We start from the raw sequence: 143,060 nt of genomic DNA on the forward strand, positions 1-143,060 counted from the left end.
TGGGCCCAACTGTTGAAATTGTTGCATGTTTGAATATTGATTGAGGCTCCTCTAACCTCCCAGGTTATTTCTGCATTATTTGAAGAAAAGTCATTTTTCACCAAATTTCACCAAAAATGTAAGGCTAACCCCTTACAATTTATTCGATTTTGGCCAAAAAATGAAATTGCTTCAAACTTGCTGGAAAGATGCTTGAGAGAACCTAGAACACATTCCAATTCGATTTCTGGAAAGATGGGCTTTTGAAAATGTAATTCCAAGAAAAAATTGGGATCAAATCAGTCCAAATTGTTGGGTTTTTTTGTCTAAATAAATTGCTAATTTGGGCCCAAATGTTGAAATTTTTGCATGTTTAAATGTTGATTAATGCTCCTCTAACCTCCCAGGTAATTTCTGCATTGTTTGAAGAAAATTCAATTTTTCGCCAAATTTCACCAAAAATGTAAGGCTAACCCCTTACAATTTCTTCAATTTTGGCCAAAAAATGAAATTGCTTCAAACTTGCTGGAAAGATGCTTGAGGGACCCTAGAACACATTCCAATTCGATTTCTGGAAAGATGGGCTTTTGAAAATGAAATTCCAAGAAAAAATTGGGATCAAATCAGTCCAAATTGTTGGGTTTTTTTTGTCTCAATATATTGCTAATTTGGGCCCAAATGTTGAAATTTTTGCATGTTTGAATGTTGATTAATGCTCCTCTAACCTCCAAGGGAATTTTTTGCATTGTTTGAAGAAAAGTCCATTTTTCACCAAATTTCACCAAAAATGTAAGGCTAACCCCTTACAATTTCTTCAATTTTGGCCAAAAAATGAAATTGCTTCAAACTTGCTGGAAAGATGCTTGAGGGACCCTAGAACACATTCCAATTCGATTTCTGGAAAGATGGGCTTTTGAAAATGAAATTCCAAGAAAAAATTGGGATCAAATCAGTCCAAATTGTTGGGGGTTTTTTGTCTCAATATATTGCTAATTTGGGCCCAAATGTTGAAATTTTTGCATGTTTGAATGTTGATTAATGCTCCTCTAACCTCCAAGGGAATTTTTTGCATTGTTTGAAGAAAAGTCCATTTTTCACCAAATTTCACCAAAAATGTAAGGCTAACCCCTTACAATTTCTTCAATTTTGGCCAAAAAATGAAATTGCTTCAAACTTGCTGGAAAGATGCTTGAGGGACCCTAGAACACATTCCAATTCGATTTCTGGAAAGATGGGCTTTTGAAAATGAAATTCCAAGAAAAAATTGGGATCAAATCAGTCCAAATTGTTGGGTTTTTTTTGTCTCAATATATTGCTAATTTGGGCCCAAATGTTGAAATTTTTGCATGTTTGAATGTTGATTAATGCTCCTCTAACCTCCAAGGGAATTTTTTGCATTGTTTGAAGAAAAGTCCATTTTTCACCAAATTTCACCAAAAATGTAAGGCTAACCCCTTACAATTTCTTCAATTTTGGCCGAAAAATGAAATTGCTTCAAACTTGCTGGAAAGATGCTTGAGGGACCCTAGAACACATTCCAATTCGATTTCTGGAAAGATGGGCTTTTGAAAATGAAATTCCAAGAAAAAATTGGGATCAAATCAGTCCAAATTGTTGGGGTTTTTTTGTCTCAATATATTGCTAATTTGGGCCCAAATGTTGAAATTTTTGCATGTTTGAATGTTGATTAATGCTCCTCTAACCTCCAAGGGAATTTTTGCATTGTTTGAAGAAAAGTCAATTTTTCACCAAATTTCACCAAAAATGTAAGGCTAACCCCTTACAATTTCTTCAATTTTGGCCGAAAAATGAAATTGCTTCAAACTTGCTGGAAAGATGCTTGAGGGACCCTAGAACACATTCCAATTCGATTTCTGGAAAGATGGGCTTTTGAAAATGAAATTCCAAGAAAAAATTGGGATCAAATCAGTCCAAATTGTTGGGGTTTTTTTGTCTCAATATATTGCTAATTTGGGCCCAAATGTTGAAATTTTTGCATGTTTGAATGTTGATTAATGCTCCTCTAACCTCCAAGGGAATTTTTTGCATTGTTTGAAGAAAAGTCCATTTTTCACCAAATTTCACCAAAAATGTAAGGCTAACCCCTTACAATTTCTTCAATTTTGGCCAAAAAATGAAATTGCTTCAAACTTGCTGGAAAGATGCTTGAGGGACCCTAGAACACATTCCAATTCGATTTCTGGAAAGATGGGCTTTTGAAAATGAAATTCCAAGAAAAAATTGGGATCAAATCAGTCCAAATTGTTGGGGTTTTTTTGTCTCAATATATTGCTAATTTGGGCCCAAATGTTGAAATTTTTGCATGTTTGAATGTTGATTAATGCTCCTCTAACCTCCAAGGGAATTTTTTGCATTGTTTGAAGAAAAGTCCATTTTTCACCAAATTTCACCAAAAATGTAAGGCTAACCCCTTACAATTTCTTCAATTTTGGCCGAAAAATGAAATTGCTTCAAACTTGCTGGAAAGATGCTTGAGGGACCCTAGAACACATTCCAATTCGATTTCTGGAAAGATGGGCTTTTGAAAATGTAATTCCAAGAAAAAATTGGGATCAAATCAGTCCAAATTGTTGGGGTTTTTTTGGTCTAAATATATTGCTAATTTGGGCCCAAATGTTGAAATATTTGCATGTTTGAATGTTGATTAATGCTCCTCTAACCTCCAAGAAAATTTCTGCATTGTTTAAAGAAAAGTCCATTTTTCACCAAATTTCACCAAAAATGTAAGGCTAACGCCTTACAATTTCTTCAATTTTGGCCAAAAAATGAAATTGCTTCAAACTTGCTGGAAAGATGCTTGAGGGACCCTAGAACACATTCCAATTCGATTTCTGGAAAGATGGGCTTTTGAAAATGAAATTCCAAGAAAAAATTGGGATCAAATCAGTCCAAATTGTTGGGGTTTTTTTGTCTCAATATATTGCTAATTTGGGCCCAAATGTTGAAATTTTTGCATGTTTGAATGTTGATTAATGCTCCTCTAACCTCCAAGGGAATTTTTGCATTGTTTGAAGAAAAGTCCATTTTTCACCAAATTTCACCAAAAATGTAAGGCTAACCCCTTACAATTTCTCCAATTTTGGCCGAAAAATGAAATTGCTTCAAACTTGCTGGAAAGATGCTTGAGGGACCCTAGAACACATTCCAATTCGATTTCTGGAAAGATGGGCTTTTGAAAATGTAATTCCAAGAAAAAATTGGGATCAAATCAGTCCAAATTGTTGGGTTTTTTTGGTCTAAATATATTGCTCATTTGGGCCCAAATGTTGAAATATTTGCATGTTTGAATGTTGATTAATGCTCCTCTAACCTCCAAGAAAATTTCTGCATTGTTTAAAGAAAAGTCCATTTTTCACCAAATTTCACCAAAAATGTAAGGCTAACCCCTTACAATTTCTTCAATTTTGGCCAAAAAATGAAATTGCTTCAAACTTGCTGGAAAGATGCTTGAGGGACCCTAGAACACATTCCAATTCGATTTCTGGAAAGATGGGCTTTTGAAAATGAAATTCCAAGAAAAAATTGGGATCAAATCAGTCCAAATTGTTGGGGTTTTTTTGTCTCAATATATTGCTAATTTGGGCCCAAATGTTGAAATTTTTGCATGTTTGAATGTTGATTAATGCTCCTCTAACCTCCAAGGGAATTTTTGCATTGTTTGAAGAAAAGTCAATTTTTCACCAAATTTCACCAAAAATGTAAGGCTAACCCCTTACAATTTCTCCAATTTTGGCCGAAAAATGAAATTGCTTCAAACTTGCTGGAAAGATGCTTGAGGGACCCTAGAACACATTCCAATTCGATTTCTGGAAAGATGGGCTTTTGAAAATGTAATTCCAAGAAAAAATTGGGATCAAATCAGTCCAAATTGTTGGGGTTTTTTTGTCTAAATATATTGCTAATTTGGGCCTAAATGTTGAAATATTTGCATGTTTGAATGTTGATTAATGCTCCTTAACCTCCAAGGACATTTCTGCATTGTTTAAAGAAAAGTCCATTTTTCACCAAATTTCACCAAAAATGTAAGGCTAACCCCTTACAATTTCTCCAATTTTGGCCAAAAAATGAAATTGCTTCAAACTTGCTGGAAAGATGCTTGAGGGACCCTAGAACACATTCCAATTCGATTTCTGGAAAGATGGGCTTTTGAAAATGAAATTCCAAGAAAAAATTGGGATCAAATCAGTCCAAATTGTTGGGTTTTTTTGTCTAAATATATTGCTAATTTGGGCCCAAATGTTGAAATTTTTGCATGTTTGAATGTTGATTAATGCTCCTCTAACCTCCAAAGGAATTTCTGCATTGTTTGGAGAAAAGTCAATTTTTCACCAAATTTCACCAAAAATGTAAGGCTAACCCCTTACAATTTCTTCAATTTTGGCCAAAAAATTAAACTGCTTCAAACTTGCTGGAAAGATGCTTGAGGGACCCAAGAACACATTCCATTTTGATTTCTGGAAAGATGGGCTTTTGAAAATAACATTTTCTGAATTTTAAAATGTTAACTTTTTTCTCGAAAAATTGATGATTTTGGCCCAAATGTTAAATTTCTTTGCATTTTTGAATATTTATTGTCGCTTCTTCAACCTGAAGAGGAATTTTTACATTGTTATGAGAAAAGTCAATAAACCTAAAAATCGTAAACGCCATAGGCTTTTTAAAAAAATACGCGAAGTCAATGCATGTAGATTCAAGACAAACAAACAAACCAACAAAGAATGAGATGAGTAAGACTATACAATATAACAATAACAACATATCAATATATTATTATTGATCTCAATATATTTTCTGCATCTCTTATTGCAATTTCATTTCAGGAATTATTTCCAAAAATTCCTACAAGAGCAGTCACTCTACAGAAAGTAAAAAATAATTTACAAAGAAATAATAATAACAAAATACAGAAACAGAAAATTTACACAATGTGAATATGACTTTAAAATTTATAATTTATTTCTGGATATGTTGCATAAATATACCATAAATGACTTTGGCACTTACTTCAAACACAAACACTCAAAACAAACTTTCAAATAAAAAAAAACATTTGTGAATTTCGATTTTAAACACTCCATAAACAATAGAAATTTATATCCATTTGCATAAAAATGTTTCACATTTAAAATTTGTTTTTAATATAAATACATATAAGCCCATATGAAAAACATTTAACATTTGCACATAAATACAATGCATGCTAACATACATTAACTTAACATGACTTGGGTATTTTTATTTATACAAGAAAATCAGATCATACTAAAAAAAACAAAATTTATGAAAGTAAAGTAGAAAGGCAAGTGCATAGGTCTTGTATTCATAACTTGATGGTTTAAAGGTATAATGTACAATATTTGCAAACATAAACAAATAGTCTCAAGCATCCCGTAAAATCATGGCACCTGGTGTGCTGTCATTTTCAAGAAAAAAAAAAATTTTTGTTTCAATTTCCAATGATGGTTGGCTGACCATCATTGGAAGAAAACTTTTTTTTCCCCCCAAATACATGTACTGCCTCCAATTTACCAAATTTATTTAGTCATCTGATTGATCAGAGCTGCCAAAAGTTTGAATGGCAATGGAACTTCCTTCTACCGTGGAATGGAACGTCTATTGTTGCCACGCGGCCACTCCGTGCGTTGGGACGAATATTTTAATGGCAGGTGATAGCCCAACCAATCAGATGACAGGGATTTATTAAGCCATTTTATAATGGAAAATAGATTCATAATGATTCTCTTGAGCTTTACTGCCGTGACTGTTTGTGAAATATCGACTGAAGCAGCATCTCAAGTAAGAGTTTTGTGTGTGTTAATTCAGTTTTTTTAACGGGAGTAGTGAAATTAATGTGATGTTATACATATATATATATTATATACATAGTATATTTCATTTGTTACATCAACTATTTACAATACATACTTTACAAAATATATTCTCCTTGACTGCTCTGCCGTCAACTTTAAAGTATTGCATTGAAGAAATCTGTTAACACTCATTTGAAATCACATTTCTTCCTATTTTACAGATTATTCATAAATACCTAAGACAGTTTATGCATTCCTATTGGTCGAGAGCCCGTCACGTGGCCGGTCTTAAATGGATGATATGACATGGTTAGCTGGTCTTAAACACTTTTCCAGTGTCACATGAAATTTGGACTCCCATGAAATCCGGTGCCTTTTAACGTTTCATTGGTTGAACATTCACAATCCTGACGTATGCATGCGCAATACTACCAGTGAATCAGTATTTCATGATCCTAAATTTACACTACACCAGCCCAGCTGCGTTTTGCGCAACATCGCGCAGTACGCGCGACGCGCATGCCAATGTCCTTATAAGGTAACGAGTTGTGGAGGGGCATTCCATATTTTAGTCAGAGGGGTGTTTCGTAAAACATGGAGTAAAATTGTTGAACAAAATGGTTGGCAACGTCTAGTTTTTGACTTGTTTTGATTTTTGGACTGAAAAGATTTGGTTTTTTGACCGAAAAGGTATTTATGAATGGGAATACATATGTGTTCGGTCGGTATTAAACACTCTGTTTAAAACCGGTCAGAGTCTGGATGGGTGGTAATCAGTGGCGTCGCCAAGGGGGGGCCGGGGGGGGGCACGTGCCCCCCCTGGAAAACCTAGTGCCCCCCGAGTGCCCCCCCATCAAATGCTGGTGCCCCCCTATCCTCTGCAAAATTCTGCGCGTTGTTAAAATCATTACCTCAAAAATAGCAATTTCTGGAGATATCTTCAGATCGAATTTAGCATCAAATGTGGCACCATTTTGCATCTAGCCCATCCTCCGTATGCGAAAATTTTCCTAGGGGGAGGGGGGTACCCCCTCCCCTTAGACCCCTCCCCCAGGACGGCGATCCGTATCCACCTAAGTGCCCCCCCCCCCCAATCAAATGCTGGTGCCCCCCCTGTGCCCCCCCCCAGACTGAAAAGTCTGGTGACGCCACTGGTGGTAATTACCCTCGGCTTTGCCTTGGGTAATTATCACCCATCCAGACTCCCACTGGTCTTAAACAGAGTGTTTAATACCGACCGAACACACATTTATTCCCTTAATATCACATTAGACCTTCCTCATTGGGATATCAAACACATAGTTGTGGCTGGCTCTATAAAATCAAACATAATTTGCCGCATGCATATCTGCAGAACTGGTAAACCGCTTTTTTTTCACTTTGGTGATAATTCCGCCAAAGAAACACTCAAAAAAATAATTTCTTTAAATTTCCAATAAGTTTCCTAAAATTCCTAACCCTCAGAAATGTTCAAAGAGGTTCAAAAAGGTTGAATAAAGAAATTGACTAGAGCGGGGTTTGAACCTGCGACCTTTGGATCACCGTTCCAGTGCTCTACCAACTGAGCTATCCAGCTCTATGATGGCAGATCCCCATTTTAGTCAATGTCTTTGTTCAAAGGGCGCTAGTCATAAGCCTTAATTTTTGTTAGATCTTGATCTATAAGTTCTGGTGGCACCACAACAAGACAAAGTTACAAAAGTGTTGCAAACTCTAAATTTAAAATTTGTGTTGTACAAATCTACTTGAAAAATACAAACGGGACACCAATACAAACCAAAAATGCACGATTCACGCAGAGAAGGTCCTGCCCTGCTTTCAAACTGCAATATGAGTATCCCACATGTATAGCAAAAGCTAAAATAAATGTTGACAACTTGTAACGGTTAAAACTAAAATAGCAATTTCAAAATTCATTTTGAGAGAGCCAAACCCAAATGGGGAGTGTGGCCTAGTGGTTAGGGTTCGTGACTCACGTTCAGAGGATCAGGGGTTCGAATCCAGCTGCTGGTCGTATGTTGTGTCCTTGGGCAAGCCACTTCACCCCAATATCCTCTCTCCACCCTGGAGTTTAAATGGGTACCAGCATTACAATTGACTGGCACTGCATCCAGGCGGAATAGAAATATTCTCAGTCGTTTCATTCCAAGGAAACGAGATAAATGCCGGCCTGATGGGCTGTATTGGCTCTTGTTTCATACTTCTACTTAATGTACGGACGTTCCAACTTTTGACATTTCATGGTGACGGGACCTCCATATTTGACATGGGAGCCCCTCCAGTCGAGGTATCGTCCGAGAAATCTGAGGCTATTGATGGGGCTTGTTGCCTGGAGGTCGGTATCCTGGGGAACCTTGCCGTGCCGTAGACACGATAGCTCTGCTTGAGGATGGGCCTCATGTCCTGTGGGGATTTGGCCATGCGGAAGGTGGTTCGAGTCCAGCCGTAGACGATGCAGTTTAAGAAGCCCTGACTCGGGGCTGTGACTCCCTGGAAACAAAGGAAAACCAGGACACTTATAAAAGAATTGAAGGATATTACCGAATCTTCACAGCATGGTATTTACAATTATACAACACCTGAATAAATCAGAGATGAAACTGTTATGTGGCCAAAAAAAATCGGAAAATAGGCCGAACAAAAATACTTGTCCGAAATCTGGGCCGCGCTGCAGTTACACACATGTACATGCATGTACAATACACTTCATGCCCAATTTCCGGACACCAACTCCTGCTTTATTTTCGATTCAAACAAAACTTTACAATGAAAAAAAATAGTCAGTGTTTTCATTGCATAAAATGCCTGAATTACGGTTAGAGTAATGGAGTCATCAATAAAGAAGTTCACTTCTTACTTGAGAAAGTCGAGGGAAAAGTCCGAAAGACAAGGGCACCGTTCATGGTGCTTCAAATGATTCAACCACACCACTCCACTACTCCACTTGCATTCATACGTACGTGGGGACAAATCAGGTATTATCGTCTTTCTCCTTCAACAAATGCCAGTGAAATGTTTCGCTAATGCTCCCTTCGCTATCCTCGAGATAATCATCACGATTTTTAAAGCACTGCATTTGTACAAATTGTACATTTGAAACCTCCAAAAATCGCACAACATAATGATTTTATCCACTGGATCGTTCACAAGGCTACCCGTTCCCAACCGGCCATGTTCTAGCGGACGGTACGGTGCGGTACGTACGCTGTACCATTGCATATTCGCACGCACGTGCAACACAGTGATTTTTCCATGTCACCTGTCAATGTTTAACCTTTTGTCCAGCCGGAGAAGGCTCCGATCAGTGTTATGCCCTGTGTTTCTACCGTTGAAACACTCCAATAACGACTGGTGGAAGAGATTAAAACTACGTTCGCGATGATTTTAACATGCCATTTCCATCGACTTTTCATCGACATTTCTTCGAAATTATGATTGAAATAAAATGACATTTTGTGAAAAAATCGTTACAAAATCAAATTTTGTGGGACACACTGTAAAAAAAATCAGAAATTTCGTTGGAAAATCCAAAAAGTCGGATTTCCGATTAAAATCGGAAAAGTTTCATCTCTGATAAATCCCTGTCATGTGATTGGTGGATCACTGATCACATGTCGTTGAAATACTTGTAACAACGCACGGCGCGCGTGGCGCACAGAGCAATGGAAGTTCTATTGTGAATAGAACTTCCATTGCACGGTGTCACTGCTGCTGGTGGTGGGGCTGTTTTAATCAAGATGAATGAAATTGAGTATGATTGTTCGCAACCTGTTGGAACAGTTTGCATTAATTTAACTTTTAAACAGTTTTTAACCTGAATAAATTGGCTATTAAAAAGTCAACCAATCAGATGACAAAGATTTATTCAGGTGTTATATAAAGCAAATAATGAATGTTTCACGTTCGTGCAATGGAAAGGATAATTTCATTTGGTGACATGAAATTATCCTTACCATTGCACTCACCAACATTCATTTTTTGTATAATAGTATACTCCGTCTTATTAGATATGCAGTGGCAGACCCAGCAGGCTGGTGAGGGAAGTGTGTGTGTGGGGGGGGGGGGGGGGGGGGGGGGGGGGGGCCGGGGGGGGGGGGGGAGTGGTATTTTTGACGGTATTGGAATTTTGTAATTGTGTGTCTGGAAGCCAGACTGAGGGAGCGATGGTCGTGTATCTGGAACCTTTAAATGCTTTTTAATTAGTGCAATATGCAAGGGAGTAGACTAATGACAAGCCTGGTAGCACGATGTCGATGTCGCTGTGTGGTCTGACGTTATCGTTTTCTCTGATTTTTGTCTTGAATATCCAAATTTCCCGAAGAATGTTCGTGTCGGTCGAGATCGCAAGTGGGTGCAGAATTCTCAAGCCTTATGGCCTTACTGAGGTCACCTCAAGCTCCACCCTGAAGGATATTTTTGAGAGTTTTAAGGGGATCGAAGCGTCATCTGCAACATCATCCAACATTTGAAGAAAAAAAGCAAGGGAAAAAAAAACTGTGTCACCGCACCACTTTTGGGGCAAGCTCCATACCAGAAACCGAAGACTTTTTTGATGGGGGGGCCTTAGGTGTTGTAAAGCTTGAAAGCAGATTGGTAAATTAGATTTTTGAACTGCTTACCTGTAGGACATACAGCCAATCAAATGTGATTAAGGACACTCCGTCTTTGCAGAAGAGATCCATAACATTCAAGACCAAGGCTGCAAATAAGAGGCGAGGAACAAAAGAGGGATTTTAAAAGAACTAATCTTACTGTGTAAAATTTCCTATAAAGTACAAATAATTAAATGCATAACTAATGTGCTCCTGGAATTTCTACAAGAAGCTTCAAAGTTAAAACTTCTGAAACCGAATGGCAATTTTTTACGCAGTGAAATTTTACATAAGAGATATTAAGACTAAGGGTCCCTGCTAGTCTTGTTACAAAACAGCAAATTTTTATTTTTTATTTTTCCCAGAAACAAAAGCTCAGAGACGTGTCCAGTCGGTGATGCACTCATTGTGTATCAACTGCCATTTGTTTTGTTTTATACTACACAAGTCAAAAATAATTATAGTTTTCAAATAAAATTAAAGTGAAAACCATTCTTGCAAGCATGTACTTAAAAGGAATGTACATCATTGGCTTTTGCTGTAATTTTCAGAAATGAACTATTTGAGGGGTTAGTATAATAGATCAAATATTGTTACACTGACAAATATGTTCAAGTAGTCTGGTTCCTTGACTCCACTAAAGATAAAATGGATCAATTTATAAATGCCGGAAAATTGCAAGGTAAGTGAACCAGTCTAGCTGGCCTGCACCCGTTCATGAACATGTAACCAATAGCAAACAAAATTTGGACTGACAAAAGGGTAAAGTTGGAGCAGTAGTTGAAACTTAGTAAGGTTTTCCAACGGTGGTTGGCCGACCACTGTTGGAAATGTATACAAAAATACAATTTTCTTAAAAATGACTTCACACCAGGTGCCATAATTTTACAGGATGCTTTAGACTGTCATTTACCAACATCCTAGTAAGGTATTTCGTAAAAACTTGGTAGTTTTATTTTTCGATGTTTGCAAATGTTGTATATTCCCTTTAAATCAGGCAAGTTTTGGGAAGAACCATAGTTGTCAAATTTTGTCAAAATTTCCAACTATACCTTCCCATTTGGGCAATCCCAGCGGAAAAGTCCATGACATAGCTTTTAAGAGCTCAGTGAATAAATCTGAACATGCATTTTTCAAATCTTATACATCCATCATCTAGTGATGGTCAAGGAGATTACAGACTAGGAGTTTTGGATCATTTCTGTGAATCATTCATTAGATATCATGGTTCATTGGCTCCGTCACGGACATTACACTTCCTTCCATAACGCTGGAATAGCCCATTTTATCATATGAATAGTATACAAATATTGAATGCTTCGAGTGGTGTAGTAAAACTAGCCTCCCGAGGTGACCATGGACATTCTATTTTCCGGAGGCGAAGCCGAGGGAAAATAGAATGGTCCATGGATCACCGAGGGAGGCTAGTTTTACTTCACCACGAGATAAAGCATTCAATATTTGTTTTATAACACTTTACCCACAGATTCTGCTTGATTTTAATATTTTAAATTATTTAAATCTGAACACAGTTGAAATAAACTTCAATTTCAATACAAAATTGGTGGAAAATGTATTTCTCTCTTAAAAACTACCCCTTCCCGAACTGTTTGAACCCAAGTCTGCGGCGCACTCTCTTTGGAACAATACGTGCTACGCACAACGCGCACACCAGCATGCATTTGCACACAAATACCGCGCCGTGGAAATAGTACTTTGGTTGCTAATGGTATAGTACTTTGGTTGCTATGCGCATAGTACTTTTGGCCGTGCACAGAAAGATAGCAAAATTAGAAAGTAACATGTGACTCACTCTCGGCCAATCCAGACACAGAATCTGTGGGTGAGGTGTTATAACATCTTCTATTCATATGAAGTCAGAAGACTGCACAAGTTCCTAGGCAATGTACAGGGTGAGTCAGAATGATCTGGACCCAAGTTCACCATTTTTTTTTTTGTGGCAAAACTGAGCGTTTCATATGAATGGTTATTACCTTGGCTTCCACAGGAATTTTGATTTTTTTTTTTTCCAAATTAGTGGCTGTGGTGAGGAGTTACGTCATTTTCATTGAAGTGGCTCATTTTCCAGTCTGCACACGGAATTGGTTAAATGCCTTTTTTTTAAAAAATGTGTCAATAACTTCAAGTGAGTCAGTCACCATGACTAGGTTTTTATTTGTTATTACACTGCTTCACATCAGTACATGATTTCAATAAATTTGTTGAACCATGGAACCGTGGTTAGAGTGTTTTTTTAGTGTGTGTTCTTTGCTAGCGCTTTTCTTCAAAATGGTACAATGGATATACACGAAACTTTCACCAAACATGGCCAAAATACCAGCCTATAACATATCTCATTCGCACTTGTTTTGATAATTGCTACATATTTTTTAATACTTTCTTTAATTTGGATTCAGATCATTCTGACTCACAGTGTACACAGGCATGCAACTCAAAATTAAAAAAAAAAAAAAGGAAACTCCAAACCACACAAGACTTTGTACAGGGTTTTTCAATTCGTAATGGCATTCATGAGAAGAAAAAAAAACCGAGGAAATCAGCAGATCCAAGGAAAAGTTGCATGCCTGTGTACACCAAAATTTAGGCCTTGAAACAAAAACTCGAAACCAAGACTAGACTCTTGTCTGTGAGTAATAATGAGTCATAACAGGAAATTTGCAGAGCAGAAAAAGTTGATGCATTCTCACCAGGGATCCAGCAGATGACGAAGGCAGCTATGTAGAAGGAGATACGCTTGCACAGTTCTACTAGCGCCCTGCGTTGCTTGTTGGTCCAAACTTAACCATAAAAGAATAAGATGACAGACATGAGAATATTTTTCATAACATGGGTGAGGCGTAGTGGTCATTGTGCCTTGCGAGTCACGCTGGTTGCTAGCTGTAGAGTTTCGTGTGAACCTACAATCCTGGCCAAAATGGTTGGGACACTTCCTGAGCCTGCCACGGTCACCCACTCCCCCGCTCCCCCGGTCAATGTTGTTCTCTCCAGCTGATGGAGCACACACCACGCAATGAGAGACAACATTGAACGGGGGCCGGGGGGGGGGGGGGGGGGCAGCAAGATTTGGCCAGGATTGTAGCTAGGATGGTCCAGTGCAAATGATTACATGGTCAGATTCATGTGTGCCATTGCATAGTTAAGGTAAAGGTAAAGGTAACGGGGAGGAATCTGTATTCACGTCACAGGAACGGAGTGCCCATCTCTCTTTCATTAGCGATTGGGCCAGACTCATATGCTGCTGTGGGGGGATCGCCACACCACCTCCACAGCGAGTCTGTTACCTTCCCAGCATTGAATAATGCCGGTACCCATTTAACACCTGGGTTGAGAGGAGTAATTGAGGTGAAGCGCCTTACTCAAGGGCACAACACGCATGGCCACGGCAGGGCTCGAACCCACAACCTCACGATCTTAAATCCTGTGCTCGACTGCTTGGCAACACGTGCCCGCATGGTCTTGGGGTCAAACCCAGTTACAGGTGGTCAAGCGATTACTGGGTTAGACTCAACTTGATGTGGTCAAGTACTTGTAATTGGTTGTTGTATGCAAAGTCTTGGGTTCGAACCCAGTTGAAGTGATCAAGTGGTGAAATGGTTAGACTTGTGTGTGCGTCGGGAGTGTTCATTTGGTCAAATACAGTTAGGGTTAATAACTATTATTGTAATGCTAATAACGCTTTCCAAAGCGCTTTACAATTACTCCCTTGTTCATCAGACCACGAGACCACGCGGCAGCAAATATCAGCGCACATTCAGCCTCTACCCTCACAGGTACCCATTCCTACTCCTGGGTGGAGAGAAGCAATTGTAGTTGAAAGTCTTGCCCAAGGGCACAACACCACGTTCCTGGCAGGAATTCGAACCCACGCACCATCGTACATGAGTCAAACACCGTAACCACTATACCATGGCATTCTACGACTTTGTGTGTGCCAGTTGCCGAGTCAAAAGTTTGAACCCAGCAATGCCTTGTCATTTTGTTAACCAGTTCGCGTGGGAGGACGTGATAACAGGCACTAGCCGTTTTTATACACAGGCACGGCTGACAGGTTAAAATGTCAAGATTGCCTCGACTTGCCTCCGGGTGATGTATTTTAAACATGCTATTTACTCTTATCTTTTGTACACACACACAAACACAGTCCATGAAGTCTGTGGAGGCGGACTGTGTGTCGATCTTGAATTGGCCAATGTGCACGGCCATTTGTACAATTTACCCTCCAGTAAGTACTCAGTATTGAAACATATGAGGTTTCGGCAAGAAATATCGTACAAATACTCTTGAAATAACTCTTGCGAATTGGTATTTGTGATTGGAAATTAATGATCAAGTTTCTCTAGAAATATAGGTGTCATTAGTAAGCTCAAAGCCTTTTTCCCACAGGAAGTACTGTTTATGCTGTATAACACATTGATTTTGCCTTATTTGAACTATGGTGTCCTAGCATGGGGGAATTGTGCAGCTAGTTATGTGAACAGAATTCTTAACCTACAAAAACGGGCATTGAGAGTTATAAATTCTGTCGACAGACCTGAACATTCAAATCCTCTTTTCTGTAAACATAAAACACTCAAGGTCAATGACATTTGTTCACTTCAGCTTGGAGCCTTCATGCATCGTTTGAATAATAATTTACTTCCAAATCCCATTGCACAAATGTTCTGCAGAAACGAAACTATACATCACCATTTTACCCGACAACGTAGAGAATTTCACTTTTCATTTGCAAGAACAACTGTTTATAAAAAAACAATTAGGCATGAAGGCCCTAAGTACTGGAAGTCCTTACATAAATCACTCCAGGGCACTCGTAGCCTTCCATTATTTAAATCCAAACTTAAATCGAATTTACTATCAAATTATAATAACTCAAATTAATCTTCTTACTGGGTTACTACTCTGTATTTCTTTTTTTTCTGATCAGCAATATTGTTTTTCCGTGTGTTATGTACAATCTAAAATTTATACGTTCAATTGTTTTTCGTTTGTTTTTCATTAAATGTTTGTATTAATCCATGTTAAAGGGGATCTCTACTCAACAAGCTCCGCTTTTTGGGGATCCCCTTCCACCATCTCTAATTAGAAAATAATGCGTCCAAGTGTATAAATATATTTTGTAAAACAAGCTCGAACTTTATATTATCCAAAACTACATGTATGTATTTATGCCTTGTCACATAATGAAATGAGATGTGGTAAAAATAATAAAGAATGAATGAATGAATGAATGAATCAAGTGGTAAAGAAAAGTTAGATGTTGTGAAAATACGTCAAGTCATTGCATACATGAATCTTATTATTTCCAATGACACTAATAAAACACAGGGAAAGCGACTTACCATTACCCTTCATGAGTTTTCGGTAAACTATCGCCGACAAAACATAGAATGTCTGCAAACAATCAAATATATCAAAAATGAATATTCTTAAATATGGCAAGGAATTCATAAAAAAAATATTCACTTGAATTCTCAGAGCAGCAAGCAAATTGAAAATAGTGGACCAATTTAGTTCCAAATTAAAGTCACTTAAAAGTCAAATTACCAACAACAAAAAATTAACACACACATTTCAGCTCCTGGCTGGACATTGTATACAGCATAGGCCAAATGTTGCAGTATTTTATTCTATAGGGTGTTTCAATAAAAAGAAAACCCAACTTTGAAGAACCAGTAGGGACAGACTAAATGTTTACTGGCTATAAAACTGTTATCATCTGAAAGCGTAATCTCTATGCTTTACAATGATACCTTGTTTACATTTCCAGGGTCATGCATCACTAAGCGCCACTGTCATGAGATTTTGATGCAAAATTGCAGTTGGTTCACTTTCATGTCAAACACAATAGGCATGGTGTGCATGAGAATAAGTATTCAAGAAGAAGACACGAGTGCATAAAAAGAAACCCCAAAACAAGTCGGGTTGGTTTCAAAACTGAATTTTATTGTTTGTCATGAATTTCTCGTTTTGACCAAGCAACATTCAAAACAATGTGCCATTTTCCCGAGGATTAACATTCAAGCCATTTCACAGACATTTCCGTAACAATAGGCACAACGTGCCCAGTGGTTTTTTTTTTTATGAAAGTGAACCAACTGCATTTTTGCATCCAGTTTTCAAGACAATGATGCTCACTGATGCATGACTCAGAAAACCTAAACATAGCATCATTGAAAAGCATAGAGATTACGCTTTCAGATGATACCAGTTTTATAGCCAGTAAACATATCGTCTGTCCACACTCATTCTTTGAAGTTGGGCTTCCTTTTTTTTGGAAACACCCTGTATAAATTGAGGGTCCAAATAGTGATATTTTGCCTGTCTCTGTTACCTTTGAACTTTGTAATTTACCATTCAAGTATCATTAACCTTAACTCCCTGGCATGATTTCCTAGGAACCGTACCCATCCTGGCAAAGTCCAACACCATACATGGAAACTGCACACACATATTCTGACTTTGATTCTGGAGGCGTGCCAACCCAATGTAAAAGACTATCAGTTTAGGGGTACTGTACCCATCCTGACAGATTCCAACAAAACATGCCGTTGGGGAGCATGATTTAGTAGAAACCATACCCATCCTGGCAAAGTCCAATACCATATGGGAAACTGCACACATATATTTCTGACTTTGATTCTGGAGGTGTGCCAACCCAATGTAAAAGACTGTCAGTTTAGGGGTACTGTACCCATCCTGACAGATTCCAACAAAACATGCCGTTGGGGTTTGATGGCTGTTAGGTTCAGAATGACTTCACACATTTTTTTTTTTTATTTGTTGGGTAGCTAGTGTGTCACTCATAATCACTCTTGGAGGGTGACCGCATGAAAGAGTGCTTCCAGTGTTATAAAACCATTGATTTCAGATAAAACAGGAAAAAAAGTGGACCTCAAATTTTATAGGATGACCCCATACTATTGTGGCAACTGTTTTTCAAACATAACTATCAAATTGTGCTGTAAATGCATTCACGCAAACGTGTGTTCACCGTCGATTGTGGGCGTTCTTTGTCCCTCTTTTGTTTGTACTCAAACTTTTTAGGAAGACTCCCATAGGTTTTGTACACGACCCCAATCGCAGACGTATGCTGGGAATCGTGGACGATATTATTCTCTTTTGTTCTCTGGTATTTTTCGTCCACGGTTTGAAAAGATGAACACGTACATTCAGGCACGTGAGCAGGTTTATATGTGGGATATACGGGTGAACTGGTGACAACCAAAATGTTTACAAATGCACATTATTTAAAAGCTTTGGGTAAAAAAAAAATATTTCTGCTTCCGATTACATGGCATTTAAAAATAGGGTAGGTAGGTAGGGGAAATTCTGTTTTGGCAATTTTTATTTCATATGGAGGTGTCTGCGTGTAGTAAAGGGTAAAAGGTAGTAATTGATGGTTTTCAGGTTCTTTTCCTCATTCTCCCCCCCCCCCAAAAAAATTAGGGTAGGGGCTGTTAAAATAGGGTAGGTAGGGTAACCTGGAGCAGAAATATTATCTTTTTTGGCCTTACCCCTAATTATTTGCAAGTAACTTGTACTTACCACAATAGACACCATACTTAAAAGTAATGAAACCACAAAGAAGATCGCTCCGTAGTGTGCCCAGGACCAAGATTCGAAGGACCCATTATTCTGCCAAGAAGCAAAACAACGACACCAAACATTATACCAACACAGAACACAAATGTTGGCAAATCAGTACCCAAGAAGGGAACAGGGCTTTTTCTTTGCAGTAACCATGATCCAAATACTTTCAAAGCCCAATTTCATAGCGCTGCTTAACAGTTAGCAGAAAAGTTGTGCTTACTTTAACATGAAATCATACTGCTGCTTAAGCACTATTTCATAGCGTGGACGTACTAACGGTTGCGCATGCCTGGAGATTTCTATTGTTACGTCACAGATTTAAGCAATGTTTTCCTCCAGGGTTAAGCATGCTATTGCTGTGATTATGCTTACGGTCTCTCTGAAATAGACGGAGGCTCTGTTAGCACAAATTGGCTGTTAAGCAGCGCAATGGGGCCCAATTTCATAGCACTGCTTATCAGTAAGCAGAAAAGTTGTACTTACTATAGCAGAAAATCATGTTGCTGCTTAAGCACAATTTCATGCTAACGGTTGCGCGCGCATGGAGATTTCTATTGTTACGTCACTGATTTAAGCAAAGTTTTCTTCTGGGGTTAAGCGTGCTTTTGCTGTGCTTACTGCTTAACAGTCCCTATGAAATAGATGGAGGCTCGGTAAGCACAAAGTTGGCTGTTAAGCAGCGTTATGAAACTGGGCCCAGATGAGTACATGTACTTTTGTTTATTCTGAAATTTCTCGTTTTTCTTACCCCTTGAACAGAAGGCTTGAAAAACAGCACCAAACACCTACAGCAAAGGAAAAGAAAAAAAACAACGCAGATCTGCTTTAATTCCCGAACTATATCAAAATTAATGTCAAGAGTTGAACGCGACTACGTTGTGGAGAACTATAAACTTGACCTTTTTAAGTGTAGATTATCTTCACAGTGACTCACTGCCTTCTTGGTCCCAAGAGCTGTGCATTAACCGGAAGTACGGGAACTAGGTACCCGATTGAACAAAATACGGGTAACTAGGTACCCATTAAAGAAACCCAACCCACAATTCAAATCTCAAATCCCTGCTCAGATTGTTAACTTTTTTGTTCACTAGCCAGCCGGGCTACTGAAACAGAATCTTAAATAGCCCGCGGGCATTTTCACTAGCCCGCATTTTTTTTAGCTCCAATACAAAATGGCATATTTTCAGGCTCAATTCTGAGGTAATTTTCTCAGTGTTTTTAATAAACAGATCTAATAATTTAACCTTCTAGAACAGTTGAAAAAACTAGACACAACCTGATGAGGTTTTCTTTCTGTATTTAAAGATTTATTTCTTCCTGTCCTTTCATCTTTGCCGTGTCCCAATAATTTTTTGACTCGCCAGCCGGGCTACTTAAGGAATAGTTTGACTGGCCCGCCGCTGTTTTGACTAGCATTTGGCTAGCGGGCTACCGCTAATTTCGAACCCTGATATTTGTCCACACGATAATACTACCACTTCGGCTGTGCCTCAATGCAGCAAGATGCAAGCGCGTACAGTGAGCAGAGCTTTACCGTGTAAAACTGCAACTTTCGTGAGCATCATAAACGCGAAACATGTTGTTTTCCCATGTTGCCTGGTTTTCATTTTATGAGGTCCCCACAAATGATATTCAAAACCTTTCTTTTTCATTGTCTGAGAAGTTACTAAGTAAGGTGTAAAGTTGGTTATGGGTACCCAATCCCATAATCTAGAACCGGTTCCTGACATCAGCAGTAGGGAACTCGGACACCCTGTTCCAATGCACAGCCCTATTGATTCCACCCCCTTTTTTTGGGGGGGGGGGGAGGGGTGATGAGGGGCTATTTATGTATAAGTTATTCAATTCACAAATACTGTATTGCTATTGATAATTCCAAGATACTATGACACACTGAATGCAATTTGAGGCTATGCATGACGACAGAAAGTACTTCAAGGAGAGAATTTTTGACACAATGAGAAGCAGCTTTCTTTCAAAATAAGGAATAAAATAATTGTGATGCGATCAAGCTACATGAGTCGTTTGTCGACCCTCATCAATTTAATTTTTTTTTTACAGATTTGAAAAGAGCACAATCTCAGCATTACTGCTGTGAAAACCGCATGCTGATACCATCTTTAGTTCAAAAATTATGGAAGTCGGAACACCAAGAAATGTGATGAAGTGATCTTATTTTGGCCTGTATCTCCAAATAAAAATTCCCGACAAATGACTCATTTAGCTTGATCGCATCACAATCGAGTTTGCACAGCCCTGAGACTTGGGTGGCAATCAAAGTAACGTAGTGTGACTTACTCGGTGCATGGGTCCTGTGCTCGCAGGCGATTGTGCACCACCACGACTGGTGTCATGACAGCGATGGGTAGTAACCTGTCAGGTAAGCAGTTCACTTCATTTATTATGGCAGGCACTTCATTCAGTATTGCTGGCAAATCCTCAGTACAGTGTAATTCAAGCGTTAGGAATGGAATTGTAATGTCTGTGATAGAGCTAGTTAACCGTGATAACTATTTTTTAAATTAATGATTCAGAGAAATCGTTGCATCAGTGCAACAAGGTCATAACTCCATTCTGCAACAAAGTTGCATCTTGCGCGAATACGCTCCGTGCAACAAGGTCGTATCTCGACGTCCACTGACTTTGCGTGTACATCCGGGTTATTTTAAGTGAGATACGACCTTTTGACATTCTAAAACTCGCGTTTTGCATCGTTCATGCCATTTTAGGAGATACAACCTTGTTGCACTGACGCGACGAAATGATCCAAATATCCAAGTCCTCAAATCTCCTTGACCATTACTAGATGATGGGTGTATAAGATTTGAAAATCACTCACAAGTCCAAAGATAAGTCACAAGCTATTCAAAGGAACTATGACAAAGGCATTGTTTTGATACGATTCCACCCCCCCCCCCTTTCCTTACCTCAGGAAACCGGATTTATGCACTGATTTTTGATACACTTGTGTGACCCAATCAGTGACAGATTTGTGATGGAATTAAGAACACTACTTACACTAACGCAAACAATTATTCATGACCTTAACTTGTGATTTTTTGAGTCTGACGCCAAAACTTATAGAAATGTGGATTCATTTGGGGTCAAAATGTTGCAACATGATTGCAACCTTTTTTTAACTGCATGTACTTTCATGAGAAAAATAACTATTAAAAAGCTTTTATTCCATTTCTCAAAAGGTGACCTTGAACTTTGACCTTTGAACCCAAAATAAACAAACACCAATCTGGAGTTACTGGAGGACTGGGCAACCCTTCTTCAAAGATCAATAAAACAAAAATGTGACCATAAATTATCCTCTAGAATGTCTTTTTCTCTATTTTTCACAAGATGACCTTGACCTTTGACCTTCTGACCCAAACCCAACCCAACACTATCCTTTCTTAACCTTAACAACAAAACATTCCTCAAAACTTCATTCAATACATTACTTAACTCACAAATTAGAAAACAAAACAATTAATTTGACCTATTTCTGGCACTGACTTTGGCCTTTAATTGACCCTAAAACAAATTCCAACCTTTGTTTTCCCAAACGACGACCCTTCCAAATTATTTGCATAAACTCATCATTACCCTCTGTGACTGTTACCATTTTATTTGAATTCACTATAAAAACCCAAGTGCTAAACTTTTGAATTGAGCAAATATTGATTTACTGTACTCACCACGAAATGACATAAAATAGCCTCATTATCCACTTCATTGAAGTCATTGTCTGAATATAAAAACAAAACAAATTCTCAATTTGAAATCTTAAAAAAAAAACACTTCAGAACACACATACATGTACACTGTAACATCATGTCATTCAGTTCAAAAACGTTTTCAGAAAGGGGCACTATGATATATAAATGCTGTACAGAATGGTACATGTACAACAGCACTATGCGTAAATATACATATGCTGCAATGCATTATGGGTAAAATTTAAATCACTCATATTTCATGATCCGAGAGTAGTTTTACCTTCAAACCAACACAGCATGGCGTTAAAAAATTCAATCCATCATTCTGAAGCATTTGGAAAGATATTCACATTTATTTTTAAAAACATCAGATATACACACAATACTGTGACTAGAATGTACACCAACGTATGCCATAGTACATTTTTTGGCCATGAGAGTTTATGCCTTAAACTAATGAGTAAGGAAAATAATGAGCTTGGGTGACGCCAGGCTCCACAGCAAAATATTGTCTGTGAAGAATTTTTGAGGGGGGACAGGTCGCCCTAGGTGTGTCCCACCTACTTCAGTGGGATGCCCTTGTTGAGTGATCTACCCCCTACCATTCAAACAAAAGAAAGAATCAAAGTGGGAACTAATGCATGGGTCAAATTTTAGCCCCTCACTTTTTTATGAAGGGGGGAGCAGTGTTTTTATTTGCAGCACACATCATCAATGGATCATGATTATTCAGCTAGTTTGATGTTTATTCATAATTCATAAATACCTAAGACAGTTTACGCATTCAAATTGGTCGAGAGCCCGTCACGTGGCCGGTCTTAAACGGATGATAAAGGCATGGCTAGCTGGTCTTAAACACTTTTCCAGTGTCACAATAAAATGTGGACTCCTAAAAATCCAGTGCCTTTTATCGTTTCATTGGTTGAACGTTCACAATCCTCACGTAGGCATGCGCAACACTACCAGGGAGTCAAAATTTTATAGTTCTAAATTCAAAACGCAGCGCGCCAGGTGCGTTCTGCGCGACATCGCGCAGAACATGATACGCGCACGTCAATCTCCATAAAAGGGTTGTTTACATCTTACTCACCAGCTTGAACACTCCATTATTTTGCAAGAGGGATGTTTCAAAAAGCATAAAGTGAATTTGTTGAACAAAATCGGGATGTTTTGAACGAATTATATGATTTTTTTTACCGAAAATGTATTTATGAATGGGAATAAATATGTGCTCTGTTGGTATTTATCACTCTGTTTAAGACCACTTAGAGTCTGGGTGCTGATAATTACCCTCGCCTCCGGCTCGGGTAATTATCAGCACCCAGACTCTACTGGTAAGTGGTCTTAAACAGAGTGATAAAAACCTCCGCAGCACACATTTATTCCCTTAGTAAATAACAATGACGTAACACTATTGCTAATGTATCACTCAGTCATGCATGTACATTAAACAATTTCAAAGAATGGTTTTCGACGAGATGCCACTGTGGCCTAGTGGATAGTGGAGTAAACAACAAATTGCAAGATCCGTGGTTCGAGCCCATGCCCGTTTTCATCAAATATTTTTTGTTGGTCGGGATAGGTTTAATTTGCTCTTTTTACACTCTGTCATTGGGCATGCATAGCCTCGATCTGGCAATTTTACACAATAAAAATAGCCGGTTCAGTGATCTGAACCCCAACACGGGAATCACTGAACCGGCTATATTCATTGTGTAAAGTTGCCAGATCGAGGCTCTGCATGCCCATGGCGGAAGTGTGAAAAGAGCGAACTGAAGGGAAAACACTACGAGAACCTAAGTGTCTTCCATCCACACAGCGTGATAAATATTCATTTTAGGATGCGTGATGTGATTGGTTAAAAGACGATGTCTGCTGCAGAAAAAAAAATGCAGGGAGGAGGGAGGGAACTGTATAATCATCTGACCAATGGGGAGGGGAGGCATTGTTCAAAGTCGATTGGACTGGACACTATTAGATAAAAGGGGTGCTTGTCTAAGCTGCATACATTTATCCCAAACACACACACTTTTGCTGACAGGTAGAATATTTGGCTGACCAAAAGAAAAATTGGGAGGGGGGGGGGGGGTGGGTTGACATCCCACCTCAGCATTGCATCTGACATGTACATTTTTTAAACATGTAGATGGTGTCTTACATGTAATAGGGTCAGTTTCTTTGCTCTGTTGTGTCTGTCTTTCAACCTGAGGTACACGTTCAGTGCATAGTTGACCGTTAGGAAGAAACTGATGACGTTGAACATCTGCATGTCAAAAAAGGATAGCCACGAGAAATTTAATTTACACATCTGCATTCATGTTTATCTGCGGCATTTCTAATAATTTAAAAAAAAAAATTCTCAACAAAAATAGATGATGAAGCTTTGTTGGTTTTCAAACTGTTTCATGATGTATGTCACTGCACTTTAGTGAGAAAAACAAATGCAAGGATGAAAAATCTCAAGATTTGAACAATTTCTGAAATTGGTTTTCTCATGGCTCATAAGCATCCCGATATTCACTACCTCTTTAATTGGTAGTGTAAGCATTTGCTTTTTAGATTTCATCCAGTCAAATCTCTGCAAAAATAGACATTTCATTATAATAGAACTTCAAAATGGAAGATTCACAGAAGTTTCTCTTTTTTTCAGAATGCAATGAAATTTTATTGTTGATTCCTCTTCTTCTAGTTCGTACCTCGGTGACGGCCTGCAGCACAGTGCAGACCCGGAAGCCCACGGAACCCACTCCATCAAAGGGAATATTCCACAGGATGGCACCCACAAGCCAGCAAAGGGCCAGGCCTAGATCGGCTATGGCTAGGTGGAACAGGGGACGGATCTGTAAGCAAGCAGCAAGCAATCAGTTGATAGAATACTGACCAGAGCGGGATTTGAATCTTTGATTTCCAGAGAACCATTCCACAGGCTATTCCATGGTATGGCACATAAAGGCTGGCAGATTGACGTGTAATCTTAACACAAGTTTTTTAACATTGTGTTAATAATATAAGTAAAAAAGAATATTTAGTTTACCTTTCAACAAATGGCTGACATACTGGAGGGTTAGAATCCCCATCTCCCCATTTTTTTTTTTCTTGGGGGGGGGGGGGGAGGGAGACGGGGAGGAGGGCGACACTAACAACCTCCTAAAATAGCCAGTTTCTCTTCTCAGAATAATTTGAATCTTATGCTCAGACATGCATTATGTATACATTCTAATTTGTAATATTGATAGTAAATGTACCCTGTAATATACCGCCCTGAATCCTTCAAAACCCTCATTGCCGAAGTGTAAGAATTTGGAGGATTGAGGTTACATGGAAAAAGTGCGGTGCTAATTTTGTAGGATGCACTTTGCCAAGGTCTTGGGCCGGACCTTGTGTTGTTTTTGCTCAGCCATGCATAAATATAGGCCTGGATTATGCTTGAAATCCTCCGTACTGCTCCAGGATGTCACTGGCCAAGCCTCAACATGTTGACAGTCACTGCTGCAGGATTTTGCAGGATTCAGGCAGTGGCCACCCCTCCACGGAACATATTCAAGAAATGATGGAGAAATTTGCAGGGTTGAGGCTATATGCTATTTTTCCATGAGGCCAATTGGAGGTTTTTGCAGGATTGAGGCTACATCCTAGCAAAAAGGCCAAGGGAGTTAGGGTTAATGTCCAGGTCTGTAAATTAAGACCTGGTATCATATTTTCACACAAAAGTTGCAGACATTTCTTACTCTCCATAAGACTTCTTTTCAATTGTCCATAGTCTTTCCCCCCTCTGCTGACATCTTGCGACTTCTATTTTGAGGGAAGGGGGGGGGGGAACATGGCAGCCCACTTCCAGACATTCCATTGACTCAGCCGGATTTTTGTCTAATCCCCAGCTAACACATGTACCTTTCCCCTTTGAACATCTTGATCAGGAGTCGTACCCCTTTCGTACCGGAACATACATGTACTTTGTGAGCCGACGTGTCAACGCGCCTTTTGCAAAGGGTGGGACACCTTAGGTAAGAAGTTTCTTTGCAAAAAGGCTGTGAACCCAATTCAGTATGAATCCCCTCCCGCCAGTAACACAAAGGTTCCTCACGTACCATTCAGAGAATAAAAATATCATGTTTGCTGTCCATGTACATGTACCTATATCAGGGTTCCTACAGAAATCTGAAAACCAAATTCCAGAACTTTCCAGAACTTTCCAGGACTAAAATATGACAATTTCTATGACATTTGACACCATTTTGCAGAGAAAAGTTGTTCGGTGTTGTGATTCTGATGAACCGCTGATATTAGGCTAACCATTTGTTAGCTTTTCAAAATAAGTTTTAATAACTAATGGCCTCCTCCGATCCTCCCCTTACAGCCATCCTTAAAGTGGCCCATCAAAAATAACCCTGTCATAATCTTGATTTCCATGACTTTTCCATGACTTTGTTAAATTTTTTTCAATTTTCCATGACTTTTCCATGACTTTCTTTTATTTTATTTTTTCAATTTTCCATGACTTTTCCATGACTTTCTTTTATTTTTTTTTCAATTGTCCATGACTTTCTTTTATTTTTTTTTTCAATTTTCCATGACTTTTCCATGACTTTCTTTTATTTTATTTTTCAATTTTCCATGACTTTTCCATGACTTTCTTTTATTTTATTTTTCAATTTTCCATGACTTTTCCATGACTTTCCAGGACAACTTTTTCCCCCAGGACTTTCAATGATTTTTCCACGACCATGGAAACCCAGGTCCATTTACATATGTGCACATGGGATTTGACGGTTTAGTACATGTACATGGATCCAGTATCAACAGACAATTGTCAAGGAATAAATAGAATTTTGTCCAATCTTATGTGCATGTATGTACATGTACATGTATGCCTAAACCTCACTTTAAAACATAATGGCAAAATGCAAGGCTTGGCAAAGTGGTACACGTACCAGTACGTACCGATACCAGGACGATTAAAGGTTAAATCTCTGTGACTTGTACTTGTACATGTGCACATGTATACAAACTTACACATGTATCAAAAGTTCTTCATGCAGCAAAAATGCTCTGAATTGTGCAAAAATAAACAAGGAAAACTAACTTGAGAGAAGGACCCATCCCTTAAAATGTCAGTCCTTCTGTTTTGAGGCGTGCGATCACACCCCCACGCAATCACACGCCTAAATGCTTCCTGAGAAGTGCAAATAATTGCACGCCTGAATCCCTCAGTACCGCACACCTCGCAATACATTTACGGCATAATTATACTTCATAATTTGAGAAAAATCAAGTGTGTTGGTGAAAAGAATATGGCTTTACTGTAAACCAAGATGAATATTTTGAAAACAATACCAGATTGTTCAGTCCCAGCTTGGACCACAGAATCCCACGCCTAGAAAAATCACACGCATAGAAAAATCACACGCCTAGAAAAATCACACGCCTAGAAAAATCACACGCCTAGAAGAATCCCACGCCAAGAAGAATCCAGGTGTGCGTTTTTCCACACACCTGTGATTTTCAAATCAGAAGGACTGAAATGTCTAACCTTAAACTTCACAATAAACCTCACAAGGGCGGGGCAGATTAACATATTCATATTTATAGATTTTTATTTGCGTGACTCAGCCCCAGGTACAATGTACATGACAAACTATTTTTTCTCTTCTATTTTTAATGAACCAACCTCCCTGATAATTGCTATGTATAGATATTTTGTCCACGTCTTTGTACAAAGCTGTTGGATTGGAAAATTATTGAAACATGAAGTTTTGACAAAATGTGATAGGTTTCGAGCTGGGGGAGGAAGCTTACGTGTTTATGAGCTAAGATCGTCCTAGGATAACAGGCATTTAATTTCCCCTCAGAGAATGACACACCACAATGAAGACAAGCTGTAAAGTGGAAAAATTACTCATTTGGGAAAAAAAACCTTTTCAGCATTGTGGTTTGTTTTTTCAGGTAAAAACTTAGCACAAAATAGCAATGTCGATTTAATACACAAAACAGTTTTATTTAAACCTAACTCCCTAGGCCTTTTTGCTAGGATGCAGCCTTAATTCTGCAAAATCCTCCAATTATGAAACATAGCATGTACACAGCCTCAATCCTGCAAATTCCTCCATTTTTTCTTGAATATGGTCCGTGGAGGGGTGACCACTGCCTGAATCCTGTAAAATCCTGTGGCAGTGACTGATTTCAAGCATAATCCAGGCCTATATTTATTCATGGCTGAGCAAAAACAACACAAGGTCCGGCCCAAGACCTTGACAAAGTGCATCCTACGAAATCAGTATAAATGCACTTTTGCCATGTGACCTCAATCCTCCAAATTTCTCCACTTTGGCAAAGAGGATTTTTGAAGGATTCAGGGCGGTTAGGGTTGTTAGACACAATCAATAATAACATTATTCTGATCTTCAGTAAAAGACAATCAAAAATTCAAAACTCTTTCAAACACAACCTAAGACACAGCGGTAATGCATTTAGATGTGTAATGTCCTTTGTTGATTTTTATTTTTGCTTTAACAGACGATTGCTCGGTAAAACTTTCCACTTTCATGTTTACGGAACATCAATGTAATATGGGAAATTAAATGCTTTAAAGAGGAAATAAAACGGCAAAAAGGTTGTCGGCAGGAAAGTACAGGTCACGAACCACTAGGCTTCTCTTATTTTCCAGGTGTAAATGGCAGCGATATATTATGTTTAAGTGTTTTTCTTGTGGGTTTTTTTTTTAGTTGTGTTTTTTTTTTTAGGAATCAGCCAATTCAAGAAAATATTTTTTCCTGGTTTAAAGGTCTGAGCTTCTATGATTGAACCTCGCTGTTTGGGAGAGGCTGAGGAACGTACATGTAAAAATTATAGGAACTGTATGTGGACTAGCTGACAGTAAAAAATAAACACTCATATATTTCCTGATTTTGCCCCATTGGTTTTATACTAGAAATTCTAACAGGAATATTATATGCCCGGGCGCATTGGGAGAATTACTACCGGTACAATGCCAAGTATCAAATAGCGCAGTTGTCATCAAACCATCACTGGTCACCACAAGTCATCAAAGCTCATCACAAGTCATTACAGGTCAATACAGGTCAATCAAACGTTAATGACAATGCAAGTCGAATCTCAAGTTATGTGACAAACTGTTCATTGTTTCATATGCATTCTTTAAATGTATAAGAAAAAAAACCGGATCATTTGAATTGTGTTCATTTTTGTTTGCTTGAGGCAACAAAAATGCCTTAAACCTTAAAAAGGGTGCACTAATCGAAGTTTCAGTTCAGTGTGTACTAGGCCATTACAATTTTAGAAAGCAGAGAAAACGTGCATAATTCTTTGAATAGATATGGTCTAATACATTAAGCCACAAACTGTGGACCGAAGGCCAAATTAGTTGTGGTTCACTACAGTTTTTTTTTTTTAAATATTTTCTTTGGGTCTCATACCAGTATTGGATTGTCTGGACTCCATTGCTAACGCACGTGAAAAAAGTGTGCCAGCAGGCACACTTTTTAAAACAACCTACAATGGTTGTTTTTTCCCAAATGATATCATTTCAGGTGACATAATATCACAGGGTATTTGGCATCCTCCCTATCTTCATGTTGAGCAAGGTTCTCTCACTAAATTGGTTATTACTAATGTTCCTAAGTGTACCCACCTTTAATCTTTGTCAATGTACACTTGAACTTATACATCCCTTTTGCCATTCATGTGTCACCTTCATTTACTTAAGCTGTGGTCACCGAGCATGCCGAGTTGACTTCTGAACGACAACTCTGTTAAAACATTTGAAATACTCCACTTACCTCTGATGTTTTGACAACTTTTCTGACCATTGCATAGACGATAACAGACAAGGAGCCAAACACGCTGAGAGATGCAAAGAAAGCATGAACATAGTGCAGCATGTCCAGCTAGATCATTGAAAACAAAAAGATGTAAAAATGTCTCAAAGATCTTTGATCGTTTGCAGTTTTGAAAACCAGACTAGCATTATCTACAAGAGGAGTCAGGTTGGTGGAACGGTACTTTCCTCGCATTCTAACTCTGTGACTGGTAGTATCGAAAACGAAGACCCTAAATGAAGCCTGAAGACCCACTCAAAAACAGTGGGTCTACACTCGAAAATGAAGACCCACTGTTTTCGAGTGGATCTTTGGTCTTCATTTTAGGGGTCTTCGTTTTCAATATTAAGTCACAGAGGGTAGTGAGAAATTTAGCCCATCCAGCCCAACAACCTTTTTTTTTTGGGGGGGGGGGGAGGGGGATCCACCCCTGCCTCAAGTATGGGGCTTTTCCCATGGAATATCCTTCCAGACTTTTCCTCCCACCTCTCAACTTTAACATTTCTCTCTTCTTTGTACAAGTACATGTAAGTTCTTGAGCCACATTTCCTGTGCTTTTTCATGAACCGTTGTTTGGTGAATGGTCAGTTGAAAGAATTAAAATACATAAAAAATATAATAAAAATGAAGTTTGAACACGAGGAAAGACAAGGCTCGAGGACCCCTCCTCTCCGAACCACAACAATAAATTTATAAAATAAAGCAAATTGATCTTCTTTTTACAATGAACGACTTTTTCACAAGAAAAAAAGAAAGAAAGAAAAAGAACTGCCAATAGCCTTTAAGTTAGTGATAAGTAACTTTTCATTTAACTTGAGTGATTCTCATGAAAATAAACCTACCACTTGTTCTTCCCGTGTCGTGTTGTAACACGGTGAAAGGTCAGTCGCTCGTGTTACCTCTGACATAGGAGAACTGATACTTGATTCCATCTTGGAACGTTCCACGTACCCAACTGGGGTTGGAAAAGTCTCAAATTGTTCACAAATGTTTCAGGACTACACCAACGTCTTGTACTCACTTCTCATTGTTACAGTACAAATTAGTTCCAGGCATTATGCGACTGCAGTCTATTTCTCACCCAGTTGCTTTGTTATGAAGCTCCTGATTGGTTCTCATGGCGGTACAACAGATGTTTTGATTGGCTGGTGACAGATCGAAGACTAGAGTCATTCTCCTTGCCTCATGATTTCTCAGATGCATCACATAAAGATGGCAAAGTTTGTAATTAAAGGCATTTCTTCTATTACAAGAATGTAACAGCTCCACGATTCCACAGAGATTGCATCAAAAACTCCGAGGCACTTTTTTCCCCTGCACGTATCAAGCTGTATGACTCATATCTAGAAATAGAACAAAATAAAGCAAAGCAAAGTTTGTAAAGGTTGAGGTACAATTGATGTACAGTACATGTTTTCTTTTATAGTTGCAAACAGTATCACGGCCAACGGAAAATTGTGCAACGATTTCTTGTCAGTGTTGTGTATTAATCATAAGTTGATGGTCAAGTGAAGCGGTCTAATGTATTTTTAATTGCTTGTGATCCAATTAACCGAAACAACCTTCAGCTTCACAATTGGTTTAGATTGTTCACTTCCTGGAGTTTTTAGGAACATAAAATATGGCACAACAAACCATTGTGGTGACAATGGAAAGCATAATTCACTTATAAATTGTAAAAATGTTGCAACTCTGGAGGGAGTATACAAAAATAGCTTTTTTGAGAATGTTGCAGTAATGTATGATGATAAATATAAGTCAACAAATATGCACGAACTTGGTCGTTCAATCTGATTTATTGATCTTTTCAACTGTATTGACTATAAATCCAAGAAAACCTTTGGATGTGTTGTCAATTTAAATAAAGTCTGGCAATTCGGGCGATTCACAATGCAGTGCGCCATCAAGAGTTTGCCATGGAGAGTCAACTTTTCAAGTTTACGGTCGACAAAATTTGGCCCATTTGAATGAGTGTCAGTAGACAACTTGAGCTAATTTGTTATGGATTGGGGCATAGCGTTCTGCCGCCTTACACAAAACACCATATTGATACAAAGAAAATAAAAGGGCAAACATATACACGAATCAAATGCTTACGAAACTACTGACCGGAAAAAACCGCGAATTTGACCGCGAACTACTGACCGCGAATTTGTCGACCATCTCCCACAATGCACTGGGAAAAATGAACTCTCCGTCGCAAACTATTGGCGGCGCTCTGCATTGTGAATCGCCCGAATTGGACATAAGGTCTAAAAGATGCATTTCTTTCTATACTGAAGATGTCTTTCACTCAGATTCAAAATGTCTGATTTCAGACAAAAGTCTCAAAAAAAATCTTTAAAACTTTACATGTAAATCGTTTTATTCGGGGGAAAAAATATGGTGCACCCTCAGTTTTGTGCCCTTTTTCTTTTCTTTCAAAAAAAAAAAACAGAGGGAAACTGACTAGATGCATTGTAATATATATATTTTTTGTTTAAAGCTAGAGTCCATCATTTGCAGCCATCCAAAAAGTAACTGGCATAATTATTGCTGAAAAACAACCTTGGTTGAAAAATAGTAAGGGAACTAAACTCCCTGTGAAATTATTCTTTCTGGGAAGTTGTCATTTTGAAGTAATCAACGAAAGAAGGCATTTCCAACGGTTATTCTTAAGAAGCACCGTAGGAAAATTTAAATTAGTAGTTCGTTTTGTTATTCAGCGCAGCGCGCACAAGTATTGGAACGACGCACACGCGCGCGGGGTTGTTATAATTCGTCGGATCAGTGCGCGACGTCGCCTATAGCTGCAATTGAAAACAATTCAAAACATGATATAGTAACTTTTGATTTGAAATTGAGATCTTAGAATGCTGTTTTTCTCGGAATGTACAGCTGAAGCTTAGCTGAAACTTCATCAGGTTAGTTGCTCAGTATCCTTCATTGGATTTTGAACTCTCTTGTTGCTTCAAACGAACAAAATGCACAAATTACAAATGATGGACTGTAGCTTTAAGTTGAACAAAGAAATTGACTGGACTGAGCGGGGTTTGAACCTGCAACCTCCAGACTGCCATTCTGATGTTCTACCAACTGAGCTATCCAGCCCTGTATTGGGGCTCTCTCATTTCGTCAATATCTTTGTTCAAGGGGTACTGGTCAAAACCCCGCTCCAGTCAATTGCACGTAGTCAGTTTCCCTTTGTGGTTTAGTAAAGTCTGTCCCGAGCCAATGTGGCTCATCAGGCCGGCGTTTATCTCCGGTTTCAATAGCATGAAACGACTGAGAATATTTCTACTCCCCCTGGATGGGATGCTAGTCCATCGCAGGTTACTCCCCAGCTAATGCCGGTACCCATTTATACTCCTGGGTGGAGAGGGGCAAGTGGGGGTGAAGTGCCTTGCCCAAGGACACAATATATGACCAGCGGCTGGATTCGAACACCGGCCCCTCTGATCATGGGTCACGAACCCTAACCACTAGGCCACACACTCCCCTTTGTGGTTAGGAAGCTTTATTTTTATGCTGTAGTACATTATGCACAAACTTGCTGGTTCTGACCACTGATCTCTATATAAAGACTGGATAGCTAATACAGAGCCGCACAATGACCGAATTTGACGCCATATTGGTGAGACCAGCTGGTGATCTACAAAGGACAAGTTGTCGTTTTATAGACAGCATGATTTCTTTTGTAACGTCGCGGTTCACTTGACTTATATTTTGACCACCATCACTGACCAAGGTTAATTACAATTTTTCTAACGTCGTGGTTACTAAAATGCCGCAAATATAACTTTTTCCGCATTTTGAAATAATAATCACTAGGGAAATGTGTCCCTTTTAGAACATCACAATATGTGTACGTGACCAAAATGCGCATCAACTGTTGATACAACGCGCGCGTATTTACGCGTAGAATGTTCATATTATACGCGGCCATCTTCGTGAGACCGGGGGCGAATTGGTCAATATGCAAAGTCTACTGTGTGAATGTTGTATGCATATCCGCTATCCAGTCTTTATATAGAGATCAGTGGTTCTGACTCTGTGTCACTGTCAAGACAAAACCGACCACGATGAATCACTTTTCTATATTTCTCACCGAGTGCAGAGGCAGTTAAGTTCATATAAAGTTCACTGTCCATAACGAAGGTCATGTCCCTAGCCCTTCGTTTAGAATAAACACGTCAGAAAAGTGCCCCACTTTCATGCAAATTCGTCAAAGTTAAATTCCCAGATTGTCGAAAAAGATGCAGATGAAATCTCTTAACCCCGCCCAGGATTAGAAATGAGGCTCTTGTGATTACACCTTGTGCAGGCTTCATGCTATCTTAACACACTTAATTTCAGCATCTTGGTTGTCTACTTGTGTACTCTAGGGACGTATTAAGAATCTGTGAAATGTAATAATAAGACGATAGATCACTTCCTGCAGGTCACTTCGCTTCCTGTTGATGCAGAGGCACACATGCTTCAGGACTACCCCTCCCTCGACCCACGGAGCTCCAAGCTTGACCTGACCCATCTCTCAATCGTTTGGGACCAAATCCTGGCGGGAGACTTTGAACTGCCCAGACATTTCTAGAGGCATTTATTTTGTGAATTCATTCCATACTTTTACTAAGATGGAGACTTTACGCTTAAAGGACCCATGTAATGGTATTTAGTTTTAAAGATATAGTCCATCATTTGTAATTTGTGCATTTTGTTCGTTTGAGGCAACGAAAGTGTTCAAAATCTAATGAAGGATACTGAACAACTAACCTGATGAAGTTTCAGCTAAGCTTCAGCTGTATATTCCGAGAAAAACAGCACTCTAAGATCTCAATTTCAAATCAAAAGTTACTGAATCATGTTTTGAATTGCAGCTATACGCGACATCACGCACTGATCCGACGAATTGTAGCAACCACGCACGCGTGTGCGTCGTACTAATGCTTGCCAGCGCTTCGCCAAATAACAAAACGAACTACTAATTTAAATTTTCCTACGGTGCGTCTTAAGACGCACCGTTGGAAAGGCCTTCTTTCGTTAATTACTTCAAAATGACAGCTTGCCAGAAAGAATAATTTCACAGGGAGTTTCTTCCCCTTACTATCTTTCAACCAAGTATGTTTTTCAACAATAATTACGCCAGTTACTTTTCAGATGGCTGCAAATGATGGACTATACATTTAGCTTTAATGCAATCCTGGAAATGTACCGGTATTTTGCGTCCCATTAAACTTTATTTATTTATCTTCGTATTGCCATTTGCCATTTTGGTTTTTATGCTCATACAAATTTCCATATTCATGAGCAAAACTGTGATGTCATTCAAGACGGACACTTCAGTGTCGCGTCTGCTTCAGCATTAAAAGTGGTAACATTTCTGCTTTCAGTGATTCATTGTTGTTTCAGTACATGACAGTACGATTGTAGAAAAAAAACTTTATGCATCAAATCTTTTTAAATAGCAGAATTTTTAGCTTGCAATTTGAAGAGAAAAAACCTAATCCGAAGAGTGTGTCCTAAAGTGTCATCACAGCAACAGCACCCTTGAGCAGTTGTCAGGAAAAGCATAACAACTTTAAGAAAAAGTGTATTTGCACTTATTATTAACAAAAAGGGATGTGTCATAGTTTCTGTACATTTCAGAGGAATGCATAATCTTACAAATACTCTGCAGAGTAAAATTTGTCTCATGGACCCTGATGTTAAACCAGAGGGTCTTATGCCTGTCTTCCATGGTATCACAAGTAACATGATACATGTACATGGTGCAACCACTGATCAGCAGGCTCGTGATAATATTGGGATTTCCTGAGAGTTAAATCAGGGAAACTACATTAAGCACAGACTTACACGAAGGCTGACAATACTTGGCTCAAGCCGGCAATAACACATTAACCTACATGGCGGCAGACGAATCCAGTCCACTTCCAATAGATGCGTGAGTTATTGCCGGCTGTAGCGAATTAATCGGGGTGCAGCGTAAGGCCGCCCTCAGGTCGACCTTGTGTCGACACAGAACAGTCGGCCACTGACTTTTCAGGATCAAGCTGCACCTGAGCTACGACTGTCGGGAACTGTTGTAACCCGAGTGTAACTGCGATGATATTAAGATGATCGGCATCAGTGGGCGCAAAAAAAAAGAGTCGCAGGAGTAGAAACATTTCAATTTATGCGCCATGATGGAACGTGTTCTCAACAGGCGGGAAAGCGTTGACATGTGTTAAGTTACGTTTTCTGCATCTTAATCATCATATTTAGTGTGTAGCCAATAGCGTGCGGCAAAAATGGTCATATGAACAAATGAGACCTTGAAATATCGTTTGATTGTTATGAACATGCGAGGCACCATGTTAAAGAGGTTGTGGAATGCTCGAAGACATTTCCGTCATGTTTTGGGTATATGTAGCCTAAGGTGTGATGAAATATAAACGACTATTGTGTCTGTCATGAAATGAGTACAAAAGGTACTTTTGAGAGCTGTTTTTCAGGTCCTGTTTCGACCAGAACGTGCAATTTGTGTAAAAGTCGTCGTTGCGGGCAGCAAACAAAACAAATCGTGACGTAATAAACAGGACTTGTTTATGCTACTCTGCATCGGGAGTCCTGTTTATTACGTCACGATTTACTGTGTTTTGTTTGCTGCCCGCAACGACGACTTTTACACGAATTGCACGTTTGGGTCGAAACAGGCATGACAGGACTTGAAAAACAGCTCTCAAAAGTACCTTTTGTACTCATTTTATGACAGAAACAATAGTCGTTTTTATTTCATCATCCCATAGGCTACATATACCCGAAAAATGACGGAAATGTCTTCGAGCATTCCACAACCTCTTTAAAGCATGATCACGTCTATGCCAAGGAGCCATCGTTGCGTCGTAAACTCAACCGAACTGAAGTTCAAACACATTAATATTCAAACTCACCAGACTGAGATTCAGTCACGTAAAAATGTTGAAGTTCCTTCAAAACTGTAGTATACAATGCACGGAGAACAAGATGAGCTGGATTATTGGGCAAGTTTGTAATTGCCCCAAGATTATTGGACAAGTTTGTAAATTGCCCCAAAACACTGGTTATAAGCTTTAAATACATACATGTACATGTACCATGCATGCACTGTCTAGACAAGCCAGCTTTAATGTGCATGATTTTCCTGTAGACGGTGCATGTTGAACTTACCAGTTTACGAAGTTGCACTTTGCAGTCAGATAGTTTGGTTTGCTCAGCAAATTCACAGTAGTGTTGTGTAATAATAATACACAGTCAAGTTCATTGACTTAGCAAACAATGTGGTTATATGCATTGTTGCGACTGACCGCATGATCCACTGCATGCAGTGTGTGTGTTTGGCAAGGACGAACTTTGTGCGTCACATGATATGGCTCTTGGTTGGGCTAGTGCCAGACAATATAAATTGGGTGCAGCAAACCAAAGTTAAAGGGGCACTCTACAACTGAATATGTGATCTGGTACACGGTACCCTGTGGAGACGTGTGCATAATAGGGAACAAAAGATTGTATACATTGTACGTATCCAGTCTCCACAGGGCAATTAATAGATGAATACGTCTCCACAAGATTATCACGAAATATACATGTATGGATTTTACTAAAAAAACTAGGAATTTCCAAGGTGTGTTGATCGTCACAAATTGAAGTATTTTATGTAAGACATATTAGGTCTGAATTTCAGCCCAGGAAATTAATTCTGGTTAAAATATGAGCATTTTTAAAACTAAACTTTCAAACTCTACAATTTTAGTACACGAGAACAAAAAATGACTCCGTAGGAATACAAATTCCAGTGTCCACACTTGCGTACATGTTCATGTACATGTGTACAACTTGATATCAATCATGTAGAACATGTACTTGTAATTTTCAATCAACTCCCCACAAACTCAATTTACCATTTTTGCTGACTGATATCTTTCTTAACAAAGACTTTACACACCTGCGTGGAGGGAAACGAAATCATCACTTTTAAGCCAAAAAAAATAAAAAATAGTCGGTCTCTGGTCAGACCAAAGTTCCGGAATTGATGCGGCGACGCAGGGTGTTTTTTTTTGTGGCTTTTTTTTTTCAAGCTTGGATTGTACAGACAAGGTGGGTACTATTTTTTGCTTTTTTGTGTTCTCATATAATTGGTGTCCTCCATAATTTGCCTTTGTGCCCTCCATCATTTGCTGTGGTGCAATTTCCCCATTCCTTGGTACAAAAATTTGAGGAGATGCGGCAATAGAGGACGCTGTTGTAGCTAACGCGGACAATTTGAAGAAAAAAAAAGGTTGACGCGCATGATTAAAATCGACGCGCGTGCCGACCAGAGACCGACTATTTTTTTTTTTTGGCCTTACAAAACTAGGCAAGCGTTGGTCCCAGAGTACAAACACATTCTATTCAATTGAGTCAGAATGGCTGTTCACTGGAAGTCTTCTCATGCATCTGGTTTACGGTACATAATAGGCTGGATTTAGCCCATTCATTGGCATCACAGGGTAATCCTATACAATAGCACTGCCCGGCTCTATTCAACAGTCTACAACCTGTCTAAGCCACAGGTGACAGTCAGTAAGTCAGTCAATATTTAAAGGGAATATACAACATTTGCAAACATCAAAAAAATAAAACTACCAAATTTTTATGAAATACCTTACTAGGATGTTGGTAAATGGCAGTCCAAAGCATCCTGTAAAATTATGGCACCTGGTGTGAAGTCATTTTCAAGAAAATGGTATTTTTGTAACAATTTCCAACGGTGGTCTGCCGACCACCGTTGGAAAAACCTAACTATTTTTCAACTACTGCTCCAAACTTACCATTTTTTCAGTCCAAATTTTGTTTGTTATTGGTAAAATGTTCATGAACGGGTGCAGGCCAGCTAGACTGGTTCCCTTACCTTACAATGTTCCGGCATCTATAAATTGATCCATTTTATAGTTAGTGGAGTCAGGGAACCAGACTACTTGAACATTTTTGTTTTTCTTGGTTTTTCCAGCATTTCCAAACACAAACTTCAAACATGTCAGTGTAACAATATTTGATCTATTATACTAACCCCTCAAATACATGTAGTTCATTTCTGAAAATCACAGCAAAAGCCAATGATGTATATTCTCAAAAAGGTACAAGGTACAATTTTTTGAGAGGGCAATATGGCCCCTGTTGCCCCCCCCCTTCTGTAGGTGTACATTGTGACCCTCTTATTTTCTGAACATCAGGATTGCCAATAATATATCACTAAAGACCTCATTTTGGAACATTTCATCACAAACAGAGAATTAAAACAGACATTTTCGGTTTCATAATGCAATTGTTGGAGTCCCTTTAAACTGCAATAATTCAGGATGACTTCCTGTGCTGAATAGGTGGCCTTAACAACAAAGGAAGTTTGATCACTACATGTATGTCATGGGATCTGATACTCGTGTTATGACGCATAACGCTACCCGAGTGGCCGTACTTGATGTGATCCCGACTGTTTGAATGGTTTTTATTAAGATTTTAGAAGTTTTGATAATGTTCAGCTTTAAAAGAAAAACAAGATTCAACATCAAATGATGTCACATATGTACATGCAGTCATTGCATACGATGTACATGTGTAAAGTGCAAACAAATGTCAAACTTTTTACATAAAAATGAGGCTGCATTCGGCTTCTAGAGCTATGGCTACGGCTATTGTCAGCTTGTTCCCATGTAATTGAATTAATGGGTGAAATCCTAGACAATAGCTCTAGTCATGAGGTTTGGAAAGTGCCTAAGATTTAAAGGTAAAGTCCATCATTTGTAATTTGTGCATTTTGTTCGTTTGAAGCAACAAAAGTGCTCAAGATCTAAAGAAGGGTGCTGAACAACTAACCTGATGAAGTTTCAGCTCAGCTTCAGCTACATGTATATATTTCGAGAAAAACAACATTCTAGGATCTCGATTTCAAATCAAAAGTTGCTGAATCGTGTTTTGAATGGGCCTGAATTCAGCGTCCGAGACACGTTCTCACTGAGCCGATTTCAGCTACGCGATGTCGCGCACTGATCCGACGAATTATAGCAACTGCGCGCGCGAATGTGCGGCGTGCAAACGCTTGCGCGCGCTTCGCCGAATAACAAAACGAACTACTAATTTGAATTTCCTGCGGTGCTTCTTAAGAAGCACCGTTGGAAAGGCCTTCTTTTGTTGATTTCTTCAAAATGACAGCTTGCCAGAAAGAATAATTTCACAGGGAGTTTAGTTGTCTTACTATCTTTCAACCAAGTATGTTTGTCGACAATAATTACGCCAGTTACTTCTGGGATAGCTGCAAATGATGAACTCTGGCTTTAAGGGTGACCCTTTCCCTAATTACTGTACGTCATATGCGACTGGCAGTTGCAGTCTTAGCCATGAGGAAAAATCTTAAATAAATTAATAAACAAAAAGGCATACATACAGTCATGTACACATCAAAATATTTTGCACCAAGTCTCTAGATGATTCAGGAATGCAACTGGGAAGTATCAGAATAAAAGGAAATTTCAAGCTTGAGTTGACAGACGTCACAGTGTTTTTCAATTTTCAATGGCATAATTGTGAAGTGAAAAACCAGAAAACAGCTGATCGGAGGAAAAGTTACATGACTGATGATTACAGCAGTGGTGAGAAAACTTGGACTGATTTGGTTTTGCTGACTGACGAAAAGGTGATGAATGTTATCCACTATAATCCGATACAATTTATCAGATAATAGGGCGGGACAGTTTCCAGCATTTGTTTGATTATGGTCTATTGATTACAGATACATATTGTAATCCCTAAGATGAAATAGATGATCCTGAATGTAATTACTAATCATTGTAGCCAGATACAGTCGACTCTCGTTAGTACAAACGCTGTTAATACAAAATTCTGGTTATAACAACGTAAAGCCTTGGTCCCTACTGTGCATTTATGTGCACGATGTATGGGACTGATGTTCCTCTTAATACAAAATTCTGATATAACAAACAATTTGGCTAGGTCCGAATGAGTTTGTTATAACGAGAGTCGACTGTAGCATGATGCAAATACAGGGCAGGCTCAGCAGCAAGTTACAAAATGTTACTGATACAGAGCATGCAATAAATCAAACAAACTTATGCCCATCGATTGTCCCTACCCTCCCCCCCCCCCCCCCCCCCCCCCCCCCCCACCCACACACGCAGCCCCAGGTCTTACCGGTATCTACGAATTTGGTCTTTTTTTTTAGCCCCAGGGTCATAACAGATCAACAGAAAACAAGTTATACCAGTAATTGATTTTATTACCGGTACATTGATCTATCTTGATTTTTTACATTGTCTTTTCTTTGGAAATGACGCAAAGCTGTACAAGTTGAGCAGGGAGAAATTCTAGTACTCTCATATAAATTAAAACTATGTGTACATTTTATGTATGAATGTGAGTGGAGAAATAAAACACAATGTCAAAATAGATAAAACGGAATTTTCATACAATTTACTTTTATCGTAAATCAAGTTCAAGGCCAGGTAAAAAAAAATGTATTAATAACACAGTTTTTGTGAAATGCTGAAATTTCTGCATGACAGTTGATCATCCTCCCTCACTTCCTTTTCTTAAGGCTGCATCATTTTTTAATTTTTTTATTTGAGTCATATTTCATAAAAGATGTTTAAGAAGTTCAGATGCTTCTCATAGCTTTACTTATGGTCAATAAGCACTTTAAGAAGGTTTTGTAGTCATCAACCATGCATCAACTAACCAGTGCTACCAAGATCAAAGGGCCTCCTCCATTTTAAGGCAATATTGCATTAAGCCGGCCTCAGGTCGACCCGCAGTTTACTTGCGCCACGACAGAACCATCGGCATCAAGCAGAAAAATAATGCTCAGGTCACAAAGCTGAGAAATCGTGTAATGGTGCCGGAACACGTTGCAGAAGTTAAAATGTATCTACTCTTCATTTTTTGCCTGAATTGCCTGGTAAAGCGTTCACTTGCCACCTTTTTTTTCGGCTACTGGTTAAAGTTTGTGCATTAAAGGATACCATCCGAGTGAGGGTATGTTATTTTTCAGACATGCGCGTTGCAACATTTAACTTAAAGGTGAGTGCGTAGAAATAAGAGCGCGTAGCTTTAGGGGGTGTTACAACCCCCTAATGTAACAGAAATTGACTGATAGTGTAGTAAATGTTACTACACTATTGGTCAATATTTGTACCATTATCGGTTAAGACCGATAATGTAACAACAATCAACTGATAGTGTAGTACAGTTTTACTACACTATCGGTCAATTTCTGTTACATTATCGGTTAGTGATACAGTATCGGTCAATTTGTGTGACATTATCAGTTGGTGATACATTATCCGTTGGCTACTACATTATCAGTTGTAACAGGGGGTCTGACGATACTTTTGTTGTTGTGTTGAGGTGGGTTTTTTTTTTTCCCCCTTAAATTTTGTGTGAATTGACAGAAAGCTTTGTATGCAAGCAGGTAATACTGGCAAAATGATGTGTCACTTGGCAATTTCGAGTGCAGCCATGGAGCATGATGTTGTTGTTTACATTGATGCCAGTGTAAGCTTTAGAAATATGGCTATTTCAGCCTATTTTTCAATAAAAGTATAAAAAATAAAAGTCTCAAGTCTCATCCTCCTCTTTTTGAAAAAATCCAGACGATCACTAGCTGGAGTTACCCAGCCCTAAATTTTATCATTGGGTTGTCATTTAGGGCTGGAGCTAATTTTTCACGTAACCCAGCAGCGTAGGCAGGTCCCAAAAAAAATTGCGAAAATTGTTTCATGCACTATCGGTTGCGGTTCCAGTACCGCGGCAGCTGTGATGTGAGTGGTAAACCTCATATTAGTGCATGAAACAGTCATTGGGTGTTACGCTTCCGCGTGACATCATGCGCCAACAGCCAGCGCAGCCGGCAAAAACGAGTAGTTGACAGCGATCGCTCTCTGTGCCTGTTAATCGACCGCCATTCATTGTACACAATTTTTTGTGTGCACAAACCAATTGCGGTCCTGGCCATGCCTGCAAGGTTGTCAGGTTAGCGGTTATTCCTCCTTTTTTCACTGCAATTGTAGGCTGAATCTTCATCGTGGATCGTTTTTTACTTCAAGGACCTGTGTAATGGTTATTCCAGGCAAGTTTGGGGTGAGTTGCAGTTGCAATTAGTGTGTAACGGGGACAAAATTGAACATTTTCGCAATTTTTTTTGGGACCTGCCTACGCTGCTGGGTTACGTGAAAAATTAGCTCCAGCCCTAAATGACAACCAAATGATAAAATTTAGGGCTGAGTAACTCCAGCTAGACGATCACCCTTTTTTTAATCGCTCTATATAAAACAAAGGCATTAACAAGTGACTGAATCTCTGGGGTGGGGGAAAAATTTGATAGATAGGCGCATAGGCCTTATCATATGCTTCTAGTAGGTTTAGACAGCATCAGATTTCTAATTTGGCTGTAAAAAATGTCAGGCTTCGACGCGGTCTGTGCACGTACGTACCGGGTATGTGTACCACACGCAGGCCGGTGTGCTGGCATGCATGCTGTACACACAAGGACTCGGAGATTAAGTTGAACAACGAAAACGGAATGCCTTTGTCACCGTTCAATTAAAAAGCGTATCGCTCGACTTCAGAATACTTGAATTCAACTCTGATCTTACGTAACTTACCTTTAGGCTTTACACGTACACGTGCTTCTTTTTCAATGGAGTTTTAAAGAGAAATTCCGCAGATAATTTTTGTGGGTGCCTGAAAAGTTTGCTTCCTTGACAATCATCTGAATTTAGTAACTAGAGAGGGCGCTGTTTACAATTAACGATCGATCTTAAAATGATTACTAAAAACTGAGACGCAGGCCTATCATTAATGAGGTGATGAAGTCCAGGATTTTTTTCATGCTTTTAGCTTGGGGAATACTGCAGATACCAAAGGCAGGCGATGAACCAGATTTACGATGTTGCATGATTTACCTGTTATTCAGAAATACCGGGAAACCTGGCCGGTTCTCCATGGTTTATAGCGCCCATGAAAACCCCGTTCGGCTTGCGCTTCTTCGGGAGAGTGTATTTCACTCGTACAAGTCCCGCAACACTACTGTGATGTAATACAGTTTGAAAAAATGACAGTTTGACGTGAAATCTTTGATAACTGCTCGAATATCAATTCAAAGGTTTTTTATTCTTTCTAGATCAATTTTACAATGTTCTGGTAATCCAGTCAAATTGAATTTTGTTTTGGTGCTCTTTTAAACAAATTTTAAAAATTGCATATGAATTATTAAAACTAGAACATTTATAGTCTTTGATAAAGACTGCAATACTGAGAAATGGCGAATGGATATAATTATTTGAATATGGTCGCCGCTTTCAAATGAAAATTTTCCATTAGTACTTTTTACATCCTAAATAAATAATATTAATGTAATGTGATCAGCTGTCCGTGAACTAAGTAGCCCCACTGTGCATTGAAAAGACTAAAGTTGAACTAAACATAATAGCCACAGTTGGCTTTTTAACGATTCTGACAGGCTTATATACTGTATTAAATGGTGTTTGAGATCATTTGCTTTTTTTGTGCATTTGTTTTTCGTTTGAAGCAACAAATTGCTCAAAATCTTAAGAAGGGTGCACAATCACTTACCTGTTGAAGTTTCAGTTCAGTGGATGAGAAAAAGTAAAAAAGTAAAGAAAAAATTGAGAAAAAGTATGCACATTGTGTGTGTGTGAGTGGGCGGGGGGGGGGGGGGTCTTGTAATTACTGCATTCCGTTGTTATTTAGGAACTTAACGCCTGTATTCAAAACTGTGCTTGCGGTACACTCGTGACCCTGCACCTTCAATGATTGTTATATTCCATTTCAGGTGGAATGATAATTCGCAGGTTATTTGTTACCAGTCCTATATCTTCACTTTGAGCAAGGATTTTCTCGTTAAAGTTGCATTCTGCGTGCGTGCATACTCTTCAACAAATTCATTTTTTTTTTCTATTAATAAATTTTTAACTCAAGTTGTATGCTTTATCATTTCAAACCAAAAATCCTAATTTCCCCCCTTTTTTGACGACTGCAAACCTTTGGGGAAAAAACACCTGTTTTTGTTTAGGGCTAGGGCACAAACATAGCCGCTTGGCAAGCAGACTGGCTTCCTGTCCGTACGTTCAATGTCAAGAATTTCCCGATTATTTTGAAGCGCAAGCAGATCCCCATCTGCCACGTAGAGGGCGTTAAGCGAAGGGCTCTTGCTTGGATGTTGTCCTGCAAGCGAGGCCGATTAAAGCAGGACGTGCACAAGGGCGGATCCAGAACACAATTTTTGGGGGGGCAAAAAAAAAATTTTGGTCCCCCCCCAAAAAAAGTGGGTCAACAAAATTACGGCGTGGGGTTCGGGGCCCGCTTAAGGGCCCGAAAAATTGTTGGATTCTAGATGCTCTGTGGTGCGATCTGAGGCAATTTCTGACCACTTTAAAGATGGTGGTGTACTCATTGCCTGCCTTTATTGCGATGTCACATAAACAAAAAAATTTCATTTCGTTTTTTTTTTGGGGGGGGGGGCCATGGCCCCCCCCCCCCCGGATCCGCCCTTGGACGTGCATTGCATAGTCCGTCCGGTATCGCCCTAAAAAGCACCATATATTGTCCGTTATACAGTGTGCATAATCGTCGGTTTTGAACAGCGCTCCCATCGACATCTGCTACCAGACCTCGGCACCCCACCCCACCCCCATGTGATTTTACGGAGCCCAAGCGTCCGGAGAAAAACACGTGTCTACATTTGAGCACGGATGTGGAAGTGTCCTTTTAAAGATTGTTTTTACCTCCCCCCAATCAAAATGACTACGCCACGGCCTTTGTAGGCCTACCCATCTCACTGACTGACTGACAGATGACTGACCGACTGACTGACTATCACTTGTGACTTAGACTGGTTGTCCCAGACGGTCCGTCATTTCAAAATTCCGCGACCAAGTTTGACCGAACAGCCCCATGGTGGTGGGAAAGTATTTTCCGTTTTGTTCTGATTATCTAATGATCGTCCATACCAGAGTGGTGAAATTAGAGAAACTAGTGTAATTTTGCGCGAAAGTTCCATAGCGTCAACGATTTGAAGCCAGCTTGAGTCCAGACTTAAAGTTGTTGCCACTCTTAGAGAACTGAGAAAGTGAGAAGCGCCCTCCAGCAATGAAGCTCTGCAAGGATAAAGAGCCCGTTTTTTTGGCACGTGCAGTAGATTTGAAATGAATTTGGAAGTAGATTTGAAGAGGTCCGGTCGTCAACTACAACAAAACTATAGATTCTAATAAACAAATGAAAGTTTGATCCTTAGCAGCGACGGTTCATCGCCCATCAGTAAATGAAAATGAACTTGCAAAGCATTTGGGTTACTGATTTTAAGTTTATTTAAGTAATTAATTCACGAAAATTACACTTCGATCTAAACATGGTCCATAAACATCACAGAAATGGCAGTGATCATGTGCATCTACAAAAAAGCGGTCTATGAAAACCACCGAATGGCAGTGTAAATATGTCAGTTTGATTCCTTGCATATAAGGATGGGAAAAATGAGGAGCACGTGACCAAATAGTATTTGTACAATATTATAACAGTATAAATTACGACATGTCCGATTATAAAGACCTTCACATTTCTATCAAATTTCACTGTTCTACATGTATGTATGTACATGAACTTTGTTTTCCCCATTCCTCTAAAGCTAATTGATTGACTTGAGAAGCATTTATTCCATGTATTCAAAGACAGACAGATATAACTCTCCCCGTCGGAGCAAAGTAAAAGGCCTTGACTGATCTTCTAACTATGGACGGACAAATTTAGACTAACTTGGCGAGGATAAAGACGTCATTGGATCACCACAATCGTCACGTTTCCTAGAACAATGATCAAAGGCATAATGTGGTGCGAAGAAAGACGTTACACATAATCGAAGTATGCAAAGAAAAAAATACGTACACGTGCTAATCCAAAGATACTTAAGTAAAATAAGAGATCGTAAAAGCAACAAACAAACAAACAAAACAAAAACAAAAGCCAATTAAAACGATTTCAGTTTTAGTGCTCTATTGGCCTACGCACAAAATCAAGTCACTGACCAAGCAGACAGAGAGAATCAGACACAGACAACAAAGAAGAGAGACTTGGCAGTGTTGTTATAAGACTCCCTCTACGGCGGAGGGTGGTCATCCATTTGCCTCCTCAGCCAATCAGTGTAGTCGGCAATTTTGGTATAGACGCCCGGGTGGTTCTTGTCTGCGCACGAGATTCCCCAGCTGGTGGCCCCGACCAGGTAGTAACGAGCCTTCCCATTGGTTGAATCCGTCGCCGTGCAGACTAGAGGACCACCAGAATCACCCTGAAAAATGAATGGTTTTAACGTCACAAGGACAGTAATTGGCTGCTTACACCACTGCACAATGCGAGATATTCGTCAAGTTATTTCCCCCTCAATCTTTCTCTCTTTGTGGAACTTCTTTATCTTGCTTCCCTTCCACCTATACTCATTCAGACAAAATGTAAACGTTTTAAGACTTCTTCATTCTTTCTATCTATCGTCCCTATATTTTGTAGTCCATGCACACCCTCCGAAGGGCGGATCAGATCACAATTTTTGGAGGGCCAAAACAAATGTTGGTCCCCCAAAAAGTGGGACTAAAAAAAATACGAAGTGGGGTTCGAGGCCCGCTTAAGGGCGCGGAATTTTGGGGGGATTCTTGATGCTCTGTGCATGGTGCGATCTGAGGCAACTTCGGACCCTGTTAACCATTTTTTTAAGGAAAAGATAGATGGTGGTGTACGCAGTGCCTGCCTTTATTGCGACGTCACTTTAAAAACAACAACAATTGGATTCGGTTTTTTTTTGGGGGGGAGGGGGGGGGCATGGCCCCCGTTGCCCCCCCCCCCCCCCGCCCCTGGATCCGCCCTTGCACCCGTCAGTGGCCTCGGCTTTGTGTTTGCCGTTATCAATTAAACGATATACGTACTTCAGATCAGAGACAAGATCAGGGCAAGGAGACTAAGATTTGCGGGGCACTGTCACAGGCATCCTGAGCCCATTACCGGCAGTAGCCTGGTGCTCTGGACTCCCTCCCATGGCAGACGATCCACAGGAAGACCGAATACCACCTACGTGGACATCATTTTGTCACGATACAGGCTTCCTAAAACTGTAAGAAGAATTACCGGCTGCTATGGGGGACAGGGAACAGTGGAGAGCCATTATCCGATCCGGCAGATATCGCCGACTTAGGCAAAGCAACTTTAGAGAGAACTAATGAGGAATGGTTGTTTCACCTGACAAGAGTCTACCCCGCCTTCCAAATATCCAGCGCACTGCATTGAGGGTAGCATCATTTGACCGTAGACTTCCGGTTTGGTGCATACGTCATAAGGTATTAGGGGTACGTTGGCCTCTTGGAGTGTAGCGGAGGTAGTTCCTTGAACTTTCCAGATAAAAAAATAAGGTCCTTTATAATATAGTAGAGTTGAAAATCTTGTTGTTTGCCTTCAATAACCTATAGTGGGATTGGTGCCGGTGAGGTCGAAAACATACATTGTTAGGTATGTTAAAAAAAAAAATTAACCTCCTGCGGCGAATCGACAAAGAAGTCGACAAAGATCGACAAAGAGGTGAAAAAGAAACTACTATGATTTCAATCCGCTTCAATTTAGCTTGCAATGCATTTGACGACTTCGCCGAACAAAACCCCTGGTCAAATAAACTTTAATTCTGTTGATTTTTCTTTCGGATAAGGCACAGATTTCACTTTTGCAAGGCTCATAATAATTATGTCGTGTCCAAAATCGGGCCTCCTGGGCTACAGCTACGACTACTGTCAGCATGTGCCCAAGTAAAAGTGTCGGAGATCTAGACAAATAATAGCACTGGGCAAGAGATTCGGAAGAGGCTTTTTACTGAGAATACAAGCACTCACACGAGGTGTACCCCCATCCAGTGATGTAGCAGTTGGACTCCTTGCCGAAGTACTTCTCGCCCGATTCGTCCAGACACACCGTGTTGACGGTCCGTGATGGCCTGGCCGGCTCGCTCAGCACCAGGAGGGCTAGATCGTGCTCCGAGGTTCCGCTGTTGTAGTCTTCGTGGATGATGATGTCTGAGATGGTGAACTGTGTGCCTCCTGAGTCAACGTGGTGACGGCCAAGAATTACCAACCAATTAGATGGGTTGCTGGACCTGTGGAGATCAGTATGTAGGAATTGAGTCCAGGACTCGGACTCGAGTCCGTCAAGTCGCTATTTAGGTGACTCGGACTCGACTCGAGTAATTTCTGCAATAAGACTCGGACTCCGATTCGGACTCTACCATCATGACTCAGACTTGACGCTAGAGACTCGTGACTCGCGAGTCACGCATTTCCGCCTAAAAAAACTTTTTAAGAACATAATTCCGATGTTTATTTTCCGAAAGTAACGTCAAATCAATGTTTTTCTGTTGTTCTTTCTGTAGTTCTTTTTTCTTTGTTTCAGCGCCTTGCATCCTTTGGCAATTTGGCGCTCTATAAATCCAGTTATCATTATTATTATTATTATTATTACACAGAACGTAAAACACAACCATATACCGCACCACTCTCCAGGTACTGCTATAAACAATAATGTTTGTTTAAAAGAGAGTTAACTTGATTTTTGGAGATTTGTAATCCACCTATACAAAATGAATAAGAGAGCTGATCGGGCCAGTAAACGAATTTGAAAAAGGAATCTTTTCACAGCGACGGTCGTAACTTCGTCATCAAAATTCTACAGTCAATGGTCATCACTATCGAATCATGATCGTACACAATTTTCATCATTGAACCAAAATCACTGTCAGCGTCATGAAGCCCTTTCATGAGTCATTTTCAGCGTTGTTCCGTCATCATTGTCAAACGGTTATCGCTGCTCCGTCACCATCGTCATCATCCTAAACGAGACAAGTGCAACACTTAAGTCGGCATCTTCTTACCCCACGAAGCAATGAGCGGCAGTCACCACGAACCGCCAGTCCACAAGCGACCCACCACAGACGTAGTTGAAATGACCGGCGCTGTCCTTGATACGGAGCTGAGCCTGCCAGGGCCACTCCCCCGGAGTCGCACTCTCACCTCCGACGATTCGTGCGGAGAAGAGGGACCCCAAAGTGGCGTGGGTACCGCATCCAGAATCTGTAAAGTTAATGAAAACATTTAATCGCCGAATGCCTGAGAAATCCACTACTTTTGCTGCATGCATTATGACGATACACACCCCTATAAAGGCCAGGGTAAGATTGACCTGGAATCCGGTTTTATTATTGGACCTGACACATTTCAGGGTCAAAATTGACACTTTTGGGGGTCAGAATGAAGCTTTTGCCAAGGGTTTGAAAAGGCCAAACAGAAAGCGGATTTCGGGTCAAATCTTACCAGGGATCACTTTTCAGAGTGCAGCCTTCTTCCATCATCTTCATGTAGATAGACGTAAAGAGCTTCCTTTATCAGCACTGGTTTCCCGCTAAAATCTGCTAACACAATCTACCAACAGAATCCTTTCAACTCACCGGCCTCCTCTGGACAATTCTGCAGCGGGCACATCCTGTGCTCCCGGTCACCGGTACCGCTACCTGCATTGTCGGCGTCCGGCGTGGGGCAGTTGCCGTCTCCGCACGGGCAGGTACGGGTCCGGTTCCTCCGCTCAGCGTAGCAGATATTGGCCGTGCACAGGCTCCAGCTTCCCCATGTAGACCAGTCACAGGACACTGGGTGGAGAGGGCAAGGGAATGAACGTGCTTGCTGGTGCACAGTCAGGGCAAATTAGCACTGCTGACCAAGGAATTCTGCCCAACAGTTTATAGGCCTATGTATAAGACTTTTATATTGGTTGAAACTCAAGCCCCTCCAAAACAGAAGCCCCCAATATTGCTTCCCGCAACGCGGACCCATAGCAGGTTACACCCTCAGAATAAGGTAGTTCTGTATTACGCACAACCTAAAATCCCTTGCAATAATTATTGTGTAATCCATGATCAGGGAGAGGAGATGATGGCTCTGGCAGGCCATTGCATCCGCCACCCGGAGCTAGCAGCCCACAACAAATCAAAGCCATGAAAATGAGCCCACCGTATGTGCTTTAGCCCACTGACTTTTCAATAAGCCAAATCGATATTTCGTGCAAGCAACTTGAATTGTGCCACAGGATTTTGGATTATGTTGATAGTTTGTGGTTCATATCCGAAAAACTGGCGTGAAGGCGAGTTGGCACATGCGCGGTAGCGAATGCTCGACTTGGCTTAGGCCGGGGAGTGTCCGAAATATTTGACTTCGGCTGGAAAATGACGCCCGCGTCTATGGAAGCGGCTGCATGTTTTTTCCCATAGACCCGTGTATTATTTACATCCATAACCAAGTAATTCGGACGCAATTGCGTGTACCTGGTTTTGGTGTTGTTGATGGCTCTGTTGTGACACGAGAGGGCGTTGTGGTAGCGACTGTACTCGTTTCCCCAACCTCAGCGTTGACGTAAATTCCATTGTAACCACCGTTATAACCTACGAAATGCGAGAATTAAACGGATACATGCGAAACATACTCTATTTTTTGTTAACCCTTACCGCCCTGAATCCTTCAAAATCCTCTTTGCCAAAGTGGAGGAATTTGGAGGATTGAGGTTACATGGCAAAAGCGCGTTACTGATTTCGTAGGATGCACTTTGTCAAGGTCGTGGGCCGGACCTTGTGTTGTTTTTGCTCAGCCATGCATAAATATAGGCCTGGATTATGCTTGAAATCCTCCGTACTGCTCCAGGATGTCACTGGCCAAGCCTCAACATATTGACAGTCACTGCTGCAGGATTTTGCAGGATTTAGGCAGTGGTCACCCCTCCACGGACCATTATTCAAGAAATAATGGAGGAATTTGCAGGATTGAGGCTAGGCCTATATGCTATTTGTTCATGAGGCCAATTGGAGGATTGAGGTAACATCCTAGCAAAAAGGCCCAGACCCCATCTAATTAGTTTGGTAAAATAAGAGTAAATATTTCAAAGCGCCTATTTGTTGGTTATACATGACAATTTTAATCTTACAGTAATCCTCGTCACTGAAATCCAGGCAGTCGTCATAATAGTCACATGACCAGTCACGTGGTATGCATCGTCCGTTGTTCTTACACGCAAACTCCGTCTCCGCATCGCATACTCCACCTAAATCAGGATCAGACAGTTGAACAAAGTGATTGTTTTATACAGGGTGAGTAAAAAAAAAAGCGGAACCCAAGCCTCAAAATTTTTACTTCTTGTTTAAAAAAATATGTAGCAATAAAAATAATAATTACTGGAAAGCCAATTTCATAAGCTACTTTTAGATAAAAAAACCCTGAAATTGCTCAATCCGTTCGAAGAATATCACCATTTTAACACAATGACCCTTAAACCTCTTTCGTCCAAAAATGCGATTTTAAGAATCGCCGTCACAATATTGTCTTCAAACATCACCAGCGATAAAACCTAAGTTGAAAGTTAAAAATGTTCAACAAAGTCCTTCTGAAAGCCCGTCTTTTCAAAAAAAGTGGATTTTATAAATCATATTCTTTGCCTACTCAGGGTTGTTAATAATGAAGATACTTTGTACTACAGTTGTTGACAGTTGTCCAAACAAGTTTTCTGTGTCATTTTCTTTATTGTTCCAAAGAAAAACAGTCAGAATTCACAATAAATTGCTTTTCTTGGACGAAAAAGCTATTAGGGTCATTCCGTTTAAATGGTGAAGTTCTTTGAATCGGATTGAGCAATATCAGTATTTTTTTCGTCTAAAAGTAGCTTATGAATTGGCTTTCCAGTCATTATTTTTTTTGGTGCTACTGTTTTTTTAAATGTGAAATATAATTTTTGGGGTTTGGGTTCCGCTCGTTTTGGCTCACCCTGTATCAATTACAACACAAAGCCAGCCAGGTTTTATCAAACATGCCCCAGCCCCAATGCATTGGAAAAGTTATCAGGAACACCTATAGCGGCACCGAAGGCATGGGGGCGCGGCGGATCAACACAGTGTCCGGGTCAGAAGTTGACCCGGAATTCGGATTTCATTTAGGCTGACACTTTGCGGGGTCACAATGCCACTTTTCATGGTCAAAATGACCCAGAAAATGACTATTGAGAAGTGTCATTTTGACCCGGAAATGAGTGATTTCGACCCGGAAAAAAAGGCCCAAATAGAACCCACGACATGTTAAGTGCATGTTTGGCTTAAGATGAAGGGGGAGTTAACCCCTCCCCTTCTCCGTAGACCCGCCACTAACTGAAAGGACTTTTTCCCTTCAGGAAATTGTCATTGTCTAAAGATTTTTCTTTTTTGACGAAACACGAAGTTAAAACCCAAAAAACTGGGTAAACCATTCATTCCGAGTACTGACAGAAATCCCAACGAAAAACGAATAGAATGAAGCAGAGTGTCATGGGATATATACACACGGCCCAGTGGTGAATCTATATCAGGGGCGTCTAATGCCCCGTTTTGTCCGGAAGAAAATAGGAAGGCCATGCAGCAAAACACAACAAATGCCTGCTAAACCCACCCCTTGATTTCAATTTGGATTCGCCCCTGCGGCCCTGCAACAAATATCCCGTCATAATTTACCCAACGAGGCGGAAATGTCAGGTGTTCAGATTAGAAAGAGGTGCCATTCTTTTCAAATAGTATGGCCGCCTTGAACAGCGTTTCCATTCAACGAAAATATCAAACCGTAACCAGTGGCGTAGCCAGGAATTTTTCAGGGGGGGGGGGGGCGCTGGGGGGGGGGGGGGCTGGAACATTTCATGGGGGGGGCGTCATGTAGATCAATGATAATTTTTTTAGAAACTCAAAATCTCAGTGGGGGGGGGGGGGGGGGGGGGACTGGGGGGCGACAAGGTTTCATGGGGGAAGGCTGTCGCCCCCCTCGCCCCCCCCCCCCCCCCGTGGCTACGCCACTGACCGTAACGACATGTGCCCTTGGCCCCACCCCTTTAACCTCCCCTCCCTACAGTGCTTACATTTTAGGAAGCTTTCATCACTCTCATCGCCGCAGTCGTTGTAACCATCGCATCGATCACGGGACTGGACGCAACCTCCGTTCTGGCATTCAAATTCATGGGAGTAACACTTGCTGCCTGCGTGCACAAACGTTTATATAGATCGTTTGCCATAATGGTTCTCCCCGGGATACGTAACGCATGTGTAGATCTCTTGTGCATTAATTGATAATGAATTAACACAAACAAACACACCTCAAAGATGGCTGCTGAATGCATTCGATCTATACGGTATATCCCCCCCAAAAGGGGCCGTCTGACTGTTTTTACAATAACTGCAAAACCATGAGGTCAATTTTGAAAATGTTTGGTTGTGCAGATACTTGGCCTCAACCCCAATATAACTTTCATTTAATTCCAGTCACGCATCCTTACACAATCATCAATTGATCACAACAACATTTTTGGACACTGTGACCAATTAAAGTTCCTTGCCTTATTCAATTTCAGTGCTGTGTTAAGTAAGCTGTGTAAAATCCTGCATGTTGTGAAAAAGGGCTGCAAAGGGATTGGAATAATTTGCCTGGATATCAGTCATCAAGGCAAGACCTCAGTTTAATGCTCAAGGGCAAATGATTCCAATCCCAAACCACATCAGCCTTTTTTTCAGAGCATGCAGGATTTTGCAAAGCTTACATAAAACCAGTCAGCACTGAAAGTGAATAAGGCAAGGAACTTGGTCACATTGTCCAAAAACGTTGTTGTGATCAATTGAAAATTGTGCAGTGATGCGTGACTGAAATCAAATGAAACTTATAGGGGTTGAGGACAAGGCTATCTGCACAACCAACAATTTTCAAAATTGACCTCGTGGTTTTGTAGTTATTGTAAAAACAGACAGACGACACTTTTGGGGGGACATAAAGTTGGTCCGACCACACAACGAACACAAAATTCAATATACTGCACAAACAAAAATCAGCAAATGATAACAAAGCCCCACAGTATTTTCAAATCAAGAGCAAAATATAGCAAAGACATCCTATGGGCCGTGCAAATTAGTGTACTATCTAGTCAAACACTACAACAACTTATGAGGCTGAAAAGGGAGTTTAACAAACAGAAGTCTTCACATTCAAATCTCATCTTAATTGTGTCACGGTGACATGTTAGATTTTGTCAGCTCATACACTTTGTTTTATTTTTTTTTCTGGTCAAGTTTTTGTCGGGTTAAACATTATATGCACACTAGGAACTTGCGTGGAAACGAAATGTATAAAGTAAGCAAACGATGTGAACACGACCCCCCCCCCCCCATTTTATTTTTAGACACATACAGACGCATGACCATAGAAACTGATAAGAGCAAACATACATATTCTAATATTAAGTAAATATGTGCACTGATCATTTTAGTAAATCATTGAACTAACATTCAATTTCATCCGAGCCGTCCCAACAATCATGATAGCCGTCACATCGCCAGGATTTACTGATGCACTGATGGGTGTACGTGCAGGCAAAGCGATAGCCAGGACATCGGTGAGATTGCTGGCCCGCGGAGTTTGAACCTTCATCGGCAGAAACAGAGAGAACAGATCAGACAACCAAACTTAAACTCAAACCAAGGCCTAGCTTAACCCTAAAAGGGCCGGGGGGGGGCGGAATCCGCCCCCCCCTCAACATTTTCCGCGATAGCTTCTAAAAAATTTTTTTTCGCGACCCAAGCTGATATGACTTTTTAGCCTCGAGCTTTGCGCATCTTTTGATACCAAAAACATAAAAATCGGACCACGGGTTGGCCCGTAGCGAAAAATTTTCCGGCGCTACGCGCCGTGAAAACTGAATTTTCGCATATACATCGTGTACATCGAGCAGAATTGCCATTCATACATATGAATAATTAATTAGCCATAATTCCAAAACCCTTTGACCTATAGTCATGAAATTTCTTGGGCATGTTTAGGAAGAGTTGCTCTATGCATGTGTGGAGTTTCAAAATTTTTCGTCACTCGATGGCCGAGATCTTAGGGGGGGGCGGAATCCGCCCCCCCCGGCTGAGAGATGGTCAAAATAACCCGGCCCCTTTAGGGTTAAACCACAATATACTCTAACCTCAACCCAACGCCCAACTCCGAACAGCCACCCAAACCCAAAGTCAAACCCAAAACGAAGTAATAAATCAAACCAAAATTAAATAGAATCACAATCCTTTACCAATAGCAAACCATAATACAGACCGGAACCCTGCAGTATGCAGGGCCAAACCTTATAACCCAAACTCACCGCCAAAGCTAAACCCACATAACCGAAACACAAACCAAGGCCAAAAAACCCACACAAAAAGCCCCAAACCCAAACCCTATACTTACCCCCAACCTATAACACAAACCCGAATACGGCCCAAAGCAAACCTCCAACCACAAATTCAAACAAACAACTTAAGTAACACAAAACAAAACCAAAAGTTTCAAAACCAAAATTCAAATTGGCCCAAAACCTCAAAAATTAAAACCCAAACGCACAAGAGGTATGAAGCCCGGAAAGGGACAGGGTGGAAATATTTTTTTGTAATTTGCTAATTCGTTCCCACGAATTGCTAACTGGTTCGCACGAATTTCCAGCTCGTTCCCACGAATTACAACGTGTTCCCGGATCCACGAGTTAGCAATTCGTTCCCACGAATTAGAAAATCGTGGGAACGAAATAGCAATTCGTGCGAACAATTTAGCAATTCGTGGGAACGAAATAGCAATTCGTGCGAACGAAATAGCAATTCGTGCGAACGAAATAGCAATTCGTGCGAACAAGTTAGCAATTCGTGCGAACGAATTAGTAATTTGTGGGAACGAGTAAGCAATTCGTGGGAACGAATTAGCAAATTACAAAAAACATTTCCGCCCTGTCCCTTCCCGGGCTTCATAATATGGAGGAGAAAAAAAGAGGTGAAGTTTTGTTTCTGTCTGCTATGTTTTGCTTGTATGTTTTAAGCAGAAGTGGTAATATTAAGGGCGAGCTGTGAGGTGAACCTCGCGGGGCCCGTAAACATTTGTCAACGCATCTATACATCCGCCTTATTTCAAGAAAGAGGCATATGAAAACGATCAAGTCCATTCCCCAGGGCGTACACAGTTTGTTGAACGTCTACACAACATTCTCTGGAAACTGGCGACACAACATTCGCTGGAAACTGGCGACGTGCCTTCCTTCCGAAAAAACCCACCAAGTTTTCCACTCATCACTTTCTTAAAGTTAGATCAGGTCTTACCACATAAATGATTTAATTCGTGACTAGCGCATCGATGACTAAGATAACCTCCAAGTACTTTTGATACTTGTTGAGGTAAATTATAGGCCTAGATGTTGTTGTGGGAGTCTGACATTGCGTGCAGCGCGTTATCGGGCACAGTGCCAAAGGTAACTTGGTCCTTTCTAAATTCTATTTATACGCGTGTGCTAAAGTATAGTCGTGGGCTTCTAATCTGCTTTAGAGTGACGTGGGACACTCAAAACCAAAGTGGGTATCATTGAGCCATCAGAGAGTCCCACTATTACAATCAAATTGGGTATCAAAACAGTCAACAAAAAACACCCAACAGGAAGAGGAAAGATTGTTCGATCGGGACGTCATTGTATTCGCCGCCGGTTTGGACTCTGGAAAGTAAATATGTCTATTCAGTTTTTTGTCGTTGCACCTCACCCGCGATATGACTTTCGGTATCACAGGCCTACTCAAACAGGATTTCAACCTGTATCAAAATGCCCAGGGGTGAATTTGCACCTAGGAGAGTTAAAGTGTGTTTACCCGTACCATGACCTGGAACTTTTCCGGATTTGGTTCTTTGGGGAATGAACGAGCATTATGTGGGATCAGACAGGGCGCTATGAAAAGTCTAAAAATAGATGAAAGAATGAATACAATTTCCCCGCTTGAACAAAAAATATGAAAGTGATATCTGTTGGTCCTTTTAATATTCTTAAATTCCAAGCGGATTTGAAATGCCTTTCGAGAGACTTCAATCATTCAATCATTTCGTTTCAGCCCAATTGGTCTACACAACAAGTACACACATTTACCGGCTACAATAATCAAACTCCCTATAAAAAAAAAAACGTTCACGAAAATTAAAAGTACCCATGGCCTATAGAATGTCACCCCGGCTTTTTGAATTCCCACAGCCGGTCGGAAAATTTCAAAAACAGTTGTCGGCTGTACACCATTCCCATGACAAAGCGATAAACAGAAACAAAAATATGCAACTGTGCGAAGGAGCAATTTTTTCATAAGTATCTTGGACAGTTTGCCCACCGTCGTTAATACCGGAGACTTATATAGCGCACGTACAATTAGGTACCGGTACTCAAGGCGCTAATGATTTTTTTTTTTTTTTGTAAAGACAGGTAATTGAAGTATTTGACATATGAAACCCATTTTATGTAGCACCCCATCAGGGTTTACAAGGTGCTGCGGCGCATTAAGCAGCCACTAGCTGCCAGAAACACCGGGGCAAAACCCTTCTCTTAGCGGTAAATGTTACTGGGTTCTTTAACGTGTATTACATAACACACGGGAGCTACGGCTTGACGTCCCATCCGAAGGACAAAGCAATAACGGTTAAGTGTCTTGCTTAAGGACACAAGTGTCAAGACCGGGACTCGAACCCACACTCTGCTGATCGGAAACACCACAGAGCTTGAGTCCTAACCACTCGCCATGACACTCCATCCCTAGTTATTAATTACTCACGAGATCGGGTGTTGGTGTGTCGATGTTCGGAACGAGGGACAAGCGCGGGCCGCCGAATACCGCCGCGGTGACCACGTGGTTCCTCACCAAGAAACCTCAAATTCTACAAGAAAAAAAAGCAACACATCAACACGATCAATCTCGATCTCCAAGCCTTCCAGTTGTTATCTAGATATCTTTTGTATCTTTTTCAATAAGATATACGGTAATTTATTCCACTATTTCTATACCTAACAGAAACTAACACCCTCTTTGTCTCACGAAAAGAACCTTAGAAAAAAAGTAAACTTAGAAAATTATTTTAAACGATGCTAGGCCTACATGTATTTGATTAAAACGTCCAATTATATACTTTTCATATGAGATTACTGAAATTAAAACATGTATAAGCGAAAAAGAAACAAGCGAATTTTGGTACTCAGGTCATTATTTTGTAAACCCATGAAACAAAGTAAACACAGTATTCATTTATGAAAACTCCACGATAAACGAGCAAACAATGGTCGAATCGGGTGGATCGGGTGAATGATTTAATATAAATCATCACGTGACTACTTTGGGGGAAAACGTCCTTAGTCCCCTTTGTATACCTTTTGGTTTTCAATTTATAAAAAGAAATCCAACAATTCTAAACATCCTCCTCCTCCGAAGTAGAGGAAATAAAATCATCAAAATGACAACCTAACCTTCTGAATTTTTTTGAGACCCCGCCCCCCCCCAAAGAAACCAGTGACATTGAAAGAAGCTTACCCTCCGTATTGAACGCCAGTTGAACTTGGCCGAAACCTCTCCAATATTTATCCCAAGAATTGAGAAAGCAAACAGAACCACGAGGAAGCCAAGCTGCAGATCCATTTTACCAAATTCGGAACTTGTCCTTCCACCGAGACACACTGCGTGCCATGCCCAACGTTGAAATGTGGGCTCCACATGAGCCACAGGCGCCTTTTATTGAACAGACCAAGACAAAAATTGGCTAAACGACCTTGCATGGACGCGTGTACCACCCGATAATAACAACAAAATAGGCCGCTGTTATTTTATTCAGATATTTTAAATTAGTATTTCGCCCATAATAGCAATGTTATACCACAAACACCCATATAACGATGGTTGAAATTGAAAACAACTGTACAGTCCACTAAACTAGACAATTTATGTGCGCCTCATTGAGTCTGTTATTAAATCATGTTGATGAAGGGCACATACGTGGTTGACATTGAGTATATACAATTTGCATGGATGCAATAAGCACTGATATGACCAAAAATAAAATACTGTGATGGAATGAAACACGTTCAGGACTAACGGTAGCGTTTATGAATTTGGTAAACATTAAAAAAAAAAAAATTTTTTAAAGAGTCTAGGTGCATTTTTAGTTGATAGGAAAAATCATACGATATTGGTACATATAATGCGTTTCCATAGAGCTATATTAAATTTAATATAGCTCTATGTGCGTTTCTCAGTAAGCCTATCATGAAAAGTATTGTGCATTAAAAACAAATTCTATATAAAAATAATTATATATATTCCCATTATTATTTTATTGTGACATTAAAATAAAGTTGTAGAAGTAGATTATAAATGATTTACACTCATAATAAAAAAAAGTATATGTACAACATAGGCTACAAGGTTTCAGTAGTGAAATATTGTATGTAATTATTGTAAGTACATGTATTTCCATAAAAAATACCAGCTTAGTACCAAAATGTATATAAGCGTATTTACAAAATCCATAAAACATTTCACTGTAGATACTTCCTATTAAAGTATATTCGCGACTTATCTACATATTTCATATTCCAGAAAAGATAACATCATCAAAACAATTAGGAACTCTCAGTCGAACGAATACAGATTTGCAAGTTTTTATGCAACGGAACCTTAAGATAGTCTAACAAAGTATAGGTTATTCTGAAGCATCCACTTGATCTACTTTCTAGTATCAATGCAGGTTACACCATGAAGCATTTGGCTCCGTGGTTGGACTATTCTAGACCTATATCTTCACATTCAGGAAGGCTTTTTCCGAAAAGTTCCGATTCAAAACAGGCATAGAACCAACGAGCGAAAGGATGAAGACATGCATTTTTATACACCAGGTATGTCTTACATAATCAGTGGTGGATTTTCAGCCCCAAACCCGGTTTCTATTCCAACTTTTTAACATTGCCTTCATTTTTCATCTGACAGAAAACTTTACAAATCGTTGCCCTTTCATTTTGTTTAATCTTTGATACCAAACGTTACACATTGGTGGCAGTTACTTTGTGCACTAAAATTCAGTCCCAGAAATGCAAGTCTTTCACCGTCAGCCGGGTATACAGAAATCGAAAATTGGTATATATTTTATCAAAATATATTATCAGATATCCTTGTCATCAAACTGTGAATAAACGAAGATTTTGATTTTCCCCAAGATACATTTGAGGGCATAAATTGGGATCAAGTTCGGGCTTATCGAGATGACAGGGAAAAAAAACCAGAACAAAGTAGCGTGCAGTCTGTTGACGGGTCGCGGAATTGGACCAATGAACCCTCGCGTGCAAGGTGGTCCCGAAAACAAAACAACAGATGCAATTTCTGGAGTGGTAGTTGAACCTCCTTGGTACGAACCGATTGTAGACTGTCAACAACAAACAAAGATTCAAAAGATGTCGTCGGCGTAAACAGATTAGGAATGGATATCAGAGTTCCGGTTGGAAACAGGTCAGTGCCAGGGACGCACAAACAACTCGTGTCTCTTTTGTATCATCATATTTTTTAAACAAACAGCGAGATTTCATCATGGCTGTCACTAGTAGTCTGGGGAAATCACAGACAGTGAGCTGAGTAAACAATTAACAATTTTTTGCGGACCAGATTTTGAGATCGCTGGCTGATTGTAACTCGTTACACTCTATTAAAAACGTCCCGGGTATAAGATTTCACCCCGAGTCCGGGTCCTATGGAGCCTGACACTTTTCCGGGTCAAAATGACACTTCTTTGACTCATATTTCCGGGTTATTTTGACCTGGAAGAGTCATTTTGAACCGGAAAAGTGTCATTTTGGCCCGGAAAAGTGTCATTTGACCAGGAAAAGTGTCATTTTGACCCGGGGAAGTGTCATTGTGACCCGAAAAGGACCCAGATTCCGAGTCAATTCGGACCCGGGACTTTTAATAAGAGTGATACTCAGCCGAAAATGTTGCCCGGCAAATTTACGTTCTAATAGCTGTATGAGTAAAGATCAGTCAGCTACTATAGCCACAGGTAGCACGTATATTACACGGCATTTCAGCTGGCAGCCAGTTTTAGCAGGCTTGGCTTAGCAAAGTTGCGTAGTTCAAATTCCGACTTTTAGTTTCGAATCTGCATAGTGATCATCCCCATACCATCTTGGATTTTTTTTCTGCAGCCTATACATGCAATGAGACGTTAGTAAAATCTGTACTGTTTAAACTTTAATTTTATTGGGTTGATGGGTTGTTTGTTATGTAGTTTAGCATCGGATCTTGTTTTTCTCGTATGTTCCCCGGACAGCGTCTACGATAATAAATCTCGAACAGTATAATGGAGAACATCGACCAATATTATGACCCTGCTGCGGTATGTCATCCAACTTATAAGAATCAAATTAAACTCAAATCTCCAATGTTTAATTCCGTTGGATAGCACAGATCTGGTATTGTACCGGATAGCGCGTCAGGCCCACCCGTGACTCAAACGTGTACGGAGGGGCGTCGTCTGGTTTCTTGAAGGTGAACTGATGCAGAAAGAAGCTGAAGAAGACAAACAACTCCATCTTAGCCAGGTGCTCACCGATGCAACTGCGTCGCCCTACAGAAACCAAGACAATGAAAACGGGGTAATTTGATTAAAAGATCAATGATTACAAAAGAAGTGATTGCTTGAAGGAAGTTCTTAAATCGGTGAGAAATGAGACGTTGGTTCAAAGCCATATTAGTCAAGATTAGAGAGAGGACAGACTGCTAGCTTAACAAATTCAATGCCCTTAACCACGAGGCCACGGCACTCAACACAAGTTTACAGTTGCTGAAAGGATGGTTGCTAGATTATATTGTGATGGGCAATCTCATTTTCTAGGTAATACATTTCATTGATATTATATGTTCTCCATCTTACGGCAAGTGTGCATGTGTACTGCAATATTTACCTAAAACAGAAGGCAATGTGAACAAACTATGGTACTGTCAGGAAAATACACCTGCATCAAAATATGAGTAATGTTGTTAAAGCAAGCATATTTCTTCATTTCGGACTTCTGGGTTACATTTCCATGGCTGGAATGTGGACTTGCAATAATATGTGAGATTCTATACCTGTACTGAATGGGATAAGCTCCTCAGGCTTGAATGCAAGACCATCTTTGTCCAGAAACCTCTCCGGTTTAAACTTGTCCGGTTCCGGCCACACCTTGGGGTCTCGGAAGAGTGCCCAGAAGTTGGAGACCAGCAAGCTTCCCTTGGGAATCCTGAATCCCATTAGCTCGGTGTCTGCTGCCGCCGCGTGCGGAAAACCGAACGGCGTCACCACAGCGATCCGCTGTACCTCCAGCATAACGGCCTGGGTGAAGTTCAGTTCCTGTTTGTCGGCCATCCTGGGCAGCCGGTTGCGACCGACCACGGCGTCGATCTCGGCCTGGACTCGCTGCTGGATCTCGGGGTAGACAGCCATGTACAGGAGGGCCCAGTGCAAGGTGGTGGCAGTAGTCTCCATACCAGCCGCGAAGAGATTGGCGATGGTGCCCACAATGTTCTTGTTAGTGAGGTACGGGTGTCGCGTCGGCGGGAGACCATTCGGTGGGTTTGCCTTGCCTGGTGTGAACCCGTTAGTACGGACGGATCCGTTTGCCTTGACCGAACCGTTAGAGGCCGCCTTCTCGTTGGTATCGATTTCATTCAGAAAGACATCGATGAAATCTCGCGGATTCTCCGGATCCATCTCAGATTGGTGAGAGGCAATGACGGAGAGCAGGAAGCTCCGGAACTCACCGAAGCTCGCGTAGACGTCGGTCTTATTCCGTTGAAACACGCGCATGACGGGCACGGCGTTTAAGAGTCCCCCGGACCCGATGTAGTTGACGATCTTGTGGATGACATGCATCAGGTGGGTGAACTCTTCGTCGGAGTACTCGTAACGCTTGCCTAACACCGCCGAGCAGATCACGTTGCCTACGGCGTTACCAAAGAGGTACTTGGGGTCGAAGGGTTTGCCGTCGTAGCTCGTCATCTCCTCCACCAAGGCTTTGGCCTCCTGGCCGATCTGCTCCTCAAAGCTGGACTTGCCGACGCCGAGGCTTCTCAAGACGGTCAGGGAGAATCGACGGAGGTCCTTCCAAGGTTCTCCTGAAGCCATGGCAACGCCTATATAACAACGAAACAATTGTTACCCAAAAATAAATATGAAATGGTCATCACATGTTTTTCTAATCTGAGTTGTTTCAAAAACAAAACCCAACCGCGGTTCTTATGAAAACTACACACAGATCATGAAAGATAAACGGCTCTACGCGGCATTGTTCACGAAAAATTATGTGGTATGCTCATATCAACAGAAGGCATTATATGTTGTAATTTAGCAGTCTTTCTTTAATTCTCAAACTGAGAACAAAAATAGCAAATCGAATCAGAAATAACCTTGCGTGATCCCAGTTTTATATTTTATTGAAAAATCTTTATCATCTGATCGTGTGCGGGTTGTGGTGTGCGACGGGGCCCGGGGCGGGGCGGGGCGGGGAATGTGGGGGTTGGGGTGAAATGAAATGATAAAAAATAGGCGTTCTGCAAAGCGATGGTATCTAAGAAATATATAGTATACATCATTGCATTCTGAGGACCATGCAGCCTACCAGATCTACCGTTGGTAACGCCGCACGGTGAACGCCACTGACCCTTTAATCTCAGCCACCAACCACGAAACTATTCAGCACTTTCCCTTTCGATTCACTGACAAAAAGGAGAATCGGTCAAATCTCTGAATGGGCTTTGTGCAATTTAGCTTCAGAGTGTCAGCGAAGCGAGATGACAACTGCGCTCCGTTGGAAAAATCCAATTCATCAAAGTGCGAAAAAATAATCTGGATTTCTGAGGCCTTTTCGGGACAGTCTATATTTAGTTTTGGAATCTATATATAGTTTTGCACTATAGTTTGCGACTATATATAGTTCGAAACAGACCTTGTGTGAAAAGAGTCATTGTTCCGTGAGTTTAGCTGTGCTGAAAAAGAGGAATTCTTTGCAAAGCTATCAACAACTACAGCATGACAAAGGTTCTTTTAGGAAGAATTCCCATCAGCGATCCTTTTGGTTCCCACACTGGAATTTCTTCTTGAGGACAAGTTTTGGCAGAATTCTTTACAAGTGTAAGCATATAATTATTTGCCAATAAACCATTTAACCGCGCCATAAACTTTCCTCGGAGTGGGGGCTGAAAGCTAAAAGTATTTACTTTTTACTTGCTAGCTTTCGCTAGACTAGAAGTATTTACTTCATTTCGTATGAATAAAAAGGAGTAAATGCTTCAGATTTCAAGCATTTACCGGTCATTTTTCAAGGCTGGGTTGGAGTAACCTTAAAAAAAAAAAAAAAATACTTCTGCACAAAAACTGCTGCATTTATTAATATTAATCGCCCCAAAATTGACACAAAACGTTGATAAACTATTATGATACCATACACTGTATTTTGACTAACATTTATGCGCAATTTAAATACCTTTTATTATGTATTTTATAACTAGAATTAGAAACGATAATTTCGCATTTTGTTCACGATATGAGAAGTGTTAGCGTATAATTCAGTGCGGCACAGAATGATTAAGAATAAATTTCATCCAACGGCACCCTGGGGACTGAACAAAAGGAAATCAGTTGTTTAGTTTATTAGGTCACCAATCTTTGCAAACTATTATTTTTTTAATATTTCAATAAACAAAACTCTTTGTGCATCGAATGTTGGTGTGATTTTACCCACTTTAACACGTCTGTGATTTTTATGCACTTGTGACGTCTACAGGACACTGTGGACCTTTACAATTTTCATGAATGATGAAAGTATACTTTCTGTATTCTGCAACTGGCGAAAAGTGACATCATTTTTGCTGGATTTGAGGATCAAATCTACTACTACATGTACTGTATGCATCACCTTGATTTGGACTATTACACCACGTGTAAACCCTGTGTGTGTGCGGCAGTTCGTACACACAAAAGAAACCCAAATGTTGGCAATCATTCGTCCATGAAAACAATCCAACAGTAAGAAGCATTTGCTACCTGGTGTCAAGTAAACGCTGAACAGTAAAAGGAAAACTTATATTCATACGAAATCAAGCATTTGCTTTTCCCTAATGCTTGAACTCCAAAGTGAATGCTTTTACTTTCTGCTTAAACTTCTTAGCATTTAATAGTTTTTATACATACGACCCAACAGTGTGTGCTCAAAATTCCCCGAAACATCAATCAACATTCTAGGTAGGTCACGTCTCATTGTATTTTGAAGAAGAATCTTATAAATATAAAGCCCAAAACAAGTGTCCGAACTGAAGTTTTCTGTGTTCGTTCTTATTCCTTCATGGTTTAATACACGTAGCACCGCCGTCAGAGAAACGATCAAGAATTTCTATTTTTACTTTTCCATCCGCGACGTTTTCTTAGCTGAAATTGCACCTGTTGGCCTATCTGCCACATAGTTCTCAGAAATAGAGAAACTGGAGCCCTATACGAACGAGTGAATTGAAACGTCTCTTTTTACTTCCCAACGGTCAGATAGCGCATTGTACCCCGACTACGTGCAAAAAGATACCCGTCTTTTTGTTGAGCAGACGGGTGTCGATAGTCTCGTGTAGGGCTCGTACCATTTGCACGGAACTTAGTCAGGGTACAGTGCACGACAGAAATATCTTCATGAAACTTGAGAAATTGTTCACTCGTTTGTGCACCAGTTCCTTTTTATTTCTGGGAAATGACAGGTCCTGTGCGAATGACAATTCGTGGATAGTCTTATTATGTATGGATGGAAAAGTGAAAATAGAAAGTCTTGATCATTATTTTCTCTGACGGTGGTGCTACGTGTATTAAACCAGGCGGAGGAATATAAAGAACGAACACGGGAACTTCGGTTTCACCACTGGTTTTTAGCTGGATAAGATCCTTCTTCAAATGACAATGAGACGCGACCTACCTAGAATGACCTACGGGGAATTGTAGCTATCCATCAATTTATAAGAATATCAATCTGATGTAGGCCCTAACTTTGCGAGAGTCACTCGTTCACCGCACACACTATTGACATTTTCAAGATGGTGTACCCTGATAAAGGTCTGCTGTATTGTCTTTTTAAAATATCCGTGGAGACTGTCAAATATAACCAAAAAAACTAACAAAGAAGACCATTAACAACCCAACAAACAACCCAACAAACAACCCAGCAAACAACCCAGCAAACAACACAACAAACAAACTAACGAATAAGTAAACCAAATGAATGAATGTAACATAAGGTGGGCCCTATATGCAATCTTGTTTTTCATGTTGGATGAATAAAGGGGCCTCCATGACCAAGGGCGGATCCGGGGGGGGGGGCCAAAGGGGGCCATGCCCCCCCCCCCCCCCACAACTACGGAACAAGCAAGGGCGGATCCAGGGGGGGGCCAAAGGGGGCCATGGCCCCCCCCCAAAAAAAAACGAAACCAATTTTTTTTTTTTTAATGTAACATCGCAATAAAGGCAGGCAATGAGTACACCACCATCTTTTCCTCAAAAAAACATTGGTTAAAGTGGTCAGAAATTGCCTCAGATCGCACCACAGAGCATCTAGAATCCAATTTTTTTTCGGGGCCCTTAAGCGGGCCCCGAACCCCACGCCGTAATTGTTTTGACCCACTTTTTGGGGTCACATTTTTTTTGGGCCCCCTCCAAAATTGTGTTCTGGATCCGCCCTTGTCCATGACCTACTTTGTGGCAAGTGGTTGGGATGGGTCTACCGTTGGTATCGCCGCACAATGAACGCCACTGACCCTTTAATCTCAGCCACCAACCACGAAACTATTCAGAACTTTCCCCTTTCGATTCACTGACAAAAAGGAGAATCGGTCAAATCTCTGAATGGGCTTTGTGCAATTTAGCTTCAGAGTGTCAGCGAAGCGAGATGACAACTACGCTCCGTTGGAAAAATCCAATTTATCAAAGTGCGAAAAAATAATCTGGATTTTTGAGGCCTTTTCGGGACAGTCTATATTTAGTTTTGGAATCTATATATAGTTTTGCACTATAGTTTGCGACTATATATAGTTCGAAACAGACATTGTGTGAAAAGAGTCATTGTTCCGTGAGTTTAGCTGTAATGAAAAAGAGGAATTCTTTGCAAAGCTATCAACAACTACAGCATGACAAAGGTTTAGGAAAAATTCCCATCAGCGATCCTTTTGGTTCCCACACTGGAATTTCGTCTTGGTCTGAGGACAAGTTTTGGCAGAATTCTCTACAAGTGTAAGCATATAATTATTTGCCAACAAATCATTAAACCGTGCCATAAACTTTCCTCGGAGAGGGGCATGAGTCCAGCTATGCAACCCTGCCGACTTGGACAATAGGGGAAAACTCTTTAGATACATGGTTATGAATATACAAAACAGGTATATTTATACCAAACAGTACAATCGTCTGTACTTATACAATACAGTATCAAAATACAGTAGAATATGTTGTTAGTGTGCAGAGGACAAACAGTGGCATACTGTGGAAACAGTAACCACAGTATGAATGCAAGAATACTGAGTACATGTAAATTGTATACAGAGATGTGCGTGACAATGGTACTAAGCACTAAATGTAAGGGAAAGGCTCGAGTCTTTCACCTTTACCAGAACTTACAACCATGGTGACCGTTTTAGCCGATTTTCGGCTGACTTTGACAGATTTGTTGTTAAAAACGAGTTTGACAGAAAATTTGACAGAATGGATATTTTTGGCAGATTTCTGGCAGAATTCTGCAAAAATGGTTATTTGACAGAGAAACATAGCACATTTGAAAAAAAATGGTACATTTGTTTAAAAAAGCTTCAATCCCTTCAAACACACCCTTGCATAATGGGACAGGTTGGCTGGTCCAGGTGCTGAGGTTCACTGAGAACCGGACTTCGTCGTGACGCAACCACGTTTTGGTGAAATTTACACAATTTCACAACATATTTTATGTGACTATAGATTGTAATGTAATTTGAACCTCAATTAAGGCAGTACTACAACATCTGCATGTGATTTTAAGTGTTTATTAGTTTATATAGTGTATTTCGAGTAATTATGGGAAACTTGGCAGATGTTTTATAAATCTGACAGATTTTTGAGGTGCATTTAGCAGAATTTGGCCATGATCTTATGGTCACCCTGCTTGCAACCTCCAAAGCCACACTACACCCTGCCATGGCTACTGCATGTGGTCCGCTTTAATTTAAACAAGGTATACTCAAAATAATCAGCCATAGAGCACTCGGTCTGAAAAGACACCATATTCTGTTAGTGTTTTGCGTCTCTTTTCAATAAACTTTACAAAATGGCTCTTTCGGCAAAGTTATCATTTGCACACTCGCCTCGTGGCTCCGCTTTTGAGGGGGAAACTTTTACTCCAACAATTTGTGTGGTTATATATATTCAGAAAAAGAAAAACAAGTTCCAGTTTTCTTGTTATCATACACAATGCCAATTGCGAGGTGAAACGAATTTGTTATTCAAAAAAGAGTTCAACCTGAACACTATTCTTAGAAATTCTATTTCAGGTATAATACATCAGGAAGGGATAACAATAAGTTAACTGGCTGTATCACCATCATGGGGGAAAGTCCCTTATTTAGTGTGGTTCTGATGGGACAATTCAAATTGGCGGATCCAAGATTTTCTAAAGGTAATTTTTTGTGGATATATAGAGAAAATGAAAGACATGTTCTGGTTTTCTTGTTATCATATAATGCCCATTGCGAGATGAAACGAATTTGTTAGTTAAAAGAGTAGTTCAACCTAAACAGCATTCTTAGAAATTTCATCTTAGGTTTTTACAGGAAGGGATAACAATAAGTTCAACTTATTGTAACACAATCATGAGGGATAGTCCCTTATTTAGTTTGGTTCTGGGAAAATACACGTTGGCGGATCCAACAAGATTGTCTAAGGAGGTGGGGGGGGGGGAGTTGGGGGTGGCTGGGGCAGTTCAATGGAATGGATGAAGCGTTGCAGTCAACGCATAAACAGACCCAAAGCCTGAAACAGCGAATCAACATCTGCAATATTGAGTGATGACGTTATTCAGGTAAGTTAAGGACATTTGCAATTTTCCCTATTATGTAAATTGCAATGGCGGATCTAGGTTAGGGGGTCTATACACTCCTCTTGGGCCGGAAAAAAAATCGCAGCAAATGCCTGCTAAACCCCACTCTTGGCAGCTAAATCCCCGTCTTGATTCAAACCTTGATCCGCACCTGAAAGGGGAGGGGGTGGTTAGCCACCCAACGATTCCCCTAGGATCCGCCCTCGGGTTTGGGTCAGTATGCTCCTACCGTCGTCAGGGGAAAACGCTGTCTACCGGATTAAAAAAAACCTATTCCGGTTGCAGGCCAGTAAATAGGCCCAAAATTGCCTTTAACAAAAAAAAAAATTAAACCCGGCCAAATCACGATTTGCATACCCTCAATTCTCTGTTATAAGGACATTTTGTGGGCCACAGACTTCAATGTTTGTACAAAACAGAAGGGTAGAAGCCGTGAACAAGATTGTCAGCTTGTATTTTTGTGGAATTTGGATGAAATTTGGCCCTAGAAATGCTCTATTTTGCAATGGAGCGTAAGCGTCATTTTCAAAATGGCGATGGGCTTCGAGACTATTTCTATAGGGATGATCATCATTAAATGGGAATTTCTCATCAAAGTCATCGAATTACCCCCCCCCCCCAAAAAAAAAGGAACAGAAAATGAAAGATGATGAAATAGGCTTCAATTTGATGTGTGTCACGAACACCTTGGAAAGTTCTGAGTATTTTCCCCGAATTTCTGGAGTGGGGACATTTATCATTGAGATCTAGGGCAGGTTCGCTCAATGCAGACATTGTGGTGTAGTCGTTAGTTATCTTCAGTGCCACAACATTTTCAGTCATGCGACATATTCATGCACTGCTATAAAAAAAAACAGGTGGTTTGAGGGCAAATAGGATCATTTGCTTTGTATGCATTGTATTCGTTTCCAATAATAACACCACTCGAAATCCGAGAAGAATGTTCAAAACCTAACCTGTTGAAGTTGAAGCCCATAATTTATTACACTTTTCGAAAGAAAAAAAAACAGTAAAAACCATAAACAACATTTTGACCACGAAATACGATTTTGTCAATAGTACTCTGTAGGTCCTATTTCCAAAAGTCAGTCAATTGACCGATCGCTGGAAATCACCTATGCATTTCTTGACTTCTTCTAAATGACTGCAAGCCAGACGGAATATTTCACGGGGTGTTGAACCAGTACGATCTTTAATCCAAGTAAGATTTTTGATAATAATTTGGTAGGGCACTTTTGGGATAAACGCAAATGATCACGCCTTGAACAATGTGGAATAGTTCGGTTTTCGATCATCAACACATAAAAGGTTAGGGTACGAGATGGGAAAAAGTCTTGACAAATCGGCAAATCCATAAGTTATAAAAAACATAAAAACCCTGCATACACCATTGGGGTGCCTTCAACTCCGTGTAGCAATTGGCATATTGCTTTTGCCAGCCCAAGCACGAGAAAAGTGAATCGGTGTAGGGCCTACCTAGCTGAGACCCATTCTTTATGAACAAAAAGAGAATGTTCTACTATTCTAGAACTGATCCGAATTGGCAATGTTCCCAAATAGCACACAATAGGAGCAAACGTCTCTTGTACTCTGTGTTCATGTACTGTACAGGGTGAGTAAAAAAAACCGAAACCCAAATGTCGGGACTACTGTTTTATTGAAGTTCTGCATATAGCACTTTCAAAATCTAGGATATGAAAGCCCAATTCATCAGCTCTCTTTTAGTACAAGACTCATTCAAAGCTTATGTACTTTTCAAGAATTTTAAACACAACCACCGTTTTTAACAATTCACACACATCCCTATGTGATTTCCTTTTCTCTTTGCTGAAAGAACACTGACCTTTTTGGTGATTGGACAGAACCTTTAAATGGTGGTTGTGTTAAAAAATTCCGTAACTTGAAAAGTACATGAGTGATTTGAATGATTGATTTTTGTACTAAAAGAAAGCTTATGAATTTGGCTTTCATATCCTAGATTTGGAAAATGCTACATGCAGAACTTCACTAAAACAATGGTCCCGACATTTGGGTTTCGGTTTTTTTTTACTCACCCTGTACTGGTTCGTTTTGTCGACATTTCTATTTAGATTTCGCTTTGCTCTCTATTTGGCATTTTCCACGCATCGTCGTATTCAAGTTTATTATTTTGACCTGCACCGACTATACACTACAGTTTACATGTACATGTATTAGATATTTCGTAGGCAATGTTTTTTCAACAATATTAATTATTCATCGCCGAAAGATAGTCAATAGCGCCCATTCGGCATCCCAAAAGGGTTGAGTAATCACACGAGCCAAACCGAAAGAAACGAGTATTTCAGCTGCAAGACAACCACTTCCAAAAACGTCGTCACGACCGAAATGGTTTCGTTTTTGACTAGTTTCGTTTTACAAGACCATTTTTGCACTTGATGAAGAAGGGCTGGTCTGAACATGGTCTGAATGACTGTGATTTGCTTTAAAGGGGTCGCTGCAATGGACCTCGCACCATAGGCCTACTAAATATTTTGCGATGCATCTGGAGCGCAACCAAGTAATGCGAAACGCCTTAAAGACATACAGGATTATTTGCATTTATAGAAGAAGGAACGTACCGAATCATCAAAAACCTCACTTGGATTAAAGATCGTACTGGAACTAAACATCCCGTGAAATCATTCCGTCTGGCTTGCTGTCATTTAGAAGAGATTAAGAAGTGTAGATACTATCCAACTATCAGTCCATTGACCGACTTTTCGTGTTTTGTGATCCAAAGGTTGTTTATGGTTTTTCACTGTTTTCTCGAAAAGTGTATCATCCACTGAGCTGAAGCTTCGACAGGTTAGGTTTTGGTCTTTTGGAACATTCTTCTTTGGATAATTGGATTTGAGTAGCCCGGATTCATCTGATTGTTGTTCCAGTTGTTTTCTTGACATGGTACTCAAACTGTTCACGTTTTATATATTTAAAACTAGCGTCATGCATTTAAGAAACACAGATCCGTCATCATATATGTCTGACATGGCGATTCACGCTTCACTTTTATATTTTCGTTTACAAGTCATCAATTCGGCATGATTAATACTCAAAAAGTGCAATAGAAAAATAAACATGCAAACTTTGAGTGAAAGAAGGTTCATTTTCTTTATAATATTTCATCTTAGCATTGGTTAAACGGAGAAAATCCATGCTTAATTATTTGGTCTCGTATATATATGTGGATTCCGTTGCTAGCATTTCAAAAATTGCCGTTTCATAATTGGCTTTTAATCTCATTCAGTGTGACGCAGACGAGGTCACACTAGACGAGGTCACACTAGATGGGTAAACTTTGCAGTAGTTTAACCAATACAAAATACCATCAAATTAAACAGAAATAGTGTGCCCACGTGCACACTTTGTTAAAACCACGTGCAATGATTGTTTTCTCCCGAGTGATACCATTTCAGGTGGAAAAATTTCACAGGATATTTGCGACCATCCCTATCTTTACTTTGAGCAAGTTTTTGTTGTCCTTATTAATTAAATCGGTACGTTCGTTACCGTGTGTTTATCAATATTACTACGTGCCCTATAAAGTATCAAAACGATAATTTTTTCAGGAAATCTTCACAAACGTCAGAGGATGAATTTGAATGACTGCTTTTTGGAAAGCAAGCACCATAGGGCGAATTGGAATGTTGTTAGTCCGCATTTTTGCAATCGGATCAATACTTTTCTTATCGCGATCGTATGCTCCTTAAATGAATCTGAATCATTGGTTTAGTAAACATAAAGCCGATTTTAGAAGGTAATTTGCTGCGTTCAAATTTCAAGGTGGCTACTAATCTTGCGATTTTTTTCCGAAAAGTCTGTACAGTAGTTTCAATCTACCTGACTACCACCCTTGGACGTGATTTGGGAAAGGGGGGGGGGGGTTACTTACCTTCACTTTTCATTGCCTCAGCAATCAGCGTGTTTGGCGGCCGATCGCTCAGGTTAGGGTTCAGGAAAGCCTGCTTGACCGATTCGTGATCGTTGAGAACCACCAGCATCTTGTTGACCACCCTGGCACGGAAGACGGGTCCGTAGCGCTTGGCGTACTCCGCGAAGAGGAGATGGGGGTGCGATCCACGACGCAGCTCCAGGAAGACCCGAGGAAGCAGCCCCAGGACCGGTACACCCCATGGGCCTGGGGGTAGGTCCTTGGAACCTCGGTACCACCACAGAGAGACTAAGAAAATTACGGCACAGAGTAAGACGTGCACGGGGTTCAAACCCCCTATGAACGAGACAAGTTGCGCTATCGCTGTCATGATGAGGAGCGTAGCCTACTTCTGCGGTGCGTTTTTAACAGGGTGCTTTACTTTCAGTCTGCAATAACTTCCACGAAGGTCTTTTTTTAGCACAGCCAAACTGATGAAGTTTTCCTATGTGAATGAGTTCAGCCTAATTTAGGCCTTTTATAGCATTTACTACTGTGACGCTGGTCTGGGCCGAGAAAGCAGGCCAGGTACGGGTCGCAGTACGCCTCTCTCATTAGGTCCCTAAAGACTCTTTGTAATGTGGCTGTTCAAAAACGGTCTGGAAAGAAATAGTGTAAGTGACTGATAGTAAGTCGGTCGTGTCAAGTGCGCGTACTTAACCGCAGAAGCAGCTTCCGTTCGCCAAAGTGCGACTGGTATTTACTATAGACATACGGCAACCTTGGGCGAGTGAGGTGCTATTTCCAGCTCGCTTTTGTGTACATGTACACAGATTGATGATTGTTATCTTCCATAATAGCGTAAAAAAGCGACCTTGCCCAAGTCCCTGCTGGCATTGTTCGGTGTGTTGAAGCATAAGATGGATGGGCGTTTCGGCGGTTGGGCCCAGGGAATATTTATTTTCTAATGCAGGCCTTGCAAAAGCACCTCTACATCCGGCCCAGTTAATTTGAAGGCATGAAGAATATTTGCATTTATCCCAAAACTAACCTACTGAATCTTGGAAAAAACTTACTTAGATTAAGAGATAGTAATTAGTATTGATAAAACACCTCACGAAATGATAATAAGAAGAAACAGTTCTTATATAGCGCAAGTGAACAGGTGAGTTTTAACAAGTTGTTTGAATTGATCCAAGGTGGGACAGGTTTTGATTTGGTGAGGGAGATCATTATTATTATTACGCTGATTTGCTGTCATTTACAAGAAATCAAGTGTAGGTCCCTAGGTGATTTCCAACGATCAGTCATTTGACAGGTCTTTGGAAATAAAAAGTACTATATATAGACGAAATGTGTTTCGTGATTAAAGGTATTTTTTTTTTAAGTTTCACATCCACTGAGCTGAAACTTGTACAGGTTAAGTTTTGAACATTCTCAGTCTTTGCATTTTGAGTGGTGTTATTATATGAAAGGAAAATGCATTAAAAGCAAATGATGCTTCATGCCTATAGAGGTATAATGACGCCATTTGCAATTTTTTTTTATCATATATGCTTTTATAGGTTATTATAAAAGCTCAGTAGATACAGGGTAAGTAAAAAACGAAACCCAAATGTCGGGATCATTGTTTTAGTGAAGTTCTACATGTAGCAGTTTCAGAGTCTAGGATATGAAAGCCCAATTCGTAATCTTTCTTTTAGTACAAGAATCATTCAAAACACTCACGTACTTTTCAAGTTACGTGAATTTTAAACACAATCACCGTTTTAAAGTTCTGTCCATGGACCACAAAAAGGTGTGTGTTCTTCCAGCAAAACGAAAACAAATCACATTGGGATGTGTGTGGATGGTTTTCGTTTTGCTGAAAGAACACACACATCACGTGACATTCGTTATTGCTCCCATTCACGCCGCGGCTCACAAAGTACTATCCGCCCATGGGGAACGGGAAATATTATAAACACCTGAATAAATCCCCGTCATCTGATTGGTGGATCGTTGATCACATGTCATTGAATTATTCGTTCCATTGCACGGTGTCACTGCTGCCGGTAGTGGCGCTGTTTTGAATCGAGATAAAATGAATATGATGGTTCTCAACCTGCGTGTTTAACAGTTTGCATAAATGAAATATGATGAACTTGTCGAACTTTTAAACAATTTTTAACCTGAATAAATTGGAAATTAAAAGTCAACCACTCGAATGACAAATATTTATTCAGGTGTTATATAAAACAAATAATGAATGTTTCACGTTTGTGCAATGGAAAAGAATAATTTCATTCGGTGACAGATGAAATGTTCCATTCCACTCGGCTTCGCCTCTTGAAATTATTCTTACCATTGCACTCACAAACATTCATTGTTTGTATACAAAAGTGCACTTTACAAAAACTGAAGAATGGAAAATTGCATTAAAAAATAAAACTTCCACAAGACTCCCACTAGATTTGCAATTTTGAAAGGGCTCTTTGCCGTTCATGATTCTTTCCTAAGAGACTGGCTAAGATTGTTGAGATCCTGCGGCCCGCGGACTTCCACGCTTGGGGGTGAGCTGCTGATGGCAACACACACTTCTTACTTAGACATGGCCGTTGCCAGGAGGGGGTAAGGGCGCTTACCCCCCCCCCCCCCAAAGAAAAAAACAAGAGGTGCAAAGTCATATTGCTGTTAATTTAATGTACGTTTAGCAACATGGGCGTCCGCAGGGGTGTCAATAGGGGTGGGATGGGCAAATGCCCCCCCCCCCGCCACCATCGAAAAAAATAGGCTAGAGAAAGAGCAAGGATTTTGGGAAATAATGTGCTTTGCCCCCACCCTGGAAACAAATCCTGGCGACGCCCATGTACCTAGATGTGCAAACTGTTATCCGATGTTACTTTAAGAAGGGACAATTCAAATGAAAAGGGGAGTGGCTATAGCCGCCAAAATGGAGCTGCTAAGCTATGAGCAGAACACATTTCTTAGATGCATGTGCTGAACAACATTCTGCGGAAAACCTGCGACAAGAAAGATACATAACGCAAATGTTTTTGAAAGCCTATTGCCGGTGCTTAAGCAGGCAGCTAGTTCTTAGTCTGGTTCCCAGACCAAAAGATTCCGATTATTCCTGATGAAGATTCATCAGGAATAGTCGGAATCTTTTGGTCTGGGAACCAGACTAGCTAGTTCTAGGAAATTGAAGGGGCATTACGTCCTGGAATGGGCTCCATGCGCCAACAACAAAAGAGGGCGCGTTTTTCGCCGCTTGCGACGCCTCTTAGACAACCCTATGGAGTTTTTGTACACTCAGTTTTGTTCGTCTCAGATTTTGCGCGTTCCGCGTCCATTATGTATATCATGCATCGATATAGAATGAAAAGACATGTTATTTTACTATTCATGATCGAGAGCCGAACGTTCACTGGTCAATTCACCATCACGTGCCAGATGTTATTCTTGCTGTTTACCAAACGCGCGCGCGAGGATTCACGCACATTGTAAATACGCATGCGTAGTAGACTGTCGCATGGGTTACCCGTGCGACAGTCTACTACGCATGCGCTTTACAGAGCAATCGAGGAACTGTCGCACGGGTGCAGTACGCACGCGCGAACATCGCCCAGGAGAGATGCATGGTTGCATGGTTCGCGTAAATGTTAATTTCCAGAGCTCAATGATGCCGTACTGGAGAAAATTTATAGACCGTGTAAAGATGTCTCCTGTACAAAAGAAAGTTGTACACATTGCAAACATTTGTATTTACAACTGTAGTAACTGTATTATATTGCAAACGAACCGAACTAGTCATTGAAGTTGAATTTTTTGGTGAGCTGTACAAGTTTCCCCAAATTTTGTTTTAGGTGCATAATGATAAAACAAAATTCGGCAACTGAATATGTATGAGGTATAGTAAAACAAATATAACATGGTTTATTTCGGGTGGACAGTCGATATTAGCTCCCCTCGGTATTGGAAGTTGACAAACTAGTTCCCTCGGCTTCGCCTCGGGAACTAGTTTGTCAATTTCCAATACCTCGGGGAGCGAATATCGACTGTCCACCCTCAAACCATGTTATATTTGTATAATACAAATATTGAGTGGCTCAGCGTGGAATGGGAGGAATATTATCGCAAGGTAAAATCTGGACTTTTCCATTTCACGAGGCGAAGCCGAGTGAAATGGAAAAGTCTAGATTTTACCAAGCGATGATATTCCTCCCATTTCACAATTTAAAGCCACTCAATATTGTTTTATATAACTGACATATAGATCCTTGTCATTTGATATCTTTGAACTTTTTTTTCTATACAAAACTGGAGAAAAATGTATCTCTCTCTTCCAAACCACCCTTTCACAAAAATGTTTGAACCCAACGCTGTAGCGCTGGCTCTTTGGAACAATACGCGCTACGCGCAACGCTGAACGCGCTCACCAGCATGCATTTGCACACAAATACCGCGTCATGATCCTAACTGTTGAATAGTATTTCCCATTCCCCATGGGCGGATAGTACTTTTTGAGCCGCGGCATGAATGGGAGCAATAACGAATGTCACGTGATGTGAGTTCCACCGATCAAATGACAAGCTGGATCTGTATGTCGGTTATATAATGGACAATATTTCACAAGCTGCATTGACGCAATTCTAACGCGATTCGACCGCGATAGGTCAATAATCGATCGGGCCCGTGTGATGGGACACACAGCGTGTGCGTACTGTACTGTGTACTGAACTGGATCGCGCGAAGTACGCACGACTGAATGTGCCACAGCTATTAGCTACAGCGGGAAACAGGTTGCCCCCTCCCCCCCCCCCCCCCCCGGGTACGTCCGCCACTTACCCCAATACTGTAGGGATGCAGGTGTTGTGATGTAGCCATGTGTTGACCTCCAAAAAGGGGGTGCTATATAGCGAGAGCCGTGAAGCCCTGTACTCAACCTCGTCCCCAGGGTGTCGAGCAGTATGCGCGCATTTCTACCTGCTCTCTCACCCTGGTATTGGATCATTTGCATGTGCAAGATTTTTTAACACGTATGCAAATGAGGAATAGTCTGGTGCCTGCATGTGCGTTACATTAGCGCTTGTTTTTGTATGCGGTGTCTGGGGTAAAAACAGAGTCAATTCGTCGCAGCGTGAGCATGGCGTGAGTTACGAAAACACGATTTATTTTATTAAACTGTTACGATCTTATCGTAACAACACGCAGTATCACATTTTATATTACTATTGACAAATTGTGAAAGGAAATTAGTATTTTCGAGAAGGCGTAGACGACTCGATCGCGAAAACACGTACTGCATGTTTTGAATAACAACACCAAGTACACGATAAAAAAATTTGAGACATTATTTATTGGATTCCGTTGAACGAAGTCCATTTAGACGTAGACTGAGTCCGTTTGCATTTTTCTGTGCCCATAGCAGGCCAGTACAGTGCGTTGCAAGCGCAAGCCCGCCCTCTCGGTACGTATTTCTTGATTCATCCAACAGGGTGAGTAAAAAAAAAGCGAAACCAAAATGTCGGGACTATTGTTTTAGTGGAGTTCTGCCTGTAGCACTTTCTACATCTAAGATATAAAAAGCCCTATTTATCATCAGGGTTCCTCAGCAAGTCAGTGCTGAAATGTAGACAGGTTTTTTTTGGTCCGGCCACTTGGGTCCGTAAAATGAATTGGTGGGGGAGGGGGCTCGTACCATACTTTCAATGGGGGCGCTGTTCAAATCCGACGATTATTAACGCTGTATTAGGCCAAAAAAAAATATTCGGTCTCTGGTCAGACCAAAGTTCCGGAATTGACGCGGCCACGCGACTTTTTTTTTTTTTTTTGCTTTTTTTTTTTTTTCTTCAAGCTTGGATTGTACAGACAAGGTAGGTAATATTTTGCTATTTTGGTGTCCTCATGTACATTGGTGTCCTCCATAATTTGCCTTGGTGCTTTCGATCATTTGCCTTGATGCAATTTCCCATTCCTTGGTGCTCTTTGGTAAAAAAAATTGAGGAGGTCCGGAAATAGAGGGCGCTGTTGGAGCTACCGCGGAACATTTTGGAAAAAAAAAAGATCGACGCGCATGATTAAAATCGACGCGCGCGCTGACCAGAGACCGACTTATTTTTTTTTTTGGCCTTATAGGGTGCACACCGGTAAATCGATCCGCTAAGCTCATGAATAAAAGTTATACCCTCAAAATATACTATATTAGAGAGTTCTGAGCGCCGTAACATTGGGGAATTGAAGAGATATGGTAGTGAACCTCTGGCCCGGACTTGGGCTTCCAATTCTGGGGCTAACAACACCAAGTATACACAATGTATAGTACCTGATAATAATTATAACGGTACAGGAAGAAAGCTCCCATCCCGAGTTTGAAAATAAATTAAGCCATTGGGGACGAGGTTGACACAGTACCCCTGAGGGTGCAGACCTGCAAATCGACTTCCATAGACACTTACGAAAATTATTTAAAATACGCACAACTCTCCAAGGCATTGAGACACCCATCAAAATAAAAGCTTAGTTCGGAATCTTTCATTTTCTGTTAATGTTTTGTTAAAAATTATTATGTGATGACTTTTGGGAGAAAATTCACCCCGAAAATTAGTCCTGTGGCCCATCGCCATTTTGAAAAATGATGTCTGTGATCCATAGGAAAATAGAGCTACTTTAGGCCCCAATTTTATACCAATTTCACAGGAATACGAGCTCACACTCCTGTACACGGCTTCCATTCACCCATTGGGGGCAAAACTTCAAGTTCATGGCCACAAAATGCTCTAATAGCTAAGAATTTGAGGGCAGACAAATTGTGATTTGGCCCGCGTAGGTAATTCTTAGTCTGGTTCCCTGACCTGACAATTTCCCCCGACGTCCAGACGTCTAAATTATAGCTCAGGTAGCCTCCGTGACTAAAAATAAACATGACGACATTGGCGGCCCTTTTTTTCAAAGCTCGGATTCGTTTCCGATTTCGCTTTATTACTTTATAGCTTTTAATGTTCCGACCAAATTTCAAAATCAATCACTTTTTTCATAATTATATCATACATTTATGATACACAGTTTTATATTTTCTGTAAGAACACACTATCTCATGTTGACCTGGAATCTTCAAAGTCAGGCACCCAAGTAGCACTGTTAGCAGGCGGAGCCGAATGCAGACCACGCCGAGTTTTGGAAAAATCCCGGTAACGATCGTCAAATTCAAAATAGTACATGACGCAGCAAAAAGTTCGCCACTCGTATACGATCCGAGTATACTTGATGCACAAAATCGTCGTTGAATTTCAAGTGTTCTATGTGATTACTCCGGCTCGGGTAATTATCAGCACCCAGACTCTAAGTGGTCTTAAACAGAGTGATACAAACCTCCAGAGCACACATTTATTCCCTTAATAAAAGTTCTGAACTTATTGAACTGTTTAAGTTCTAAACTTATGGAAAAGTTTTAAATTGAGATAAATTGAATATGATAGTTCTCAACCTGTTGAACAGTTTGCATAAATTAAATATGATAACTCTGAACTTGTCAAACTTGTAAACAATTTTTAACTTGAATAATTGGCTATTAAAAGTCATCCAATCAGATGACGAGGATTTATTCAGTTGTTATATAAAACAAATAGGCCTAAAGAATGGTTCACGTTCGTGCAATAGAAAGAATAATGTCATTCGGCGACAGATGAAATGTTCCGAACATTTCATCTGTCACCTCATGAAATTATTCTTACCATTGCACTTACAAACATTCATTATTTGTATACTGTCTCATTTGGCAGTGTTGCGCATGCCTACGTGAGGATTGTGAACGTTCAACCAATAAAACGGTAAAAGACATCGAATTTCATCGGCCAAAATTCATGATATAGTATTTATGAAATTATAGGTACACGTATCAATGAATTATATGCTCTTTCCAATTATTATCATTTTGTTTAAAACATGTTTTGTTGCCCAAATTGGACGTAGTTCCCTTTAACTCGGGAAAAAGTAAATTCATATGGTGCTTGGCAAGCTTCAAAGCAAGATGATCGGACCTTTGCGCATGTTCATCGCAATCGTTTGAGATCGGCCTTGCCCCTATAGATAGGGACCGTCTCATCATTCGGGACCATTGTCACTGCCACAACGGAGTTCGGGGGACCAACTCGAAATTTCAGAACTGCCGATTTTATTTCATCGGGCACTCCATCAGCAGGGTAAACTTAATTTAGGTCAAAATCATGAGATGTAGATTATGTGGGCCTGGATAAATAACTAAAATATAGAAGTAAGGTAATTACCAATTACATTTTGCTGAACGGCATCCCGTTTAATATCGACAATTTGTATGGTCCTTATAGTAATGCAATGAATACGTGACCAATCGGTGTAGGTGACAGTTCAAACGGTACACACGCTATCTCTTAAGGCTAACTGTGCAGTGAACCGATAAACTCAAGGGACGGGACAATGCGGCATTTCAATGCCTTTGTAACGTAACTTTGCGGAGTAAACAACCGAAGTTTGGTCCCATTGGTCCCATATGGACTTTGAGCCTCCGTGTACGATTGTTGTGTGTGTAGTTTGAGACATGCGCAAAGCTGTCCATACTTGTGCTTCTTGTTCTAAGTTCATACGCGTATCCCACCTTAGATCTGGCATCCGGTACAAACCAACTTGATGCAAGTCTACACGTTACATCGCAGCCTGATTACTAAGCCATAGTTTATTACGAAAGACCTTAAGTGGCACATAAATTAATTGTGTCTAGTCTAAATTCTCTGTGTGCACATGAACTTCGTATCCCACGAGAGCTTGTAGTTCTGGCAGATCGTCGTTTGCAATCAACTGAATATAAGAATATATAGACAGAACAATGACCGTTCTCCAGAACGTGATGTGGTTTCTGGACGTTCGCACAGTGTTGCTGTGTGTGGCTGTCCTTCTGGTTCTTCGCTGGTTCTTGGGGCGACCTAAGAACCTCCCTCCTGGCCCCTGGGGGTTCCCACTCATCGGTTCCGTTCTGGCCATTGGACGTGAGATACGACGAGGCGTGGAACCCCACGATCTCTTCATGAGATACGCTGCCAAGTACGGGCCCGTGTTTCGTCTCAAGATCTTCAACAAGACAGTGGTTGTCCTCAATGACTACTCCTCCGTGAAGGAAGCTTTCCAGCATCCTCAATTACAGGACCGACCTAAGATGCTCTTGACTAAGGTTTTGAAAAGTGACGGTGAGTTATAGAGCATATACCACATTTGTCCATTTTGCCACATCTCCTTTTCCGCCTCAGAGAAGTCACCTCCGTGACCGTGACTCTACGTTAAAAGTTGCTTTGTATAAAAAAATTAAGATACATTGCATCGAATTAATAATGGATTAAAGATTTGGGGTTCAGATGCTCTTGACTATGGTTTCAAAAATTGACGATGAGTTAAGCATACCATTATTGTCTTGATAAATACTTAATTGTTCAAAATTAGCGTAGCCATTTCCAAGGGGGACCTGCACTACGATGGTAAATTTAAAAATACTTCTGTCAAGTGATGTCTACTCTAAAATATATTAAATTCACTTTAAAAAACATCTTCGATGCGCCCTTTTGCCCTCCCTCCCGTTTTTCGTGTCAGAAGAGAAGTTAGATCCCCTCCAATGACTCTGGAAACTGGGCGACAAGTTTATGAAATCACACGAAGGCTTTGAATCAAAAATTGATTAAGGATTGTATTAAAAATGGAATAAGAATTAGAATATAAGGAGTACCTTCAACGGGCATCAGAAGTCCAAGGCCAGACACACAATGTACATACTTTGCCAGTTACACTGCAATTTAGGGAATTGTAATGTAAACTGAAAAGTAAAGTAACTTCGCGGGTCAACAGTTAATACTTGATATACATGTATACTCGGGCATGCAAAACAACTGGTTCACTCAAATGTACTGGTTCGCTAAAGCATTCTGCTTTCAAAATGCCTGTATCTTCTGTATTCCACAGTACCATTATCACGGCAACTGATTTTGTTTTGCCAATTGTCTTGATTCACCAATGGCAGGTGTGTCAATTGCCTCTGGCCAACCCTGGTTAGAGCTTCGTCGCTTCTCTCTGACTGTTCTAAGGAGCTTCGGAGTGGGCAAAACGAGCTTCGAGGAGAAGATCGGCACTGAAGCTGAGGAACTGATGAAGGAGATGTCTGCCTTCAGCGGGAAGCCCTTTGACCCAAAACCGCTGCTCGGAAACGCAGTATCCAACGTGATATGCAATGTCGTTTTCGGCAAGCGCTACGAGTACACCGATGAACAGTTCAATAAGCTTTTGTCTTTACTCGGTCGCAATTTCAAGCTGCTTGGTGCGGGTGCTGCGGTAAATTTCTTCCCGGCCCTCCGCTATCTGCCCTTCGTGTCTATCGATGAAATAATAGCTAATTTTGAAGAGATCCGCATGTTCATTACTACGATCATCGACAACCATCGGGCCAACTTCGATGCTGATGATGTGAAGGACTTCACCGACTCCTTTTTGATGGAAATCAAGCGGAATGAGGCGAAGGATGCGTCTGGAGTCAAACATGGTTTACTCAGCGAGGGCAACCTCGTTGGTACCGTAACGGCCCTCTTCGCTGCTGGTTCTGAGACCACAGCCACTACGCTCCAGTGGACCCTCCTGTACATGGCTGTCTACCCCGAGATCCAGCAGAGAGTCCAGGCCGAGATCGATGCCGTGGTCGGTCGCAACCGGCTGCCTAGGATGGCCGACAAACCGGAGCTGAACTTCACTCGAGCCGTCATCTGGGAGGTTCAACGCCTGAGTCTGATTGTGCCGTTGGGTGTTGCACATGCTGCTGCCGCAGACACCCAATTCCGTGGATTCTTGATTCCGAAAGATACCCTCCTCGTTCCCAACTTGTGGGCGGTTACGCATGATCCCAAAGTATGGCCGGAACCAGATCAGTTCAAACCTGAGAGATTCCTTAACGACAAGGGAGAGGCAGTTCAGGCAGAGGAGTTGATACCGTTTAGCGTTGGTCGTCGGAGCTGCATCGGTGAGCACCTGGCTAAGATGGAGTTGTTTATCTTCTTCAGCTTTTTTCTGCATCAGTTCACCTTCAAGAAACCAGACAACTCGCCCCCACTGTCCCTGAAGGGAAGGGGTGGGTTGAACTACTCGCCTTTTAATTTTGAGATTTGTGTAATCAGTCGTGAGTAAAGTTCCTTTCAAATGATTTTTTTTTATTCATTAACGTACGTTTTATTTCAAGAGAGTCAAGTAGTGAGGTTTGTATTGAAGAATATAACAGCATACATGTATTTTGATTTATAGTGCATACTACTCGTGAAACAACGAGATGGCTTTGCTGCCTCAGCCGCTTGGTAGGGAAGCCGTGTTTTTATTTGCAGCACACATCGTCCATGGATCATGATTATTCAGCTAGTTCGATGTTTATTCATAAGAAAATAACAATGACGTCACACCATTGCTATCAGTCAGTCATATACATGTACATTAAAGCATTTCAAAGAACGGCTTTCGTCGAGCTGCCACAGTGGCCTAATGGATAGTGGAATGAGCTATGGATCGCAAGATCTGTGGTTCGAGCTCATGTCCATTTTCATCAAATATTTGGTAGGTTGGGATAAGTTTAATTGAATGGAAAACACTACGAGAACCTAAGTGTCCTCCATCCACACAGCGTGATAAATATTCATGTAAGGGTGCGTGATGTGATTGGTTAAAATACGATGTATGCTGCTGAAAAAAATACGCGGTAGGGGATACCTTCGTATCAAGCTTCTGTTTGCGTGTTCAAATACACCCATACCTTTGACCTTACGGTAGCCTCAGATGTTAAGGTCATGAAACAATAGCTCTACAACTTAAAAAAAAATGTTTCTCGACTTATTTTCTACCAGATTATAAACAACCTTATAGATCATTTGTATCATTTTGTTTTTTAAAAATCGATTGTAATTCGATACATTATGATGTTATCATGGAGACAAGATAACGTGGACCCCCGAGGAAGAACAATGTTTGTTTCAAGTTTCAAGTTAATCATGCGAACTGTTTAGATGAGGCTGAACAGATGATGAACACGAAAACACAATCACACCTGCACACAGAAACCCGCTTTATAGTAAAGCAGAGATGTCTAAATTAAACTAAATTAAATTGAATTGCAGGGTTCCTGTTTATGGTTAAATATATTGAATTCATCTCGTGACAAATGAGCCTCAAATTCTTTACGTGGTTGACGTACCTTTTAATGAGTTACTCTTGAGCAGTTTGCGGTAATAACCACAGTAATAATGGCATTCGGTGTCATACATTTTAAAAATAATAGTTTTTACGCCAATAAGCAAATTTATTATTCTTCAATCTGCACCCGGTGACCCGTTGCAATATTTGTAGAACTACAAAGTGATAAACCAGTTTAGGTGCAAGTTTTTCCTTTGATGCTGAGCGCACCGCACCCCCTTTGTCAGATTGTGAATCATTTCGTATTAACATTTCCATTTACATGTGTAAAGAAAAAAGTATATTGTGTATCGTGTAAAATATGTTTATTGTGATTTTTTTTTAAATGTAGCTTAGGTTTAAACATCTTAACGGCTGCCGCATGCAGTTATGAAACCATATAACGAATGACGAATGTATATATTATCCTCAAATTATATTGCATTATATGAAAGAATAGCCTATTTAGTATTCGCCTATCTTCTGTGTAATACGAATACAAATTTTATTCAAGGAGTGAAATGTAATGTGTAAAATATTAATGATTGTGTACACGTACATACATACAGGGTGAGTAAAAGAAAGCGGAACCCAAACCCCCCAAACTAAATATGTAGCACCACAAATAACAATGATTGGAAAGCCAATTTCATAAACTACTTTAGATGAAAAAATTACTGCAATTGCTCAATCTGTTTAAAGAATATCACAATTTAGACGCATTGACCCTAAAACCGGTTTCGTCCAAAAAGAAGTGTTTTGACTGTTAATTTGGAACAACAAAGAAAATGACTCAGAATACCTGTTTCAACAACTGTCAAGAAATTAATGTAGAACACAATATCGTTATTAACAACCCTGCTTAGGCAAACAATTATGATTTATAAAATGCACTTTTTTTAAAGACAGCCTTCAAAAGGACTTTGTTGAATATTTTTAACTTATAAACTGAGGTTTCATCGCTATTGACGTTTGAAGAGAATTGTGAGGACGAATCTTGAAATCGCATTTTGGACGAAAGAGGTTTTAGGGTCATTGTGTTTTAATGGTGATATACTTTGAACAGATTGAGCAATTTAAGTAACTTTTTGATCTAAAAGTAGTTTATGCAATTAGCTTTCCAGTCATTATTTTCGGTGCTACATATTTTCTAAAATGTGAAATATATGTTTTGGGGTTTGGATGCTTTTTGACTCTTTGTATAACCGAATAAAAGTGGTAAGAAATGTCAGTAGAGTTTTAAGTTTTGCAAGTGTAGTGGCTTATTACAACACTTTGTTAAAGATCATGTGTATCTTTGTGCATCTAGTTAATTGTCAAATAGAGTGCCAAGCAGTGATGCGTATTTTTTGCAGCATTCCTATACAATGCACTTGACTGTAAGATTTCAGTTCATATTACATTTTGAATCCAATACCTGCCGTATATAATGTATTAGCTTCATTTTTGTAGTCGGTTCTCAGTCCATAGCAAAGGGTTGCAGCCATGATTTCTATTTTTTGTGATTTTCAGTCATATGTTGTGATGTTTTCAAGAGATAGACACAGGATTCCAGTAAATTTTAGGCAAGTCTTCCAGTGTCGAAGTGGACATTACCTTTTTAGGAGTAATGATGTAGCATGACTGAGGAGGCAATTTTCTTGTCCCAATGTACATGTATATGCCTATCGCACATCTTACGTCCTATGATACTCACTCTTAAATAAAGCATGATCATTATATTAAACGTGTTTGTGTAACCTACTTCATGATTTATACATGCTCATGAATTTTCCTAAATAAATCGAACAGAGGTCGTTATTTTTTGAAAGATTGTAGCTTACGAGGTTTGATTACAATGCAGCTGCAATTAATACCTAGGTCAGGACGCTATGTATAGATTCTGCAATGTCACCTCGCAGAAATGGGGGTATAACCCCCCCCCCCCCCCCCCACGACACTCCTGGGAAGAAGTTCTGCGAAGTGGCCCTACCATAATAGTAGCGGTTTTGAGGTCCTCATCACCCCCTCCCCTTTCGATTTTTCCAGGGCCGGTGATTTCTCCCTACGCTGCTTTCTGGTGAGCTGGACATTTGCCCCCTTCTAGAAAAAAATCCTGGCGATGACCATGACGGCACTTCATTCACAACTCACCTGATGACGCAGTGATTCCTTTAATAAAATATTATGAAAACAAAACAAGTATTGCTTGATATAACTTTCTAATCACCGAAATAAAAGGTCTCTCTTTTAGTTTTGTCCAGTCATGCAAAATCCAAGACCGTGACCTCAGTTGCCAAAATCAGGTCAACAATTTTCGATCCAAAAATCCATTTCACAAGGCCAGGTTAACGTTGTCTCTGAAATTGTCAAATACTTTTGTTTTTCAGCTTTACAACCATAGCGCAAAACCAAATTTTTCACATTTGAGTTATAAAAGAGTGTGTATAGGGCCTACTGGTAGTTTTGAAAAGGTAGACTATGCTTGAAAACTGTTTTTCGACATTTTCTTCTACAGTGAAAGACATGTGGATTCTCGTTTACCCAGACCATTGGAATGCGATACCTAAGCGATCATAAACACTTAATATTTGGTAATCTCCGGGCGAACTTCACCTTTAATTACGGAGGAAATGCAACATGCATGATAATTCGATTTAACGCCAGGCTATACAACTGCGGCAAGGAGGTGAACGGTCCAGCTTTGCGCACGACTACCGCAAACGTGATCCCCTTTCCACCTGTAGAAATATACTGAGATATTATAGAAGGGACCGTCTGACCAATTAGGATTGTTGAATATCAACCGATGCAAGTTCAGGAGACCTTTGCAACTCGAAAAGAACTGTACTTTACTTTGTACGCGGTGTGTACGACGTGTGCTGTATTTTATCGGGCACATTATTGGTGTAGGTTTCATGGCAAAATCAGATTAGGAATACGTGGGTTTGGCGAAGTAAGTTTAACTACAAAATGAGAGACCTAGTTTGTTATATACTCCGCGCGGCATCTCGATAGTTTACCTATCTTTTTTTAGAAGTCCCTATATAGTTGTACAATTTTGTAATCGAATACGTGACAGTTCACACGAATGCGATGGCAAACTGTGCAGTGCACAATGCGATATTCAAATGCCATTGTTATGTAAGGTTACAGAGTCAACAACCGTGCCGGTGTCACACGAAGTTTGCACTCCTACGAAATCCGGGCCCATAATGTCGTACAGGCTCAGAACAAGTCATGTTCGCTCGTACCCCGCCCTGCAAACAGGACGCTGGGAAGGGCTGATGAAGCTTATAAGCTCTCATTGGATAGATTTTGCCTGACCTGTGACATGCAGGTCATCACGGCCACGACCCTGCAAGGTTTTAAACGGTCGTTAAGACCGAGTCACTACTCATTTATTCCCGTTCATAAATGATTTTTTCGTTGAAAAGCGTAATAATCTAGGATTTTTTTTTCTGTAAAACGTATCTGTTTTGAAATTTTCCATTCCGTCACTTGCTCAGACCGCGCCGTGGAGGAAAAAAAAAGCTCCGTTTCGGATTCACGAAGGGCCAATTAGGCCCTAAATTGCATATTATGCAACGCTCAAAATGTGTCCACATGGGTCCGCAAAAAGGTATGAAATGTATATGCCTTTCTATGAGAAATTTTCGGATAGCATTTGCGCGCATTAGCTAACAGCTGCAGCTATATGTCTTTATATAGGTCATGTTAAGTTACCCACAATGCCATGCGTACTTCCTTCACAAGATTCTGTGAAGCTCATCAGCCCCCCCCCCCCCCCCTGTTTGCAGATGCAAGGACAGCCAAAAATAAATAATGAAATTAAGAAAGCAAACCTGTATCAATTTGTGTCTAATCTCTATTAACTGTTAAGGGTTAAATTATTAGATCTGTTTATTAAAAACCCCGACAAGATTGCCTCAGGATACACGTTTTAGAAAGACATGCATGCGGGCTAGTGCAATTGCCCGCGGGCTAGTTAAGTGTCTGTTTCAGTAGCCTGGATGGCTAGTGAACAAAAAAAAGTTAAGGTCGAACCCTGGCGTCCGTACAAAGTTGAACCTCGACGATTGAAAGTTGAACCACGACGTTTTGAAAGTTGAAGTACGAAATTTGAAAAGGTGAACCACGACGTTTTGAAAGTTGAAGCAGGCCTACGACGTTTGAAAAGTTGAACCACAACGTTTGGAAAGTTGAAGCACGACGTTTGAAAGTTGAACCACAACGTATGAAAAGTTAGAGCACAACGTCTGAAAAGTCTAACCACGACGTTTGAAAGTTGAACCACGACGTTTGAAAGTTGAAGTACGACCTTTGAAAGTTGAAGTACGACGTTTAAAAAGTTGGACCACGACGTTTGAAAAGTTGAAGCACGACATTTGAAAGTTGAACCACGACGTTTGAAAGCTGTTGAACCACGATTTTTGAAATTTGAACCACGACGTTTGCCTGTCCGTTTTAGAACACCATAGTTCACACGGTTCACACCAATCACGGATCCTATAGACACCAGGATAAACGACGGTTCTGAGCTCTAGTACAAAATGCACTCAGTGGACTTGCCTTAATTGGTTGGCGCGTAATCGCGAATTTTCCCAGATGTGCCATTGTGTTGGGTTTTCGCACGACATCTAAAACGGAAAAATTCATAAAACTGTAAGTAAAACTGCTTCTTATTTAAGATATAATATTGTTCCAAATTATTTTTAAAATAAATACTTCAGGATATAACAGATGGTATTGTGCAGTTTTTGTCTTCATAGATGAAGTATTTACCCGGAAAATAAACGTCAAATTTCGAGGAGAACACCGTTTACCCAAATTTCGTTTTTAATTAGGCTTTTATTAAAACGTTTTAGAGAGATAGGATGCCGAACCGATGAAACAAAAGCGAGATTTAATTGTTCACCTTAAAGCTAAAGATATTGTGCTCGACATTACCATGGTTATGTAGTTATCGCTTATCAGAATTCAATAATAAAGACCAAAAACGTAGACTCATGAATATTCAAAAATTTAATTCGCTGGCTTGACAGACTTCGAGGCCAGATCGGGCGAAGAGCCTTGCAAATCTGAAAGCCACCGCGCGCAGTAGTCTTTGTTGAAAAGGATCATGGTATTTGCCACCAGTACGGGCCGTTATCATGCGTCTAACCAGGAGTTGGGCCGAGTCGTTAATCCTTGTGTGTAGGATCCGTGCACCAGTGCAATGCCAAACTGCATGTGCAGTGCACCGATAACAAAATTCGATATTCAAATGCTATTGTGTTTAATGTAAGGTTGCAGAGTAAACAACAGTGACGTGTCACAGGAAGTTTGCACTACTACAAAAACCGGTCCCAGGGACTGCTATCCTCATATGCCTATCTTGTTCTTTGTGTGCAATAAGCCTTTGTACAATATCACTCGATTAGCATTTCATGTGTCACACTACAACAGGGCAGTGTGCATTTCATAACGTACTTCCAGCTGGTACAAACCCCGGCCATTACTGCAAGTAACGCAATCGAAATCATAAGCTAAACTACTGAAGCAACTGAAGTTGGGGTTGTATACGTGGTACAGTGGGATCCAAAATGCCCGTTCTTCAGAATATGATGTGGTATCTAGACGTTCGCACGGTGTTGCTGTGCGTGGTTGTCGTTCTGGTTCTTCGCTGGTTTTGGGGGCGACCTAAGAACCTCCCTCCTGGCCCCTGGGGGTTCCCACTCATCGGTTCCGTTCCGGCCATTGTACGTGAGATACGACGAGGTGTGGAACCCCACGATCTCTTCATGAGGTATGCTGCCAAGTACGGGCCCGTGTTTCGTCTGAAAGTCTTCAACAAGACAGTGGTGGTTCTCAATGACTACAACTCCGTGAAGGAAGCTTTCCAGCATCCTCAATTGAACGACAGACCGAAGGTGCTCTTGGCCGAGCTCTTCAAAAGCGAAGGTTTGTGGGAAAACTCGTCTATTACGTATATTTTGGCTTGTTATAATTATTTGCACATGTACAAGTATTTCGTGTTTTGTAAGCGTTTGTTATATTGTTTGAAAGCATTTGATATCTTCTCCATTTCTTGGATCGAACAGGTGTGGCAATGGCATCTGGTGAAAAATGGGTCGAGCTTCGTCGCTTCTGCCTGACCGTCCTCAGGAGCTTCGGAGTGGGCAAAACGAGCTTCGAGGAGAAGATCGGCACCGAAGCTGAGGAACTGATGAAGGAGATGTCTGCTTACAACGGGAAGCCCTTTGACCCCAAACCGCTGCTCATCAACGCAATATCCAACGTCATCTGCTCTGTCATTTTTGGGAAGCGCTACGAATATACAGACGGAGATTTCAAGAATCTTCTGTCTATGTTGGGAGAAAATGTCAAGTTGTTTGGATCTGGCGGTGTAATGCTTTTCTTCCCAGCTCTGCGTCATCTTCCATTCATGTCGACCGACAAGTTGGAATCGAATGTTAAGGCTATAGTGACATTCCTAATAAACGTCATCGACAACCATCGTGCCGGCTTCGACCCCGAAAATTTGGACGATTTCATCGATGTATACCTGATGGAAATTAGGAACAACCAAGCGAATGACAAGGCCGGTGCCAAACATGGTCATCTTACCGAGCACACTTTTACTGGAACCATAGCAAATCTCTTCGCGGCTGGTTCTGAGACTACGGCCACAACACTCCAGTGGGCCCTCCTGTACATGGCTGTTTACCCCGATATCCAGCAGCGAGTCCAGGCCGAGATCGACGCCGTGGTCGGTCGCAACCGGCTGCCCAGGATGGCCGACAAACCGGAGCTGAACTTCACCCGAGCCGTCATCTGGGAGGTTCAACGCATGACAACTATCGCTCCCTTGGGTGTCCCGCATGCTGCTGCGTCAGACACCCAGTTCCATGATTTCTTGATTCCTAAAGGTGCATTCCTTGTCCCCAACTTGTGGGCAGTAGCCCATGACCCCAAGGTATGGTCCGATCCCGATCAGTTCCAACCCGAGAGATTCCTAAACGACAAGGGAGAGGCAGTTCAGGCAGATGAGTTGATACCGTTTAGCGTTGGTCGTCGGAGCTGCATCGGTGAGCACCTGGCTAAGATGGAGTTGCTTATCTTCTTCAGCTTCTTCCTGCATCAGTTTACCTTCAAGAAACCAGACAACTCACCTCCACTAGCTTTGAAGGGACGGGGTGGGTTTACCTACTCGCCAAGGGAGTTTAACATCTGTGCAGCCAAGCGTGATTGAACAGTTTATCAAATTTGACAGATTTCGAGGAGCGTTGTGATTATGCAACGTTTGTACAAGGGTACAAGCAATTCCTCGTGCTGTTGGGCGGGAACTATAATTTTTGAAGTTCAAATTTGATAATCATACCCATCTAACCAGCAGTTTTGAACTAATCAATAACAAGCAAAATAAAGACAGACGTCTGTCTCAGTGAGAAGGGTTAGACATTACCATCCCAGGGACTGATGTGGATCAAGGTGTATGAAGTGGAGGCTGGGAGCGAGGTTGCGAGACATCCCGATACACTTATTATTAATAAGAAATAACGGAATACGGTGGCCCATTATGGACTCTGTTTCTACCACCAATTGGCAGTTCGTCATTCAAACAGTTTAATAGTAGACGAGAAGAAACTGCCAGTTTAAGAAGTTCAAAATTAATTTATGTATACTTCGATTGTTTATCCAACGCGGCTTAACTAATAAACTATGGGATTTTTTTTCTTCAAAATGGCTTGATATTTTCTCTCACGGTGGGGGCATTGAATTTGCTTGTTTGGTATTTTAATACTTATTAGTATAATACCAAGGTGTTTGCTAAAGATTTACATCACCAGTCTTTATGTATCGTCGTTTTTGTTGACAAATTTGAATATTCATTGTAGATTAATTTTCTTTCAACCACGCAAACCTTGGAAATAGTCTAGGTAAACAATCCATATCAGTTTCGGGGATTTCATGCCCTAATGGCCCTTTAGTAAATGGCAATATTTGTGTCATACATCTCTCCATTGTACTCACTTCGTATTCAAGTTCCCGCCATCTTCAAACATGCTTTTCACGAAATCATCAGGTTACGCCATAACACCGCGGGCAGCCACCAGAGACCCGCTCGCGAGCTGGGCAATGGTGGTTGACACCGGGCGGGTATGGCGTACATTCTTGACATTTGATCCAAAATAGAGATATCTCGATTAATGACAGGGATATAGAGGTATTCCTGTTAGGAACAGAGATATCTTCATAAATAATAAAGATATCTATATTATTAATAGTGATATCTCTATTATTTATAGAGATATCTCTATAAAAACAGAGATATCTATATTAATAATAGACATATCTCTATTTTGGATTAAATATCAAGTATGCACGCCATAGGCGGGGCAGACACGAGGATCGCGTGATGGCTAATCAAACGGGTACGGATTTTTTTAAAGGGAAATTGTAAAATGGTCTGATTCCCATCTCGTGAATACGAAGTCACAATGAGTTGATACCGTTTAGCGTTGGTCGTCGGAGCTGCATCGGTGAGCATCTGGCCTATGCGTTATCAAGCGTGAATAAATAGGCTACATGTGCATTGATCTTTAATACAAAAACTGCCAAATAGAAATAAATTTCACTGAAAAAAACAAACAAAAAAGAAACAAAGTTCATTCAAAGTAATCTGAATTGCTTCGTTCTTTGAAGTATACCCAGCACGATATGTGACAGAGGGGTACCCCCATGTCCCTATACCCCATACACACCCTAGCACACCCTAGCCGATTGTTACCTAGCACACACCCATATCTCAAAATATTCGTGAGATTCCGGTAACACAGTGACCAACACAAAAGAGGGGGTGGGGTTATCTCTGTCACATGTCTTGCTACATAAACATATCCATTTGAGGGGTTTGATCTTTAATCTGAAACCACTTGATTGAATGATGCAAGTAAACCGAACAATAAAAATATGACAGTCGACATGGTATTCTCTCATCAATAAAAACCTGTGTCGAGCAACAATAAAAAAAAAATTATTTCGCTTCAAATTTCAGCCAAAGTGTTGCATTGATATAACATTCAGCACAACGAGGATTGTGCGTGAACAAAAGATGAACTTTGACATGACTTAATTGCGTCATGATGAAAACAAAAGCATGTTGCCGCACGAATTGAAGGGGAGTCATGCCGATACCATAATACTCAGGGATCGATGTAGTCTATTTTTATACGTTCAGGCTGTTGGCAGCAAAATGAGTTAGTCTGAGGATCATACGAACGTCTGATATCCGTACGTACGTGCATGTATACATTTTCGCTCGTACCCCCCGCCCTGCAAACAGGCCGCTGGGACACGCCGATGAATTTTCGCTCTGATTGGATAGATTTTGCGTGACCTGTGACCTGCACGTCATCACGGCCACGACCCTGCAAGGAATTTAAACGGCCGTTAAGACCGAGTCATCACTCTTTTTTTTCCCATTCATAAATGCTTTTTTTTTTTTCGTTGAAAAGCGTTATCTGTTTTGTAAATTTTCAATTCTCGTTACTTGCTCAGGCTCCGTTTCGAAATCACGATAGGTCAAATTGCATATAATGCGACGCTCAAAATTTGTCCACATGGTCCGCAATAAAAAAAGAAATCCGTATCCGGTATAGGATGTGTGCATTTCTAAAGTAAAGTTTTCGAATAGCATTTGCGCGCATTGGCTAACTGCATGCGGTCTTAAACAGCTGCAGCCAGATGTTTTATACATAGGTCATGATAAGTTGTCCAGAATGCCACCCCAACTTCCTTCACTTGAAGATTCTGTGAAGCAACCTCGTCCCCAGTGCTTACTTTATTTCCAACACGGTTTCCAATAGTAAACCCTGGATAGGAAACTTTCTTCCTGTATCCTGATTCGATACTGCAATTGGCTAGTAATGGATTGTTATCATGTACTTGGTGTTGTTATTCACAACGTGCAGTACGTGTTTTCGCGATCATTCGTCCACGCCTTCTCAAAAATATTAATTTCCTTTGCAATTTGTTAATATTATGTGAAATGTGATACTGCATATTGTTTCGTTAAGATCGTAACAGTTTAATTGAATAAAAATCGTGTTTTCGTAACTCACGCCATGCTCGCGCTGCTACGAATTGACTCTGTTTTTACCCCAGACACCGCATGCAAAAACAAACGCTAATGTAACGCACATGCAGGCACCAGACTATTCCTCATTTGCATACGTGTTCAAAAATCTTGCACATGCAAATGATCCAATGCCAGGGTGAGAGAGCAGGCAGTGATGGGCGCGTACTGCTCGACACCCTGGGTACGAGGTTGTCTGTGAAGCTCATCAGCGTGTCCCAGCGCGCTGTTTGCAGGGCGGGGGGTACGAGCGAAATATACATTTTGTGCGACATCGCGCGCCAGCCAATCGGAGACGCCTTTAGAAGTAAAAGACGCAGTGTTATTTTACATAATCTGCACGCATATCATAATACACGAAATTAGTATAGGTAACAATCCAGGTATGTACAAAAGTGTACTCAGCTATGTACATAGAACAACATCCCCAAGTGCAGACAAGACATTTTCCCCAAAACCACCTTGTAGCCAAATCATCCCCCACCCATCCCAACTCAGCCCCTTCCCCCACAGCTCCCCTCCCCCGAACACGCACCTCCCTACCCCCAGTACACACAAGACATTGCCCCCAAACCACCTTGTAGCCAATCACCCCCACCCATCCCAACTCAGCCCCTTCCCCCACAGCTTCTCTCCCCAACACGCACCTTCCCACCCCCATTACAGACAAGACATTGCCCCAAAACTACCGTGAAGCCAAATCACCCCCACCCTTCCTAGCTCAGCTCCTTCCCCACAGCTCCCCTCCCCGACACGCACCTTCCCAACCCAAGTACAGGCAAGACATTTCCCCCAAACCACCTCGTAGCCCCAGCCCCCCCCCCCCCCCCCCCAACACACACACACACCCACACACCCACTATTTGATTTTACGGAGGTCGGGTGTCCGATGGGGAAAAAAATCTGTCCATTATAACCTCCAGCCCCCCCCCCCCCCCCCCCCATGAGAACCCTGGCTACGCCGCTGTACGTACAGGCCTTTTGATTTCTCTATGGGAAGTAGATGAGAGGTTGGAACAGAAGTGAGAATATTTGGAAGCCGATATCGATGCACGTTATTGTGAACCATGCCCTCCTGAGGACATTACTTTGGGTAAACAATCATTCTTCTCTTTTGTTGCGATGCGTGATGTAGAGTTGAGGGCAAGTCACAGTAGTGTTTTGTCTGCTACATACAGCGCGGCCGACCGAGCGAAGTTAAGTATACATTTTGGCGCCAGCCAATCGGAGACGCCTTTAGAAGTAAAGACGCATTGTTATTTTGCATAATCTGCACGCATATCATAATCCACGAAATTAGTATAAGTAACAATCCAGGTATGTACAAAAGTGTACTCAGCTATGTACATAGAACAACAACTAATACATGTAAATTGCAGCCTGGCGATAACCGAGGAGCTGTCAGTTCGAAACGTAAACAGCTATACAAAATGGATGTTGAAACCACTTGAAAAAGCTCGAAGTAAAAGACCTGCGTCAACTTTCGCATACATTGATCCTGGTGTCAAATTCCATGCCAGCTCTACCCGACTCGAGGGATAGAGAGTAACGCTGTGTCATCATGTCACCATGTCAATCATAATACCGAGGCCATTTTATATCTAAAGTCAAAGGTGTCGTTTTATCGCACGAAATGCAATAGGGTTGGCGCGCTCTAGGCGCCTATATATTGGAGCGTGCACTGCCACTAAACATCATACACTCTTTTTATGTACCTTGTCTGTTCTCGTATAGTGTAAAAACATCACTGAGTCTTCGGGTTGGTTTTATGCGTATTTTGGGGTGCCAAAATCGGACTAAATCTTTCCCAAGTCGTCAACGGTTTCGACAGTGGAAACATGTCTCTTCTTTATAATATGTTGTGGTATCTAGACCTGCGCACAGTGTTGCTGTGTGTGGTTGTCCTTCTGGTTCTTCGCTGGTTCTTGGGGCGACCTAAGAACCTCCCTCCTGGCCCCTGGGGATTCCCACTTATCGGTTCCGTTCTGGCCATTCATCGTGAGATGCGACGAGGCGTGGAACCCCACGATCTCTTCATGAGGTATGCTGCGAAGTACGGGCCCGTGTTTCGTCTGAAGATCTTCAACAAGACTGTAGTCGTCCTCAATGACTACACCTCCGTGAAGGAAGCTTTCCAACATCCTCAGCTGAACGACAGGCCTGACAATCTTTTAAATGAGCTCTTGAAAAGTGAAGGTAATCTGCAGCACTCGTTTTTTTTTGTTTTTTTTTCTTTGGTGTGGGGTTGAGTCGTATTACAGAGATTTTGTTTAAAATGACTCAAACTTACCAACTGAAAATGGGGCTTTATCAATTAAAGAAAACAGTTTATGGCCAGCGATCAGGGTGGGCCTGGGACGACCATCTTTCTCTTTTTTAACAATTCAACTTCAGCCACATGAAAGTATAAGTTGATACAAACTGAATTATCTAACCTTAATGTATACATAAAGAGCAGCTTTTGTGGAATTCGTCATTTCTTGCGCTACACTTTTTGATAAAAAAACCCAACATTTCATATTGTTCTCAAATAAGGTGACACTCGCAGGGCTTTTTTGGCCATGGAAAGTGTCATAGCATCCATTTTTGTACGGCCAGGACTGGGGAGTGGGGACTTTGGAAAGGTAAAAAAAAACGACTCTTGTAATTACTTGATTACACTCAGTCAAACTCTTTGTGTGAATACTATGACAATGCTTGAAGAAATAAAACCGGACAGTGTTAGTCAAAATACTCTGCTCTGTATTTGATAGGCGTAGCATTTGCCTCTGGTGAAAAATGGGTCGAGCTTCGTCGCTTCTGCCTGACCGTCCTCAGGAGCTTCGGAGTGGGCAAAACGAGCTTCGAAGAGAAGATCGGCACCGAAGCTGAGGAACTGATGAAGGAGATGTCTGCTTTAAACGGGAAGCCCTTTGACCCCAAACCACTGCTCATCAACGCAGTATCCAACGTCATCTGCTCTGTCATTTTCGGGAAGCGCTATGAATACGCAGACGGAGAGTTCAAGAATCTTCTGTCTATGTTGGGAGAAAATGCCAAGTTGTTTGGATCTGGCGGTGCAATGATTTTCTTCCCAGCCCTGCGCCATCTGCCATTCATGTCGGCTAACAAGTTGGAATCGAATGTTAAGGCTATAGAACTATTCCTAACAAGTATAATCGACAACCATCGTGCTGTCTTCGATCTCGACAATTTGGACGATTTCATCGATGTATACCTGATGGAACTTAGGAACAACCAAGCGAATGACAAGGCCGGTGCCAAACATGGTCATCTTACCGAGCACACTTTTACTGGAACCATAACAAATCTCTTCGCGGCTGGTTCTGAGACCACGGCCACAACGCTCCATTGGGCCCTCCTGTACATGGCTGTCTACCCCGATATCCAACAGCGAGTCCAGGCAGAGATCGACGCCGTGGTCGGTCGCAATCGGCTGCCCAGGATGGCCGACAAACCGGAACTGAACTTTACCCGAGCGGTCATCTGGGAGGTTCAACGCATGACAATTGTCGCTCCTTTGGGTATTCCGCATGCTGCTGCCTCAGACACCCAGTTCCATGGCTTCATGATTCCCAAGGGTTCACTCCTTGTCCCCAACTTGTGGGCGGTGGCCCGTGACCTCAAAGTATGGTCCGATCGCGATCAGTTCCGACCCGAGAGATTCCTTAACGACAAGGGAGAGGCAGTTCAGGCTGAGGAGTTGATACCGTTTAGCGTTGGTCGTCGGAGCTGCATCGGTGAGCACCTGGCTAAGATGGAGTTGTTTGTCTTCTTCAGCTTCTTCTTGCATCAGTTTACCTTCAAGAAACCAGACGACGCACCCCCACCAGCTTTGAAGGGAAGAGGTGGTTTAACCAACTCACCAAGGGTGTTTAACATCTGTGCCATGAAGCGCGAGTAACTATAATAGGGAGATGATGGTGGTTCCACTATCTCCTTTCTGCCTATGTCCAATTAATCTTGTCTTCTAAATAGCTGCAAACTTCAAAAGCCATGCCTGAATCTTAGGAAAGTCACCCAGACAAATCATGTACTCTTTTTATAATTGTGCTATACTTCCACGGTAGTCCTTTTGTCCACCACTCCATTCTAGAAATTAAAAGAACTACCACATTCTGTTGTAGAGTTGGGATGATTTGTTTCACTATCAATCAGTGTCAAGTGCTTGTCAGTGAAATCATTCCTAAATGACATAGACTTTAAAATTATAGGCCTACTACAATCACCAATGCGTCTAATTCGTTCCTTCTGAGTGGTTCTCCAATACTACACAGTCTGCTTGTGTATAAAACACCCAGGCAGATTTGACAGAGAAAAAAACGGAGACTAGAGTGTAGAGTGACTAGAGTGCCTAGAGTGATTCGACGCGTACAGTTAAACAAAACATACACAAACGTGCTCCTTCTGTAATTTTCAGAAATGAATGGATTTGGGGGATTAGTATTTCATAGCAAATATTGTTACACTGACTTGTTTGAAGTTTTGTATTCGTAGATGCTGGAAAAACCAAGAAAAACGTATGTTCTTGTAGTCTGGTTTCCTGACCCCACTTAAATTGAAATGGAGCAATTTATAGACGTCGGGGAATTGTAAGGTCAGGGACCCAGTCTAGAGGCTTGTACCTGTTCATAGATGTGTAATCGATTGCAAACAAAATTCAGACTAACTAAATATGGTAATTTGGTGGCAGTATTTGGAAAAACAGTTTCTTTCCAACGCTGGTAGGCCGAATAGCGTTGTAAATTGATAAAAAATACCACTTTTCTTGAAAATGTCAGCACATCAGGTGCCATGATTTTACAGGATGCTTTAGAATGTCATTTACTAATAACAGTCCAGTAAGGTATTTCACAATATTTCTAATCTTTCCATATTGGAACAGTTTGAAGGTCCGACAAGGACCAACCAAGTTTACAATAAATTCGATGTAGAAATGTATAATTACAAATTTAGTTTAAAAGTTCGTTCCTTAAAACTGTAATCAAATTTAAAAAGAAGCAATCAATGCTGGGCCCATGCAGCTGGCTAGAGCTTTAGCTGTAGCTGTAGTCAAATCTTACTCGTTTCAAAGACGGTGCGCGATGTATGTGTAAAAAACAATTCTGATTTCCAAAATGGTGACGGTTTCATTGTAGAAAAGAATGTTTAAATTTCTTTTTACACAATAATTTCTTGTAATTATAATAGTATTATGCGATCGCTCGTCCAAGCCCTCTCACTTGTTTTTGAATTTTTATGATACATATTTATCTTTTCATTTATTACCTTATCGTTTATGGGTTCCCCTATTTGTAACTTTTCCACCTGTTTTCACTGTTTTAAGTCTAACTTGTAACGTTTTTGTACTTTTCATGGAAATCTCGTGTTTTTAGATAGAAAATTAAGGTCCTTTTGTAAATTACCTCTTTCTTTTATAGATCTTTTAAAATTTGTGAAGCGCTTTGAGACATTTTGTGTAAAGCGCTATATAAGTAAAGTAAAGTCTGTCCCGAGCCTATATGGCCCATCAGGCCGGCGTTTATCTCCGGTTTCCTTGGCATGAAACGACTGAGAATTTTTCTATTCCCCTTGGACAGGATGCCAGTCCATCGCAGGTTACTCCCTAGCTAATGCTGGTACCCATTTATACTCCTGGGTGGAGAGAGGCAAGTGGGGATTAAGTGCCTTGCCCAAGGACACAACGTATGGCCGGCAGCTGGATTTGAACCCCTGACCCTCTGATCATGAGTCACGAACCCTTACCGCTTGGCCACATCACTTCCCTCTTTTCATTTATTACCTTATCGTTTGATGGGTCCCCCCCATTCGTAACTTTTCCAGCTGTTTTAACTGTTTTAAGTCTAACTTGTAGCTTGTTTGTACTTTTCATAGAAACTTCGTGTTTTTTTAGGAAGAAAATTAAGGTCCTTCTGTAAATTACCACTTTCCTTTATAGATCTTTTAAATTTGTGAAGCACTTTGAGACATTTTGTGTAAAGCGCTATACCAGTGTCATTATTATTATCATATAATATTATTCGATCCATTATGATGGATTTTTTTTAATCAATTGCTAATTATTACAATAAATTGTCCAAAGTAAGAAAGGCGAGATTATAAATTCTAGGAAAGACAATTAAATGAGAATGTATAAGTTATATTTTGGGAAAGAAAATTAATTGTACAAAAGTGTAGAGTCCCTAACAATAGAAACACCAATTTTAAATTGCAAACCATATCATTCGATTTGGAATTGACTAACTGAGTGATTTCAGTGACTTCTTATTAATTGTTCGTTTCTCTTGTAGATTTGACAGCACATAAAAGACTTCATACTTACTTCAGTTTTCAAATTGAACTTATCATTCACAAAATTTATTGACAATTAATTAAAGTAGTTTTGGGCGGCGAAACGTTGGTACATGTAAATTAATAAAATGCATACAAACATAGTGGTCAGCCCCATCCATCCAAACCCCTCCCCAACAGCCACCATCCCCCACAGCAGCTCCTCATCCATACAGCTACCCACCCCTGTACAGACAAGACATTGCCCCCAAAACCACCTTGTAGCCAAATCACCCCCACCCATCCCAACTCAGCCCCTTCCCCACAGCTCCCCTTCCCCAACACGCACCTCCCCACCCCAAGTACAGACAAGACATTGCCCCCAAACCTCCTTGTAGCCAAATCACCCCCACCCATCCCAACTCAGCCCCTTCCCCACAGCTCCCCTCCCCCGACATGCACCTCCCCACCCCAAGTACAGACAAGACATTGCCCCCAAAACCACCTTGTAGCCAAATCACCCCCACCCATCCCAACTCAGCCCCTTCCCCACAGCTCCCCTTCCCCAACACGCACCTCCCCACCCCAAGTACAGACAAGACATTGCCCCCAAACCTCCTTGTAGCCAAATCACCCCCACCCATCCCAACTCAGCCCCTTCCCCACAGCTCCCCTCCCCCGACACGCACCTCCCCACCCCAAGTACAGACAAGACATTGCCCCAAAACTACCGTGAAGCCAAATCACCCCCACCCGTCTCAACTCATCCCCTTCCCCACGGCTCCCCTCCCCCCAACACGCACTTCCCCACCCCAAGTACAGACAAGACATTTCCCCAAAACCCTTATGTCAAAATGCTCTTATTTTAACCAGAATTCATTTCCTGGGCTGAAATTTGGACTTAATATCCCTTTTCTAAAACTCTTCCATTTGCGACGCATCAACCCACCTTGGAAATTCCTAGTTTTTGAATAAAATCCATCTATCTATTTCGTGAAAAACTTGTGGGGTACCAAAACGGTACCCCGCAAGTCGGTGGGCATTCCTTGTGGGGTACCTCCCATTGTTCCGGTACCCCATAAGACAGTGTTTGTACGCACACACACACACCCACACACACTATTTGATTTTACGGAGGTCGGGTGTCCGATGGGAAAAAAACCTGTCTACCTTTCAGCACATATGAAATTGTTTTGCGCCCCTCCATTGTAACCTCCAGCCCCCAACACGCCCCCCCCCCCCCCCCCCCCCCCAGGATGAGAACCCTGGCTACGCCGCTGTACGTACAGGCCTTTTGATTTCTCTATGGGAAGTAGGTGAGAGGTTGGAACAGAAGTGAGAATATTTGGAAGCCGATATCGATGCACGTTATTGTGAACCATGCCCTCCTGAGGACAATACTTTGGGTAAACAATCATTCTTCTCTTTTGTTGCGATGCGTGATGTAGAGTTGAGGGCAAGTCACAGTAGTGTTTTGTCTGCTACATACAGCGCGGCCGACCTTAGTTAGTAGGAGCACGGACCATTTACACACCGCCGACGTACATACTTATTAGCGTCGAGGATTCACCACCGTCCCCGCATGTTATTAGTGTCGTCCTAAACCCAGGAACGGTATGCGTAAACTGTCCATAATTATCACGGCGAGGTTCATGGCAGGCGAACAAAGACCCGGCAATTATCGACTTGAATTCAATTAAGTCTAGACATGTATGTGTGTTTAGAGTCGAGGTTGGACCCATTGTGTGCTCTCCAGGTTAACCCCGAGCGTTCCCCCAAGTTTTTTGATAAAACGGATGAAAACAATTCTATCGCCAGTAATCGGTTTGCAAAGTATACGAGACACATCAGTCTTTGTACTGATGACGGCACACTTTGTTTACTGGTGCGCTTTTCTATAGGGTTACGAAACCGTCGTCCCCGCCAGGCTCCCATAGGAAAGCACACGTGTAAACAAAGTGTAATGTCATCAGTAAGACTTATTAGGAAAGAGGTATGGAGCGATTCTTCAGAAATTGAAACTAAGTATTTTAATAGCTACACAATGGATGATGAAATAGTATTGAAACCACTTGAAAAAGCTCGAGGTAAAAGACCTGGGCAACAACAAAACTGATTTAATTTGCGTCGACTTTCGCACACAGTGACCCTGCAGGGTGTCAAATTCCATGCCAGCTCTACCCGCGACCCTGGTAATATGCTGTGTCAGCATGCCACCATAATCAAACAACGTGACCGAGGTCATGTTATATCTACAGATCAAAGGTGTCGTTTTATCGCACGAAATGCAATGATAGTATTATAAGAGACTCTCAGTATGCACTGACACTAAACATAGTACAGTCTTTTCATGCGCCTTCCTGGTCTCGTACACGTAGTATATAAACATCACAGGTCTTCAGGTTGGTTTTAAACAGCTGCAGCCAGATGTTTTATACATAGGTCATGATAAGTTACCCAGAATGCCATCCGAACTTCCTTCACTTGAAGATTCTGTGAAGCTCATCAGCGTGTCCCAGCGCCCTGTTTGCAGGGCGGGGGTACGAGCGAAGTATACATTTTGTGCGACATCGCGCGCCAGCCAATCGGAGACGCCTTTAGAAGTAAAGACGCAGTGTTATTTTGCATAATCTGTACGCATATCATAATCCACGAAATTAGTATAGGTAACAATCCAGGTATGTACAAACGTGTACCCAGCTATGTACATAGAACAACATACCACAACAACTAATACATGTAAATTGCAGCCTGGCGATAACCGAGGAGCTGTCAGTTCGAAACGTAAACAGCTATACAAAATGGATAATAAAATGTTGAGACCACTTGAAAAAGCTCGAAGTAAAAGACTTGCGTCAACTTTCGCATACATTAATTCTGGTGTCAAATTCCATGCCAGCTCTACCCGACTCGAGGGATAGAGAGTAACGCTGGTTCATCATGTCACCATGTCAATCAATAATACCGAGGCCATTTTATATCTAAAGTCAAAGGTGTCGTTTTATCGCACGGAATGCAATCGGGTTGGCGCGCTCTAGGCGCCTATATAAGCGTGCACTGCCACTAAACATCATACACTCTTTTCATGTACCTTGTCTGTTCTCGTATAGTGTATAAACATCACTTGGTCTTCAGGTTGGTTTTTATGCGTCTTTTGGGGAGCCAAAATCGGACCAAATCTTTCCCAAGGTTTCGACAGTGGAAACATGTCTCTTCTTAATAACATGTTGTGGTATCTAGACCTGCGCACAGTGTTGCTGTGCGTGGTTGTCCTTCTGGTTCTTCGCTGGTTTTTGGGGCGACCTAAGAACCTCCCACCTGGCCCCTGGGGATTCCCACTCATCGGTTCCGTTCCGGCCATTATTCGTGAGGTACGACGAGGCGTGGAACCCCACGATCTCTTCATGAGGTATGCTGCCAAGTTCGGACCCGTGTTTCGTCTGCAGATCCTCAACAAGACTGTGGTAGTCCTCAATGACTACACCTCCGTGAAGGAAGCTTTTCAACATCCTCAGCTGAACGACAGACCTAAACTGCTTTTCACCAAGCTCTTCAGAAGTGAAGGTAATTTGCAGCCCTTTTTTTACTCTAACTAGTCACAAACTGAAAATGGGGCTTTATAAATTAAAGAATCAAGGCACTTTATAGCAAGCGATATTGGGACGACCATCTAAAAGAGAAAGCTTTCTCTTTTTTAACAATTCAACTTCAGCCACATGAAAGTTTAAGTTGATACAAACTGGATTATCTAACCTTAATGTATAATCCACATAAAGAGCCGCTTTTGTGGAATTCGTCATATCTTGGGCTACAAAACAGTTCATATCGCTCTCCAATATTAGGTGACACTCACGAGGAGTGAAAAGTAAAATACTTATTGACAATCAAAAACAGCTTACTCGAAGATGTACTCAAGTTGTTTGTTTATAAATTAACTGCTTAAAGGGAATATACAAAATTTGCAAACATCAAAAAAAAAAAACTACCAAGTTTTTGCAAAATACGTTAATAGGATGTTGGTAAATGACAGCCTGAAGCATCCTGTAAAATTATGGCACCTGGTATACTGTCATTTTCAAGAAAAGTGGTATTTTTGTATCAATTTCCAACGCTGATCGGCCGATCAGCGTTGGAAACAACTGGCTTTTTTTTCAAATACTGGCCCCAATTGACCATTGCACTTGTTTGCAATCGATTACAAACCTATGAACGGGTACGAGCCAGCTAGACTGGTTCCCTGACCTTACAATTCCCCAATGTATGTAAACTGCTCTGTTTCTTCTTATATGGAGTCAGGGAACCAGACTACAGGAAAATGATCGTTTTTCTTGGTTTTTATAGCATTTTCGAACCCAAAACCTCCAAAAAGTCAGTGCAACTATATTTGCTTTATATTTCCAACCCCCCAATTCCATCCATTTCTGAAAATTACAGCAAAAGCAAATGATGTATATTCCCTTTAAGCATTGAGTACTTTCTTCTTCTTTTTTATTTTTCATTTTTTTTTTTTTGGGGGGGGGGGGGCTTTTTTTGGCCAGGACTCAGGATCAAAGAAGGGACTATGGAAAGACAAAAAACAACGACTCTTGTATTACTTGCTATTAAAGTTGCTATATAGCACTCAGTCAAACTCTTTGTGGGAATATAATGACAGGACAATGACAGGAAAATCCAGACAGTGTTATTCAAAATACTCTGCTTTGTATTTGATAGGCGTAGGAATGGCATCTGGTGAAAAATGGATTGAGCTTCGTCGCTTCTGCCTGACCGTCCTCAGGAGCTTCGGAGTGGGCAAAACGAGCTTCGAGGAGAAGATCGGCACTGAAGCTGAGGAACTGATGAAGGAGATGTCTGCTTTCAACGGGAAGCCCTTTGACCCCAAACCGCTGCTCAGCAACGCAGTATCCAACGTCATCTGCTCTGTCATTTTCGGGAAGCGCTATGAATACGCAGACGGAGAGTTCAAGAATCTTCTGTCTATGTTGGGCGAAAATGTCAAGTTGTTTGGATCTGGCGGTGCAATGCTTTTCTTCCCAGCCCTCCGCTATCTGCCATTCATGTCGACTGACAAGTTGGAATCCAATATGGAGGCCATACGGCTATTCCTAACACGTATAATCGACAATCACCGTGCCATCTTCGATCTTGACAATTTGGACGATTTCATTGATGCATACCTAATGGAACTTAAGGCCGGTGCCAAACATGTTCATCTTACCGAGCACTCTTTTACTGGAACCGTAGGAAATTTGTTCGGGGCTGGTACTGAGACCACAGGCACTACGCTCCAGTGGGCCCTCCTGTACATGGCTGTCTACCCCGAGATCCAACAGCGAGTCCAGGCCGAGATCGACGCCGTGGTCGGTCGCAACCGGCTGCCCAGGATGGCCGACAAACCAGAACTGAACTTCACCCGAGCGGTCATTTGGGAGGTTCAACGCATGACAATTATCGCTCCTTTAGGTGTGGCGCATGCTGCTGCCTCAGACACCCAGTTCCATGGTTTCGTGATTCCTAAAGGTGCCTTGCTTGTCCCAAATCTCTGGGCGGTGGCCCATGACCCCAAAGTATGGTCCGATCCCAATAAGTTCCAACCCGAGAGATTCCTTAACGACAAGGGAGAGGCAGTTCAGGCTGAGGAGTTGATACCGTTTAGCGTTGGTCGTCGGAGCTGCATCGGTGAGCACCTGGCTAAGATGGAGTTGTTTATCTTCTTCAGCTTCTTCCTGCATCAGTTCACATTCAAGAAACCAGACGACTCACCTCCACTTACTTTGAAGGGAAGAGGTGGTTTCACCAACTCACCAAGGGTGTTTAACATCTGTGCAGCCAAGCGTGATTGAACAGTTAATCAGATGGTTGACTTTAATTTGAAGATATTCGCGCGTATTCTGTAGAAAGACCATGACCTAAAATTACTCCCAAAAATGAGAGCTTGTAACATTTCAAATAAAATGGTATAGGGATAAAATCTCTCATAACTGATTGAGCCCGACTCAGTTACATCGTTAATACCGCGCCGTTTGCAAAGTTTCAGTTTTGTGCAGTGATGTGGAAGCCAGGATATTGATGACAGTAAATCTAAGTTAATCATCATTTTTTTTGTTTTATAATATTTTTCTCATAGATATATGTGAATGCCTAGTATAGCTGGTGGAGCAGAGTCCAATAAACTGACATCTTAATATTTCATTTGAGACTACTTTGCATGAACCGCCAAGGTGCGCCCATCATGAAGCAACAACGTAACATTCATTTTATTGTCTGCTTTTAGAGTAAAAACTGCACTGTAAACATTTCACGAAATGGAGTTCCATTGTCACGTGCTCAATGGAAGGTAGTGCCGGTGAAGCGTGAATATCCGACTCCATGAAATATGGACTCGTTGGTAGTACTGCGCACTAGTTGATAAGGCCAAAAAAAAAAGTCTCCGGTTTCTGGTATGGAGCTTGCCCAAAAAGTGGTGCGGCGACGCGGCTTTTTTTTTTTTTTACCTGATTTTTTTGCTTTAAATGTCGGCTGATGACTGCAAATGGTGCCCGACTAAACTTAGTGCAAATATATGGGAGTCCAGAGAGGCCACATAAAGCTTATTCTCGACCATAACCCAATCTAAAAACACGTTAAAATTGTGCAGCAGCAGGATTCCAGTCAAACCAGTGAGTTTGGCGGTTTTGAGACATCATCTTTCATTGAAAAAAAAACTTTTTCATTTTGCCGACGCGCATGGCTACGGCGACGCGCGCGCATACCAGAAACCGGAGACTTTTTTTTTTGGCCTAACAGGCCTATTTATAGGCCTGTATGGGATAGTGACTTGTCACGTGAGAGGGATTAACCAATTATAGGGATAAGGAGTCCGATTTTCACAGGAGTCCGATTTTCATTTGACACCGGAGATGGGTGACTGTAAATAACTTCGGGTAACGTTGAATTTGTTGTCTTTGATCATATTTGCGCCAATACTGCAGTACATGCAATTATGATTGTAGATGGTCTGTGGGCTAGACCGATAGTATTGTAACGGACAGTCTATGCAGTACTTTTAATGTCATTGCTTTTCTAACACTAGTGCTCTGGCGGAGGGGCTCCGGCGGCGCGCACCTGACCTGGTTTTGAGTCTGGCTAGCGCGCGCTCCGGAAATAGGCTCTATAAATAGGTTGCTTAAGTGGGTTTCTTTTGTTGGGGGACGCGGGAAAGGCAAGATGCCGGGGTCATTGTAGGTTGTTACAATTGTATACATTTGTTCAGACTGTGTATTTCTATGCTGGGAATCAGCAGTCGTGGTACTGGTAGCAGTGTGGCAGGTTGACCACAGAGTTGTTGTGCTGAATAAATAAGAGTTTCTTCAGAAGTTGGAAATCCTGTGTTTGTCCCCTTTTCTTGCGTTTGGCCGGACTCGGAGGACAAGAACCCAATAAGTTCCCGTTACAGTATTTATGCAGTGGGTGGATTTTAACCTTTTTCTCCGGGAATAAGTTACCGTGATCGAGGAATCCTCGCGGTACAGGTTCGAGTCACCGTTTTGTACCAGAATGTTTTTCTTTACCAATCTGAGGCTTGGATGATTTTTTTCATCTCAATGAAGGTCAGTCATTGCAAAAATGATGATAAGACCATGATGAATCTGCGACAGAGAAAAATTTCCAATTTTGTTAGGGAATACTAACAATTGACTTTCCATAGACTTTGTACACAACCACTGAAGTAGCGTCAGGTTGCAACATTCTTTCCGATTTTTTTTAAAGGGAAATAAAATCTGAATTTCATTAAGGCCTACGTTCCAATTCATTTTTTTTTTCTAATTTCATATTTTTTTTCTCATGTTTCTGAGAGAAGTGAAGTCCAAAACGCCATAGCGTACACCGGGCCCGTGCGGATGTCGTTTGGGAAAAAAATCGCGGCCCGTGACCGCTAAGTATGGTCTGATCCCGATCAGTTCAAACCCGAGAGATTCCTAAACGACAAAGGGGAGGCAGTTCAGGCAGCTCAGCACAATGGCTAAGATGAAGATGTTTATCTTCTTCAGTGTCTTCATGCATCATCAGTTTACCAAATAACTCACCCCCGTTTTCTCTACACGGAGGGGTTGCTTTCTTACGCAATGCCAAATTTCGACCTACGCGCTATATCAAATGTGGATAAAAACATGTACACCAATCTTACCAATTTACCATATAAAAAGTAATTTCATTCTAATAAGCTACCAATGTTAAATCAAACACAGTCTGATATCTTGTCATTTTTTCTTCAAAAGTCTTATATAATTACCAGATACATGTATATACAGTTCTGCACGTGGTTGTTACGCAGAGTTTTAAGCTTGAATTATAACGATAGAGTCGTGTAAGATTACATCCCCTCTTCGTGAACAAAACTTTTTAAAATGAACTTGAACAAAAAAAATATTACGTCATGATCGAAACAAAATTGTATTTTGAAGAACAAATATAGTCTTGCCGATATATTAACTCGGGATATTATTAGTTATCCCGCGAATGCAACACGGAATGCATTTTCCGCGTGAGATAACGAATTTTTAATCACAACGTAACATTGTACCTGACGCATCCTACAACTTAAATGATAGCTCAGCCTAGTAATACTGCAAGGTGATAATAGTGTTGAAACCTCTGAAAAAGCTCGGAGAAGAAAGACACGCACAAAAACAGAACTGATTTTTACATGGCGTCGCGTCGGTCGCACCACGAATAGACCTAAGATGACGTATCGGCTTTGTTTATGAGCTTTCCAATGGGGGCGAAGTCGGGACGCCAGACGAGTAGGAACCGTCTACCGCATAGGAAAGCGCACACGTAAACAAAGCGTGACGTCATTAGGTCTCAGGCCTATTAAGTGACGTATCGTGTGCACAAAGTTCATAGACGATACTGTTGTGTTGCTAAACACTACCGGGATCGACGAGGACAAAACTCAAAGAAATATAAATACGGAGACCAATTCTGGGTCCAAATAATTTATTTCTGACAACTCAACTGAACATAAGATAAGATTACATCGTGAAGCGAACAGTAATAAATGTTGGGCGTTGTCGACGGCGCCTCTAGACCAACTGCGCCGAGTACAATACAGTGGTTGACTTATAAAGACAGCCTTGCATAACATGACAATTGCATTACTTAAATTCCAATCGGCCCTGCAGCCGCAGACCACATTTAAAGGAAACACAATAATGCTTCACAACAATACGCTTCGTGGTTTACCAATTCCAGCTCTACGATAGGGAGAAAGCCATCACAATCACCATTACAAACAAGCTTTCGCACGTAACAGGTCATTGTTGATAGGTGTAGTCGTAACACACGAATGCCTTTCCCTCAATTGTGTGTATGAAAATAGCTAGGAGTGTTCAAGGACTGTAACTGTGCATTGACTACACACGGTACATGTACCTTGTCTGCACCACAGGTTGTTATCTGTGGGGCAAACTTTATCGGACAAAATCCCTTCCCAAAGTCATCAAATGAACTTTCGATTTGCAAGATATGTCCGTTCTTCAGAACATGATGTGGTTGCTGGACGTTCGCACAGTGTTGCTGTGTGTGGTTGTCCTTCTGGTTCTTCGCTGGTTCTTGGGGCGACCGAAGAACCTCCCACCTGGCCCCTGGGGGTTCCCACTCATCGGTTCCGTTCCGGCCATTGTACGTGAGATACGACGAGGCGTGGAACCCCACGATCTCTTCATCAGGTATGCTGCCAAGTACGGGCCCGTGTTTCGTCTGCAGATCTTCAACAAGACTGCGGTGGTCCTCAATGACTACACCTCCGTGAAGGAAGCTTTCCAGCATCCTCAACTACAGGACCGACCTGAAATGCTTATTCAGAAGATTTTGAGCGATGGTAAGAGCACTAATTTGTAATCAATTCTACACACATCCATCGCTTGAGAATGATCTTTGAGATTCGGGGGGATCATACCGGCCGGGGAGAAAATCTTTTTCATTTTCCCAAGTTCGGCTTTCTTCGATCACTCTGACAAAAGAAAAACTCGAAATTCCAGTTGACTTCTTCCATGTTTATAACAAATTAAAAAATTAACTGCGATGATTTACCAATTATTTTTGAAGGAGTTGCCACGATTTCCGGCCAGCCCTGGGTCGAACTCCGTCGCTTCTGCCTAACCGCCCTCAGGAGCTTCGGAGTGGGCAAAACGAGCTTCGAAGAGAAGATCGGCACCGAAGCTGAGGAACTGGTGAAGGAGATGTCTGCCTTCAACGGGAAGTCCTTTAATCCAAAACACTTACTCGGCAACGCCGTTTCCAACGTTATTTGTTCAGTTGTCTTCGGCAAACGCTACGAGTACACCGACAAAGAGTTTGAGAGGCTGCTCTTTTTACTCGCCCGTAATTTCGAGTTGTTGGGATCTGGTGGCGCCATCAATTACTTCCCAGAACTTCGACATGTGCCATTTTTGCCGACCAGTGAAATTGTGTCGAATTTCAAGGAGATCCGGGAGTTCCTACTAAAAGTCATTGACAAGCATCGTGCTGCCTTTGACGCAGATGATCTGAGAGACTTCATTGATGTATACCTGGTGGAAGTCAAGAACAACCAAGCAAAAGACGACATCGGGGAGGAACACGGCTACCTGACAGACGATAACTTGGTTGGAACCATAGAAAATATCTTCGCTGCTGGTTCTGAGACCACGGCCACTACCCTCCAGTGGGCCCTCCTGTACATGGCTGTCTACCCCGAGATCCAGCAGCGAGTCCAGACAGAGATCGACGCCGTGGTCGGTCGTAACCGGCTGCCCAGGATGGCCGACAAACCGGAACTGAATTTCACTCGGGCCGTCATCTGGGAGGTTCAACGCTTGAGTTTGATTGTACCCTTCGGTGTTCCGCATGCTGCTGCCTCAGACACCCAGTTCCATGGATTCATGATTCCCAAGGGTGCATTCCTTGTTCCCAACTTGTGGGCGGTGGCCCGCGACCCCAAAGTATGGTCCGATCCTGATCAGTTCCAACCCGAGAGATTCCTTAACGACAAGGGAGAGGCAGTTCAGGCAGATGAGTTGATACCGTTTAGCGTTGGTCGTCGGAGCTGCATCGGTGAGCACCTGGCTAAGGTGGAGTTGCTTATCTTCTTCAGTTTCTTCCTGCATCAGTTTACTTTCAAGAAACCAGACAACTCGTCTCCACTGTCTCTAAAAGGAAAGAATGGTATCACCTACTCGCCAGAAGAATTTGACATCTGCGCCATGAAGCGCGAGTGAAAACGTAGTTTGTTGCTGTAGGTTCCACTATCTTCTTTCTTCTTATTTCCAAATTTATTTTGTTTTCTAGTTAGCAAACTTTCAAGAGTATTGCATCTTCGAGAATTTCCAACACTACATTGCGACAGTATGCTTGTGTATAAAACACCCATTCAAATATGTAACAGTTCGTCTGTGTGCAATTTTTTAGTGTTATCTAGTCAAATCTGACTAAAGTGCTTCGAACTGTTTAAGGTTCTACAGAGAAGAAGTGGCTAAGATGGACTTGTTTACCTTCTTCAGATTCTTCATGCATCAGTTTTCTACTAAGAAACATTTTGCAAAAGTCTTATCAGATATATCAGTTTCAGATTCACAAATCTGCACGTGGTTGTTCTGTGGGGTTATGTCGATAAGTAGTAGACTCTGGAATAGTGACAGATAATATTTTACTCTTTGGAGATTGAAATAGGTCGAGGTATTCGGGGCTGGCACCACGAGGAGAAAAAAAAGGAAATTCCCCAGATACCACATCCATTAGGTTTTTTCCCTTATACTAACCCCTTGAAGTGCCATTTCAATTCGCCGTGCATCGTTTCTTAAAAAATAACAAAATGTCCGATTGGAACTTTTCGAATTCCACTTTTTATATTAATTGCTTTCCATTTTGGTCATTCCCTGATTTACTTATTAAGTTAAAATTGCATTTACAGTATCTTCGATCTTTGAAGGGTTTAATCTTTAATCCGAGCCTAATCGATTGACACAATTAAACCGAAGAATAAAGACATGACAGATGACATAATATTCTCTCATTGTTGAAAACCTGTGTCGGTTCAACAATTTAAACCTTACTATAAACGATTTCGTTCCAAAATTCGGTTAAACTGTCGCGTTGATAACGTTCGGCACGATGAGGATTCTGCGTGAACAAAAGATGAACTTCGACATGACTTCATTGCATCAGTTTTCTTTCAAGAAACCAGACAACTCAATGCCTGTGCCTTCTCGTGGAAGGCTTGGTATATCTTACAGGTTGGTATAATCAGGAGTGAACGTTGCATCCTGATGAAAACAAAAGGACTTTGCACCAAGAATTATATTCATAGGAGTCATGCCGATACCAATTCACTCAGGGACCGATATAAAAATACTTCGACTTATACCTGATGTTACAAGAAATGTCCAAATTCTTCGCGTAAACTTAAATCACCTTAGCGATGTCGTTTCATTTGTTTCTTTGTAATGTTGTACAATATTTATAATAGTTGCTTTACAATTATGCAGTAATCTCGTATGCTTTTTATTTCATTGTGGGGTATTGTATTTGTAATGTACTGTATTATTTTGCACATGTGTGTATAGTAATTTTTATAGTCATGCAGTAATCGCGTATGCTTTTATTTTATTTCATTGTGTTGTATTGTATTTGTAATGCATTATATTTTGTACATGTGTGTGTGTGTGTGATCATGCAGGGGCCCAATGGCAACAATTTTTTAAAAACTGTTTGGGCACACCCTGGGTAAAAAAAAATGTAATAAAGAAATAAATCCTTTTAGGCTGTTTGCAGCAAAACACGGAGTCTGAGGATTATACGTTCACATAATGACGTGACTACTTTTCGTGCGACATCGCGCGCCAGCCAATCGGAGACGCCTATACGGCAGATAGGTGATGGGATCGTGCCTTTGATGATACAAGCATCATGCTTGAAGCGTGGCATTTGGCACAAAGTCAAATATGTCATGAACAAGACATTTGGCTATAGGGCCATCGCAGAAGTTTCTTTGAAAAAAATATCTAGGTAGAATAACAAGCAATGGCAGCCATTTTGAAAATCCTAAAATTGCCTGTTATTCTACCTATATTTTTTCAAAGGACACATCTCCGATGGCCCTATTCTCAAATATCTTTCTCATGACATACTCTGACTGTGTGAGAAAATCCATGCTTGTGTCATTAAACTGCAGTGGCATAAATCTGTGCCGACGAGTGGGGGGGAGGGGGGATAACCAAAATCCTAAAATTTCCCGGCCATGGAAATTTTTAAAAACTTTTGTACGTTGTTTCTCCACTTTTCAGTGCTTTTGAATACATTTTAGTTGATGGGACGTTCGGAAAATACCTAAAAATCTGCTTTTTTTTCTCATCACAAAAAAGTGGGGGGGGGGATGATTCAATAGCCCCCCCCCCCGGGTCGGGGGATTTATACCCCCCACCCCCATCCCCCGGGATTTACACCCCTGCATCAAAGGCACAATTCCCCTATCTGCTGGAGTCATGTAGAGCAGAAATTTCGCCAAAGCCGTCTATTGATCAATACCCTTTTGTTGTCATACAACATCGGGCGGGTCCACGAAAGATGGCGCCCACTGAATGGTCAGAAGTCGGAGGTCAATATGCAGTGTTGTTTTGCATAATCTGCACGCATAATAAGTATATCATAGTCTACAGAATGAGTAGGTCACTTTCCTCATATGTACGAAAGTACATGTACACACAACTATGATTTATATAAACAGCATACACATATACTTTCGCATACATTGTTCCTGCGTCAAATTCCATGCCAGCTCTGCCCGACCCTAGCGATAAAGAGTAATGCTGTGTCTTCGCTCCCAGCACTACCGGCTCTCTCACCCTGGTATTTGATCATTTGCATGTTCACAAATCTTGCACATGTAGGGCCTATGCAAAGTAGGAATAGTCTGGTGCCTGGCTGTGTTTTAAGTCAGTGTTTGTTTGTTTGCTCGACACCATGGGAACGAGATTGTCTAAATATGGACTCCGTGCAAAGGTGCCCCCTCACCTAGTACCTGCAAGAAGGCCGGAGACGCTGTATTCTTCCCGCACATCCAGAATATAATTAGTTGCAATGTGCGTATTTCGCGCCATGCACATGCGCGCGCGACACGCGCGACACGCGCATGCTGTATGTCCCGTCCACGGGGCTCTCAAAAGTGGTAAAAAAAAAAACTTCACTTGTTGACGCACGAAGCCATTAACTATTGTTATTATGTACTTTTGGAATCCTAGCAACTTGTAATGTTGTATTCCCATTCGTACTCCAAGTTATAGGAATAGCTAGGGCCCTCGTTCGCTCAAAAATATGTCACAATTGTTTACTCAAAGTATTCCGGCTAATAAGGAGGGCATGGTTCATGATAACGTGGGTTGTTATCTGCTCCAATTAGATTTTCTGTCCGTTCCGCAACCTTTCCCGTACTTTCCACATGAAAGCCGTCACGATGGTACAAGAAAGTTCCAACGGTTTGTTCTTCATGATAATGCATTAACCATGAAAATCCCCTTCAGTGACATTTGAAGCAAGATATGCGACGGAGCTATAGCTAGATGAACCCCACCCCTCTTTGGTGCTTGTCATTATTTGTGTTCCCAGAATCTCAGAATTTTCTCAGTTGTTTTGTCAGCCTTGTTCTCTTGGCACTGCATCGTTTGCGCTTTGTTTCAATCTGCAGCGCACTGAGTAGGCCTTGTGGACTTCAAGTGACTTGCGGAGACAGGTGATGGACTCCACTACAACATTGCATTTTGTGTAACTTTCTACTCCTCTTAAAATGTGTGGAAACTGTTTAATTTACTATTCAAATTTCAATGAATATAAATTGTATTGAAAAAGGTACTTCTTTAATCATTACAGTGTCCATGCTGTTCCTTGACAACTGAGAGCGCTGTTGCAGGGATGTCATTTTAGGAAGTTTCGTGCTTTGTGTTCAAATTGTGAACATATAACAATTTGCTCATTGAAAACATTAGAAAAGTTTCTCATTGGGCAACCTCGTCCCCAGGGTGTCGAGCAGTACGCGCCCACCACTACCTGCTCTCTCACCCTGGTATTGGATCATTTGCATGTGCAAGATTTTTGCACACGTATGCAAATGAGGAACAGTCTGGTGCCTGGATATGCGTTTACACATTAGCGTTTGTTTTTGTATGCGGTGTCTGGGGTAAAACAGAGTTAATTCGTAGCAGCGCGAGCACGGCGTGAGTTACGAAAACACGATTTTTGAAATCAAACTGTTACGATCTTATCAAGACAACATGCAGTATCATATTTCATATTAATATGAGCAAATTGGAAAGGAAATTAGTTTTTTCGAGAAGGCGTGGACGAATGCATCGCGAAAACACGTAGGCCTACTGCACGTTGTGAATATATAGCACCAAGTACACGATAAAAATCCATTACTAGCCAATTGCGGTATCCAATCAGGATACAGGAAGAAAGTTTCCTATCCAGGGTTTACTATTGGAAACGCGGTTGGAAATAAAGTAAGCACTGGGGACGAGGTTGCTCATTGGGTTACTGTCATGTTGAATCACCAAAGAATAGAAAATTTAACACAGCAAATTATCAAAACATCTGGCAGCTTTTGATGCTGACATATAGCTGTAACATTGAGGTTTCTGCCTAATATGCATTAGCAAAAACCAAAAAGGCACTAAACGACACTTGAACTTGGCACAATGAAAACTTAAATGGGACTCGGAAACAAAAAATTGCATTTTTAAGGATTGCGTTAAAATAATATTACAAAAATAAATAGGCCCTTTAAGTTCAGGCTGTTTGCAGCAAAATAACAGACATGAGCGAGACCAAAACACTTAAAAACCGATTTTCGCGCAGTCACGTTCAAAGCACAGAACCTAATTTTATTTTCGTCAAAAAAAGCTTTACATGACCCTGAGGTGAAATTCCGCGCCTTCGCTCTACCCAATGAGAAATAAGCTTACCCATAGCATTGTTGTGCCTATAGGGTCAAAGGTGTAGTCATATCGCACGTAATGCAATGCACAGCCGGTCATACACAGACTATATCAGAGCCAACAATTTGCAAAGACTGTCTGCATGTGCGTGCATTGACTACACGTGCATTGACTACACTACACGTACACAGTATACCCTGTCTGGTCTAGTACATCACAGGTCGTGAACTTTGTTCGGTTTTATGTGTATTTTTTGGGCCAAATTATCGGACAAAATCCTTTCCAAGACATCAAACAATTTTGACTGGTGAAACATGTCTCTTCTCCAGAACATGTCATGGTTCCTAGACGTTCGCACCGTGTTGGTGTGTATGGTTGTCCTTCTTGCTCTACGCTGGTTCTTGGGGCGACCTAAGAACCTTCCTCCGGGCCCCTGGGGATTCCCACTCATCGGTTCCGTTCCGGCCATTGTACGTGAGATACGACGAGGCGTGGAACCCCACGATATCTTCATGAGGTATGCTGCCAAGTACGGGCCCATGTTTCGTCTGAAAGTCTTCAACAAGACAGTGGTTGTCCTCAATGACTTCGCCTCCGTGAAGGAAGCTTTCCAACATCCTCAACTGCAGGACCGACCTAAAGTGCTTTTCACCGAGCTCTTTGACACTGAAGGTAATACCCAGTACAGGGGCGAATCCAGCAGTTGCAGGGGGGGGGGTGTCAGGCCCTTCAGATTTTGTTATAATTATGTGGACGTGATAATACAGCACATAATTGTTACTGATGCACATCCTGTTATATATATTATATTTATTTAATTTTTTTTCGGGGGGGGGGCTTGACCCCCAAAAGCCCCTCTGGATGTGCGCCTAACAGCATTATTTTTTTGGGAGGTTGGGAGGGGGGGGGGCTGAAGGGTGGGAGTTGGAGGGGGTTTGTATTACAAAGATTATACTTAAGATGTTCGGTTTTTAAATGACTTCAATTTATTACAAACGAAAGTGCCTTTTCAGCATCTTTTTTTTCGCCATTTCATTTGTATAATTTGTGTATGGCTGAGACTGGGGAAGCGGGGTCAGTGGAAAGGCACACTTTAAAAAGTTCCTCTTAAGATTGATACAGAATCCGGTTTTTACTCAACCTAACCCTTTTCCGCAAATGACCTTTTACCAAGTTTTCTGGGTCTAGATCAAAGTGTGATTTTTGAATTCTGGGTCACTCTAACGAGTAGGACTTTTTTTATTTACAATCACTTGCTAGGACTCAGTCAAACTCATTGTGGAACTACTTTGCCAATGGTGAAAATATTACCCAATAACTGAATTTAATAAAATACAGTTTTGTATTTTTCTTTCTACTCTGATTAATATAGGTGTAGCAGCGGCCTCTGGTGAAAAATGGATCGAGCTTCGTCGTTTCTGCTTGACTGTCCTCAGGAGCTTTGGAGTGGGCAAAACGAGCTTCGAGGAGAAGATCGGAACTGAAGCTGAGGAACTGATGAAGGAGATGTCTGCTTTCAACGGAAAGCCCTTTGACCCCAAACCGCTGCTTGGTAATGCAGTATCCAACGTCATCTGTTCTGTCATTTTCGGGAAGCGCTACGAATACACAGATGGAGAGTTTAAGAAGCTTCTGTCCATGTTGGGAGAAAACGTCAAGTTGTTGGGATCTGGCGGTGCATTGGTTTTCTTCCCAGCTCTGCGTCATGTGCCATTCATGTCGACTGACAAGTTGGTAGCGAATATTAAGGCTATACTGACATTCCTAATAAATAACATTGACAACCATCGTGCCGCCTTTGACACCGACAATCTGAACGATTTCATCGATGTATACCTGATGGAAATGAAGAACAATCAAACAAAACTTAGAAAAGGTAATGAAAGCAAACATGGTCATATCACTGAACACAGTTTTGCTGGAACCGTTGCGAACCTCTTCGCTGCTGGTTCTGAGACCACAGCCACTACGCTCCAGTGGGCCCTCCTGTACATGACTGTCTACCCCGATATCCAGCAGCGAGTCCAGGCCGAGATCGACGCCGTGGTCGGTCGCAACCGGCTGCCCAGGATGGCCGACAAACCCGAACTGAACTTCACTCGAGCCGTCATCTGGGAGGTTCAACGCTTGAGTCTGGTAGTACCGTTGGGTGTTGCACATGCTGCTGCCTCAGACACCCAGTTCCATGGCTCCATGATTCCCAAGGGTGCACTCCTTGTCCCCAACTTGTGGGCGGTGGCCCATGACCCCAAAGTATGGTCCGATCCCGATCAGTTCCAACCCGAGAGATTCCTCAACGACAAGGGAGAGGCAGTTCAGGCTGAGGAGTTGATACCGTTTAGCGTTGGTCGTCGGAGCTGCATTGGTGAGCACCTGGCTAAGATGGAGTTGTTGGTCTTCTTCAGTTTCTTCCTCCATCAGTTTACCTTCAAGAAACCGGACGACTCACCCACACTGTCTCTGAAGGGAAGAGGAGGTCTCACCCACTCGCCCAAGGAATTTAAAATCTGTGCCATAAAGCGCGATTAAGGTTACACAACATTATGCAGTCCCTATAGATTGACCTGAAATCCGGGTTCTATTTTGGCTCAACCCTTTTCCGGGTTAAAAAAAAAAATTCTTCTGGGTCAAAATGACAATGTTCCAGGTTATTTTGAAGCGGAAACCTTGGCAAAAAGTGTCATTTTGACCTGGAAAAGTATCGTTTTTGATCCGGAAAAGGCTTAGGCCATTTCAGAACTCGGACCCTTGGTCAATCTGACCAGCAGGAACATTTTAGAGTGTACAGGGAGATGCCGTCGGTTCCACTATACTCTCCTAAGTCTCCTTTCTTCCTATTTCCAATTAATTTTGTCTGCTAATTACCGTAACTTTCAAAAGTTATACCTGGATCTTGCGAAGTTACCCAGAAAATTTTTAATTCTTTTAATAACTGTACTACCTTCCAAGCACGTTGGTCCTTTTCTTCGCCACTTCATTCTAAAAACTAACAGAACCGGCACATCTTACTGTAGAGTTTAGTGTCAAGTGCTTGTCAGTAAAGTTATGACATGACTAAATGACATGGACTGTTACATAGGCCTATAGAACAATCAACCAATGTGTCGACTTTGGTCTTTTCAAGAGGTTCTCTAAACACATTGGAACAGTTGGCTTGTATAGACCCATACAGTAATGTTTCCATACTGGAACATTTGGAATGTCCTACAAAGAACAATCTATAGGTTCGATGTATAATTGGATGTTTTACTTTCAAATTCGCTCCTTAAAACTGTGATCACATTAAATAAGAAGCACTCAAAGCTGCAGAGCTTAGGTTGTATAATGTACATCATCACACCTAGTTTTCTAGACTGTGCGCCTGTATGATTTAAATACAACGGTGATGGTTTCATTTAAGAATTGAATATTTTTAACCATTTTGATAGCTTTTTTAAACCATTGCTAAATATATATAAATAAATTGTCAAAAGAATAAGGCACGAATAGTAATTCTTAGGAAAGACACTTGAATGATTAAATCATTTTTTTGGAAAGAAACTTTGATGTACATAAACAGTTTGACAATTGAGTAAATGAATGTGGATTTCTTTGACCCAGACCTTGGAAATGTGATAAGTAAATAATAAACAATCTAAACACCGCATTTTGACAACCTCCGTACGTAAATGGCAACGTGCGTCTTCATCTTCGATTGCAAAAAATCTCAACAAAACAGGTTATAATACTTAATAGCCGTACATGTAGTGCATGTCCATTCAAAATGACACATTATGGGATGTCTGTGCTTGCAGAGATAATCGTAGAACAAACAACGCTGCAAGGTCTCCTTTGCTTGCATTTTGGCTAACGAGAAATATCGGAGAAAGCCTATTATCTTGCTGGGACCAAACATTGCAAAACGCCCTAAGCAGTACAGCCGTATGATTTCTAGTTAATATAGGCATACTGTCAATCTGCCAGTTGTATTAGGAGTTGTGGTAGACAGTGGGGTAAAGAAAAATGTCTGTTCTTCAGAACATGATGTGGTTTCTGGACGTTCGCACAGTGTTGTTGTATGTGGCTGTCCTTCTGGTTCTTCGCTGGTTCTTGGGGCGACCTAAGAACCTGCCTCCTGGCCCCTGGGGGTTCCCACTCATCGGTTCCGTTTTGGCCATTGTACGTGAGATACGACGAGGCGTGGAACCCCACGATCTCTTCATGAGGTATGCTGCCAAGTACGGGCCCATGTTTCGTCTGAAGATCTCCAACAAGACAGTGGTTGTCCTCAATGACTTCGCCGCCGTGAAGGAAGCTTTCCAACATCCTCAACTACAGAACCGACCTAAGATGCTTTTTACCGACCGATTTAATGAGCAACCTCACTCAAAGTGAAGAAAGGACTGCATGGTATAATACCAAATACACCGTGAAATTGTTCCGCCTGAAATGGTATTGTTTGGAAGAGAACAATCACTGAAGGTGGTTTGAAAAAAATTACGATATTCGTTAAGGCCTGCGAGGATAAATCCCCTGGGTAGATTATCACCATGACCAATATACTCTTTTACCAATAGATGTCTTGGGGATGTCATGTTATTGTAAAATATAGGCCTAAGGGCGTATATTTTATGTCGGACGATTGGAGGAAATCCTGAAACTTTCCTGACTTTGGAAATTTAAAGCGAGGGAAGGTGTACGTTGAGCCCGAATTGACACTAGATGGCGCTGTTCGTGATCATTATCAGAATTTATTGTTTCAAGACAAATATGACTTAAGCCGTGTCCGAATTACTTGGCTGTGGCTTGAAATTACACACGAGTCTATGGTAGCGGCTGCAGCCACTTCACATAGACTCGTGCGTAATTTCAAGCTGCCGTAGCCACGTATTTCGGACGGTTTGATCGTGACTGGTTGATTGGTCGCCGCGCGTATTAAATGCGCATGCGTGACAATCTAACTGCGCTCCGCCCTACTGAATTAGGAGCGTCTCTCCTTTGCGGACCTAACGTTCGCTTTCGGTGTTTCTTTTGCAAATAAAAGATTTGGCAATTTGCTTTTATACTTGATTATTTTTTTTCATTCTCCTTTTGGGGGTGGAGGTTGGAGTGAATACCTGAAAGGGCACGAAGGGTTCACCTGTGACTCTGGCACAAATACATCACTATGTCGCGCATCTTAACAACATGGCAGAATGGACCGCCCGAAGTAATTATGGCTCGCCGAGAAATCAATTTATCAAACATCAATTAGTTATCGTCAACATAATTAGACGGTCCTGAGCCTCAAACACCTGCAACCTGTACATCCGTGGGAGTTTGCTTGCAGTATTGATCCAGGATACTGGGGCAGATAGAGAAATATTTGGGGAATTGTGCCTTTGATGATACAAGCATGGCATTTGGCACACAGTCAGAGTATGTCATGAGAAAGATATTTGGCTATAGGGCCATTTCGGATTTGACCTTTAAAATATATATAGGTAGAATATCAAGTAATACAATTTTAAAAATGGCCACCATTGGTCATTATTCTACCTATATTTTTTTAAAGGACAAATCTGCGATGACACTATATATAGGCACATGGGCGTCGCCAGGATTTTTTCTAGGGGGGCAAAACATATTTTTTTTTCACCAAAAATTCTTGTATTTCTCAACAAATTCTCGATTTATCAGTTTTAGAGGGAGCAGGGACATTTTGCCCCCCCCCCCCAACTCATTAAATTTACACCACTATGACTTCGCGCCTCTTTTTCTTTTCTTTTTTTCTCTTCCCCCCCCCCCCTTTTTTTTTTTTTTTTTTTTTTTTTGCTTTTCCAGGGGGGCAAGCGCCCCCCTTGTTCCCCCCCCCCCTCGCGACGTCCATGTATAGGCAAACATGTTTCTCATGACATACACTGACTGTGTGCCAAATGGTTGTCAAAGGCCAACAATCCCATTGCCTATCTGCCGTGCTAAGGTACTAATACTAAGGAGGGCATGGTTCATGATAGCGTGGATTGTTATTTGCTTCAGACAGAATGTCTATCCGTTCCAACCTTTCCCCTACTTCCAACGTCAAAGAAACCGTCACACGTACAATACTTTCCAATGGGTCATTGTTGAAATGCATTAACCATGAAAGTCTCCTCCATGAATAAGCCTACCAAAGCGCTTTCGCACAATCACTTTAACGTTGAGGAGTACATGTAGAAAGGACTTGTTTTCATTTAGATGTACATGTTAATAGCCAAACTACTTCAAGGCCATTTTGTGAGTTGGAGTGCACTTTTGGAAATTTTGGAATTTTGGAAGTTGCATCTGGAAATTAAACTCAGAATACTCTCAGAGTCTTTAAATTGTATTCAATTCAGAGTATTCCAAAAACTGTTTTTATCTGAACACCGCAAGTGCTACTTCACATTATTATTACTGTAGCCTAATTATAGATTCTAAAAAAAAACCAGACAATAGTCCAATGTACTTCCCCCAAAGAAGGAGATAGGAGTTGCAGGCAGAAAACATTGACAGAGCTACATGGGTCTGGATTGTTTTGGTCGCTATTTTACATTTCCGGTTTAGATTATTTTTAAGGGATTATGCTAATTATTATTCTATTTCCGAGTCCCGAAGTACCGAACACAGATATAAAAAAAAAATTTCTACATCAGCTTATTAGTGGGGCTTGCGTTTACTGTCAGGGCGCATCCATTTAGCAAGGAAACTTTGGCATAAGTTTAAAGTCACTTAGAACATATTTCATTATACTATAATGACTAAGAATAAATCACTTGTAGTGATATAGTAATGGCAAATTAAAAGCGATTACGAATGGCATTACTCTCGAAAAAGTTCAAAATAATTTTCCCATTTGAACTAAATGTCAGGGGAAAACCTCCACTAACCACACACATTAAATTCCTCACACTTACCTTTTGAGTAGCCTATGTCGTCCATTTTCATTTTATAAAATGTGAAACCGAGAAATTAAAAGAATACGATTCAGACATTAAAATAGTATCAATGACCTACTTTTGTTTGGTGTCGCCGATACTTAGGAACAATAGTTATTACACCATGCATGATACGAGTGTATGGGTCCAGGCGAGTAACTAGGCCCCGAATGGCCTGCACCGGCCAAATCAAGATTTGCAAGCCCTCGAATTTTCGGATATTAGAGCATTTTGAGGGCCATGAACTTGAGGGTTTGTTAAAAAAAAAGGAAAACAAGGAAGATTGGAAGCCGTGGACGGATCTGCGAGCTTGTTTTCCTATGATATTTCGGTGAAATTGGGCCATAAAATCGCTCTATTTTGCAATGGGGCGTCAGGACTACTTTTGGGGGTGGTCACATTTCTCCAAAAAGTCATCAGATTACCCCTGAAAAATTTAACCGAAAATGAAAGATGACGAAATAAGCTTTGATTTCATGTGTGTCTCAAGCACATTGGAGAGCTCTTGCGACTGGTGATTTTTTGAGCGACAATTAACTGATGCCGATCGTTTTAAAATCGTCGCAGTTACACTCAGGTCACACAAAATCGGCGACTGAGTTGTTCCCGACGGTCGCCGTAGCTCAGACGCAGCTTGATCCTGAAAAGTCTGTCGCCGTCGGATTTGTGTCGTCGCAAGGTTTACCCGAGGCCGGCTTAAAAATGCGCAGGCACGTTATAATCTAACCGCGCTTCGTCCTACTGCACTGACAATTTTTGCGGACCGAATATTCGAGTGCGATAATTCTTTCTGCAAATAAAATCGTAGGCAATTTGCAATTCACCTGATTTCCTTTTTTTCAGTCTCCTTTTTTTTGGCTGGAGGTTGGCAAGAATACCTGAAGGGGCACGAAGGGTCCATATCCAAAGCACAAACTTTGCACTACAATGTCGCGCATCGCAACAACGTGGTCCGCCCAAAGAATTGGAGGGCATGGTTCATGATAGCGTGGGTTGGTCTCTGCTTCAAATAGAATATCTGGCCGTACCAACCTTTCCCCTACTTCCAACAAAGAACCCGTCGTACAATACGTTCCAATGTGTCATTGTTAAAATGCATTAACCATGAAAGTCTCCTTCGTTTCCCAAAGCACCTTCACACAATTAACGTTAGGAGAAAAAAGGGACTTCTTTTCATTTTAAGCATGTAGGCCCTATATGATGTTTATAGCCAAACTACTTCATGGCCATTTTGTGAGTTGGAGTACACTTTTAAGTTGCATCTGGAAATTAAACTCGGATTACTTTCACATTCAATTTTTTTAATGTCTGTAATTCAATTCAAAATATTCCAAAATCTCATTTTTTATTTTTTTTATCCGTACACTTCAAGTGCTATAGCGCATTGTTATTACAGTAATTGTAATTTATATTCTCAGTCTCCCCCAAAACACAATTGAGTATATTTCTTTTGTGATTCCCCAAAAGGAAGAGTGATTTGCAGGCAGAAAATTATAATACAGCTACATGATGGGTCTGAATTTCGCAACGGTGATGTCTTGGCAAGACTGTTCTGGGGAAGGGGTGACGGAGGAAGAACGGGTGGGGTGAGTGGGAGGGGGGGGGGGGCTGGCTGACCGACCGCCAACTGACTATACATGACGCTGTTACATGTTTGTAATCATTAATGTAACATTTGGCGCCATTGCCTGCAGTATATACTGTTGCATTCACGTTCAAGTGTTTCGGGGGCAATATCCTATATTATTGTGAGGAGTTATATTTTGGGAAATATCGAGACGCATAATATATTCTCTCCCAAGGTTTTAAGTCTTCTTGGAAGGCCATACAGTTTCGCGCGGTGGAACTGCAGTCATTTCTGGTTTGAGTGATGCAACACCCCAAATTCCCCCCCCCCCCCCCCGTAAAAAAAATCCACGCAACGCCCTATTGATGTAGGGCATAAGTCACATCGCCATCAAGAATTATGTAGGTGAATAGTCAAATTGATCATTTACTAATATGTAGGTTATGCGTCGAGCTGACCTGATAAGCATCATGTAGGTCATAAACATGGGCGTTGCCAGGATTTTTTTTCTGGGGGGCAAAGCAATTTTTCCCCAAAATTCATTAACTTTTTCATTATCTTCTCAATTTACAATTTTTCCGAGCGTGAGCAGGGGAGCATTTGCCCTACCCCCCCCCCCCCCCCATCAAATTAACAAAAATATGGCTTCGGACCTCTTTTTCCTTTTTCCTTCCCCCCTTTCCCCCCCCCCCCTCGTTTTCCAAGGGGGGGGGAGTGCCCCCCCTGCCCCTCCCCCCCCCCCCCGCGACACCCATGGTCATAAGCCTTTCTACGCGTTCTTCCAGATTTGACGATGTTCTCGTTGGGTAGAATATGCGGGCAAACTGCACAAACATAGTGGGGACCAACGAATTAGGGGGGGGGGGCTCCTGTTCTGAAGTGTTAACAATATGTCTAAGTTGATTAACAGATTGCAGATTAGATTACCATTACCCATCATAATATTTCCCTGCTAGAGTGTGTATATCATCTGGGCATATATGAGTCATCGTGTGTCTACACTATCACGTGTCTGGATGGGTCTATATCCAGGAGATGAAAATCGTCAAAAACTCGAACTGCACATGCGCAGTTGGAATTCAGATTTGGCTGAGGCTCATTTGGGATTCAGCTCGTGGCATGACCGAATGAAACGTGGCAATCGATTTCCATGATTGATCCGATCCTTGTCCACTCTCACAAATAAGTCTATTTAATGCAATGTTTGCCAATCGAATGACATAATGTGCAGCCACATCGTAGTACAAAAAAGGCCTATTAAAATATTTGCTAAGATACTTCCATGGCTCCCGCGAGGATGGGGATAGCCAGAGATGGAGACAATATGCAAATAAAAACAGTCAAATAATCTTGGTGGTTAAAAATAGACCAAGGCTTTAAAGGACCACGCAAAATATATTGGAGCAAACAAAGAAGTACACACATAAGGCGAAGTAAAAAAAAAAAACATGTTTAGCGTCCCCGCCCGCTTCCTTTTAAAAGGCCGCCTCCTTTTTTTTTTTTTTTTTTTTTTTTTTAAAAGACAAAAATTGATAAATTTTAACGATCTCTGACGAAAGAAATCATATTTTTAGACTTTTATACCATGTATAAAGCTGTGGAAATAGTCAATGAGTCCAAGTGGCGGCCATTTTGAAAAAAGCTGGTAACCATCTTGAAAAATAGCCTGGCCGCGTTGTCTTGAAAAATGTGTCGGGCGGCCATTTTGAAAAGAAAAAAACAAAAAAAAAGGGCCTCCTCCTTCCTTTTTGTCAAAGAGGCAGGACGCTAAACATGTTTTTTTTTTATTTTGCCTAAAAAGAGCTTATGCTCCCATGGCTAGACACATGCACAACGATCGTATACGCGTCAGTAGACGGCCCGTTCAATGACGTGTTCTGGCTTAAGCGGACCTATAAATTAGGCAAAATAAATAAAAAAAACATGTTTAGCGTCCTGCCTCTTTGACAAAAAGGAAGGAGGAGGCCCTTTTTTTTTTCTTTTTTTTTCAAAATGGCCGCCCGACACATTTTTCAAGACAACGCGGCCGGGCTATTTTTCAAGATGGTTACCAGCTTTTTTTCAAAATGGCCGCCACTTGGACTCATTGACTATTTCCACAGCTTTATACACGGTATAAAAGTCTAAAAATACGATTTCTTTCGTCAGAGATCGTTAAAATTTATCAATTTTTGTCTTTAAAAAAAAAAAAAAAAAAAAAAAAAAGGAGGCGGCCTCTAAAAAGGAAGCGGGCGGGGACGCTAAACATGTTTTTTTTTTTACTTCGCCTTACAGTGCGAGTCAAAAAACTATACACTTTTAATATTGGCCATAGTTTTATTCTGTAGCAATAAAGATAAGATATTTTCATATGTACTTTTAGAGTAACTCTTCCTGCTTCTTTTGGTGACATTTTCACTGGATTAGTTTTCATGCATATACATGTAACTGCACAGGAGACAATAAAGGGGGTTGGGTGAAATCTGACTTGCGCCAACTGGTCAGGGCTGGATAAGAAAGAAACAATTTAAAAGAACACAACCATTGTCTAACAAAGAGACAAAATAGGATTTCATTAGCTTTTAAACTTCGTGTTTATTCAAAACATTTAAATTTAATTAAAAAGGCAATTAAATTCCCCGGTGTCTTAGTCCTCAACATGGCCACCATCTCGTTCAATGCACAGCTGGGCTCGGCGCATCATTCCTGCAACAGCACGGCGAATCACCTCCCTGTCTTGTTGAGAATGTCGATTTCACGAGTTATCCTTTCCTGGAGGTCATCCAGATATGCCTATACTGAAACTCTTGCAAGCAAGATCCACAAATCTGAACTGATTATGCATTCCATGACCAGAACCAAGACGATGGATGTGTTCTTTTAAATTGTCTCATTCTTATCCAGCCCTGACCAGTTGGCGCAAGTCAGAGTTCACCCGACCCCTTTAATTGTCTCCTCTGCAGTCATGCATGAAAACTAATCCAGTGAAAATGTCACCAAAAGAAGCAGGAAAAATTACTCTAAAAGTACATGTGAACATATCTCATCTATATTACTACAGAAAAAACTATGGCCAATTTTTTTTAAAGTGTATAGTTTTTTTGGACTCACACTGTAGTACTATATACATTTCATTTGATAAGGAATATTTGGCCCATCTCACACTTGTAAATGCCGTGATTACGTGACACCGACTTTCAGCTATCTATTTTATTCTACACTGCAAATCACTAGGAATATTGGGGTTGAAACGTACTTTGCACAGTCATGATAGAAGCTGGGGGACTGTTTGCCTACGGGCAACCACACCACATGTGACATGGTCTACATCATCAGTGAAAGTGTCTTGAGGTGAAAAACATAAGTTTTATTCGAAATTTTTGGGGAAAAGTTTGCAGAATTTTAGCAAAACAAATCGAAAAAATGTCAGGATTAAAAAAAGAAGTTGGCGATCCTTCCTATAGTCCCTTCGTATTTATATAAGTCATTGTTTCAGTTACTCGCGCTTCATGGCACGTATGTCAAATTCCTTGGGCGAGTAGGTGATACCGCCCCTTCCTTTAAGGGACAGTGGAGACGAGTTGTCTGGTTTGTTGAAGGTAAACTGATGCATGAAGAAGCTGAAGAAGATAAACAACTCCATCTTAGCCAGGTGCTCACCGATACAGCTCCGACGACCAATGCTAAACGGTATCAACTCCTCAGCCTGAACTGCCTCGCCTTTGTCGTTTAGGAATCTCTCGGGTTTGAACTGATCGGGATCGGACCATACTTTGGGGTCACGGGCCACCGCCCACAAGTTTGGAAAGAGAAGGGTGCCTTTAGGAATCAAGAAGCCACGGAATTGGGTGTCTGCGGCAGCAGCATGTGCAACACCCAACGGCACAATCAGACTCAGGCGTTGAACCTCCCAGATGACGGCTCGGGTGAAGTTCAGCTCCGGTTTGTCGGCCATCCTAGGCAGCCGGTTGCGACCGACCACGGCGTCGATCTCGGCCTGGACTCGCTGCTGGATCTCGGGGTAGACAGCCATGTACAGGAGGGCCCACTGGAGCGTAGTGGCCGTTGTCTCAGAACCAGCCGAGAAGAGATTTGCTATGGTTCCACCTAACCCTTTTTCAGGAAGATGGCCATTGTTGTTCAGTTCCTTCAAGTAAACGTCAGTGAAATCGTTCAGATTGTCGGGGTCGAAGGCAGCATGGTGGTTGTCGACGATACTTTTTAAAAAAGTCCGGAGTTTATCCAAATTTGACATCAACTTATCGGTCGATACGAAAGGCAGATAGCGAAGAGCCGGGAAGAAATTGAGAGCACCGCCTGCGCCAAGCAGCTTGACATTTTGGCCAAGTAAGAAAAGAAGCTTCTGGAACTCTTTGTCACTGTACTCGTACCGCTTTCCGAATACAACGGAGCAAATGACATTGGATACTGCGTTACCAAGCAGAGCTTTGGGGTCAAATGGCTTCCCGTTGAAAGCAGACATCTCCTTCATCAGTTCCTCAGCTTCGGTGCCGACCTTCTCCTCAAAGCTCGTTTTGCCCACTCCGAAGCTCCTGAGGACGGTCAAGCAGAAACGACGAAGCTCGATCCAGGGCTGGCCAGACGCCATTAATACACCTGTCAAATCAAAGAAATATACAATTACTAATGTAATGTTCATGCTAACCAATCAATTAAAACTTGCCTGATAAAATAATCTAATCCACTGAGACTTTTCTTAGAAAACATGGTACGGGACTGCAGGTTGTCCCACAAAAAAACCCTAACAGTCGAAAACCAATTCGGAATATTTTCAAATTACCTCTTAAAGTCAGATAAGTAATCTACCATGCAAACTTTATTTCATTCAAATCGATGCATTGGAACAAACGCTATGCTTCATCAAACTCAAGGGTTGAAAATCGTCTTGGGCCACTTTCCTTGAAAGTGAGAAACGCAGTTAAAGAAACACACAAAAGATTTGTTTCCTTTGTTGGAGTATAAAAGTGGCCCAAGTGGTTTTTCAATTGCCGTATTTTGATCGCTGTATCTTTTGAACAAAACGTCCTAATGAAACTAACCAAAAAGCATTTGGAAGACCGATTATTCCACTCAGCAATGTATTACACACGATTTGAATACTACCCCCACTTTTCTGAAAACATGCCCGATTCGACTGATTTTTTTTTATGGACAACCTGTATGTGGAGCCCTGGTGATATAACTACCGAAAAGGAAAAATGGGCAGTTGTTGGTTGTTTGTTATGTTGTTGTTGGTTGCCTACTTAAAGGTATCTCCGTAGTCGGCATGCAATATTTTTTAAGGGATTGCTCGGTAAACAATCTCATAAAATCAGACAATCTAAACATTGTTTGCAATGTAAAAAAAATCAGACATCTCAACTCTTGTTTGAAATGTAGTGTGTACTCATTTTTGCCGCATACCTTCAGTTTTGAAGAGCTCGGCCAAATACATCTTGGGTCTGTCGTTCAGCTGAGGATGTTGGAAAGCTTCCTTCACGGAGGTGTAGTCATTGAGGACCACCACTGTCTTGTTGAAGACTTTCAGACGAAACACGGGCCCGTACTTCGCAGCATACCTCATGAAGAGATCGTGGGGTTCCACGCCTCGTCGTATCTCACGTACAATGGCCGGAACGGAACCGATGAGTGGGAACCCCCAGGGGCCAGGAGGGAGGTTCTTAGGTCGCCCCAAGAACCACCGAAGAACCAGAAGGACAGCCACGCACAGTAATACAGTGCGAACGTCTAGATACCACAACATATTCTGAAGAACGGACATTTTGTTTTATTTTCTCTCGATGAACTATAATTTGGTTTGCTGGAGTTTTTTGTACAGATTCTATAGTAGGGCCTATACTGTTTACCATTCCACTACGTTTTGCAACCACTTCAAAATTTGCACGCCTTTTATGAGAAACACTGTACCCACATAAACACTGATGTGGTATTATCCTCTGATAAAAGGCCCGAAATAGACAAACAGTGACGTGACGTTCGGCATCCAACCAGGTCCCTGGGAAATGCGTTCCGCGAAAGTCAATAAAAAAGCAAGCAATGCTTTCCAACAGGTTTCGCAATGTGTCCACAGGGTGGATTGATTTTCTACTGATATCTATCATGGAGGATACATTGTCTCATTCACTATAGCCTTATTGTCGGGGTCTTCGGATTTGACTTCCGAGTTCCAACCTACATAATGTTTGACTTATGACCTACATAATGTTTGACTTATGACCTACATTTGGTCAATTTGACTTAAGATCTACAAAATGCCTTAGCATTAGAGCTTAGGGCATTGATGGATAACAGGAAAAGGATTTTCAATTGGTGTAATTATATCGTTTGAGGCCTTTCTTACAACTCTCCCCTCCAAATTCTGTATTGTCTCCTTTTGGAGAATAAAGTCACAGATGTCATGACTTTTTAGTTTCAGACAGAATTTTCAAAGACAAACTATCAGTCAATCGATATAGTCTCTATCCTTCTCTTTCTGTTGAGTAGTTACTTCTGAAACGGAAAAAGTTCGCTTGCTTGGAAATCTCTTTTTTGGTTCACCGTATAAAGTCTGAAACAAACGCATGATATTTGAAAAGTGATGCCAAACTATCTTACATTATTATCATTGTCATATTATACATTCTTCCGTCTTTGTCAAACCATGGAGGCAAACGCATTTACTCCTTCCACTATTATTCCAATTTTATTGCAGATTCAAATTACAATGAGTGCTGCTTTTCAACTGGTTTTCAAATGTGAACGACGTTTTTATTCCGCACTCAGTTGAACTGCATGTTCTTCAAACCACACACAATTCTGCTTTTAGGCCTAAATCTTGTAGCAATTATTGTGTCCATGAATAACAATATTGTATGGAACGTTAAACACTTTTCAGTGCTTTTAGGACTAAATTGTACGGAGCATTGGCCTTCCTCGACGTCATTCCATGGTTACTGCATAATAAACAAAGTATTTGTTATTACGATTTCTTTGTGGGAAGTAGGGGAAAGGTAGTGACCGACGGGAAGTCTATTCTGTAAGCGTGATACCGTGAACCATGCACTAAATAAATACCAAATACTTTGGGTAAATATTAGCACTGCGATGACCCTCTCCCCGTGGGGAAAAAAAGAAAGAAATTCGCTACACAATTCGCGGAGCGCTTTGGTCCAATGGTTACGGTGTTCGCCGCGGAACGTGGGTTCGAACCCGGACAGGGAACATGGTGCTGATGTTCTTGGGCAAGACACTTTACTACAATTGCCTCTCTCCACCCAGGAGTATAAATGGGTACCTGTGAAGGTAGAGACCAGATTGCGCTGATCATGAGCTGCTGCAGAAACTGATCTCATGGCCTGATGAACAGGGGTAATTGTGAAGCGCTTTGAGACCTTTCAAAAGCGCTATATAAGCGACATATTATTATCATTATTACACAAGTGCAATTTTTTGCCGGTCCATTCCAGATACATTGATGATGCATGATACATTCATGATACATTGTGAACGCAGTAGGTAAAGTGTGAACGGCGAAAGTGGAAGTTTCATTTCCATACTTAGCAGCAGAAGCTGGTATAGCAAACACGTCATGCGCGACGGCTCAACAATCACATTTGTTTAATTTGAATGACGTCCTTCAAAATTTGCGTAACCAAATTTCGTCAAAGTGACGGTTCCTACATGTAAGTCCCCAAAAGACAGTGCAAAACAAAAGAGTCAGGGTGTTAGAAAGATTGCCATGATTAAAAATAAAGATTTTAATTGATCCATAAGTTGGACAGAATTCCAATCTTTCAGGCAAGCAAAGGATGGACAATTCTTCAAAAAGTACATATAAGCTCAATAAAATTGTGAACAATAAATTAATTAATTGTACATAAATTAATTAATTGAAAAGACAAAAAGTGCATACAGTGTACGTTGTACCATTAAGTATCAATGCAAATGCATAAGAGTATTAGAACCATTTGGGCTAAATTTCAAAGAATTCTTTATTGAAATGAATTACCCACCTTGGGAATTAAAATGATATACATGTATCCATTAATTTAATGTTTTAAATGACATCATACTCAAGACACTTATTATGTGAAGATCAAATTACGTTGAACTGATAGATTTCCGTTTATTTGACACTGTAAACAAAACTAACCTGAACGTCTGGGTACTAAACACTGGATAGTCAAGAGCTAACTCTGTCTATAGCAACATTGCAAGATTGATTGTTAAGCAATAAGTCATGCCTCAATATTTTTTTCATGTACATTTCAAATTTTGCAAATCCCAACGTGTTGAATATTACAATGCTTGATTGCCTTCTTACAAACCACATTGTTGAAGTTGATAAGCCCAGATATCAACATATCATATATATGAAAAGCCTCATGTTCACACAAAACTTTTCTTGTTGTCATTTTCCACATGCTATAATACCAGCCAAACCACTTCCTATAGTGTGGCACAGGTGAAACACCTGCTGTGGAATCACATACTGTCTGCACTTGTGTTTTTCTAAAGAAGATATGTACAAAACACAAAAGAGATGGGAAGCAGTAGAGATATGAAGGACACAATTTAATAATCAGTGAGGAATAAAGGCCAAAGTTAATTTTTTTTTGTAGATATGTGGAAGAAGTCCCATCTGCTCAAACTTTGTACTTTTTCATCACCATGAATACGGTGCTCAGATATTTGAGAATAGCAGAGTTTCCACAGGATTCTCAACATGGAGGACTGACGAGGAACGGCGAGGACTTGGGAAGACTCTTAAGGACTTGCGAGGACTTACAAAGACTGTTGAGGACTTGCGAGGACTTGCGAGGACTTGTGAGGACTTGCGAGGACTTGTGAGGACTTGCGAGGACTTGCGAGGACTTGCGAGGACTTGTGAGGACTTGCGAGGACTTGCGAGGACTTGCGAGGACTTGCGAGGACTTACGAGGACTTGCAAGGACTTGCAAGGACTTGCGAGGACTTCCAAAGACTGTTGAGGACTTGCAAAGACTTGTGAAGACTGGAGAGGACTGGAGAGGATTTGCGAGGACTGGAGAGGACTTGCGAGGACTGTCAAAGACTTGCAAGGACTTGCGAGGAGTTGTGAGGAGTTGTGGTGGACTTCCCGAGGACTGTTGAGGACTTGCAAGGACTTGTGAGGACTTGTGATGGACTTAACTTCAACACTATCTTTTACATATATAAGCAAAAGGAAATCTTATTTTCCGATAGATTTTTTTCTTGTAATTATCTTACACAGCCAGCTGCATTGCCTCTGATGAGGGGGGACAAAACAAGATGTGGCCTCCACCTCCAGAGAGCACAGAATCTCTGCAACAAAACAAAAACAAGCGGTCTTGTTTGAGTCTGAAAAAAAAGTTCACTGAACCATTGAGATTAAAACCTCAGGAAGAGGGATTCTTTAAAAATCCTGAAATCGGGAAATATTTGACAAATCTCAGCCTTGCTTGACTCATCACAGTAGACTTTACAAAAAAAAAATCACTGGTAATTTGACATAAACAACCCATGGTTTGTCTTAGAGAAACTGTCAACTGTGATAAGACTGAATGATTTTTTGGAAAAGGAGTTGCGACCTGATGGTGCTTGCTCTCTTGTTCAGCAAATTACTTTTTAGGATCCAAATGTCAGGGCTTCCAACTTTGAGTAAGAGCTGAGAGTGAGTATTTGGCGATGGAGCTTGAACAGAACTAATCTGAGCGCGAAGCGTGAAGACCTAACGGCGTGGGGTTCGAGGTCTGCTTAAGGGCCCTGAACATTGTTGGATTCTAGACGCTCTGTGGTGTGATCTGAGGCAATTTCTGACCACTTTAACCAATTTGTTGAGCAAAAGATCATCATTTAATCATCATTTCTGAGTTTCATTTGTTAATTTTTTTTTAGCGTGAGAAATCCTGTGCGGGCGTGAATGCGTGAAAATAACCTGAAATGCGGGAGTTACACACTCAATACAGGCATGCAACTGGGAATTCAGAAAAAAACAAGGGAAAGATTTCCATATACGAAGTTCACTAATTTTCCTCTGTATTGACTAACAAGCCCCCAGATAGCAATTTCATGTCATCAAAGTCAATTTGAGCAGTGAGAAAATACAAGCATTTTCTTAGAAAACACTTAGAATTTTTCAGTCCAATCTCATAGGGTTTGTACACAGGGTGTTGGGTGAACTTCGTATATGGAAATCTTTCCAAAACAAGGAAATTCCAAACCACTCAAGACTTTGTACAGTGTTTTTCAATATGTAATGGTATTCCTGAGAATTAAAAAAACGAGGAAATCAGCGGATCCGAGGAAAAGTTGCATGCCTGTCAATACATTAGAGTTGATAGGCCTGAAAGGTGGACCATACTTTTGAATATGAGAGGGGTCCACCTGGATTGCACATCATGCATACACAGAAAGCTTCCAGTTTGTTAGAGTTTTTTTATTGAACACAAAAGGGGAGGGCAGGAGAACTGCCTTACACCTTCCCTGCTGGACCTGCCTAGTTACGCTTCTGCAGAGAAACGAAGAATCTTACCGGAGTGAGATACGTTCTTGGTTTGCTCCTAGAACCATTGTATGATAGACGTTGTGGAACCGTCTCTCCACTGGGGACTGTCGGCAACCTTGGCTCTGCACATTGGGCACGTTCTCTCCCTGTCAAACCACATGGTCACACACTCCTCACAGAAAATGTGCTGCAGGAAATACAAATCAAAACAAGAGCGCAACATGAAGGTGCTGAGCTAGCTATTAACTATTATCTTCAAGCAAACTATTATCTTCAAGCAAACTTGAATCCTCGATGCTGATTGGTCGATCCATGGCAACAAGAGTGTGATATTTTTATATTTGTGTAAGATCTTGGAGGTATATGGTGAAAACGGCATTGAAAATAAAGCCTAAATTAAGAAATGGTGGGCCATTTACAAAGAGATGGTCAAAAACCAAACTGGTTTACACGCGTGTATGAAATACTGGTATGGTCACTGTTATTGCAGTTCTTTGTGCATGCAGTGCTATTCTTTTGACAAGGTCATAAACTTAATGTGGTCGTGGACAAAGTGGTTTTTGACCATTTTTCTGTAAATGGCTGCCATTTCTTAATTTAGGCTTTATTTTCATCGCCATTTTCACCATATACCACCAAGATTTTGTAGATTAGGAATATCTTAAAATAATTTCAACATATCTCCCCGATTTTCATAAATCGGCATCTGAAAAAGTGTACACTTTTGTTTGGACTACCCTGTATAACTCAGTATCAAGCTTTTTAGTTTGTGTTATATTACTTGGGAATAACAGTGTGAGGATCCGGTCTTCACTGCGTGATAATGACCGGCTTTGGGGGTGACCGCTGTTAATGGACCGAGACAAAGTCGAGGTTCATTATCAGCGGTCACCTCCACACCTTCCTCACGGGCGCGCACCCATAGTAACTGTTTTGCAACGCGCGCGTAAGGCTTCACGCGATGGTGGTTGAGCGCATGTGCAGTGTTGTATTGTTACAAGCTACCGTAGGACTGTTGTAAATTTGGCCAATCATTGGCTTGCATGGGGCTGGATCAATGCTGGTTCAGGGGCCATTTATTCGCTTGTTCTTTGAAGCCGGTCTTAATATCACCGTTAATACACCCCCACGTGATCGAGTCTCGACCAATCACAAGCCACCAACTCTCCAAGGTATTTATTAATAGGAGATATGGGAATGGAGTTTACCTTGCAGTGTAGTTCAACTGGATTGGTGAAGTTATCTTGGCATATTGGGCAGGCCTCTCCAACGCCTTGTATGTGGTCGCTGCTAGGCCGACTACCATATTGCTGAAGATGACAGAAAATTAGTATTTTTCAGTTGAGCTAGCATTGTGACTTTAATGACAACTGGTCAAGTTTTTTAAAAAGATAATTTCATATTTCAGCCCTGACCCTGCCAGACGCAACACAGTGCATCAGCTGTAAGTCTGTGGGACCTTGCTGCACTGAGCCATCATGACCAATGCATAAACGGCCAATTCTAAAATAATGAAAGCTAGTCCCATTAAACAATGTCACAACTGCATTATTCAGCTGCAGTTGGTGAAAACAGACACTGAGGCAGTTTGGCCTTGATGGCTCTTGCTACATTGGGCATGCTTTTCACTTTGACAAGTGCTGTGGTTGCTGAATTTATAGCTAACGATTTTAATGATCCTCTATTTCCTCGTCTTCACAAAAAAAAATATGAAACAAATAGGCTTACCGAATCTTTAAAGACATTTTTTACTGTTGTGTAACACTCGAAAATCTTTGAATACGTCATATAGCTCTGTAATAAAAAACAGAAGGTAAAAGATGGCCTTCAGTTCAAAAGTGTCATGTATCAATAAGCCATTTGCGAGTGACTTATATACCCTATGGGATATAAATTTGAAAACATCTGGTACACTGACTTGCTCAGAATGCTTGGCACATTTTAACTTGGAATTCTCCAGACCAAAGACACTGTTGCTAATCACACGATTCGGGGCAAGCTCTTAAAATCCTCCATTTTGCAAAGAGGATTTGGGAGGATTTGGGAAGGTTGGGGTTAATTAACCTTTATTCTGAGCAATGGGTCTTCATGCATACCTTTGCCATGATGTATAACAGGACCAATGCATAGCTGAACAACCAATGCGAGTCCGTGTCCTCTGATAAAAATGCTGTCCAGACAGGAACCGGGGTTAGGGACCGGTAGAGTTGGGAGATATTCTCAATGCACAGGAACACGCGACCCTAAAGAGAGAAAACATGTTAGTAGAAACGTTTGTTCTCCGCAAAGATTGGGTCTGGCTGGAATAACAGAACATTCTTCAAAAAGGGGTGTTAGGCCCCTATTATACATCAGCCCAACCGTAAGTGGGACGGCCCAACTTCAATTGGGACCATCCCAACTGGAACATTCAGTTAGAACAGTCCCACGTTAAGTTTGGACCGATGGTCTAGTTGAGACGTTACAGGGGTACTCAGAAAGTAGATTTGCCTTTTATGGACAACTCAAGAGTAAGAAGATCATCTTTGGGATTTTTTAGCCTCAGTCCTTAATCCAATAATTGGCCAATTCAAATGTCCGATAAACTAAAACTGAGAGACTGATACTTCACCTCTAAACTTTAAAACACACACAAAGAGTTACTGAGATGAAGCAATTTTCAACATTTCTCAACAAAACATGCTTTATTTATCACAGCTCACTCAGTATAGCTTTGGAGACAAGGACAAAGACATTACCACACTGTTTTGGATTTTAAAACTCTTAATAGAATGACACACACACAAGTGAAATAAATTCTTTCTAATAACAAAAATGTCAATGTTTCTTTTCTCTGTATAGACCTATTGCATTCAGTAGCCATCTTTGCGGAGTTTTTCTTGATTAATTCATTCATTTAAATCTAATGTTCAAATAATCTACTCATGCAAAGATCCCTGTAAACTTAAAGCACACACTTCAAAGATGCAATGAAAAAGATCTATAAGGATAAAACAATCAAGTCTATTTCTACACTAATGAGATAAAATAAAAAATAAAGTAATCTTCACTCGTACCCTTCTCTTAAAGCTCAGACAAACTCTTGGCAGAGCGGTAACCAAGCACTTGGTTGCTATGGTGATATATTTGATGACATAATCGGTGATCCCGATGACCCAGAGCAGAGTCCAGAAGTCCATTTTTTCAAAGTTCGGTTTTAGAAATATCAAACTGGAACAGAGTTATAAAACAAACAAGAATATTTTTCGGGGAATATATGTGACGACGAGAACTTGCTTTAACACCAGAAAAACCTTGTCCGAAAATACAGTCAGTCAGTTTAGAACAGTACAGAGTGAGTAAAAAAAAAATGAAACTCAAATGACGGGACCTTTTTAAGCGTAGTTCTGCATGTAGCACTTTCAAAATCTAGGATATGAAAGCCCAATTCATAGGCTTTCTTTCACTACAACAATCAGGCATTCAAATCACTCATGTACTTTTCCAGTTACGAAATTTTAAACACAAACAACGTTTTGAAGTTCTGTCCACGAATCACAAAAAGGTAAGCGTTCTTTCAGCAAAACGAAAACAAGTCACATGCACCCCTATGAGAATTGTTTTCGTTTTGCTTGCCTTGTTTGTGATCCATGGACAGAACTTCAAAACGGTGTGTGTGTTTAAAATTCCGTAACTTGAAAAGTACAGGAGTGATTTGAATGATTCTTGTACTAAAAGAAAGCTTATGAAGTTGGGAAGGTTATGTGTATTGTCATGTTGATGCAGTATAATTTTATTGTTCACGAAACAGTATATTGATCCAACAATTGTTTTCACGTCACAACATGGCTCCTAGTGATAACACGGACACTGTTATTATGGCTTAATGTGATTTTGTCTCAGGGATGTTCTATAATAGACTGAGCCACAAGGTCATAGACCTTTGGATTGCTAGTTCAATACTCACCATTTTGGCAGCTGCTGATCAGCAAAGACGTAGTAGACTACGGCAATATTAAATGGCAGAAGGAGAGACATGAAGAGCAGGGATTTCAAGTTCCGCTTGTCCTGAAAAAGAAGGTTTACAGGGTTGGGTTATGGACAAGTGACAGCTGGTAGCTCGAACAGGATGTAGGGTCTTTCCCCTGGGCGTGTAAATAAAACATTACATTAAGTTTGTAGGATTCAGGACTAGAGATTCTAATGATACTAAAAAATTGCACGACTAGAAATACTAATAATTCTTTCTGATACCAATCATGATAGGTTGGCGCGGACATCCAGGAGCTTCTTACATTGCCTTGTCTAGTTCCCAGACCTATCTACTCAAATCTCAATGTTTCTTGAGTCTGGAATGTTGTATGGCAACTTTAAGTTATCGCTACCAGTGAACACGGGTGTGCAAACAAATAGATGTTTTCATCGGCTGATGTTATCCTACCCAAACCATTCTGAGCAAGCTATCAGTGTACATTCACGGCAGCCCCCTTTAATGGAGAAAGCATTGTGCCAGCTATTGTAAAGATGTATTTATAGGAACATTTAAACTTGCGTCAATAACCTGAGATACACATCCGGGCCCAATTTCATGGCTCTGCTAAGCCCAGAATTCCACGCTTATGATCACCAGTTTGCGCTGAGAATGCTAGCAGGAAAATTCTGCACTAACCCTGTAAGCCAGGGTCCAACTTTAGCGGTAGCCCGCTAACCAAATGCTAGTCAAAACAGCGGCGGGCTAGTCAAACTATTCCTTAAGTAGCCCGGCTAAGGTAAAAGTAAAGGGGACGAACCTGTGTCCATGAAATGCTGCTGTGGGGGGATCGCCACACCTCCTCCACAGCGAGTCTGTTACCTTCCCAGCATTGAATAATGCCGGTACCCATTTAACACCTGGGTTGAGAGGAGTAATTGAGGTAAAGCATCTTTACTCAAGGGCACAACACGCATGGCCACGGCGGGGCTCGAACCCACAATCTCACGATCATCAATGCTGTGCTCTACCGCTAGACCATATGTGACCTTAAGGTCGGACCCAGTGTAAGCGCAGGATCCTTAGTTACAGGGTGTACGCATGCGCAGAAGCCAAAATTCCTCGCTAACCCGTGAAATACGCTTACTGTAAACATGAAATTTCCTGCTACAGTAAGCAGGGATTTTTCAGTAATGGTAAGCAGAGTCATGAAATTGGGCCCTGCTTGATACCTCCAAATATGGCATGGTTACTTGCCCTCACTCGTTCACAAATACACCCTATAAGACTCACCCTCTGAGCAACCTGTTCTTTGAGTTTGCCGTTGAAATGGAAAAATGCAGCCCCCATTCCAATGAGCACAATTACACCTAAGGGGTAAGAAAGAAAATCACTTTTAGAAAATACTCAGAATGTACTCATCCAGAAAATTTAGCTGTGAGAATGTTGATTTTTCTTTTTTGGTGGTTGAGGGGAGTTGTAATCCTTCATATAATGTCAATACTTTCAGAAATCTTATATGACGAGGCAGTAGGGAAAGTTTAGAAGGAAAAGGGTTTTGAACTGCAAAATAAATGGAGCAGTTTTAGAATGGCAAAGGGTTTATAATATAGGTTTTGAAACTGAATTAGTTCAGTTCAGGTTGGGCTCAGCAATTTCAGTTCGGTTCAGTAGCAAGGTTCACGTACATGGAGATAAAACACACAAACAAAATCGTGTTTGAAAATTTGTGACAATTAATGTTCCACAAAGAGATATTTAATGATTTTGTCCCAACTCGTTTATTAAATGTTCATATATGCATCAGAAAGTTAATACTTGGCTTATCATTTTGATAGATCACTCATGGCAACCATCCTGGAAACTACGGACATTTGGAGAAAAAATGGGACGGTTCTTGTTGATTTCCACAGTACAAGATTTGTGTAAGGCCTTGTAATTCAAAAATAGCTCTGGCTACTTCAGACTCATCTTGCTGTATTTGGTCACATTTTCAAAACAAATACTTGGGAACGGGATATTTGAATTTCTTTTTATTTAAACACAAATTTGCCAAGCACTGTCATCACATTGACACTTGAAGTACATGAATGATCCAGGCAATACAGTTGCTCACCTATTCTGTGATCATACAGG

The 143,060-nt window shown here is 41.1% G+C and overlaps 11 protein-coding genes and 1 non-coding gene across 13 annotated transcripts in view; 7 read left to right on the forward strand and 5 right to left on the reverse strand.

Moving 5' to 3' along the window:
- Positions 1–6,959: 6,959 nt before the first annotated feature.
- Positions 6,960–43,332, reverse strand: LOC119730645 (transmembrane protein 116-like). Of its 2 annotated transcripts, none has more exons than XM_038203635.1 (13): positions 43,202–43,332; positions 30,401–30,901; positions 29,520–29,627; positions 24,420–24,563; positions 23,882–23,986; positions 21,703–21,752; positions 20,312–20,386; positions 18,762–18,798; positions 17,969–18,058; positions 15,763–15,814; positions 13,111–13,200; positions 10,430–10,509; positions 6,960–8,300 (listed from the first exon to the last, which is right to left on the reverse strand). In XM_038203635.1, exons 2-13 carry the CDS (start codon positions 30,488–30,490, stop codon positions 8,049–8,051), a joined length of 1,173 nt encoding a protein of 390 aa, XP_038059563.1. In that variant the 5' UTR covers positions 30,491–30,901; positions 43,202–43,332; the 3' UTR covers positions 6,960–8,048. The 2 variants fall into 2 exon arrangements, with proteins under 2 accessions (XP_038059563.1, XP_038059564.1); XM_038203636.1 differs by lacking the exon at positions 43,202–43,332 and adding an exon at positions 36,720–37,004.
- Positions 22,167–22,321, forward strand: LOC119730997. Its single transcript, XR_005271419.1, has one exon. It is a non-coding gene; the product is annotated as a U12 minor spliceosomal RNA (small nuclear RNA).
- Positions 43,333–45,979: 2,647 nt separating the features above from the next.
- On the reverse strand, positions 45,980–59,130 carry LOC119730121 (suppressor of tumorigenicity 14 protein-like). Its single transcript, XM_038202897.1, has 11 exons — positions 59,026–59,130; positions 58,276–58,378; positions 54,962–55,099; positions 53,550–53,666; positions 51,606–51,722; positions 50,953–51,069; positions 50,083–50,280; positions 49,510–49,708; positions 48,479–48,738; positions 47,838–47,986; positions 45,980–46,899 (listed from the first exon to the last, which is right to left on the reverse strand). Exons 1-11 carry the CDS (start codon positions 59,128–59,130, stop codon positions 46,711–46,713), a joined length of 1,692 nt encoding a protein of 563 aa, XP_038058825.1. The 3' UTR covers positions 45,980–46,710.
- A 2,182-nt stretch (positions 59,131–61,312) lies between these two features.
- LOC119730798 (cytochrome P450 2J6-like) lies at positions 61,313–74,266 on the reverse strand. The gene is made up of 3 exons (XM_038203827.1): positions 73,513–74,266; positions 62,605–63,648; positions 61,313–62,101 (listed from the first exon to the last, which is right to left on the reverse strand). Exons 1-3 carry the CDS (start codon positions 73,880–73,882, stop codon positions 61,920–61,922), a joined length of 1,596 nt encoding a protein of 531 aa, XP_038059755.1. The 5' UTR covers positions 73,883–74,266; the 3' UTR covers positions 61,313–61,919.
- A 7,708-nt stretch (positions 74,267–81,974) lies between these two features.
- Positions 81,975–85,119, forward strand: LOC119730804 (cytochrome P450 2J6-like). The gene is made up of 2 exons (XM_038203835.1): positions 81,975–82,688; positions 83,510–85,119. The coding sequence occupies exons 1-2, from the start codon at positions 82,331–82,333 to the stop codon at positions 84,658–84,660; spliced, it is 1,509 nt and encodes a 502-aa protein (XP_038059763.1). The 5' UTR covers positions 81,975–82,330; the 3' UTR covers positions 84,661–85,119.
- Positions 85,120–90,920: 5,801 nt separating this feature from the next.
- LOC119730500 (cytochrome P450 2J2-like) lies at positions 90,921–94,246 on the forward strand. The gene is made up of 2 exons (XM_038203455.1): positions 90,921–91,611; positions 91,752–94,246. The coding sequence occupies exons 1-2, from the start codon at positions 91,254–91,256 to the stop codon at positions 92,900–92,902; spliced, it is 1,509 nt and encodes a 502-aa protein (XP_038059383.1). The 5' UTR covers positions 90,921–91,253; the 3' UTR covers positions 92,903–94,246.
- Positions 94,247–96,799: 2,553 nt separating this feature from the next.
- LOC119730932 (cytochrome P450 2J6-like) lies at positions 96,800–100,241 on the forward strand. The gene is made up of 2 exons (XM_038204002.1): positions 96,800–97,984; positions 98,542–100,241. The coding sequence occupies exons 1-2, from the start codon at positions 97,627–97,629 to the stop codon at positions 99,690–99,692; spliced, it is 1,509 nt and encodes a 502-aa protein (XP_038059930.1). The 5' UTR covers positions 96,800–97,626; the 3' UTR covers positions 99,693–100,241.
- Positions 100,242–104,628: 4,387 nt separating this feature from the next.
- On the forward strand, positions 104,629–108,485 carry LOC119729960 (cytochrome P450 2J6-like). The gene is made up of 2 exons (XM_038202753.1): positions 104,629–105,622; positions 106,772–108,485. The coding sequence occupies exons 1-2, from the start codon at positions 105,265–105,267 to the stop codon at positions 107,899–107,901; spliced, it is 1,488 nt and encodes a 495-aa protein (XP_038058681.1). The 5' UTR covers positions 104,629–105,264; the 3' UTR covers positions 107,902–108,485.
- Positions 108,486–110,948: 2,463 nt separating this feature from the next.
- LOC119729961 (cytochrome P450 2J6-like) lies at positions 110,949–114,861 on the forward strand. Its single transcript, XM_038202754.1, has 2 exons — positions 110,949–111,920; positions 112,148–114,861. The coding sequence occupies exons 1-2, from the start codon at positions 111,566–111,568 to the stop codon at positions 113,296–113,298; spliced, it is 1,506 nt and encodes a 501-aa protein (XP_038058682.1). The 5' UTR covers positions 110,949–111,565; the 3' UTR covers positions 113,299–114,861.
- Positions 114,862–118,112: 3,251 nt separating this feature from the next.
- LOC119729962 (cytochrome P450 2J6-like) lies at positions 118,113–121,667 on the forward strand. The gene is made up of 2 exons (XM_038202755.1): positions 118,113–118,680; positions 119,381–121,667. Exons 1-2 carry the CDS (start codon positions 118,323–118,325, stop codon positions 120,535–120,537), a joined length of 1,515 nt encoding a protein of 504 aa, XP_038058683.1. The 5' UTR covers positions 118,113–118,322; the 3' UTR covers positions 120,538–121,667.
- A 7,279-nt stretch (positions 121,668–128,946) lies between these two features.
- On the reverse strand, positions 128,947–132,481 carry LOC119729963 (cytochrome P450 2J6-like). The gene is made up of 2 exons (XM_038202756.1): positions 131,893–132,481; positions 128,947–131,085 (listed from the first exon to the last, which is right to left on the reverse strand). The coding sequence occupies exons 1-2, from the start codon at positions 132,248–132,250 to the stop codon at positions 129,965–129,967; spliced, it is 1,479 nt and encodes a 492-aa protein (XP_038058684.1). The 5' UTR covers positions 132,251–132,481; the 3' UTR covers positions 128,947–129,964.
- Positions 132,482–135,367: 2,886 nt separating this feature from the next.
- The window catches only part of LOC119730793 (RING finger and transmembrane domain-containing protein 2-like), a 9,936-nt gene continuing 2,243 nt past the window's right edge, over positions 135,368–143,060 (reverse strand). The window contains exons 2-10 of the mRNA XM_038203823.1: positions 143,041–143,060; positions 142,218–142,294; positions 140,922–141,022; positions 140,032–140,185; positions 139,072–139,218; positions 138,704–138,769; positions 138,184–138,285; positions 137,003–137,162; positions 135,368–135,792 (exon numbers count right to left, since the gene is read on the reverse strand). The exon at positions 143,041–143,060 is cut by the window's right edge and continues 549 nt beyond it. Of these exons, the coding sequence (XP_038059751.1) occupies positions 137,031–137,162; positions 138,184–138,285; positions 138,704–138,769; positions 139,072–139,218; positions 140,032–140,185; positions 140,922–141,022; positions 142,218–142,294; positions 143,041–143,060 (799 nt within the window). The 3' untranslated portion in view covers positions 135,368–135,792; positions 137,003–137,030. The remainder of the gene's footprint in view (positions 135,793–137,002; positions 137,163–138,183; positions 138,286–138,703; positions 138,770–139,071; positions 139,219–140,031; positions 140,186–140,921; positions 141,023–142,217; positions 142,295–143,040) is intronic.

Source organism: Patiria miniata, unplaced genomic scaffold (genome assembly GCF_015706575.1).
Source record: "Patiria miniata isolate m_02_andy unplaced genomic scaffold, ASM1570657v1 HiC_scaffold_22, whole genome shotgun sequence".
Lineage (NCBI taxonomy): Eukaryota > Metazoa > Echinodermata > Asteroidea > Valvatida > Asterinidae > Patiria > Patiria miniata.

Bases quoted from the DNA above. Each gene is read 5' to 3' on its own strand.
- LOC119730500 (XM_038203455.1), top strand. From the start codon at position 91,254: ATGCCCGTTCTTCAGAATATGATGTGGTATCTAGACGTTCGCACGGTG. The intron at 91,612-91,751 runs GTTTGTGGGAAA...TGGATCGAACAG, and splicing joins CGAGCTCTTCAAAAGCGAAG to GTGTGGCAATGGCATCTGGT.
- LOC119729960 (XM_038202753.1), top strand. From the start codon at position 105,265: ATGTCTCTTCTTAATAACATGTTGTGGTATCTAGACCTGCGCACAGTG. The intron at 105,623-106,771 runs GTAATTTGCAGC...TGTATTTGATAG, and splicing joins CAAGCTCTTCAGAAGTGAAG to GCGTAGGAATGGCATCTGGT.
- LOC119729962 (XM_038202755.1), top strand. From the start codon at position 118,323: ATGTCTCTTCTCCAGAACATGTCATGGTTCCTAGACGTTCGCACCGTG. The intron at 118,681-119,380 runs GTAATACCCAGT...TGATTAATATAG, and splicing joins CGAGCTCTTTGACACTGAAG to GTGTAGCAGCGGCCTCTGGT.
- LOC119730798 (XM_038203827.1), bottom strand. From the start codon at position 73,882: ATGACAGCGATAGCGCAACTTGTCTCGTTCATAGGGGGTTTGAACCCC. The intron at 63,649-73,512 runs GTAAGTAACCCC...GTTGTTATATAG, and splicing joins TGAGGCAATGAAAAGTGAAG to GCGTTGCCATGGCTTCAGGA. The intron at 62,102-62,604 runs GTATAGAATCTC...TGGTTTCTGTAG, and splicing joins GCTTATCCCATTCAGTACAG to GGCGACGCAGTTGCATCGGT.
- LOC119730804 (XM_038203835.1), top strand. From the start codon at position 82,331: ATGACCGTTCTCCAGAACGTGATGTGGTTTCTGGACGTTCGCACAGTG. The intron at 82,689-83,509 runs GTGAGTTATAGA...CACCAATGGCAG, and splicing joins TAAGGTTTTGAAAAGTGACG to GTGTGTCAATTGCCTCTGGC.
- LOC119730645 (XM_038203635.1), bottom strand. From the start codon at position 30,490: ATGGAATCAAGTATCAGTTCTCCTATGTCAGAGGTAACACGAGCGACT. The intron at 18,799-20,311 runs GTAAGTCACACT...CCTTTGCTGTAG, and splicing joins GCACAGGACCCATGCACCGA to GTGTTTGGTGCTGTTTTTCA. The intron at 10,510-13,110 runs GTGAGAATGCAT...TCTTATTTGCAG, and splicing joins CGTCATCTGCTGGATCCCTG to CCTTGGTCTTGAATGTTATG.
- LOC119729961 (XM_038202754.1), top strand. From the start codon at position 111,566: ATGTCCGTTCTTCAGAACATGATGTGGTTGCTGGACGTTCGCACAGTG. The intron at 111,921-112,147 runs GTAAGAGCACTA...TTATTTTTGAAG, and splicing joins TCAGAAGATTTTGAGCGATG to GAGTTGCCACGATTTCCGGC.
- LOC119730121 (XM_038202897.1), bottom strand. From the start codon at position 59,130: ATGGATCTGCAGCTTGGCTTCCTCGTGGTTCTGTTTGCTTTCTCAATT. The intron at 55,100-58,275 runs GTGAGTAATTAA...CTGCCGATGAAG, and splicing joins ACACACCAACACCCGATCTC to GTTCAAACTCCGCGGGCCAG. The intron at 48,739-49,509 runs GTAAGAAGATGC...TGATCTCCACAG, and splicing joins GCCGCTCATTGCTTCGTGGG to GTCCAGCAACCCATCTAATT.
- LOC119729963 (XM_038202756.1), bottom strand. From the start codon at position 132,250: ATGTCCGTTCTTCAGAATATGTTGTGGTATCTAGACGTTCGCACTGTA. The intron at 131,086-131,892 runs GTATGCGGCAAA...TTGATTTGACAG, and splicing joins CGAGCTCTTCAAAACTGAAG to GTGTATTAATGGCGTCTGGC.
- LOC119730932 (XM_038204002.1), top strand. From the start codon at position 97,627: ATGTCTCTTCTTTATAATATGTTGTGGTATCTAGACCTGCGCACAGTG. The intron at 97,985-98,541 runs GTAATCTGCAGC...TGTATTTGATAG, and splicing joins TGAGCTCTTGAAAAGTGAAG to GCGTAGCATTTGCCTCTGGT.